We start from the raw sequence: 137,741 nt of genomic DNA, 5'->3' as shown, positions 1-137,741 counted from the left end.
AGGTCAAGGAAGAGGTCCCGGGATTCTGTGGTCTCTTAATAGGTCAAGGATTGGAAGAGCTAGATACAGAGTAAAAACGGCATGGGCAAAACCAAGAAGGAATGAAAAAGCCCCATCAGAAGGCAGTCTAGCAGAGAACACAGCCAAGATGGGGAGTGATGGTGGATGAACATAAAAGAGAATGTTGACCAGCCTCAAGAGAGGATAGGAGCTACAAGGAGAAGTGGGGTGGAATTGACAAGAACTGGTAACCAAGAACTGAGAGGGTGCAGGTGAGAGGATGAGGGAAAGAGGTAATCTTAAGCCCCTGGCTGGATTAACTGGTGATCAGTGGATGACCAGAATCCAGAGCACCTTCTGGAGATGCTATTCCAAGTGTGGTCTGGGGACTGTCAATATTGACATGAACCAGGAGCTTGTTAAAAGGGGCAAATTTCCAGCCTCACTTAACCTATTTGTTGAGAATCTGAATTTTAACAAGATACCCAGATAATTCAAATGTGCATTAGAATTTTGGAAGCACTGATCTCTAGACCACTGACTGAATATTAAGGTGACTGGATATTAGATTGTGGATCCCTGACTATATATTAGAACTGCTAGAGAGTTTAAAAATCAATATGAGGACCCTGCTCCCACAAAATGCTTATATAATTGATCTGGGATAGGGCTCCAAAATCAGTATTTTTAAAATGCTTTTCAGATGAACTAATGCAGTCAGGGTTGAGAACCACTATTCTAGACTTATTCAAGTGCTACTTCATTTAACCCTGAAATAAACCCCTTCAGAAAAGGCAGCACACATAAGTCGTGCTCAATAAATGTATACGAGGTGTATAAATCAATCAATGAATAAATAAGTAGGGCACGGATGTCAGTAGGTGGCATAGATTTTCCATAGATTGGCCCTAACCCAGCACCTATTCACTTCCCCAAGCTGGAAGAAGGAGATTTGTAAGCACTCTGATCTATGAACCTAGCTTTGGGTTTCAAACTACTGCTGTTAAGAACTGCTAACAGGAGTTCACAAGTGGCTCAGCAGGTAAAGTATCCTGTACTATCACTGCTGTGGCTCAGGTCACGCTTGTGGTGCAGGTTCGATCCCTGGCCCAGGAACTTCCACATGCTGGGGGTGTGGCAAAAAAAAAAAAAAAAAACTGATAACGTTTGTTGAATGCTTAATACACACCAGGCATTGGGCTAAATGCTCTGCTTGGGATCACCTCATTTCGTTATAATGAAAAAGATACTGTTGACCCTCTGCCTTATAACACGTTTCAGGAATCATAGATGTAAAGGGATGAGAGCTGCCATTGAGAGCAGCCTCTGCCTCTGGTTGTGCAGCTGGACATAGTGGCTAGAGACCCTCTCAGGGATCTTAGGGGTGGTTCTTCAAAGCGTGCATCCTTGCACAGAGACCAACTTGAGGGAAGGGCTTGGGAGTGACTGCTCCAGAGTCCTATGGAAACTGATGCTTCCAAAAGCTATCTCAGGAGACCTGTGAACTATGGTTAAGCCCTGAGAAGGGACTCTTCAAAGCTACCCACTTTAAGGCTGCATGTGTGTGCACTTACTGCCTTACTTACAAGAGAGCCTGGAGTCTCGTAGGTGACAAACCCTGCACCAGTCCTTTTCTCATATATATCTTTTAATCCATTTTAGCATCTGACATGTTAAGTACTCTTGTTTTTATATTTTATAAATGAGAAAACTGAGATGTCATGTAGAGAAGATCTATTTGTTTCTGCAACCCAAGTTTCTCAAGTGGTAACTACTACCACCGTTGTCCACATTCAGCACCACCCCAACCCATCCCTTCCATGAAAAGGGGAGTCCTCATTTCAAGTCCTGCTCACTTGTTACAGTTACACATCATCAAAACTCTCTGTGCCTCATTTTTCCACCTGCAAAATAAGTTGTTCTTGATTGCCCTTTTACTAAGACACTGTGTGTGGCTTGATCCTCCATAACCTTAGATGAGATAAGATTAGGAGAGATAAACCATAGACTGTATTTCTGTTTTTGTTTTGTGTTTGTTTTCTTTCTTTCTTTCTTGGCTGCCCTGTGGCATATGGAGTTCCCAGGCTAGGGATCAGATCTGAGCCGAAGTCGAGACCTAAGCTAAAGCTGCACTAATGTTGGATCCTTAACCCACTGAGCTGGGTCAGGGGTTGGACCTGTGTGCCAGTGCTCCCAAGATGTTGCCAATCCCACTGCACCACAGCAGAAAGTCCAGCCATAGACTGTTAAGAGAAACTAAAAGCATTAGGGAGTCTTAGCCCAAGATGAGAGGATCACTAATAGCACAACTATGATAAAAGAGGGAATCTTTGGAGTTCCCTGGTGGCTCATCGGGTTAAGGATCCAGTGTTGTCACTGCTGTGGCTCTGGTTACTGCCACCTGTCCAGGCTTGGCCAAAATTAATTAGTTAATTAATTAAAAGAAAGTATCCTCTATTTTCCATCTCTATGGATATAGTTAAAGACTAGCATTACCAACGGGCTCACAGAGTTTGAAACAAAATTATGATTACCAAAGGGACAGACTGGTGGTTTGGGATTGGCTCAGTGGGTTAAGAATCCAGAATCATCACTGCTGTGGCTCTGATTACACCTGTGACTCTGGGGAACTTCCAAATGCCAAGGGTGTGGCCCCAAAATAAAAAAGTATAGTCAGGATTGACTGTAAGAAATGCAGAGGCAAATCCTAGGTCCTGACAGATGAGTTTGCAAAATAAATAGTAACACACTCAGTTTAGTGATGGATGATTGCCAAAAGTCATCAGGAAAAGGAAAATAATTGAAATCTTTCATTGACCAAAGCATATTACGATAATGCCAAACTAACAAAAACCTCTGGGCTTATCTCAGCCTCAGTGAACGAGGTCATTACCACATGGTCAAGAGTAGGAAATCTGGTCCCAAGAAAGCACACATGATTGAAACCAGAATTCTTATCCCTTCTCTTACGGCATTTGCTCTTTACAAGAAGCCTTCAAACATCAAGCACTTACGAATTCCAGAAGTAGTAAAGAACTCCAGGAGTGTCAGAGCAATGCACTCATGTAAACTAAATAATGAGAGACAGAGGAAATTGCCTCATGGCCTGATGAGAGGCTAATGGATGTGCAGACAGAGACATCAATGTGTCACCATTAATGATGTCACTTTAGGAAAATCAGGAGGCTGAGAATTTTTTTTTTAAATGTTCTGCCCTACAGTCATTTCATATTTATTCATCTTAACAAAAGTAAGCCTGAAAAGACCTGTGTACTTGTTTAAAATATTAGAAGATACAGGACAATGTCCTTTTCTTCCTTCCTCTCTCTCTCCCTCCTTCCTTCCTCCATTCCTCCCTTCCTTCCTCCCTTCTTTCCTTTTTTTTTTTAACCCTTTTCTCTTCTGCCATCATGCTCCCTGGCAAAGTAATGAGATTTCTGTCAAAGCCCATGGATAGTCATTAACTAGGTGGCATTTAAATTTATTCATCTCACAACAGCCTGCTGAAATGAAACTAGTCATATGACAGTATTAACTACTAACACCTCCTAGACACCAAAGGTTAAAGAATGCATCACCTCGGAGTTCCCGTCGTGGCGCAGTGGTTAACGAATCTGACTAGGAACCATGAGGTTGCGGGTTCGGTCCCTGCCCTTGCTTAGTGGGTTAACGATCCGGCGTTGCCGTGAGCTGTGGCTCGGATCCCGAGTTGCTGTGGCTCTGGCGTAGGCCGGTGGCTACAGCTCCGATTGGACCCCTAGCCTGGGAACCTCCATATGCCGAGGGAGCGGCCCAAAGAAATAGCAAAAAGACAAAAAATACACACACACACACAAAAAGAATGCAGCACCATACACTTCACCAACTTTTTACAAGATCATTAGGATGCCTTGAATCACCAAATAGGTGGATGTTGATGGTTATATCCTCTCTGAAGTTCTTGTTCCCAGATGATGATGAACAAACTTATGTTCCCAGGCCTTCTCTTCCTTTTTAGAAAGCAAAGTTTTACCTTTACAGAGGAACATAAGGGGATGCTGGAGAAAAAAGCTCAAGAAATTTTAATAGAATTAGGACTTCCGGTTGTGGCTAAGTGGTTACCAAATCCAACTAGGAACCAGGAGGTTGCGGGTTCGATCTCTGGCCTTGCTCAGTGGGTTAAGGATCCGGTGTTGCCACGAGCTGTGGTGTAGGTTGCAGATGCTGCTCGATCCCACCTTGCTATGGCTTGCCTGGGAATCTCCACATGCTGAGGGAACAGCCCTAGAAATGGCAAAAAGACAAAAAAAAAAAATTAATAGAATTAAAAAGCCCAGGGAACTAAGCCACACAGCTGAGCACCTGCCCCCTCCCCACCTCCAAGTGTTCTAATCACCTCCTCCACCTTTCTTAAAATACTGTGTGCCCACAAGGGAACCTATCTACAGAAGAGAAACAGATTCACACACATGGAGAACAGACTTGTGGTTGCCAAGGGGGAGAAGGTACGTAGTGGGACTGACTGGGAGTTTGGGGTTAATAGATGCAAACTATTACATTAGGAATTGATAAGTGGAGTTCCTGTTGTGGTGCAGAGGAAATGAATCCCACTAGGAACCATGAGGTTGCAGCTGGATCCTTGGCCTCACTCAGCAGGTTAAAGATCTGGCATTGCTGTGGCTGTGGCTGTGGTGTAGGCTGGCAGCTGTAGCTCCGATTGTCAGTTGGACCCCTAGCCTGGGAAGCTCCATTGCTGTGGGTGTGGCCCTAAAAAGCAAAAAAAAAAGAATGAATAAGCAATGAGGCCCTACTCTATAGCACAGGGAACTATATCCAAATCTTTTGTTATAGAATAATAGAACATGATGGAAGATAATATGAGAAAAAGAATGTATACATATGTATGACCGGATCACTTTGCTGTACAGTAGAAATTGACACAACATTGTAAATCAACTATACTTTAACAAAAAAATAAAATAAAATACTAAAAAAAAATTATGTGCCCCAAAGGGATGAAATAATGCGAAATAAGCATCAATTAAGCATGTATTTATTCTATTTCAAAGTGGAAGCTTTTCTCTCATTGAATTATTTCCTCACAAGCCCACAGAGAAAAGTAGAACTCTAAACCCTTTTGACTCAATCACTTTATTTTTTTTTTTCTTTTTATGGTCGCAGCTGCAGCATATAGAAGATCCCAGGCTGCGGACTGAAATGGAGCTGCAGCTCCCGGCCTATGCCACAGCTTGTGCCAATGCTGGATCCTTACCCACTGAGGGAGGCCAGGAACTGAACCCACATCCTCATGGATCCTAGTCAGATTTTTAGCCCACGGAGCCACAGTAGGAACTCCTCAATCACCTTATTTACTTGATGTATTGGAGTAGAAATCAAAATATTTCTCTAGCCAGTTTCTGCTGCTTGGTACATTACCTCAATTAATGATAGGTTTTTAAATCAAAACATATTCATACCAGTTAAGCCATAAACACAGCTGAGTGGAAAGTTTGCTTCTCTTTTTGCCTCTGTTTTCTGTAGGAGGATTCTTATGTGCAGGCTGACACCTCCTTCACTTTTTTTTTTCTTTTTTGGTCTTTTTGTCTTTTTAGGGCTGCACCCATGGCCTATGGAGGTTCCCAGGCTAGGAGTCCAATGGAGCTGAAGCTGCCAGCCTATGCCACAGCAACGCAGGATCTGCCAAGTTTGCAACCTACACCAAAGTTCATGGCAATGCCAGATCCTTAACCCACTGAGCTAGGCGGGGGATCGAACCCACATCCTCATGGATGCTGGTCAGGTTCTCTAACCCCTGAGCCACGAGAGGAACTCCTCCTTTACTTTTTTCATCTTGGCTAACAATGTTAAATAAGTATGCACAAAACTTTAAGAAATTATTCATACAAAACACTCTCTTTCTACCCAATAGAAAGTCACTGTAAAGCTGAGGGGTTTTAATTTGAAAAAATGAGTCAATGGAACTGTGAAACATGCCTAGTAAAATTGCTAACAGCTGTATTTAAGTAAATGTAAGTTATACCTCTATCCACAATATATATCATCCTAAATAGTTGTCTGTAAAATAAATATATCCATTTTTATATTGAAAATATATTGACACTATAAAATTGAGATATCCTGATACAAAGTAATTTTAATCCCACAACCTATTTAAAAATACACTTCAGGAGTTCCTGTTGTGGCTCAGCATGTTAAGAACCCAACTAGTATCCATGAAGATGTGGTTTGTGTGAGTTCAATCTCTGGCCTTGCTCAGTGTGTTAAGGATCTGGCATTGCCGCAAGCTGTGGCATAAGTTGCAGAGGCAGCTTGGATCTGGCATTACTGTGCCTGTGACATAGGCTGGCAGCTGCAGCTCCGAATCAACTCTTAGCCTGGGAACTTCCATATGCCACAGGCGTGTCCCTAAAAAGAAAAAAAAATAAAATACACTTCAGGAGTTCTCTTGTGGCTCGGTGGGTTAAGAATCTGACATTGTCACAGTTATGGCTGCTGTGGCACAGGTTCGATCCCTGACCTGGGAACCCACATGCCTAGAGCGTGGCCAACTTAATTAATTAATTAATTAAAATTAAAATATACTTCATATGTAGAAAACTATTAAAAGCCACATTTTTAGAGGCATAAAAAACACTAGCACTCAAAATAAAGTATAAAATTTGAGGGAGTTCCCGTCGTGGCGCAGTGGTTAACGAATCCAACTAGGAACCATGAGGTTGCGGGTTCAGTCCCTGACCCTGCTCAGTGGGTTGGGGATGCAGCATTGCCGCGAGCTGTGGTGTAGTTCATAGATGCGGCTCGGATCCCGCGTTGCTGTGGCTGTGCGTAGGCTTGTGGCTACAGCTCTGATTCGACCCCTAGCCTGGGAACCTCCATATGCCAAGGATGTGGCCCTAAAAAGACAAAAAAAAAAAACAATTAATTAATTAATTAAAGTAGCTCAACCTAACAGCATAACTGACCTAAACTCTGAGCCCAATTTCAGGGTTCCTTTACAATATTGCCTACAACGCTTCCAAATTCCTCGCAGATTTGCTTTCTGTAACCCTGTGAAAGGGGAGCTTAAGAAATTAGCAGAGTGATTTGGTCTGAAAGATAAATAGGCGATCACAGGATAGATGACAAAACATACCAAACTTTGAAAAGTGTGCACTAACCAGAACAGATGGTTGAGGTGACCCTGAACTTCTTAAAACTCTACAGCGCACTCATTTAATCAGTTCTCTGATTCATAAATTTCACAGTAGCAAGTTCTGGAACATGGTGACCTTATGCACAAGTGTGCTAGATCTAATCAACCAAACAGATGGCATTTTGTTCATTACCCTGGTGCCCAAATTGGACTGATTTCCATTCCTAGACAAGTACCTGCATCCAGCAATCAGCCTCCTGTGTCTAGATACAGCTAATGGAATCAGGGACCTACTTTGGGTGTGATTAAGGAGTCTAGGATTATGGTCCTAACGGAAGAAGAAAGGAGTTCCAACACAGTGTCCCTGAGGATGCAGGTTCCATTCCTGGCCTCATTCAGTGGGTTAAGGATCCAGCGTTGCTGCAAGCTGTGGCTCAGGTTGCAGACACGGTTTGGTTCTAGCATTGCTGTTGCTGTGGCAAAGGCCAGCAGCTGCAGCTCCAATTCAGCCCCTAGCCTGGGAACTTCCATATGCCACAGGTGTAGCCAAAAAAAGGAAAAAAAGAAGAGATAATAACAAACTACTATGTATAAAATAATTAACAAGGACCTACTTATAGCACAGGGAAATCTACTCAATATTCTATAATAACCTATATGAGAAAAGAATCTGAGAAGGAATGGATAGATAGATAGATTTATACATATATATAAAACCGATTCACTTTGCCGTTCACCTGAAACTAACACAACATTTTAAGTCAGCTATACTCCCATATAATTTTTTAAAAAAGCAGAGGAGATAATAAATGAAAGCCTGGTTCATTTGTTTCAGCAAAAGCTCTACACTTGAAATCCTTTAAGTTAGCAAGTTTGATTAATGCACTTACAATATGACCCAATGGTTTATTTTTATTTTTATTTTTTTTTCTAATGGTTTATTTTTAATGGTTTACTATACTTCTCAGAAATATAGAGTTTATTGTAATGAGATGTGCAGGGTAACAGTTTCCATACACATGTGTGACCTCAATCCCCTTGAGCACATGGCAAGTCTGGTCAGGTCAGGTTGGAGGGTCTTCTCTGTGCTTCAAGCCCCTGCTTGCCAGACCATCCTTCCTTGCTCCATTTCCTCTTCCCTTGTCTTTGGTCTTCTCACTAAGTCCTTCCCCTAAACCTTGAACATGCCTAAACCCACTTCAAAATTTGAAACACATTAATTCATTATTGTTAAATATACCTTCCGGGAGTTCCCTCGTGGTATAGCAGGTTAAGGACCCAGCTTTGTCACTATAGCAGCTCCAGTTGCTGCTATGGTGTGTGTTAGATTCTTGGCCAGGAACGTCCACAGCCACAGGCATAGCCAAAAAAATAAAGCTTTCCACATTCTTTTCCCATTCATAGATCATAGATATGTTTCCATATCTTTATTTCTTTTCCAAACTTCTCAAACAAATAGGTATATCTATGGTCACTTTCTCAATCCCATTCATTCCTTAATGCACTGTAGTCTGGTTTCTGACCCCAACATACCACTGAAATTGCCCTCACTGGCGTCGACAAGAGGCTTCAAATTTCCAAATCCAGTGGCTCTCCCTGAGCTTGAGTTGGTACCTCTCTGCAGTATTGTCCACTCTTGGCCACTTTCTTCATCATAAACTCCTCTCCCTTCACTTCTGCACTTCCCCATCTCCTAGATTCCCTCCTAAACTTTGTGGCCATTCCTCCTTTGTGACCTTCCTTTACTGGCTTTAATTCATAGTAGATGTATCTCTTCATGTCACCAAAATCCTGTGGGTCTCACCCAACTCTTACAGGATAAAGTCTAGCCTCCTTAGCATGGGATGCAAAGTCCTTCAGGGTCAGCCCCTACCTACCTCCCCAACCCATCCTGTAACAACCTGTCATGCTTCAGCTGTGTCAACCTCTTTATCACCTCCCAAACATGGCATGCTATTTCACACTTCTGTGCCTTTGTACGAAATATTCTCAACTCCACTTCCATCCTCCCCAGAGGAATTTCAACTCATCTCTTAAGACTCAGTACAAAGGTGAGGAGTTCTAGAAAGGCTTTCCTGCCCCCAAAGAGAGACAGTGCTCCCTCCTGGGTCCCTAGCATCTGTGACATGTCTTCATTGTGAAATCTGCAAAGTGACAGCAATAGGTACTTGCTTATCTCTTTGGCTCCAGAGTGTGGCCCAGTGTCCAGCACCTAGTAGGTGCTACTGACATGATTAGGGTATAAGAATCATCACGCTTCCTTTATTTCTCTAAATTGAATTTTATTTGCTCTGAACTCTTTATTCCTTCCAGAAGGAAATTTAATCTCAGTCATTATTGGGGCATGCCCCCTTCCCATGGTCAGAGGTAGTTTCCCTGGTGACTTGCACCATACAAAGCAGGCAAAAAGAGCCCTTCGAGCTCTGTCTACACTGGTCACCACATCCAGGCTTATTTTCCAAGCCGGCATGGAAGCAGGAAGCAGGTTCTTCTGAGGCCTGGGACCTGGGATTTTTTTCACAGGGGTTCTCAAGGCCCAGTCCTTAAGGTTTAGTTGTTTCTACTCGACCGCTCTCCCCTCCTGTCCATCAGCAGCCCTCATGTGTGCTGCGGGAGAGCATTCACACATCATGGACACCCTCAGCAAACTTTCTTTCCTTTTCAGGGACTTCCATACCCTCCAGTCAGAATGTGCAGCCTCGGAAACCCAAAGCCCCCACTCCAGCCCCAGCACAGAGCAGCCGTTTCCCCCAATGAGCATAGGTGGCCGAAAACAAAACCAAGAATAAGAGTGTCTTCTTCTACTGGAAAGTGTTTCCAGCCCTACAGCAAAAAAGCCCCCAAAGACAAGGGTCTTCCTACGTTCTTGAGAGCACTGACAACAAAGAGAACAATAGACAAAAGAATTTCTGCCCCGTAACACTCAATGAATTTGTTCAATTACCTAATGAAAAGCAGAAACGTCAGTGAAAAACAAAGGCACGAAATTGCTCTCTTAATGAAAGACACCTCCCCTTAGCAGCCATCCTCCCTTAGCCTAAGCCTCCTCATTCCTTCCCTGGTAATGGAGGCCTAAAATCTCTGGGATCTTCCCATCTGTGACACAGGAACGCCAGTCACATGGCCAAGTTCATTTAAGCGGCTGACTTGGATTGCTGACGCGGGCATTTGAAGCAGCTGTACTAACCCACTTTCGCTCATGGATGATTTTAATCTCTTTAAATTATGCCCAGCCAGTGAGAAAACTGAAAGCATGGTTGAGAGGGGGTGGGAGATAGAGAAGTTGCAGGTCACAAGCTGAGTGGTGGTTAAATCCTATGGGAGGAAGCAAACACGTGTATAATCCTTTCAGGAAAACAAGTATTACTGCGGAGGAGAAAGGGCCCATATAATTTTGTTCCAAGAATACATAGCACATGTTTCCTCAGTGTTTGCTTTTCTCTCTTTGATCCCCTTGAAGCCCCTCTGGAAGTGCCGAGCCAGCAATTTTTCTCCCCTCTGAGGCTGGAGAAAAGGAGCCACAAGCACTCTCTTGAGATTCCTTAAGTGGAGACATAAGTGGGGCTCCCAGGCAATGCTCGAGCCACAAGGCCTGTGCGAGCCTAAGATCCAGACATTTTAGTGACGTTTAATCACCACAAGTATGCCAAAATATTTCCAAACACGTCGTCATGATGCCCAGAAGCTGTTTCAAGGGGAATAATAACAGAAAGGCTCTATGACCAAAGCCACTGGAGTCATGGGAGGTTGCAAACAAAAAGAAAAAGCAGAGCTCGAGTGGGTTAATGTTTAGCTTTAGTCCGGGGCAGTGGTAAAGGTCTGCACACAGAGAAGCTGACCGGCACACGCCCTCTCCATGGGGAGTTTATGATTCAAATGCTCTAGAAACCACAGTCCCCAGTTTCCCGTAGTTTTCCACTCTTTTTCCAGAGAGCTTCATTTCAAGGGGGTTGTAGGCAGGATGACACCAACGAAAGATAAAACCCTTGGGCTCAAATAGACCTGCATTTACTTCCGGTTTTTCCACTTACTGGTTATGAAAATAAAGACAGTTCATGTGCTTGGTTTCCTGGTCTGTCATATGGGAATAATAGTACTTATAGAATGGTCATCAAAAACACGTGCAGGAGTTCCCGTCGTGGCACAGCAGAAACAAATCCAACTAGGAACCATGAAGTTACGGGTTCGATCCCTGGCCTCGCTCAGTGGGTTAAGGATCCAGCATTGCCATAAGCTGTGGTGCAGGTTGCAGACGCGGCTCGGATCTCGCGTGGCTGTGGCTCTGGCATAGGCGGGGGGCTACAGCTCTGATTGGACCCCTAGCCTGGGAACCTCCATATCCCACGGGAGTGGCCCTAGAAAAGGCAAAAAGACAAAAAAAAAAACAAAAACAAAAACAAGTGAAATGATGCGTGTACACTTAGCATTGTGCTTGGCTCTAAGTGTTTGGTAAATATCCATTCCCTTCCACCACAGCCTCCCCACAGTATAGCATTCAAATCACAAAATACTTACTGGAGTTCCCTTGTGGTACAGCACATTAAGGATCTGGAGTTGTCACTGCTGTGACTCAGGTTGCTGCTGTGGTGCCAATTCAGTCCCTGGCCTGGAAACTTTCACATGCTGCAGGCACAGCCGAAAACAACAACAACAACAATAAAAACACTTACTAAACATTGATTAATGCTGAAGGCCATGACATAAAAGCTCCACACAATGGAAAACTATGTACAAAATGAGTATTCAGGAGTCCCTGTCATGGAGCAGTGGAAACAAATCCGACCAGGAACCATGAGGTTGCGGGTTCAATCCCTGGCCTTGCTCAGTGGGTTAAGGATCCAGCGTTGCCGTGAGCTGTGGTACAGGTTGCAGACGTGGCTTGGATCTGGCATTGCTGCGGCTGTGGCGTAGGCCAGCGGCTACAGCTCCGATTGGACCTCTAGCCTGGGAACCTCCACATGAGTATTCAAGTCTAGAAATCGTCAACAGGTACCTATACATTCAGCTCTCCATATCCACAGATTCCACATCCAGTGATTCAATCAACTAACCAAGTGCAGGTTAAGAATTCAAAAAAAAAAAAAAAAACTCCAGAAAGTTCCAAACAGCAAAACTTGAATGTGCTGCACACTCCAGCAACTATTTACATAACATTTACATTGTATTAGATATTATAAGTAATATAGAGATGATTTAAAGTACACAGGAGGATATGCACATACCATATGCAAATATTAAACCAATTTATGTAAAGGACTTGAGCATCCAAAGATTTTGGTATCTATGAGAGGTCCTGGAAGCAATACCCTGTGGATACCAGCAGATGACTGTATTGTCATAAAACTACACAGGAGGCATTAATCAATGGCCAGTCCTGACAGTCAGTCCTGGGGTATCCCCAGAGCAGAGGTAGCTGAGGGAAAACTATATGGAGAGGTAGGCTTGCTCTGGATGGAGAGGTGAGAAACAAGCCGACTTTTTTTGGAAAAGCTAATAGATTTACCTTGCTTCATAGGATCTCCTTGGGTGATTTGGGGAGATATTTGGAATGAAAATAGGGCAATGTGATGGCTTAAAAATGATGGCAAATTCTTTGTCACTATCCCTAACTAGAGGCAGACTTTTCTCCTAGTTTTGAGTCTCGGCTGGTTCTCAGACTGACTGACAAATAGAACATAGCAGAAATAATACCATGCCAGTTCTGAGCCTACTGGTTTAAGAGAACCAGTAGCTCTCACTCCCTGCTTCTTGGAACTTCTGTGAGAGACTGTCTCTTTGAATCTAGCCACCATGCTATAAGAAGCCCAAGCCACATGGAGAAGCCATGTGTAGGCTCTTTGATCAAAGCCACAACTGAGCTCACAGCCAATAGACAATATTAAGACCAGCCATGTAAATGAGCCATCTTGCATATTGCAACCCCATAAAGCCACCAGATGACTGCAGACAGTACCACATGGAACAGAAGATTGATTCAACTGATCCCATTCAACCCATAGAATTACAAGAGATAATAAAATGGTCCTGCTATTAGACACAAAATTTGGAAGTGGTGTGTTAACAATAGATAATTGAAACAGAAAGAGATTTGTGGGAGGTCTTGCATGTCAAACACCGAAGTCCACACTTTATCATTAGGCTCCTCCTCCTCATTGTCATCATAGAAACCATTAGTAAATGATCACCATGTGCCAGACATTACCTTGTAAATTTTTTACATACTTTTAAAATTTAACCTGCTTAGAAACTTTTGTGGTAAATACTATTATTCATATTCAGTAGTCAAGAAAAACCTCTGGTAGCTCATGGAGTTCCCAGGCCAGGAATCAGATCTGAGTTACAGTTGTGACCTATGCCCCAGCTATGGGAATGCTGGATCCTTTAACCTACTGTGCTTGGCTGGGGACTGAACCCGTCTCCTAGTGCTGCAGAGATGCTGCATTGCGCCAGAGCGGGAACACCTAAAATTTAGAAATCTTTAGAAATTTGCTGGGAGTTCCTGTCATGGCTCAGGAGTAACAAATCCAATTAGTACCCATGAGGATGCAGGTTCAATTACTGGCCTGGCTCAGTGCGTTAGGGAACCGGCATTGCCATGAACTGTGGTATAAGTTGCAGATGCGGCTAGGATCTGGCATAGCTGTGTTTGTGGTGTAGGTCGGGAGCTGTGGCTCTGATTCAACCCCTAGCCTGGAAATTTCCATATGCTGCAGGTGTGGCCCTAAAAAATAAATAAATAAATAAATAAATAGCTCTTTAAAAAGAAAGAAAAAGAAAAAAAGAAATTTGCTCAGGATTACATAGCCAGAAACTAGTAGAAATGGGATTCAACCAGTTATATTCTGAGAGCTGTCAAACCTGTCATCTTCATTCTGCAGGAAGAATAAGCAACGGACATGCTAATAATCTTGGGAGATACAAACGACCCTTCCAGCTGGGAATTGATGACTGGTTTAAAAAACACTGTAAACCAGCTATAATGGAAAAAATTAAAATCATTTTTTAAAAAGAAGGAGTTCCCACTGTGGCGCAGCAGAAACGAATCCGACTAGGAACCATGAGTTTGCGGGTTCGATTCCTGGCCTTGCTCAGTGGGTTAAGGATCTGGCGTTGCCTTGAGCTGTGGTATAGTTCACAGATGGGGCTCAGATCCTGCATTGGTGTGGCTCTGGCGTAGGCCAGAAGCAGCAGTTTCCATTAGACCCCTAGCCTGGGAACCTCCATATGCTACAGGTGCAGCCCTAAGAAGACAAAAGACAAAAATGAAGAAAAAAGAAAAAGAAAAACACAAGCTGCCTGGACTTAAATAATCCTTAAACCAAACATGACCCTTTGAGGCTCCTGAGTGTGTCCCCCTCCCTCCTGTTTCCTGCCAATAGAAATAGATTCCCTGAAGCCTGTCCTGCCCTAAGTTCCAAAAGGCAGGTTCAGACAGTTGCTAATCAGAATAGAGAGGGAACACGGAGACAAAGGAGGAGCAGTCAAAGCAACAGTGCAGCCTTAGGGCAGGGTCCTGGTTTCTCCTCAAGGGTTACACATAATAATATCTTTGAGCTCTACTGCAGAGCTAAAACCCCCAACAAAGGGAAGATGGTAACTACTTGATGAAGCATTCTTTATTCCAGAAAGGTCACAGTAAAATAATCTGAAAGACCACCAGAACCAGTTCCAGGACCACTAAATGCCAGCTTTGAAGAAGAAGATTGGCTTGCCTGATTCTGATTCTTATCTGTGGCCTTATTTTTCTTTTCTTTTCTTTTTTTTGTTTGTTTGTTTTTGTTTTGCTTTTTAGGCCCAAACCCACGGCATATGGAAGTTCCCAGGCTAGGAGTCAAATTGGAGGTGTAGCTGCCAGCCTACACCACAGCCACAGCAACACTGGATCCAAGCTGCGTCTGTGGCCTACACCACAGCTCATGGCAACACCAGATCCTTAACCCACTGAGCAAAGTCAGGGATCGAACAGGCCTCCTCATGGTTCCTAGTCAGGTTTGTTAAACACTGAGCCATGACGAAGTGAACCTATTTTCCACTCCAAAATCTATAAAACTGGAACTGAAACACCTCTGACTCCAACGCAGCTTAAACCCAGGTTGGGACTTGAATTCATGCTTTTTTCATTAGAATCACTTACTTGGTGTCAGGACTTACTGAAGCTTCTGTTCTTTGTGTCTCAGCACAGAAGGAATTCAACGAGAGACAAAGTGATAGACAAGAAATAGATGTATTACGATAGGAAGCTTGTGAGGGACACAAGCGGGCAGGAGAGAAGGCTCTATCCTGAGGATTAGGTAGGCTACCCGGATTCGATTTTTATCATCTAAGGAACGTGGAGAAGGGGGAAAAGACCGCCTTCTCCCTCCTTCTTTAAGTAGATCCCAGGCTTACATCACAGGCTCCTCCTTCGTATCCTGTAAGAGAGTATTTCACTCTATGAGGTCAAACTAGGACTGTTATTGTGCTTTTATTTATGTGTTTTTGTTTTGTTTTGTTTTGTGTTTTTCTCTTTTTTGGCTGCCCTGTGGCATATGGAGTCCCCAGGCCAGGGATCAGTTCCAAGCCACAGTTCTGACCTAACCTGCAGCTGTGGCAACGCCAGACCCTTAATCTACTGTGCTGGGTCGGGGATCAAACCTGTGTCCCAGCACTCCCAAGATACCACAGATCCCATTGTGCCACAACAGGAACTCCTATATATGATTTTATAGTTAAGCAACGCTGCTTCATTCCACGACATTCTGATGGCTTTCTTGAGGGATTATTAATTTGCAGATGTCTCCCAAATTTCCCTAGGTTTTCCTCTCTATCTGTGGTCCCCTATTGGGACTTCTACAGCTACCTGTGTAACTATCCTACTCCATCCCCATCAAAACCACTTGCGGGAGTTCCCGTCGTGGAGCAGTGGTTAACGAATCTGACTAGGAACCATGAGGTTGCGCGTTCGGTCCCTGCCCTTGCTCAGTGGGTTAACCATCCGGCGTTGCCGTGAGCTGTGGTGTAGGTTGCAGACGTGGCTCGGATCCCGCGTTGCTGTGGCTCTGGCGTAGGCCGGTGGCTGCAGCTCCGATTCAACCCCTAGCCTGGGAACCTCCATATGCTGCGGGAGCGGCCCAAGAAATAGCTAAAAAAAGACAAAAAAAAAACCACTTCCTATTCTCTCCCAAAGGAGGGCACAGTCTTTAAGGCATTAGCCTGCTTTGGCTTCCTTTGCCTGGCAAAGCAACAAAAACTATTCATTTCTACTTCACCTAAAACTGTCTCCACGTTTCTATTTGGCACTGGTGGATAAAGGTCAAGTTTTGGCAACAGTTGCAGGCAAAAAAATGGCAAAGGCTCTAACTCACATTGTTCAGTGACAATATAAGTATATAGGACAAATCGAGAAGAATAAGAAAAAGGTTATTTATTTATTTATTTTGTCTTTTTAGGCCTGCAGGCGTGGCATATGGAGGTTCCCAGGCTAGGGGCCTAATAGGAGCTGTAGCCACTGGCCTATACCGCAGCCACAGCAACACCAGATCCAAGCCGTGTCTACAACCTACACACCACAACTCATAGCAATGCCGGATCCTTAACCCACTCAGCGATGTCAGGGATCGAACCTGTAACCTCATGGTTTCTTGTCGGATTCATTTCTGTCGGAAGACATTAGCTAATCAAGGACCCCAAAATAGAAAACCCAGCTCCCTTTCTAAATAAGGGATTATAATCACCATTTTCTAAGAATCAAATCTTTTTTTTTTTCTTCGTGTGTGTGTGTGTGTTTTCCAGGGCCGCACTTGTGGCATATGGAGGTTCCCAGGCTAGGGGTCTAATCGGAGCTGTAGCTGCTGGCCTACACCACAGCCACAGCAACATGGAATCCGAGCCGAGTCTGCGACCTACACCACAGCTCATGGAAACGAGGCCAGGGATGAAACCTGAAATCTCATGGTTCCTAGTCGGATTTGTTAACCATTGAGCTGCGATGGGAACTCCCTAGGAATTGAATCTTAAGAGTGATGTGGTATTGATAGGGAGGGAGTAGGCACAGGTAGCTGTAGAAGTCCTGATAAGGGACCATATATGGAGAGGTAAATCTAGGGGACATTGGGAGGACATTGTAAGTTTATAATTTCTCAAGAAAGACATCAGAACAAGGCAGGCTTGCTTGACCAGTGGAGGTGCAAGAACTGCCTCAGGTCATTGGGTTGGGGATGGAGTGAGGCCTGCATTCAGATTCAGGCCAAGGGCAGGAGCTTGAGGATGGCCCTTCTGTTGATTTGAATATGTGCCTTACCACACCCTAAGGAGGATCCACTGCTTGAAGAAAGAGGAAGAGGTGTTCTTTCCCACCCCCACTCCCCTTGGATGATAAACTTTTAGCCCACCGGATCCTTGGGGCAGAGCCTCCTTGCCTGCAGGCTTGCATTTCTCACAAGCGTCCTATCTTAGTAAATCTACTTTTTTGCCTATCACTTTTGTCTCTCTCTGAATTCCTTCTGCATGAAGGCATGAAGAATCCTGAGCCCCAGTGAGTCCAGACACTGGGTGAAAGATTTTAATCTAAGTCCCAATCTAAGTTTAGGTTGGGTTGGAGTCCTGGCACGTGGGTTCAAGTCCCAATCTTGCTTTAGGCTGGGTTCGTGTCCTGGCATGGCATGTGAGTTCAAGTCCCAATTTGGCTTTAGGTTGGGTTCAAGTCCAATCTGGGTTCTGGCTAGGTTCAGGTCATTAGTGCTGTCAGTTTCAGTAGGAGTTCCCTTGGTCGCACAGAGGATTAAGAATCCGACTGCAGTGGCTTGGGTTGCTGTGGAGGCACGAGTTTGACACCCAGACACATGCAGGGGGTTAAAACATCTGGTGTTTATAAATTTTGGAGATTAATCCCTTGTCAGTCTATTCATTTGCAAAGATTTTCTCCCATTCCGTGGGTTGCCTTTTCTTCTTGTTTAGGGTTTCCTTTGCTGTGCAGAAACTTTTAAGTTTAATTAGGTCCCATTTGTTTATTTTTGTTTTTACTGTCATTATTCTAAGAAGTGGATCTGAGAAGATGTTGCTGTCATTTATGTCAGAGAGTGTTTGGCCTACGTTTTCCTCTAAGAGTTTTATAGTGTCTGGTCTTATATCTAGGTTCTTTAATCCATTTTGAGTTTACTTTTGTGTATGGTGTTAGGGAGTGTTCTAATTTCATTCTTTTCCATGTGGCTGTCTAGTTTTCCCAGCACCACTTATTGAACAGGCTGTCTTTTCTCCATTGTATATCCTTGCCTCCTTTGTCATACATTAGTTGGCTGTAGGTGCGTGGGTTTAATTCTGGGCTGTCTATCCTATTCAACTGATCTATATGTCTGTCTTGGTGCCAGTACCATATGGTTTTGATGACTGTTGCTTTGTAGTATAGTCTGAAGTCAGGGAGCCTGATTCCTCCAGCTCCATTTTTCTTTTTCAGGGTATCTTTGGCTACCCTGGGTCTTTTGTGCTTCCAAACAAACTTTAAAATATTCCATTCGAGTTCTGTGAAAAATGTCCTTGGTAATTTGATAGGGATTGCCTTGAATCTGTAGATTGCCTTGGGTAGTATAGTCATTTTGATAATATTAACTCTTCCAATGCAAGAGCATGGTATGTCTTTCCATCTATTTGTGTCATCTTTGATTTTTTTCATAAGTGTCTTATAGGTTTCAGAGTACAGGTCTTTTGTCTCTTTAGGTAGGTTTACTCCTATGTATTTTATTCTTTTGGATGTGATGGTAATGGGATTGCTTCCCTAATTTCTTTTTCTGCTCTTTCATTGCTAGTGTATAGAAATGCCATCGATTTCTGTGTATTAATTTTGTATCCTGTGACTTTGCCAAATTCGTGGATGAGCTCTAACAGTTTTCTGGTAGAGTCTTTAGGATTCTCTAGGTATAGTATCATGTCATCTGCAAATAGTGATAGTTTTACTTCTTCCTTTCCAATTTGGATTCCTTTTATTTCTTTTACTTCTCTGATTGCCATGGCTAGGACTTCCAAAACTATGTTGAATAGTAGTGGTGAGAGCAGACATCCTTGTCTTGTTCCTGATCTCGGCAGGAATTCTTTCAGCTTTTCACCATTGAGAATGATGTTAGCTGTGGGTTTGTCATATATGGCCTTTATTATGTTGAGGTAGGGTCCCTCTATGCCCACTTTCTTATAAACACCTTCTGCAGCTCAATTCCAAAAAAAACAAACAACCCCTTCAAAAAATGGGTAGAAGATCTAAACAGACAATTCTCCAAAGAAGACATACAGATGGCCAAAAAAACACATGAAAAGATGTTCAACATCACTCATCATTAGAAAAATGCAAATCAAAACCACTATGTGGTACCACCTTACACCAGCCAGAATGGCCGTCATCAAAAAGTCTACAAACAAGTGCTAGAGAGGGTGTGGAGAAAAAGGAACCCTAGTACACTGTTGGTGGGATTGTAAATTGGTGCAACCACTGCAGAAAACAGTATGAAGTGTCCTCAGAAAACTGAACATAGAACTACCATTTGATCCAGCAATCCCACTCCTGGGCATCTACCCAAGAAAACCATGACTCAAAAAGACACATGTACTCCAATGTTCATTGCAGCCCTGTATACAATAGCCAAGACATGGAAACAACCTAAATGTCCATCAAAAGAGGAGGGGATCAAGAAGATATGGTACATATACACAATGGAATACTACTCAGCCATTAAAAGGAACGAAATACTGGCATTTTTAGCAACATGGATGGGCCTAGAAATTATCATGCTAAGTGAAGTCAGTCAGACAATGAGACACCAACATCAAATGCTTTCACTGACATGTGGAATCTGAAAAAAGGACACAATGAACTTCTTTACAGAAAAGATACTGACTCACAGACTTTGAAAAACTTATGGTTTCCAAAGGAGACAGTTTCGGGGGGTGGGGGGACATGCTAGGGTTGTGGGAAATTGGATTGTGATGATCATTGTACAACTATAAATGTAATAAATTCATTGAGTAATAAAAAAAAAAGTATCTGGTGTTGCTGCAGCTGTAGCTTGGCTTTAATCCCTGGCCCAAGAATTTCCATTTGCTGCTAGAGTGGCCATTAAAAAAAAAAAAAAAAAAAACTGATATTGTATCCTGGATCACATCCAGGAACAGAAAAAGGACATTAGTAAAAAATGGGGGAAAGCTGGAAAAGTGTATGCTTTAGTCATGTATGGCACCTAAGTCAATTTCTAGTTTTGTACCATGGTTGTGTAAGAGGTTTGCTCAGATTTTACTGTTCTTCTCCTTTAAACATTTGAACTTTTGGAGTTCCCTGGTGGCCTGGAAGGTAAGGATTCAGCATTGTTGCTGCTGTGGCTCAGGTTCCTGCTGTAGCTAGGGTCTGATCCCTGACCTGGGAACTTCTGCATGTTGCAGGCATGGCTAGAAAAAAAAATTATGCACAAAGATGTTCATTACATCATTCTGTATGCTCATGAACATTTGGAAACAAAATAATCAACAATATAGGAGTTGTTAAATTACGGTTCATCTCTATGGTTAAATGTCTTGAAGCCATTACAAACATTTATGAAGTTTGTATTAATATGGGGAAATGTTTATATTGTAATACTGTTGCCAAAACTCAGCCCCTGCTCACTAGGGCCGAATAGAAATGTGGAGACAGAGTTTTGGGCAAAGGAGAAAAAAGAGCCTTATTGCTTTGCTGGGCAAAGGAGGGTCACAACATGCTCATGCCTTAAAGACTGTGCCCCCCCAGCCTCCCACCCCCGTCAAGAGAGATTGGGAGGTGATTTTACAGTTTTGGAAGTGAAAAATAGGGCCACAGATAAGGATCAGGGTAGAGGCAAGCTTGCATTGTTTTCAAAGCTGGTGTTCAGTGGCCTTTCCGGAATAAAGAATGCTTCATTAACATCTTCTGTTTGTTGGGGGTTTTAGTTCTGCAGAAGAACTCAAAGTTTTTTGTTTGGTTGTTGCTTTTTAGGGCTGCACCCACAGAATATGGAGCTTCCCAGGCTAGGAGTCTAATTGGAGCTACAGCTGCCAACCACAGCCACAGCCACAGCCACAGCAATGCTGGATCCAAGCCACGTCTACAACCTACACCACAGCTCAAGGCAATGTCGGATCCTTAACCCACTAAGTGAGGCCAGGGATCGAACCCACAACCTCTTGGTTCCTAATTGGATTTGTTTCTGCTGCGCCATAAGGGGAACTCCTCAAAGATATTGTGATGTATATTCCTTGAGGACGGACCAGAACTCTGCCCCAAAGCTTCACTATTGTCTCTTGACTGCTCCTTTCTGATATCTCTGCATCCTCTCCCTTCCCTGATTAGCAACTATTTGAACCAGGCTTTGGAACTCAAGGAAGGTCATGTAGGCTGAAGTTTATTCCCTAAAAACAAGAAATGGGGGACACCAAAAGGCTTGTGTGCCCTGGAGCCCACAGGACCCTGCTTGGTTTCAATACGAAATTTGAAAGCTGGATACAAATCTGACTTGTAGCCCTAACTACTAGCAGTTTAAGTGAATAGAAAAAAAAAAAAAGATTAGGAAAAAAAAAACCTCTCAAAACGAATGCACATTCTCTCAGGATATTGGGTTCTTTTTCTCTATTTTCTGGCTTTCTTTAGTAGATACATAATGCTTTGTAATAAAAAAAATGTCATACAAGGTTTGAGTTAGTGTCATTATGTCTAACAGTTAAGAGGTCCACCTGACTCTCCTTTCTCCTCCAGGCTCTGCCAGACTAGAGAATGGTAAAAGCCCAAGAATAAAAGTCTGAAGATTGCCCAGCATAAAATAACTTACAAGGATTTTTTTTTTTAAGAACATGAACTATGACTTAATCCATTAGAGCTGGGAAAAAAAACTCTCAGCGCTTCTAAGCAGTCACAAATGGCTTAGAGGCAGAGGCAAGATAGAATATGCCAAAGCTATCTCAACTGGAGATGTGTCCCATATACAAAGACAGAAAACAAAGCTGGCAGGAGAGGAATTAGAATCTGTCACAGACCCGAGACCAAAAAAATAAAAAAATAAAAATTATCTTAGTGTACACAAATGTTCATAAAATAAGTACGGCAATAAATCCAAGCTAAAAAGCTTGGATACATAAGGATGACACTTATCCAGAATAAAAATTTGTCTCCTTACCAAAAATGTTTCATGCAACCATCATACAGAGCACAGAAAATCCAAGTTAGGGAGCTTAAATGCCATCGGCAAACAGCAAACACAAAGGGTCCAGGGATTACACTGTGTCAAGGACAGCTTTTGCTTGGATGGGCCAGTCATTCCCTCTCCTTGAGGGTTCCTCACAGAATGCCAAGGAAAACAATCTCATGCACAAAGATGAAAGAGGGCATCATTCCTTTTACCTGGGAAAAAAATTAGTCTGACTAAATGATAGAAGCCCTCGTGCCCATCTTACACAACCATCCTTAGCTATTTAGGATTTTTGAAACTCTTGCAGATTCAGGTTGTAAGTTAGTAACCCTCCAAAGGCATTTCACATTCCAATGATGGGCCACTTACATGTGTGAATAGTTTCAAGGTTAATAAGTTCAAATGTCTTGTCCTTGCACCAAGGATGTAATTCTCCCAACCACTGAGGGACTGATATATAGGGTCTCTTAGGGGTAATATTCCTTTCCCCAAATACTGAATCTGAGTACCAAGTCCAGTAGCCTCCTCTGACTACATTAAATAATAAACTTTTATACTCTGCTTCAACTTAAGTATCTCTCAAGGTATAATCCTGAAGAAAATTCAGTCTTGCTCGCGTTTTCCTATTATGGAAGAAAACTGATAGAAACATTCACAGGAGAAAATCTCCTGATAGAAAATGAATGGAAGTTGGGGTCACCCACCTTTTCTGTTAACATAAATGTAGATACTAGTTCTACTTTTCATGCTAATGGCCCATCTGTCATGTGTATACTAAATTGTTTCAAGATAAGATGTATATTATTGAGGAGGAGAAAAGCACAGTAGGTGTCCCCCCAGGATCAAATAACACATTGACTGAAATTCACTGAGATATATAGAGTTAATCTTTTTGATCCTTTCCCACTCTTGTAGGTCCCTGGGCTCTCATAGAAAGCCTAGATCCCTGATAGTGAGAAAGAGAGAACAGAGAAATTAAAAGCTGTTTGCTAAGCCCCACAATCCATGAGCAGGATTTTTCCTGTCCACCTGCAGCAAGGATTAGTCAAGGTGAAGTTGCAAGGGCATGTATTTGTCATGGCCATGAACAAGTTATAAAAATATTGCCCATGAGCCACAAGCCACATACCAAGGCTATTCTATGAGATTTATGGTCTGTTTCCACTTCACTCAGCCAGGTTTGCTGGAGGACAGTTTTGTTCCCAGAAGACTTATCAGGGAGTGAGGGCTGTAGACTGTTACAGTTTGAAATATAAAAATGTCATGGATATGAATAAGTAAATTATATTCAGACACAAAGGATACATACCACCCATACATTCCAAGGATTGGGACTTGGGGAAATTCAGGTAGATAATACAGTCAGAGATAAATTTGAAGATAATTTTGCTTTTTGGGGGTTTTTTTGAGTTTTTCTTTTTGCTTTTTAGGGTCACACCTGCGGCATATGGAGGTTTCCAGGCCAGGGGTCCAATCAGAGCTATAGCTACCAGTCTGCACCACAGCCACAGCAACGCCAGATCCAAGCTGTGTCTGCGACCTATACCACAGGTCACGGCAACACAGGATTGTTAACGCATTGAGTGAGGCCAGGGATCGAACCCGCAACCTCATGGTTCCTAGTCAGATTCTTTTCCGTTGCTCAACGATGGAACTCCAATAGACTTTTTTCATTTTTTTCTTTTATAAACGCTGAGTTCCTTCCTTTTATTTACACTCGTTATCTTATGTAGTCTAGCACAACTATGGCTAGATGAGAATATTTACATCAATGAGGCAAACCCTCTAATATTGCTCTATTCTCTCTTCCTCAAGAGATGCATTTAGGAGTTCCCTTGTGGTGCAGTGGATTAAGGATCCAGCATTGTCACTGCAGCAACTTAGGTGGTTGCTGTGGCACAGGTTCAATCCCTGACCCAAGGACTCCCACATGCCACCAGTGTAGCCAAAAAAAATAAAAAGGGAGAGAGAGAGACATTTAATATTTCAGAAATATCAGACTGAATAGTACAGTATAAATCAGGTATAGGATGACTTTGCAGATGAAGCTTGGATCTGGCGTTGCTGTGGCTGTGGTGTAGGCCGGCAGCTGTAGGTCTGCTTAGACCCCTAGGCTGGGAACATTCATATGCCATGGGTGTGGTCCTAGAAATGGCAAAAAGATTAAAAAAAAAAAACCTGTAAATTTCATATTATGTATATTTTATTTACAAAATTTTCAAAAAAAAAATAACTTGTTTTTCTTTTGCTGCTGTCCCTGCAGCATATGGAAGTTCCCTGGCCACAGATCAGATCCAAGCACCAGCTGGGACCTATGGTGGTCAATACCTGGCGGTGCTTCGAAGAAACTGCCAATCCCATTGCACCCCAGGAGGAGCTCCAAATCACATTTTTAATAAAATGAAATAAAAGCTCTGACAAAGCTATTGCATTTTTCCATATCAACTCTAGGGCAACATTCACATAGGTGCCCAAAAGCCACATCTATAAAGATATTTGTGGTCACACTATTTGTAATACAAAATCTGAGAAAGAACCTTAATGGCTTCAACGAGAGAAATCATTAAATGTACTAAGGCACATCCACATTATAGAAAACGATTAAACAGAAACAATGAGCTTTCTCTGTTTACACTGACATGGAAAACTCTCGAAGATATGTTGGGCGAAGAAAGCAATTGGCAGACAGCATTTAGCACAAATTCTATGTACGTAAAAAAGTTAAAACACACAAAAATACTATATAATTGTAAAGGTACATTTCTTGCATATAAATATGTGTCTAAAAATTTGTAGGGATACACATATTTGAAGGGTAAGAGCAATCATTCTGGGAAGAAGAATGGGAAATGGGATGTGGCAAAGAGGGATTTCAGCATTAACAGCAATGTTTGCATTTTTAACAGAATATATACAGATATTAATTAAATAAATTGTTTAAACTTCTAAATTCAGAAGCCAAAATCAACTATAGATCAAGTAGGGAGATAATTAATTATCTGTTGGGATTTGTTTGTTTGTTTGTTTGTTTTGTCTTTTTAGGGCTGCACCCACAGCATATGAAAGTTCCCAGGCTAGGGGTCAAAACCAAGTGGCTTAGGAGTTCCTGTTGTGGCTCATCAATAAGGAACCCGACTAGTATCCATGAGGATACAGGTTCGATCCCTCGCCTTACTCAGTGGGTTAAGGTTCCGGTGCTGCTATGAGCTGTAGTGTAGGTTATAGATGTGGCTTGGATCCCAAGTTGCTGTGGCTGTGAGGTAGGCTGGCAGCTACAGCTACAATTTGACCCCTAGCCCAGGAACTTCCATAGGCCTTGGTGCAGCCCTAAAAAGACAAAAACAAACAAACAAAAATCCTTAAGTGGCTTAAAACACCACAAATTTGTTATTTCACAGTTTCAGGGAGTCAGCTGAATGGGTCAGCTAGGTTCTCTGCTTTGAGTCTCACAAGGCTGAAATCAAGGTGTTCATCCAGATGTATTTTTATCTGAGGCTCAGGCTGTCTTCCAAACTCACAGTTTGTGGGCAGAGTTCATTTCCTTGCGGCTGCATAACTGGGTCACTGTCTCTTCCTACCTGTCAGCTGGGGCCAGCTCTCCGGTCATTGGCACATGGGCCCATCCACAGCCCCTCTCACACCATGGCAACCTACTTTTTCAAGACCAGCTAAGGAATCTCTCACACTCCAAATTTCTTTTCAAGAAATTTAAAAAAGGAGTATTTTAATTTTAAAAATAAAAATTAATATTAATTTAAAAAATTAATAATATTCCCTAACATATTTTAAAATTTTAAGTAAAATGTTCTATAAGTTAGTTTATGCCCCAGCATTCATAATGATCAGAATCCTGTGTGATAGGCAAACAAAATCCATTACCTTTCAACAGATAACATCATGTTCTTGGTTTATTTTTTATTTTTTGTCTTTTTAGGGCCCCACCCACAGCACACGGAGGTTTCCAGGCTAGGGGTCAAACTGGAGCTGCAGCTGCTGGCCGACACCACAGCCACAGCAACTCGGGATCCGAACCATGTCTGCAACCTATTCCATAGCTTACAGCAACATTGGATCCTTAACCCACTGGGTGAGGTGAGGGATCAAACCCTCATCCTCATGGATACTAGCCAGGTTCGTTAACCTCTGAGCCACAGTGAGAACGCCACATCATGTTCTTAATATTTACTGCCTGTTCTGAGAATGCAGACAGGTCTCTAACAAGTTTGCTGGGAAGGAAAATGTTCTCATAAGAACAAGAATAGAATTTTATGATTAATAAGTCTTTAAAGTGGAAAAACATAAGTATTCAAATTGTTTACAGGGTATGCTTCTAACCAGTAGACACAGAATAGAGAGGAGGATTCAGGGTGATAAGCTTACCATTTCTGGCTATATCAGTCAGACTCCCCTAAATTATGCTGCAGTAACACATATCCTCACAATTTCAGTGGCTTCCAACAAACTTCCTTTTTTGCTAACATCCTCTGTCCTCCACAAGTTAAACAAAGAGGCCCTGCACTTCATCGTCACTCAGGAGCCCATGCTGATAAAATAACTACCGTTTAGCACATTGCTACTCATGATGCAGATGAAAAGAGAATTCTGAAGGGTCTTGCACTTGTAATAAAATGCGCCGGCCTGAATGTATCACACATTCCTTCTGCTCATTGTCCAGTGTTACTTATATGGCCCTACTCAACCAAGGGGGCCAGAAAATGTAATCCTATTATAAGCTGAGACGAGAGAGCCTCTTCAAGTAAATATTTGGCAAACACCACCAATGACTAATAGATTCCTTCCTTTTATTTACACACATTAGCCTGGTCCAGGGTCATCAGAAATACATATGCTGAGAATCCCAGGTCAATCCCAAATTAAATGAAAGATAACTGTGCCAAGAACTTGGCCACAGATGGGCTTAACCAGGGAGTAGAAACGACTCATTCTTCCCAGGAAGCTTAACATTAATGGAAAAAAAAAAAAATCCAGAAATGTCTGCTTTAGGATAATCTGTATGTCAGTGGTGCTAGGACATTTCTCTCAACTGCTTACAAATAAATCATGATTGGTGGTTTCCAAAGTTGGCTGATCATCAGAATCACCTGGGAAGCTTTAAAAAAATAGAAACGTCTGTGTCACACTTGTAAGGGTTCTAATTCAGTATACAACTGGGATAGGCCTTAAGCATCTTCATACTCGGAGTTCCTGCTGTGGCACAACAGGATCGGTAGTGTCTCTGGAGGGCTGGGACACAGGTTTCATCTCTGGCCTGGAAACTCCACATGCTACAGGGCAGTCAAAAAAGAAAAAAATATATACACTTTTTTTTAACACTTATACCCCAGAGATTTTCATGATCGTTAGGCTTGGTGACTTTTGCTGATGACCTGCAATCATCTGGCAGTCCTCATGCAGGGTAATGCACCAGTTTTTCCAGCTTCACAGACCACTGAGACTGGTGAGTGACCTGGGTGACCCAAAGACAGACAGCAAGCACTACTAGTGCACTGGAGTGAAAGAAACACTGCTTGAGGCTCAGAGCTCCTTGCTCTGATTAGGGGCTTAAAAAAGCAACAGTCATTTAATTTGTTCATGAATCGGCATTCTGGGAAGGGCTCTGCAGAGATGGCTGTTGTCCCCCACCCCAGCTTTTTAGGGCTACACCCGCAGCATATGGAAGTTCCCAGGCTAGGGGTCGAATCAGAGCTGCAGCTGCCAGCCTATGCCACAGCCACAGCAACGCCAGATCCCAGCTATGTCTGCAACTTACACCGCAGCTCAGGGCAATGCCGGATCCTTAACCCACTGAGCGAGGACAGGGAACACACCCTCATCCTCATGGATGCTCGTCGGGTTTGTTATCACTGAGCCACAATGGGAACTCCAAGAGATGGCTGTTCTTATTCCATGAGTTTTCAGCAGAGCCATCTGACTGGAGCTAGAGGATCCACTTCCAAGTTGGCCGCAAAATGCTGTCACAGGGACAGTTGACCAAGGACCTCAACTCCTCTCCATGTGCCTCTCTATGGGGTTACTTGGGCTTCCTCACAGCAAGGCATCTGTGTTTCTAAGAGTCCCTGTTCACAGAGCAGGAAGTGGAAGCAGCTAGCATCTTATAGCTCAAGTCTAGAGACTGGTCCAGTGTCACTTAGGCAGCTTCCTATTAGCTAAGAGTCACAGAGCCTGTCCAGAGTCATGGGGAGGGACATAGTTCTCTCTCACAGTGCAACAGGTGTCAAAGAACATGTAGCCATCTTTAATCTGCCATAGTCCTTGCTCTGCCTTTGGGACCTCAGGTGTCTTACCTGTGGAATCAAGGTCTCAAATTGGATTATTTTTTTTTTGTCTTGTCTTTTTGCCATTTCTAGGGCCGCTTCTGTGGCATATGGAGGGTCCCAGGCTAGGGGTCTAATAGGAGCTGTAGGTGCGGGCCTATGCCAGAGCCACATCGACATGGGATCCAAGCCGCATCTGCAACCTACACCACAGCTCATGGCAACGCTGCATCCTTAACCCACTGAGCAAGGCCAGGAATTGAACCCGCAACCTCCTGGTTCCTGGTGGGATTTGTTAACCACTGAGCCATGACGGGAACTCCTCAAATTGGATTATCTTTGAGGGCCCCTCCAATGCCCAAGGGCCAGAAGTTACTTAAGCATAATTTGCTGATTGACAAAGAAGCTCTCTCAATGGGTCCATGCCCTTTGTAGGTCTGTACATGGTGGCAGCTGAGCTCAACCCAACAGACACGTGGAGCTCACACAGCAGTGATGACCTGGGGCACACAGGCTCCTCTGCGTTTAACCACTCACTGCTATTTTTCTCCCCAAAGCCAAAGTCATATCCTAATTCCTGGAACTTGACAGCAGCTGCCCTGAGGGCTTCTGCACTGTCCACATCATTCTTGTCCCATCTCTTAGGCTAAACTTGCTATGAGTAGACAAAAAATTTCAACAAGAGATTGGCAAAGCTCATAAGTACCATGAAGGGCTTCAGTGAGTGGGCTGTAGCTCCAGACAGTCTGGGTTCAAACACACTTAATGCCACATTCTAACTGTGAGAACTTGGGTAAAGTGGCTTTACCATTTTCAATTTTATTTTTCTGTTTTCAATGGTGATATAAAAAGCAACCACTTTTGCTCTTTTTAACTAACCAAAAAAACCCCAACTGATTCACCCAGCTTTATTTGCGAAACAAGGAAATAAGGACTTACTTCTCCTAAAAACAAACAACAACAAAAAAGCACCTACCCCACGATTCTATACAGTGTTGCAAGTATTACTCGAGGTAATGCATATAAAGCACTTCACACAGAGATTGATCCATAGCAGGTATTTGATAAATATTAGTCATTGTTTTTATTGTCAAAACGCAATAGTCTCCAGGGCCAGAGAAAATGAATCTTGCGTGAGCCAGCAGTATGAGGCTCAGAACGGCCATTCGGCAGTAGGCCTGTCCACTGACAACTGGCCTCCCCACCATGGAAAAGAAAAGGTGAGTGTTGCAAGCCCCTCTCTCCTGCTCCCCCAGCATCAGGGTGGGAGTCCCACGTTAGATGAACATTGCTGGTCAGTCATGCACTGATCCCACTCTTGACAATCATCTCATAATCCTAGGCCACCCAGAGCCTGGAGATATTTGTTGAGTATCTACCACGAGCCTACCAGAAGCTGGCTATAGCAGTGAACAAGCGAGCCAAGAACTCCGTCCTAATGAAAAGCACATTCTACCATATTTGAAAGGCACACACCTCTTCAAAACACTCAGCTGACTCATTCTGGTCTGCCCTGACCTTTAGTCTCACTTTCTAGAGTCTGCAACTTTCTCTGCTAACTGAAAGCTGGCTTTACAGCCTCTCTTGGGAGTGGAGGGGTGTGATGGAAAAGGAAGGACTGCGTAGACTCTGACAACACTTTTATGGCCACATGGGAATACTTTGGTGTGAGTCCTCGGTGTTATTATAAAGCTGCCAGCTCATTTCTAAAGAAATGAAAAACATACACAAACTGATCTTGTTTATTTTCTTTCTTTCTTTTCTTTTTTTTTTTTTAGGGCCCTACCCTCGATATATGGAAGTTCCCAGGCTAGGGGTCAAATTGGAGCTGTAGCTGCCGGCCTATACCACAGCCACAGCAACAAAGGATTCAAGCCGCGTCTGCAGACTACACTACAGCTCACGGCAACGCCGGATCCTTAACCCCCTGAGTGAGGCCAGGGATTGAACCCACATCCTCATGGATACTAGTCTGCTGAGCCACAATGGGAATTCCTACAGATAGATTCTAATTAAAGATATGCAGCCCAGGCCTCTCCCCTGAGCCTTCTACTAGAGGCCTCCTGAACACCTCCACCAAAATATCCACCACCCTTTAAACACATGGAAACAGGTTGAATGGCATCTCCAAAAAATATGTTTTGAAGTCCTACCTCTCCGTACCTGTGTATGTGACCTTATTTGAAAATAGGCACTGCACAGATATAATCAGGTTAAGATGAGGTTGGTAGGGTGGGCCCTAATCAAATATGACTAGTCCTTATAAGAAGAAGAGAATGCCATACAGAGAAAAAAACACAGGGAGAAGTTCGTGTGATGGCAGAGGCAGAGACTGGAGCTGCAAACCAAGGAACTTGAAGGATTGAGAGCAACCACCGGGAAGCAGGAAGAGGCAAGAAAAGAAGGATTCTCCTCTACAGTTTTCAGAGGGAGCATGGCCCTGCTCACATCTTGGTTTTGGCCTTTCGGCCTCCAAAACTATGAAATTTGTTCATTTATTAATGTCTTGTTTTCAGCCATGCAGTCGTGGAATTTAGCAGCCCCAAGCTAAATACTCTCAACACGGTCCAAAGCAAGTTTGGTTTCTGCCTTTCTACGATTTGCTTCTATTCTGACACTTCTTGTTTTGATAAGTGAAACAAGTTGCCAAATCGGAAATCTGAGGGTTCACTTTTGACTTTTGCCCACTCCTGCCCACCAGGAACTGAGTCATGTCAACTTGACCTCCTCATACTTCAGGAATCACCCCTCCTTTGAAGCCTAGTCTCTTCTGGTTCAACCCAGATTACTTCTCCCAGTAGAAGGTTATAGTAACCTCCTTACTGTTATACTCCTGGTCAGTCTTCCTTTATCTGATATCATCTCCTGCCCTCACTGTAACCCAGATTTCTCATACTGTCAGTGTGATCTAAAACCTCTCATATTACACCTGCTTAAAATCTTTCTCAGTATTTCCTATGTAAACTCCAAACTCACGGGTGTGGCCAAGCGGGGACTTCATCAGTGATTTGGTTCCAATAAAACTGCATGCATGTATGACCTTTAATATTCTCCTTTTCCCAACCTTGATCAGTACACTCAAGCAATACTAAATCTCTTGAGGCTTTTCAGAATATGCCAGGCTTTTTTCATGCCCCCATGCCCTTACAAGTGTTGGTCCTTGTGCCATAAACATCACTCCCTCCTCTTATATTCCTGGTAAATGTCTATTCCTCCTTCAAATCTCTAATTAAATGTTTCCTAGCTTATGAAATCTTTGAGACTTTTTCCAGGCAATTTTGGGTAGCTTTTGTCCCCGCTGTCTTATGACATTTTCTATTATAACTGGGCTGTTTACATGCCTATCTCTCTACCATGTAATTTGAGGCCACAGACTATGTTTTCTTTCTTGTATCTCTAATGCCTAACACTCATTCATTTTTTTCTTCTTTTCTTTATTCACTCAACAAACATTTATTGTATTTAGTACCCATGATGAGCCAGACAAGGCACTAGGAACACCATGACAAAAGCTACTCCTTCCTTCTTGGAAAGATAAAGCTAAAACAAGCAATGACAGCAATACCATCAGGGACCTAGGCACAAGGAGCTATAAGAATAGTTAGGTGGGGGAGGTCCCTTTGTGGCGAAGCAGAAACGAATCTTACTAGTATCCATGAGGATTCAGTTTCAATCCCTGGCCTCACTCAGTGGGTTAAGGATCCAGCTTTGCTGTGAACTGTGGTATAAGTCAAGACATGGCTTGAATTCCGAATTGCTGTGGCTGTGGCGTAGGTCAGCAGTTGTAGCTCTGATTTGACCCCTAGCCTGGGAACCTCCATATGTCACGGGTGCAGCCCTAAAAAAGCAAAAAAAAATTTAAAAACAGTTAGGTAGGTACTGTGCTCAGTCTCAGGAGTTCCCATGGGAAATGAGATCCAGCTGTGTGGGGAGGGCAGGGTGCTGCCAAGAATGTTCCTGGTCCAGCATAGCTGGAGAACAGAGACGAAAGGGCAGAATACAGGGGAAAAAGGTTGGTGCTCTATGCAGACACCAGATCCCAGGGGACTTGCGAGTCCATTAGAGAGTGGACGTTACCCTGAGTGTCCAATGAGTCATGGAAATGTTTTAAGCATTTTGTCCTTTTTTCCCCCCCTTAAAATTGCCTTTATCTAATTGCTTTTAATTAAAAAAAGCAAAAACATGATTCTTGTAAAAAGCAAAACAGCCAAAAGTATAGAAACAATAAGTTAAAAATCATTCCCTCTCTTATTTCCTGAGGCAATTTATGCTGTTAAGTCATGCTTCTCCAAGCTGTTATAAATACATGCAAACATAGAACAGGCTTATGTGCTGGGTTTTATTTACTTATTCAATGTTTTTTACAAAAAATGTGATTGTAATATGTACATTTGGAAACGATTTGCTTTTGCACTTAAGGAATTAACATTTTTCCATGAGAATATGTTGATAGATCTTACTTATTTATTCCTTGTGATAATTGCATAATCTCCCGCAGCGTGGAGGCACCATGTTTATTCAGCCATTTTATCATTGAGGGATAAGTATGCATTGCCCAATATTTTCCCACAACAAACAGTGCTTCTGTAAATACCCTTATCATATATTCTTAGGTATTGCTGCTTTTATACCTACTGGAATGACGGCTTGAAATTGGGTTGCTGAGTCGATGGTGTGAATTTTGAACTTTAATAAATATTGCCAGATTTTTTTTTTCCCTGGAGGTTTCAACAGTTCATGCTCCCAACAGCAAGGTATAAAAGTGCTGATTTTCCTGCACTCTTTCTAGCACAGGATGTCATGGTCTTTTTAATTTTTGCCAGTCTGATGAATAAACAATCAGACTCTCTGACTAACCCTTCTCAACCCCATTTAAAACTCATTTCTGTGAGTTGTCTCTTAATATTTTTTCCTATATTCCCATGGCATTTTGCCATTTTATTACCAATTATATAAACGTTGGGTAAATTAGGGATAATAAGTTTTCATAGGTATGAAACTTTCCACAGAAAAGAAACTCATGGACTTGGAGAACAGACTTGTGGTTGTCAGAGGCGAGGGGGAGGGAGTGGGATGGACTGGGAGCTTGGGGTTAATAGATGCAGACTATTGCCTTTGGAATGGATAAGCAATGAGATCCTGCTGTGTAGCACTGAGAACTATGTTTCGTCTCCTATGATGGCGAATGATAATGTGAGAAAAAAGAATGTATACATATATGTGTAACTGGGTCGCCAGGCTGTACAGTAGAAAATTGACAGAACACTGTAAACCATCTATAATGGAAAAAAATAAAAATCATTATGTAAAAAAACAAACAAATAGAATTGCAAAAATTCTATGCAAAAAACAAACAAACAAAAAACTTTTCATATGTATGAAACTTTCCACAGAAAAGAAGCTCAGGGACTTGGAGCACAGACTTGTGGTTGCCAAGCAGGAAGGGGAGGGAGTGGGGTGGACTGGGAGTCTCGGGTTAATAGATGTAAACTACTGCATTTGGAGTGGCTAAGCAATGAGGTCTTGCTGTGCAGCACTGGGAACTATTTCTAGTCACTTATGACGGAACATGATGGAGGATAACGTGGGAAAAAGAATGTATGTGTATGTGTGTGTGTGTGTGTGTGTGTGTGTGTGTGACTGGATCACTTTGCTGTACAGTACAAACTGACAGGACACTGTAAACCAACTATAAAAGAAAAAAACTTTTAAATAAAAATTAACTTTTCATATGTGCTGCAAGTATTTATCAGAGCCTATAGTTCGTCCTTTGACTTTATAGATCTTTTTTTCCTTAAAATTTAAAGGAACTTAGGGAGCGGCGCTCAGGAGAGGAAAGCCGCACCCAGGCTTCAGGGGTTCAGCAGGAGATAAGGAGTTAACAACCACTCTGTGAGCCGCCCAGGCACAGCATGCTGAGATTCCTGTGACTTATTTTCCAGTGCCTCCCCACTGTCTATTGGCCTCTATTGCACAAGAACCCTCACTCTCTGAAATGTGGGAAGATGACCTGTGGTTATTCATCAGGGCCGTGTCCTATCATTCCCCCTGCTGCCCCAGTTCCTAGCCCAATGCCTGCCTCACAGTAAGGGCTCAGTTTTCATTTATTGGATGGATAGATGGATGGATAGATAGAAGAGTGATGGATGGAAGATTGATGGATGAATAGATAGACAGAGATAGGCAAACACATAAGGAGATTCTTTGGGCTGAACGTTCCATGGTACATGACTCAACAAAGCAGATGTGATGTCATTACCACGAGGAGCTCTAGGAACTGAGTCAGCTATTGAGTCACTGCAGATGCCTGTTCTTGCCACGCCGACCCTATATTCTTTCTCATTCTCTCTGGACGGAAAGGCTCTCTGGTGCCAATCACCTTGGCAAGGCTTCCAAGTTCCTTTTCATTAGTGCTCCCTCCTAGCAGCTCTTTACAACAGCTTCACACAAAGGAGGTTGAAACAGCAACCTCCCCGGAATTCACAATGAGCCCCCTCCACCCCAAAATCTACCAAAACCTTCAGACAGAGCCCAGAGAAGAAACTCTGTATTTAAAAATGAAACTTTTTGAGTTCCCCCTGGCCTGGTAGCTAAGGACTCAGTATTGCTGCTTCTGTGGCTCAGGTTCAGTCCCTGGGCCAGGAACTTCTGCATGCTGGGGGTGGGGCCAAAAAAAATCTTTTTCCCTGATGCTTCAACACCTTCTTTTTAGAAAGTATCAGCTCATCTTGGAGTTCCTGTCGTGGCTCAATGGTTAACAAATCCAACTAGGAACTATGAGGTTGCGGGTTCGATCCCTGGCCTCGTTAGTGGGTTGGGGATTCAGCGTTGCCATGAGCTGTGGTGTTGGTCACAGACGCGGTTTGGATCCCGCGTTGCTGTGGCTCTGGCGTAGGCCAGTGGCTACAGATTGGATTAGACCCCTAGCCTAGGAACGTCCATATGCTGCGGGTGTGGCCCTAGAAAAGAAAAACAAACAAACAAACAAACAAAAAACTCATCTTGACATAACTCTTCCTAGGAATGTGTGGGAAGAAGCAAAACCAAACCCCCATTTTCTGTGTATGTCATTGCACTTCAGAAACTTCCACAGATTGGAACTGTACTGAGGAGGGTAACTGCCAGAACTGGGGAGAGACTGCAAGAGACACTGGGGACTTGAAAGCTGGAAATGGCAAGAAAAATGCCCCAAGCTTGGCCCCATTTGGCTGTTAGATGGAACCCACCATCCTTAAGGAGCACGCAAGCCTACCAAGTGAAAAAGAAATGAGCTCATCAAATGCAGAAACAAGGAGGAACTGGAAGCTTCACCAAGGAAATTCCCAACACCAAGAAAAATAAAGGCATGCTGGACACGACTAGGTTCATGGCCAGGAGTAAGTGCTAGCTCCCAAATGAGGGGACAGAGTTATCCTGAACCACATGGGGCTTAGCTATTTTCAGCTCTGCAAACAGGCGCCTAGAGAGGGAGGTGTTGCTCAGTGTGGCTGGGTAGGATGGTTGGTGTGGTTTACCAATTCAAGTGCTCCAGATCTTTGGTCAAATCTGTTGGGAAGTCAGTGGGGAAACACAGAGCAAAGTTCCAGGAGCATGACGTGTTCTTCAGAGAATTACAATGTCGCCCCTGACTGCAGTAACCACTGGTGACAAACATAGCCTCAGGTTTGGCTTAAGAAAGGCCGTTCATCATACTTCATTCGTTCCTCTCCGATTTATCATCTGCTTCCTGAGGACCAACCCCCTACATGCAGGTCCCTCACTAGATGCTGTATCTTCTGGCTTGACTTGCTGGTGCATGCTTCTGTCACCCCCTCCAGGTTCCCGGCCCCTGGCTCCAGCTTTACCCCTGACCACAGTTGCCTTTGGTTTAGGGATTGTGCAAACTCCTTTCAGATCTCCTTGTTCTTGAATGGTTGAAGCGCTGAGCATTCCTGGCATCTGTTTTTGTCTTGGCTAAAAACTAACTCCCCTGCCATCACGTTTAGTCCTAGGCCAAAAGAGTAACTCTTGGAGTTCCCATTGTGGCACAGTGGAAAGGAATCCTACTAGGAACCATGAGGTTTCAGGTTTGATCCCTGGCCTCGATCAGTAGGTTAAGTATCCAGCGTTGCCATGAGCTGTGGTGTAGGTCACAGAAGTGGCTCAAATCTGGCTGTGGTTCTGATGTAGGCCTGTAGCAACGGCTCTAATTAAATCCCTAGCCTGGGAAACTCCAAATGCAGCAAATGCGGTCCTAAAAAGACAAAAAAAAAAAAAAAAAGAGTGACTCTCCCTTGAATAATGCTTGCTGAACTAGTGTCTGCAAAAGAACAATGGGAACACACATGAGAGAGCACCTAACTATACCTGTTTGTTGGGGGGCCCACGAGGAGACAGACAGACTTTCCCCAAGAGGAACAAGGTAGGAGATAAAGGTAACTCCAGGCAGAGGAGCAGTGGAGGCAAAGGCACGGAGACATGCAGAGGATGCCAGATTAACAAGATGCCCACCCACTACCAAGGAAAAGAAAAGGCGATTTTTATTCTGTGTCCTTTGCTTCGACCATTCTTTCTGCTAAAGACTGTAGGTCAGAATAATTTTCATGGTTGACTCACAGGAAAATATCACTTGTCTAAACTTGAAATCTCACAAGGAACCCTGCAATATGGCAAGATCCATTCCCAGCTACCCTCTCCTTGCCATCTATCATCCAAAATGGACAGTATTCTTGAGAGACAACATAAGATTATGGAAAGAGAATGAGTGTAGAGTCCTAAGAACTGGGTTTGAATCCCAACTTCCCTAACTAGCTGCATGACACTGAATGGGTGACTTAACTCCTCCGAGCCACAATTTCCTTGTCTGCAAAATGGAAGCAATAAATATCTACCAAAGAGAGTGATTATAGGGAGTTCCTGTTGTGGTACAGCAGAAATGAATCTGACTGGTATCTGTGAGGATGTGGGTTCAATCCCTTGCCTCGCTCAGTGGGTTGGGAATTCAGGAATCTGGCTGGTATCCATGAGTATGTGGGTTCACTCCCTGGCCTCACTGTGGATTAGGGATCCAGTGTTACTGTGCGCTGTGGTGTAGGTCACAGACGAGGCTCGGATTCCAAGTTGCTGTGGCTGTGGTGTAGGCCAGCAGCCGTAGCTCTGATTCGACCCCTAACCTGGGAACTTTCATGTCTCAGGCACAGGCCTAAAAGCAAAAAAGGAGTGATCATGAAGATTAGAAATAACATGTGTAAAGTACCCCCCCCAAAATGCTTTACATAGAGCCCAAGTTCAGAGATGGCAGGTGTTGTTATCCATGATTGTGGGCTGCACTGTCTCACCCTCTCACCCCAGCCAGGAGCCCTCTGCTCCCCTTAGTGCCTAGCTCCTGCTCAGTAAAGGTGAGACATGGCTTAGTCACTGGTGTGACATCCAGGGCTCCAGGACTCTCATCCCTGCAACAAAAACACTAGCTTCCCTCCCCCCCCCACCCCCGAATTGCCATGGAGGCCACCCTTTGTTCTTGGAAGCTTTAAAACCTAATTGCCAGGCATGAACAATCTCTTAGAATCTAAAATAATTTCCTTCAGGCAGAGGGGTCAGACTGTGGCACTATTTTCCAATGCATTCCCAGAGGTCTGCTCCAAGGGCCAGAGCTGTGGACTGTTCCAGATCTTAAAGCAGGTGAGACACACTTTTACTTTGAGGCAGAGTGACTTACAAGAAGGGTGCATATGGGAGATTAAAAGATTACATGTGTTAAAAAAAAAAAAAAAAAAAAAAGGAGTTCCCTTCGTGGCTCAATGGAAACACATCCAACTAGCATCCACGAGGATGTGGGTTCAATCCCTAGCCTCATTCAGTAGGTTAAGGATCCGGCATTGCCATGAGCTGTTGGTATTGGTATAGGTCAGAGACGCAGCTCGGATCTGGCATTGCTGTGGCTGTGGTGTAGGCAGCCACTACAGCTCTGATTTGACCCCTAGCCTGGGAATCTCCGTATGCTGTGGGTTTGGCCCTAAAAAGACAAAAAAAAAAAAAAAAAATTACATGCGTAGTCCCTTTCTTTTCAGCCTGTAGATTCTGACAGAAAACCCATTTGGCCTCCATGGGCTGCTAACCTGAGGTGGAGAGAGAAGGGAAGAGATAGGGCATCCTGGAATTCCCTAGCCAATTATTGAGGGTTATTTTTCAGAATTCTAGATTTCAGATTGGCAAGTAGCCCCGTTGTCTAGGAAGGGGAGTGATAACAGGACGCTTTGTGTTTGAGGTGAAAACAAAGGCTCTGCTAGCTGGGATTCCTGGAAGCCTGTGCTGCCCTGGGACCAGCTGGCACCTGCACAGGGCTGTGAAAGAGTGGCTGAGCTGCAACCTCGTGAGCTCAAGTGGTGGTGGGGGGAGTTTACCCCTGGCTGAGGTTACCACTGAGGGAATGGGGTCATCCTCCCTCAGAGAACCTGGCCGCTGTGCGGCTGTGCAGGGACAGGGACAAAAACCGCTTTATGGAAGGCTGAGTGACCTTTAACAGCGCCGCTGTGTGGCAGTTCCTGGAAGTGCATGCAGCACACACCGCAGATCTCAGTATTCTCTCCTTCCGACACCCTGCATGCACCTTCTTGGATCATCTTGGATAGGTGAGAAGGGCGACATCAAGGAGATGCTGACTAGACGGAGGTTACTTGCCATGCATTTGGAGTAATGAGAGACATGCCCACATTTGCACTCCAAGTTTGTGGTGCAATCGTGACCACTTTCATACTCTGCTGAATTTAGTCCCAGCCAGGTGAGTAACCTCACCTTGACTTAAAGACAGTCAGAATTGAATGCAATAAGGACTGCTTGTCCTGTCTGGGGTGTTTCCGGTTTCTGAGTCAAATAAACAGGTGCTGGGATTTCCCATCATGGCTCATCAGGTTAAGGGTTAAGAACCCAACTAGTATGCATGAGGACGGGGGTTTGATCCCTGGCCTGGCTCAGTGGGCTAAGGATCTGGCGCTGTTGTGAGCTGTAGTGTGGGTCGCAGACACAGCTTTGATACGGCGTTGCTATGGTGTAGCCTGGCAGCTGCAGCTCTGATTTGACCCCTAGCCTGAGAACTTCAGTATGCCGCAGGTACAGCCCTAAAAACAAAACAAAACAAAACAGGGTGCTATGTGAGTGACTAGGGAGTGAGCAAATGAGAGAATGAGATGAGAATCCCTGAACTGACACCTCACCCTACGAGAAGCTTTCTATCACAGACTCGGTTAGATGGGACATTTTCAGCCTCAGTCTCAACGAAGGCCTGGGCATGGGTCGAGTGCGGGCCAGCTCACAATGTGCAGAATTCACAAAGGAAATTTCCTAGATCTGTTTCTCTGACGGTTAAGCACTGTCCCCTCCTTGAGAAAGTAGAAGCCTCTGGTGAGGGGAGAAGGGGGAGGCGTTTCAAAAAATCTATTGGAGGGTGCTGGTGCCAAGCCCTACTCCCTTTTGAAGAGTGTCCAGGGGCAGCCTCAAGTTTTATGAGGGGGGCTTCCATGATTGCAGTAGCAGATCTTGCACTGCGTTCCCACAGGCCAGGGGTGCAGGAAATGCTGAGACAGCTAAGGCCGCCCAGGCAGCAGGATAGAGGAGACTGCCTCGGACTGAGCTGTACTCCCAGAATTTGTCAGAAGAAGGATGTTTTTTATTTACAAAACAGCAAGACTCACAGACATAGAAAACTAACTTATGGTTACCAAAGGGGAAAGGGGGGGATAAATTAGGAATTTGGAATTAACATATACACGCTGTATATTATATATATATAAAAAATAGATAATTAAAAAGGACCTGCTATAGAGCACAGGGAACTCCACTCAATACTCTTTAATAACTTATATGGGAAAAGTGTCTGAAAAGCAATGGCTCTCTCCCTCTCTCTCTCTCTTTCTGTATATATATATATAACTGAAACTCTATGCTGTACATCTAGAACTAACCCAATGTAAATCAACTATACTCCAAAATAAAATTTAAATGTTTTTAATTTAAAAACAAAAAAAATAAAAGAGTAAGACTGTTGTGACTTTCCCAGACCATGAAGAGGTAGAAGAACCTGTCTGAAGAGATTTTAAGCCCTGCCTGACAGCAGAGTCTTAGAGCCTGAGGGGGGCCTCCTCATTGAGGTTTGATACAGAAGGAGGCCTGAGCAAACCAGGAACTTGGGGGAAGGACATCCAAAGGGACAGAATGTTCCATCCATGTCACAGGGCCTGAGGTGAGAGGGACTAGCGGGGCATCTCTGAAGAGCCCACAAGTGCACTGCAAGTACAGATGTCTGCTTCTCAAGGAGGCTTTGTCAGACACAGGTCCCGTGACAGGAGACCCTATCCTTGTGCCCTGATGACCAGCTGGGGGAACGAGAAGCTGACCACCCCAGGGCTCTAAGACAGCAGGTTTTCACCTTCCTTCTGCTAGAGCTAGGAGGAAGAGACACGACTGAATGCTAATTGTGGTTCTGAATTTTTATCATTACACAAACTAGATTTTCTAACTATTTGAATGAGACTTGAATCTTTCCTAGGCACTCTCTCTTCCTGTTACCTGGCTGGGCTTTTGAATGCAGAGGAGGAGGAGGAACTAGAGTCCTTGCCCTCAAGGGCCTGCCAGTCACTTTGGAGAAAAGTCTGGTGCCTCCACTGGGAATTTTATTCAGAACAGGAATTTGTCCAGGGCCTGAGGGTCACTACAGACTGGGTGCTCTTGAGTTTGGAGATCACTGAAGGCAATGATCACCTCTCTTTTTTCCTCTCTACCCTGAAGTCCCTGTGGTGAGGGCCTGTCCTGGGAGGCCTCTGCCCTGCCCTCCTGGGGCTTCCCTAAGCCTGGTAATGCCCTCCAGGGCCCAGGGAAAGGGCTGACATGGCCATTCCAGGCCTGAACCACCCTTTGTGGCTCAGCTATAATGAACCCGACCAGTATCCATGAGGATGCAGGTTCAATTCCTGGCCTTGCTCAGTGGGTTAAGGATCTGCCGTTGCTGTGGCTGTGATATAGGCCGACAGCTACAGCTCTGATTTGACACCTAGCCTGTGAATTTCTATGTGCCACAGATGCAGCCCTAAAAAGCAAAAAAAAAAAAAAAAAATCCATAACTGGTTTCTAGTGTTTTATCTGCCCAATTCGGTACTTAAGGAACCCCCCCCCCTTTTTTTTTCCTTTTTAGGGCTGCATGTGCAGAATATGGAGTTTCCCAGGCTAGGTGTCAAATCAGAGCTAGAACACAGCCACAGTAACACTAGATCTGAGCCACATCTGCAACATTCACCACAGCTCAGGGCAACACCTGACCCTTAACCTGCCAGAAAGGCCAGAGATCTAACCCACATCCTTATGGGTACTAGTTAGGTTTGTTACCGCTGACCCACAATGGGAACTCCAGAAATTCTTTCATTGGGACCCACCAGTTAAGTCCACACTGTATAGCCCTTAATCTTTCATCTGGAATCCCTTCATCTGGTCTTCCATTGCTAGTCTCAAAGACCAAATACTAAGAGCTTAAGGCCTAGAGAGGCCAGGCAAGCTGTCTGCTCAACACTTCCTTTCCTTGAATGCACTCTGGACCCACTTCCTCTCCCTCTTAGTACACTGAAGCCAATTCGGAAGGCATTTATTTCTGCCTCTTTATACTAATACTGACCAATAATGCTCTGTTCCTTATGCAAAGCTGTGTGAAATCCAACTCCCTTTCCAAAATTCTTACAGATTCTTCATGGTCTCTTTTTTTTTTAATTTTTTTTTGGTTAATTTTTACAGTATTGTGTCAATTTCTGCTGTACAACATAGTGATCCAGTTGGACATATATATACATTCTTTTTCTCATACCATCTTTCATCATGTTGTAACTCAAGAGATTGAATAGAGTTCCCTGTACTGAGAAGTGAGACCGCTTATGTTCATTGCAGCACTTTTTACAATAGCCAAGACATGGAAAGAACCTAAATGTTCGTCAGCAGATGAATGGATTAAGAAGATGGGGTTCATATATATAATGGAATATTACTCAGCCATAAAGAGAATGAAATCATGCCATTTGCAGCAACATGGATGCAAGTAGAGATGATCATACTAAGTGAAGTAAGTCAAAAAGATAAAGAAAAATAGGAGTTCCCACTGTGGCACAGTGGAAACGAATCTAACTAGGATCAATGAGGTTGCCAGTTTAATCCCTGGCCTCGCTCAATGGGTTAAGGATCCAGCATTGCCGTGAGCTGTGGTATAGGTCGCAGATGCAGCTCAAATCTAGTGTTGCTGTGGCTCTGGGGTAGGCCAACAGCAACAGCTCCAATTAGATCCCTAGCTTGGGAACCTCGTATGCTGTGGGTGCGGCCCTAAAAAGACAAAAGACAAAAAAAAAAGATAAAGACAAATATGATATGGTATCACTTAATATGTGGAATCTAACATATGGCACAAAAGAACTTATCTAAGAAACAGAAATAGACTTGTGGTTGCCAAGGCTGGGGCGGGGGGAGGAAATGGGATGGACAGGGAGTTTGGGGTTGATAGATAAGCAAAGAGGTCTTCATGGTCTCTTTGGCTCCGTGTCCCAGCCTCCATGAATTTTTTTTTTTTAAAGTATAGCTGATTTACAATGTTTCTTCAATTTCCGTTGTACAGAAAATTGACCCAATCACACACAGTTCCCTATGTTGCACAGTGGGACCGATGCCCTTGCCCATTCTTTCCAAATATAACAGTTTGCTTGATACCACTTGTGTTTATTTCCTGTGATAGATTACCTTCTGTTCTCTGCCCCATTTCCAATATCTGTCATCCATCCCAACTTGAGGCCAATCCACAAGGCTTTTCCCCAAAACTGGCACTGATGGAGCGTGTTTACATCACCCTATCTCTAGGCATTCTCCTCCAGACTATTAAGTGCTTCTCGGTTTCCTAAATCAGGCACGACTCTCCCTTCAAGCAGGTCTTAGGAATCAATACCTTGCTTTATTATGCAGATAACTTTTTTTTTTGTCTTTTCTAGGGCTGCTCCTGTGGCATATGCAGGTTCCCAGGCTAGGGGTCCAATCGGAGCTGTAGCCACCAGCCTACACCAGAGCCACAGCAGCTTGGGGATCTGAGCCGCATCTGTGACCTAACCACAGCTCATGGCAACACCGGATCCTTAACCCACTGAGCAAGGCCAGGGATCGAACCCACAACCTCATAGTTCCTGGTCGGATTCGTTAACCACTGCACCACGACGGGAACTCCCTATGCAGATAACTTTAGAGTCCCCCTCCCTTGCAGTTCTGGGCCTCTCTGTGTCCCAAACTCATTCAAACAAATGGAAATGTTCATAATGGGTTCCTCCATCTCAGTGACGGATTAAAGGGATGATGGAGGATGGAAGTGGTTTGTCCTGGGTCACGTGCTAAGAGAGCACTCTGTTGGTACAGAATTGAAAAACAATAATAAAACTACCTAAAAGTTGATCTGCTTTCCATTATCCTCATGCCCCAGTAATTCTAAACAATGTCAGTAATAAAATACCCCTCTTACATGGCCTGCTCCACTGCTATACTTGTCCACTCCACATGGCTCCCACTTTGGTAGATGTTGTTCCCTTTAGGTATATGAAATGGGCAGACACCTTGAAATGTCCATGTTTCTCATCACCTATGCCAGGGAGATCTCTTTTTTCAAGCATAGGGAACTTCCTCCTTCTTCCCTTCCCTTGGTTCCTAGGCTCTCCTGTTTTTTTTCCTCCATTGCCTTTTCCACCTTCGAAAATTCTCCCTTCCCTGTGATAAACCTCTTCCCCGAACTAGGCGGGAAGCAGACATGGTTAGCTGATGCTAAGGAGCTGGTTATGGGCACAACTCTTGCCCAAATTTTGTCATGCAAATGGATCTGGAGGAAAAATAAAAAAGCATCATGCTCTAAAGAGGGTTCCAAGGCCCAGGTGTGTCCTAAAGGGAGACTTGAGGCAAGAAAGAAAGACAAAGAGTTAGGGGAGAGCAAAGCTGGTCATTTGCGATGACCTCTCATGAGGTCTGTTGCAGAAACACCCCAGATAAGATTCTCGTGTAGGATTTTAGGAATAAGACCCAAAGAGCCAAATATTCTGTGAGAGAGTTATATTACTCCATAGCATGGCAAAAGGTTCAAATCTTTAAAATTACAGAGTGGGTTTCCAGGTTGTAAATGCAAAGGAACAGGGACAGTTCCAGGAACAGATGACCAGCCACAGTAGCCTGTGGCTTCCTTCCCTACACTTACTCCCTATGGGTGCCTCATGCATCCCCGGTACAAGAGCTGCTCATTGGTGGCACCCAGTTTCACACATGGTCAGTTAAGATCAGGCAGAAATTGTGATTTGTTCAACCATAGTTTGACCCATGGGCTGCCTAATGGCCCAGGGTCTGTCAAGGTTTATATCCCAAGGCAAGTGTCTAAAGAGCATCTCCAGCACCGTGGACAGGGGCAGAGCTCAGGGGCCCAACCTCTACACCTGGGAAAGTAACAAGTATTGCTGGTACTCAGGAGGGAACAGAAACGGGAAATGCAAATGCAGCCTCTTCTATCATATGCAATTCTAAGTGTAGGAAAAGGCTGAGCACCCACACATGAGCACTAACAAGGAAAGGATTCCAGCTCTGGAGATGGGGTGCTCTGATGCTTCCTTCTCTCCATGAGGTTTATCATTTGGAGAAGCAGAGGCAGTGGCCACTCTAGCCCAATATCCAAAGTGCATCTGAGGTTTTCACAGAAGTGGGCTCTCAGTATCCACTTTGTTACAGTCCGGTTCCACTGTAGGAAGTTGAATTGTATGCAGTAGCTGGCCACAGCTACCCCTTCCTATCCTCCACCCTGCCCACCCCACTTTTCCACCCGTATCCCCCTTCCCCAAAATCACATGTACACACCTGCCCCCTTAGCTCTTTGAAGCAGTCTCTCATAGATACTTGAGAGGCTGTTTCCTGAGCTATAGTCCTCAATAAGCCCTAAATAAAACTGAACCTGGAGTTCCCTGGTGGCTCAGCGGGTCAAGGATACAGAGTTGTCAATTCAGTGGCTCGAGTCACTACAGTGGTATGGGTTCAATCCCTGGCCACATGCTGTAGGCACAGCCAAAACCAAACCAAACCAAAACAAAAACTGAACTCACAGATCTGATGTTGGGTGGGTGTTTTTGGTTTTGTTTTCCTTTCCTTCAGTTGATGGTTTAAGCACAACATTGATTTTAGTGGCAAGAAAAAAGTAAAACTGTGTGGACATTCCCTTGTGGAGCATCAGGTTAAGATCTAGCATTGCCAAAGCTGCAGCACAGGTCACAAAAGGTGGCACGGGTTTGATCCCTGGCCCACAAACTTCCACATGCCTTGGGCACGGCTGAAAAAAAAAGTAAAACTGTCAAAGGAAAATAAACTGCCAACTCACCACCTCCAATTGGATATCTAAGAAACACAATGAGCATCAAATTGCGTTGTTTTGAGCAACACACATCTCTATTGACAATGAACCCCTGACACAAAGTAGGATTAAAAATAACCTCAAGTCTACACTTACGCCATATCGGGTTTACTCCAAAGGAGCGTTAACTTTCTGGTATCCTCCTCACAGTAGAGGAGCCCACCAACGACAGGGAATGTGGTTCTCGTGCAGTTATCAGCTGGATGAAAGTGGTTTCTGATTGGGTAGCTGGGTGGTACTATGCTAATTAAGAACTCTGTGACTTAAACTTTAAGAAATATTAATGGAGTCCAACACGCTTTGTTCAATTTGTGGAACGTAATTCTAAGAAACATATTCTTGGCGTTCCCACGATGGTGTGGTTAAGGATCTGACTGCAGTGGCTTGGATCACTGCGGTGGCGTGGGTTCGATCCCTGACCAGGTGCAGTGGGTTAAGGATCTGGCTTTGCCACAGCTGTGGCTTGGGTTCAATCCCTGGCCGGGCAAGTTCCATATACTGCCATTTAAAAGGATGGGGGCAGTTTCCCCGTGGTGAGTAGGAGAAATCTCTCCATCGACAAAATGGGAATAAACCTAGTAGTCAATGCCAGAGGTTTAAGGCTACATTTTCAGGGACTGTTTTTATGTTCAGTGTAGTCTTAAGACTATACTTTCATGTTACCTGAGCGGTGTTTCCAAACAGTGTAGGGCATCAGACACCCTGATGAGCTGCAGTACTTTCTTCTGAGAGTGAGGTTGGCCAGTGGTGCCATCTGGTGGGCATACTGCTTCCTGTTCACTGTTTTTTCCTTCCTTTGGGAAGGATAATAGGGAGCAAAGCTGAGGGATTCCTTTCTCATGTTAACGGCTTATGTTTTCCAGAGGAAAGGAAAGGGTTTAAATCTGGTATATATTCTTTTATCAAGTAGCCCTGAGAAAACCACTCTGAGGAGGCAAGGGGGCAGTTAGGATATACAGTATTTTTTGCAACAAAGGGCAGGTCATAGGAACAAAAGATTACTGCTAATGTTAGAAAACCAGATATCTCAGGTTAAGGAATTTAGTGCTTTTCTATGGGTCTGGACTCATAGAAATAATTTCTTTGCTATTCACCTCAGTTATCTGGGCCATATCCTATGTTTCAAAGTCTTAGTTTCCTCAGGGCTTGCTGTTAGGAGTGGCAGCTCCAGTCCAATGTCTGCTAGATGGCAGGTATTGTTTGTTTCCTTCCGAGTTCCCTCAGGGCTCACTGGCTCACCCTTGGAGGTAGCTGCATTGCTGATGACTGTGACATCTTTTGGGTTTTTGTTTAAAAGAATAGCTGGGGCAGGACACTTCAGATACCTCTGAAATACCACCCCAAACAGGCAGAGGGAAATAATATCAATGTATATGTGATTAAAGGTGAAGGGGAGGTGCATGCAGCCATGCACACATCTTAGAAAATTTTGCTGCTGGTATTGTGAAAGTCACTACTAGAGAGGAGCAGACATCACCATGAAGGATTTTAGTGTTTTTCTTTCTTTTCTTTTTTTTTTTTTTTTTTTTTTTGTCTTTTTAAGGCTGCACCCTTGACACATGGAGGTTCCCAGGCTAGGGGTCGAATCAGAGCTGTAGCCACTGCCTACACCACAACCACAGCAATGCCAGATCCGAACCGTGTCTGTAACCTATACCACAGCTCGCAGCAACTCTGGATCCTTAACCCACTGAGTGAGGCCAGGGATCAAACCTGCATCCTTGTGGATACTAGTCAGATTCAATTCCTCTGAGCCACGATGGGAACTCCCTTTAGTGTTTTTCTAGATATGAGGAGATGCAGGAATTGGGCACATAAAATCTTCTAAAAATATCTAACTATCTGAAGACATGTTCTTCCAGTCTTCCTAGAGCACAGAGTGCCTCACTCCTGATTTCCACCCTGAGCCCTGCTCAGGGGGTGTTGTGGGTTGGCAGATGCAGTGGTTCATGATTTAATCCATGTAGAGGATGGTGGCAAGGTCTAAACTCCAGTTCACAGCTATAATAAGCCTTTCTTTCTTTCTTTCTCCCTTCCTCCCTCCATTCCTTCCTTCCTTCTGTTCTTTTTTGGCCATGCCCACAGCATGCAGAAGTTCCCAGGCCAGGGAACCTGCACCACAGCAGCGACCCAAGCCACTGCAATGACAATACTAGATCCTTAACCCACTGAGCCACATGGGAACTCCCTCTAACAAGCATATCTGCAATGAACATTCCTTTTTTTTTTTTTTTTTGGTCTTTTTGCCTTTTCTGGGGCCACTCCTGGGACATATGGAGGTTCCCAGGCTAGGGGTCTAATCGGGGTCTATCCGATAGGGGTTGAATCGGAGCCATAGCCACTGGCCTACGCCAGAGCAACAGCAACTCGGGATCCAAGCTGGGTCTGCAACCTACACCACAGCTCACGGCAACGCCAGGTCCCCAACCCACTGAGCAAGGCCAGGAATCGAACCTGCAACCTCATGGTTCCTACTCGGATTCGTTAACCACTGAGCCACGACGGGAACTCCTGCAATGAACATTCTTATGTGTGTTGTGCATGTGTGTGTTTTCCTTGGGAGTAGATAAGATGTGGAATTACTGAGTCAAAGAGTATGTATACTTTACGTTCTAAGATACTGCCAAATTTCCTGTCAATTCAGCACTGAAATTTTATACCCTGTCAACAATATGTGGAGTAAATACCTTATCTGTACACATATTCTTTCTCTTTCAATCTAGAGAAAGGAAATAATCTTATTGTTGCTCTAATTTTAATTTCCCAGGTTATAAGCTAGATAAAAAATTTTCATATTTCATAGTAATTTATATTTCTTCTGTGAAGTCATTAATATATTATATACAGTTCAATGTTAAACTGTGTGTGTTTTATAGATATAATTTATTTGTAAATTCTGGATATTTGTCCTTGGTTTTACTACACATTCTTTAATTTTATTTATGACTTCTGGTGTTATTCATATCAATATATATGGATGTACAGGCTTACCTCATGGATATTGCAGATTTTGTTCTAGACCATTACAATAAAGTGAATATTGCAATAAAGTGAGTTACATGAGTTTTTTGGTTTCCCAGTGCATAGAAAAGTTAGGTTTACACTATACTGTAGTCTATCAAGTGTGTAATAGCATTATGTCTAAGAAAACAATGTACATACCTTAATTAAAAATACTTTATAGTTGGAGTTGCCTGATGGTGCAGGAAGTAAAGGATCTGGTGTTTTCACTGCTGTGGCTTGTGGCATAGGTTAAATCCCTTGCCTAGGAACTTCTGCATGCCCTGAGCATAGCCAAAACAAACAGATGAAACCCCAAAAAACAAAAATTTAGAGCTAAAAAATGCTAACCACCTTCTGAGCCTTCAGCAAGTCCTAATTCTTTTGCTGGCGGATGGTTTGAAATATTGCGAGAATTACCAAAATGTGACACAGGGACATGAAGCAACACCATACATGCTCAATGCAGGGTTGCCACAAACTTTCAGGTTCTAAAAACCAAATTATCTGTGAAGTACAATGAAGCAACACACAATAAAATGAGGTACAGTTGTAATCGGATTTATCACATTCACAGGTTTTCATTTTTGTGTTTTGTTTTGTTTGCTTTTTTGTTTTTCAGGGCCACACCTGCGGCACATGGAAGTTCCCAGGCTAGGAATCAAATCAGAGCTGCAACTGTCAGCCTAAGCCGCAGCCATAGCAATGCTGGATCCTTAGCCCTCTAAGTGAGGCCAGGGATCGAACCTGCATCCTCATGGATAATAGTCAGGTTGGTAACCCACTGAGTGAGGCCAGGGATCAAACCTGCATCCTCATGGATACTAGTCAGGTTCATAACCCACTGAGCCACAATGAGAAATCCCTTTCATTTTGTTGTTAGGACATTTACAAATCTGTTTGTTAATTTTTATCTTGTGACTGAAAAGTTTTTGACCCCCTTCACACCCCTTTCTCCCATCCACCCATCTGGCTATAATAGCAAGGGAGAGGAAGAATACAAAGATGGAGCCCACCAGTCTCCGTCCTGGTGGAGGGACCAGCAGACTCTCAGTTCAGGTATGACAGGCTGCTTCTGCCCTAGACTCTGGAGCAGGCGAGTCCTTGAAGAGCCATTTCTCAGATCACTAGTCTTGTGGATGCCAGTCCTATTGGTTTTCAAAGTCCCCTAGATGTTTTGGGGACTCACCTCTCTGGTGCAAGTCTTAAAAGTTGGAAAGCTCACATAGGGTTCAAACCCTTCACTCTTCATGGAGAAGCTCCAGGTTTGAATTCCCTCTTGACTGTGAGTTTCTGTGCCAGGGATGAGGTTTATCATGAGATTGTATCCCAGCTTCTCACACCCACTTTGATGTGGCTTTCTTCTCATTTGCCAGTGTGTAGCTGTCAATTCACTAGCCTTTAGGTTTTTTCCAGGGGAAATTGTCCCATGTGTAGCTTTAGACTCAATGTATCTGTGGGAGGAGATGAATTCAAATCTTCCCAAAAGAAAAGGAAAAAAAAAAAACAAAAAAAACTCAACAGGAGTTCCATCATGGTACAGCAGAAATGAATCTGACTGGGAACTATGAGGTTACGGGTTCAATCCCTGGCCTTGCTCAGTGGATTAAGGATCCAGCATTGCCATGAGCTGTGGTGTATGTAGGCCGGCACCTGTAGCTCCAATTTGTTCCCCCCCCCCAAAAAAAAAAGACAAGTTAAGGACAGGGCATGGGGTAGAGATGCAATGTCTGCTGCATTTAAACCCCCTCAAGGGGAACTGCATCCCTACCCTAGGAGCCCCATCAAGGGCACACAGGTTCCTACCTTCAGATTTGGCTCAGATTGGTTCGATGGTTTCTTTGGCTCTATTTTGCCCCTGGATATCCTTGGGGTCTCTGAGCAACGTTACTTGCTTTCTAGCACCACTTGTGGGAGATTGGTTCTTACCACTAGAGGGGCACTACTGACATGTCATGCATGCAATCATAGAATGCTGTAACCATCTTGCCCAAAAGTACAACTGTTCTTCCCAAAATGCCAATAGCATTTCCTTTGAGAAATCCTAGAAGAGAGATTAGTAAGGAAGCTATAGCTATTGCAAATCTACTGGAGAAATCATGAAGAGTGGAGTGAGGGAAGTGGCAAAGAATCCAGGGGAAAGAATGGGTATAAGGATTATTTATCCAGTCAAATCAACAAGAGTTAGTTTTGGTTGGATGATCCAGGGTAAGCAAGATGGAGGAGTCCATGAAGATGCCTCAGGTTGTATCAGAGGCATCAGGTGGCTGAATATTTCATCCATTAAGACAGAAATGCAGGAGCAGATCTGGATGGCTGGAAAAGGATAAATTCAATGTGGAACTTGGTGAATCTGAAATACCTGTGGAGATGGTGAGGCAGAATAATAACTCAGGTAGTCAGTGTAGGAGCATGGGCTTCGATGCATTCTTTTTTGTTGTTGTTGTTGTTTTGCCATTGCTTGGGCCGCTCTCGTGGCATATGGAGTTTCCCAGGCTAGGGGTCGAATCGGAGCTGTAGCCGCCAGCCTATGCCAGAGCCACAGCAACGCGGGATCCGAGCTGCGTCTGCGACCTGCACCACAGCTCATGGAAACGCCGGATCCTTAACCCACTGAGCGAGGCCAGGGATGAAACCTGAAATCTCATGGTTCCTAGTCGGATTTGTTAACCATTGAGCCGCGATGGGAACTCCTCGATGCATTCTTTGATATGGCTATTGATTAACATTTATGGTTTAAGGGCCCCAGAAAGTAATTCCCCACAGGCCTTGTTTACTATAGAAAATGTACCTTCCCCTACATGGACCTTAATCTCTAACCCACTCCTCAACTGATAGAAAAGGAATGAGAGGAAAGGTGACTTAGTCTAAGGAAAGAGAAGGGCAAAGAAATCATAACACTTATGGGATATTTCCCCCCAAAACCTCTATTGGACAAGGACTGATAGAGGAAACTGGGCAAGGCCAATGGGAGAAAACCATATCTTTCTGGACCCCATGTTGGTACCCCCCATCTTTAAGGGATAAAAACCTCTATAGGACAATAGAGACCAGGGGGCTCTTCTCCCCTCTCCCAGCAGCCCTGAGAGCTATTTGCTTTCCTGTAATAAATACTTTGCTTGGCGTTCCCGTCGTGGCTCAGTGGTTAACGAATCCGACTAGGAACCATGAGGTTGCAAGTTCGATCCCTGGCCTCACTCAGTGGGTTAAGGATCCAGCATTGCCATGAACTGTGGTGTAGACTGCAGACGCCGTTTGGATCCCGCGTTGCTGTGGCTCTGGTATAGGCCGGCAGCTACAGCTCCGATTCGACCTCTAGCCTGGGAACCTCCATATGCCGCGGAAGCAGCCCCAGAAAAGGCAAAAAGACCAAAAAAAAAAAAAAAAAGACTTTGCTTGCTTGTTGCCTGTGTGTTCATGGAGTTCATTCTTCGACTGCATGAATAAGAACCCGGATTCAGGTAACATCTTTCTGGCATCAATGGGAAGGGCATAGCCAGCAAGCCAGGAAACAAGTACCAAGAAAAACCCAATGAAAGAGACAGAGAGGAAACAGCCAGGTTTGGGAAGAGCTCATAGCCTATCTATCCACATGGATTAGAAGCATCTGTGGGAAACATCCCACTAACATATACAGGTCACCGTGTTACATGCTTCCCCACTGAAGGCTGCCTGTGGGCTTGGGGATCCACCACACTGATAGTCTGCATGCTTTGCTGTGGAGATCTGTCCTCGTCCAGGTCTTTTGTGTATGTGTATGACTTGCTCTGTTTTGACAGCATGCTGGGACGAGGTGGGAAGTGGACAGGCTCTGCTCTGTAAGGAAACTCCCACCCTATTCCAAGACAGTGGACCTTAGCACCTTCTCTGGGCTAAGACTCCTGAAGAACTGTCCTTGAGAATGTGGGTAACGGAGGCCCCTCTATGACCCCACGGGAGAGACTGATCCCGATCCCAAATTGTGAGGCCGAGAGTGTATGAGAAGTTTTAGCTATCCCTAATCAGAGTATGTGTGTCACAGTTTCAAAATACTATCACCTGAACTTTAAGTGTGACTCCAATCGCTGCCCATAAACCTTTCTCAACTTTGGATCTAGTTTGTAAAATTACATTAACAATGAGGTTGGAGTTCCCGTCAGGGCTCAGCAGAAACAAATCTGACTAGCATCCACGAGGACGCAGATTCCATCCCTGGCCTCTCTCAGTGGGTTAAGGATCTGGCATTGCCACGAGCTGTGGTGTAGGTCAGAGACGTGGCTTGGATCCCGGCATTGCTAAGGGATTCGACCTCTAGTCTAGGAACCTCCATATGCCTCGGGTGTGGCCCTAAAAAGACAGAAAACCAACCAACCAACAAAAACAATGAGGTTTCTGGGAAATATAAGTGGAAGGTAGATTTTTTTTTTCCCTTGTTATTTTCTTTTTTTCACATTTCCCACAGTATCATGGGGAGAGAATTTTCCGTGGATCTCTAGAGCTCCTTTGCGTCTTACTGGGTATGCTAAGATTGCAGAGCTCTGACTGCTCTTTATGCAACCGTTTCTCAAGATTGAGTTTACAATGCACAGCCCTGTGGGATAAAGTCATGTCTCATCCAGACAAAGAATAGGCTTGTTTACTGCTTGTTATAAAAGTAAAGGATTTACTGAGTTGGCTGTGAAGCAAACCTACTGCCTATGCACCATTCATCCGTGCCCGTGTTGTCACACATGTGGGATTTGGGGGCAAAGGAAACTTTTGCAAACATGCTGATGCTCACATCACTTCCTGTGCTGTGAGTCATCAAGTCCTTTGTCTCAGGAGTCTCATGTCTTCTACCAATGTTTATGAGGAAAAAACAAAAAAACAGGCTAAATTATTCACTTGTAAGCAAGGGAAAATCAGATCCCAGCTCCTTCAAGTATATGTTACATTTTTGACAGCACACCAAGCAACATTATTATACAGTTAGAAATTCTTCTTCTTTAGAAAATTGTGATTTTCCTTCTGTGATTCTCTAGGTAATGTTGATTAAAATGCATTGATATGGTTCTATAAACACCTAAGACAGAAAAGGGGAGTCTGAGTCATTATATCTTATTAGTATTTCCTTTCAGATAAAACATACTCTAAAGCTAGTACTTCTCAAATCTCAGCAAAATTCAGTTGGCTAGTAAAAATAACTGGATAATCTAGGGCTGATCCCTGCAGCCATCTCTTTCCATAGCTGGCATGCTACCGTGACTTTTCCATCTATCCGCCTAAATGCCTAACAGTGGGCATGGGATTCCGCTTGCACATCATGCATTCCTTCCCTGAGGATAGGAAGGAGCTTGCCTAGGAGGTGGGGATGGGGAAAGGAAGCACTAAGGCCAATTAAGGCCAATTAGCTGCATCTCAGCAAGCTCCTTTGTAATATCTACACTCATTGTCTTCTATTCCTCAGCTCTCACACACACACACCCTAAAACGTAAAAACAAACAAACAAATAGAAACCAGAAATATGGCTTCTTACTAAACAAACAGTTCTCATTAAGATTATTTATCATTCAACTCTCTGGAAGTATATAAAGGCCAATTGTCAGTTTCATCTAGCCAGTGGTCCTAGCCCATCTCCCCATCCTTGTCTTCTCAGGTAAAACGCAAACGAATAAGACAAATCCGATCCCTGATTTCATACATCTGAGTTTGGTGGAGGAAGCAAATGAAAAAGAAACTACTGACAAAAAAAAAATTCTATCATTTACTCTAAATGCTGTGAAAACAAAGGGCAGGAATAATTGGAGACTCCACTGAGAGAGTGGTCAGAATATTTGGTTTGCTATTTTCTGAGATCAAGAACCAGGAGAAAGGAGTTCCCTGGTGGGTTAAGGATCTGGCTTTTTCACTTCTGTGGCTCTGGTTACAGCTGTGGTGAAGATTTGAACCCTGACCCAGGAACTTCTGCATGCTGTGGGCATGCCTCCCTGCTGCCCCCCCCCCCCCCCCGCCAAAAAAAAGAACCAGGAGAAAGAACACTGATAAAGATTTGTTTTTACAATAAGGATATCTACAATACATTTTTTAGAGTTTTTGCTGCAGTTTTGAAAATATATTTATACTGCTCAAAGCTTTTCAGAAAATTCTCATTCAATACAGTGAAGACTCCAGAACTGCCTACAGAACACAGCATTGAGCATCCATCTTCTACACGGAGTCTCATTTGTGTGTCAGTGTGTGGGAGTATCCTTTTGCAATTTCTTCTGACTAATCCTAATTTCTCCTGACTTCATCAGTTATATACATCTCTTCTTAGCTTAGTTCAATTCCCCTTTCTTCTGAGAAAAGGCACTAATATGAGACAAAATGCATTACCATGTTGCCAAGGCTGCATACCTTCATCCCAGCTGTCATCACTCTACCCTGTAATTTTTCTCAGAGTAAATTATTTCTCTTTGTCCATCTCTATGACTAGCTCATTGCAGATACACAATATTTATTTGTAACTATGTGAATACATAATGATACTTTGTGACCTTTGACCAGTTATTGCTTTCTGTAAGTCTCAGTTTTCTCATTGTTCCAGGGCAATACAACATACAATATTATGATGTCTTAACTGTTTTATGCATTTTAGAAATAAGAATTTGATCATCAAGCAAAGAATTTTGTGATATACAGAACCTAGTATAAATACGCCAAAATTTCTTCTCCAGTTTATCTTCTGGGGTGATTACAGAGGTTTTCATTCAATTGTAAAAAGACAAGCATTCTGAAGGGATGTCTTTAAAAGGTAAAAGGTGGACCTACAACTTCCAGCCTTGATGTGTGGTACTGTATCCACCAGAGGGCAGCCTAACGCATCAATGCTGTGGTTAAGGCTGTCTTTTTGAGCCCTGAGAATGCTATGATTTCCAGATTCCTGACAAAAATATTTTTCGGCCGGCCAGTTGGATGAAAATCTTTAGAAAGTATATTACATTATCTTCTAGCCACAAAACAGACTGTTATAATTTTTTTCCTGTGAGTTTCACCATTATCTGCCATCACAGGTATTAGCTCAAGCTTTTCAGTCATTTTTGTAAAGAAAATTGTGTAAAGGAGGAACTGGCTATAGGCTGTGCAATCATGTTCTGAAAATAAAGTGGGTTGCTTTTACCTTGTAAAACTAAAATATGGAGTTTCTGTCATGGCGCAGCGGAAACGAATTCGGCGAGGAACCATGAGGTTATGGGTTTGATCCCTGGCCTTGCTCAGTGGGTTAAGGATCCGGCATTGCCGTGAGCTGTGGTGTAGTTCGCAGATGTGGCTCGGATATGGCGTTGCTGTGGCTGTGGTGTAGGCCAGCAGCTGTAGCTCCGATTAGACCCCTAGCCTGGGAACCTCCATATGCCACGGGTGTGGCCCTAGAAAAGATAAAAGAAAAATATGTATACACACACACACACACACACACACACACATCACAGAATATTAAGATGGAAAAATTTGAAAAGATGAGACCCTCTGAGTCTCACCACTCAGTGTGGGCTTAATTACTTGGGAAAGTTGCATGGTGAGTCATAGCAACAACTCTGAGTACAGGTAACCCTAACTTTTTGGAAGTTCACTTTATGTCACTTTGCTTTTATGAAAGACCTACATTAGTATCTGTTTTCATTAACCAAAAGAAATCTGAAGAGGATTTTTTGCTTTTTCAAAAAAAGTCAAAGTGAAAATAGCATTGAGCCTATGTAGAAGCAGTGAGCTCCCCAGATGTGAGTGGGGGCACCACCAAGCTGGTTCCCTGGGAACCACTTGATGTTGAGATGCTGCAGCATCTCAATATCAAGCCTCCATGGCTGTCTACTGTGTCCCTGAGCATCTGTGGTTTATCTTGATTTATATTGTGCATCTGTTAGGAAGATGTGTCCTAAGGTAATTGCTTCTTAGCTTTATGCCCTTTTGTCTTATGGAAGATTTCTTCGACATGCTCAACGTTCAGAGAGCAGGGAGAAAACTGTATCAGCAAAACCAATAGCTGATATTTAGGATATTTAGCAGTATTAATGAAAGTTCACAAGTTAGGAAAGGCTGAAGTTCCCCTTACATTACACATGGACGGTTCAACATATGCAAAGTAATCAATGTGATACAACACATTGACAAAAGAAAAGTCAAAAGCCACATGATCATCTAGATGCAGAAAAAGCATTTGACAAAATCCAGCATCCATTCATGATCAAAAATCTTACCAAAGAAGGTATAGAGAGAACATCTCTCATAAAAGACATTTATGACAAACCCACAGCCAATATAATACTCAGCAAAGAAAAGCTGAAAGCCTTCCTGCTAAAATCTGGAAGAAGACAGGATATCCTCTCTTCACCACTTTTATTCAACATAGTATTGGAAGTCCTAGCCACAGCAATCAAACAAAAGAAATAAAAGGTATCCAAATTGGAAGAGAAGAGGTAAAATTGTCATTGTATACAGATAACATGATACTATATATAGAAAACACTAAGGACTCCACATAAAAATTACTGGAACTGATCAATGAATTCAGCAAAGTAGCAGGAGACAAGATTAACATTCAGACATGAGTTGCATCTCTGTATACCAAAAATTAAATCTTAGAAAAGGAATATAAAAATGCAAAACCCAGGGTTCCCATTGTGGCGCAGCAGAAAAGACTCCGACTAGAACTATGAGGTTTGCAGGTTTGACCCCTGGACTCGATCCGTGGGTTAAGGATCTGGCATTGCCATGAGCTTGTAGGTGGTTAATCAATGTAGGCAGTTGTTTTCTGCAGCTCATTATTTTTTGTGTGTTTGTTTTGTCTTTTTAGTACCACACCCACAGCAATATGGAGGTTCCCAGGCTAGAATTCAAATCAGAGCTGTAGCCGCTGGCCTACACCACAGCCATAGCCAGAACCCTGAGCTGCATCTGTGACCTACACCACAGCTCACAGCAATGCCGGATCCTTAACCCACTGATGGAGGGCAGGGATTGAATACACGTCCTCATGGATACTAGTTGGGTTCGCTAACTGCTGAGCTGAGACGGGAATTCCTGAAACGCATTGTTTCTTGATGCCCAAACTGAGCATGGGCCTTCCAGGAGAGAGTGTCCTTAGTAGGTTTTCTTGGTAAACAGCCACATTTGGGTGTGTGTGTGTGTGGGGTCTGTCTTCCTCCTCCAAGGAACCTATCACCTTTACATTTTTAGTTGCCTAATTACTCATTTAGATTAGAATCCTCAACTCTTAAAAACTTTAATTTTCTGGTGAAAACCAAGAAGCAAGTAATTGTTACCAAAATCTGTTTTTGGATAGACATTTTTCTTTTTTTCTTTCTTTTTTTTTTTGGCCTTTTCTAGGGCCACACCCACGGCATATGGAGGTTTCCAGGCTAGGGGTCTAATCAGAGCTGTAGCCACCAGCCTACGCCACAGCCACAGCAACGTGGGATCTGAGCCAAGGCTGTGACCTACACCACAGCTCACGGCAATGCTGGATCCTTAACCTACTGAGCAAGTCCAGGGATTGAACCCACAACCTCATGGTCCCTAGTCCGATTTGTTAACCACTGAGCCATGAAGGGAACTCCTAGACAGACATTTTTAAAACCTAATTATTCCCACAGAGTTTACCTAAAAGCTTTTTCTCTTGTTTGCATTTAACTCGCTCATAAAATTTCATCATACGAAGTTATTCTTCTTGTTGACAAATTGGTAACAGATATGACAAGATTTTATTTAATTTCGTTTACACTAGGTGAAATCATCAAGCCAGGTTTCTCTAACTGCAAATGTGAAAAAAAAAACAACTTTGGAATTTCAAGAGTTTCATCCTACCCATTTTTCTCCAGAGTCTAAAGAATATAGTGGCCACGCTGTGTTAAAAAAAATCTCCTATTTCCAGGAGTTCCCATCATGGCTCAGCAGAAAGGCATCTGATTAGTATCTGTGAGGACGCAGGTTTGATCCATGGTCTTGATCAGTGAGTTAAGGATCCAGCGTTGCTGTGAGCTGTGGTGTAGGTCACAGACACAGCTCAGGGATCCGGCATTGCTGTGGCTCTGGTGTAGGCCAGTGGCTACAGCTCCGATGTGACCTCTAGTCCGGGAACCTCCATATGTTGCGGGTGTGGTCCTAAAAAGACAAGGAAAAAAAAAATTCTTTTTCTGTCTTTCTAGAAGCATACTAAAGATTTCTCAGTTTTGCCAAATGTACCCTAAGGGACTATCAAATGGAGTAGAGCTCTGATTATCACGGTAGGTGTTATCAAATATCAAACAAACAAATGTAATGCAGAATGGTCTCTCGGGACCACCTGTCCCTAGCACCAAAAAGGGAAATGCCCATCCACGGCAAAGGGGAAATGCCAACCAGTGCTCTACCACAGGCCAAACCCAATGTAATAGGGAAGGATACCTGGTGTCCTCACATGTGAGCCCCGTTACCAAAGACATCTCAACTAATCAATGCAAGCACTACAATACACACAAATGGCACACAAAGGGTCAGGTGAGGAGTACCCAGACATTCCTCTTCCATTCCCAGATGGAGGCCTCCAGAGCAGCCTGGGTCCTGAAGGAGAATGGACCACGCATGGCTCACCCCAAACGATACACACAAAACGGCAATCAGAGGAGGGATAGTCTAAAATTCCACTTCCACTCCCAGATGAAGGAACCATCTCCAGCTTAGCCCAGCTCTCAAAAGAGAATGGACCCAAAGTGGCTTCCTTCCTGCAAGGGTAGCAGCCCAAATGGAGTGGAGCGAGTTCCCAGCCTGTGCAATCTGGAGCAACTTACCGCCAAGCCACACGGAATGGGGACCACAGCTCTGGACTTTTCTTGACTCCAAACAGCCTCAAGCCATGGGCAGCCTGTGCCTGTTGGGGACAGTCCCTTCAAGATTCCTGGAGGAAAAAGGGCTCCCTCCTCTGGAAGTTGCTGAGGGGTCAGTGAAGGGGCTCCTGGGGCCAGAGTTGGCCCCCCATGGGCACAGACTCCTAGGCTGGCTTTGCCAAAATTGTTAGCCCAAGTCCGAGTGCCTTGATGCATAGCAAAGCCAAACAAACCAAATCAGCAGAATTAGGAGCAGAGAAAGGTTTGCTGCAGGGCCATGTAAAGAGATGGGTGGCTCCTGTCCCCCAAATATGGAGCTCCTAGATCCAAAAATTGCAAAGTATTTTTAAAGGCAAGGTGAGGGAGGGGCGTGGTTCTTTGTTGCAAAATTCTCGGTTCAGAAATCCTTTGTTCTTGTAGCTGTCCTCAGGGGTCAGACCACAAAGTTCCTGTAAGCCTCCAACAAGATACATATTATACTCGAGGGAGGAGCTAAAGCAGAGGATAAGGGGGAAGGGCTTGCCCCAAAAAGGACCCATGAGGTCCTGCGTAGTTACAAGAGTCAGGAGAAAAATAAGAGTTTGCAAGGAGTTCTCATCGTGGGTCAGTGGTTAACGAATCCGACTAGGACCCATGTGGTTGCGGGTTCAGTCCCTGCCCTTGCTCAGTGGGTTAACGATCCGGCGTTGTCCTGAGCTGTGGTGTAGGTCGCAGACACGGCTTGGATCCCACGTTGCTGTGGCTGTGGCACAGGCTTGGCAGCTGCAGCTCCGATTAGACCCCTAGCCTGGGAACCTCCATATGCCACAGGTGCGGCTCTATAAATGACGAAAAAAAAATAATAATAATAATAAGAGTTTGCTGGTAAGAATGTGGTAAGACCATGGCAGCCAGAACATTTCTTTTCTAAGGGAGAAAGACAGTCTTTGCAAAAATGGTGCAAACTAGACATGCACAGGCAAAAAAAAGAAATTAAGATAAAATGGGCAAATGGCTCGAACAGTCATTTGTCTAAAAAAGATTTACAAATGGCCAATGAGCAGGTGAGAAGACCCTCAACATCACTAGTCATTAGGGAAATGCAAATCAAAATCTCAGTGAACTGCCACTTCATACCCATTAAAAGATGGCTATTTTAAAGGGAGATTGAGAATAACAAGTGCTCCTGAGGATGTGAAGAAGTTGGAGCCCTCCCACACAGCTGGTGAATATGTGAAATTGTGCAGCAACTGTGGAAAAGTTTGGAGTTTCCTCAAAGTGAAACCTATGATGCAGCAATTCCACTCCCCAAAGAATGGAAAGCAAGAACTCATACAGACACTTTCACATCAGTGTTCATGACATAGGCTGGGGCCTGGGACCTGAGACCTGAGACCCTCTGCCACACTGGTGGCAATGCTTGCATCCGGACAAACATCTCAAGCAACAAAATACAAAGATACTATAAGGAACTAAAAATGACTTAGTACAAGCATATTTGGGGCAAATTATGGGCAAGAAGATACTAAAAACTAAATACCTAACTGCCACTTCTGAAGAGCTGAGACCAAAAGCAGAGTGTTAGGAGCAAAAGGAGGGTACTGAACAAACCCCAGGCACACACCACCACTAGAGGGGTGGGCAGACCACTAAAGCCACCTCTCTGCCCAGATTCCTGGATCCGCTGTTGCTGAAACTTGGCCTCTGTCAGCTGGTGCTGAATAGAAATGTGGAGACTGAATACAAACAGGAGTTTTGAGTGAAGGAGAAAAGATAGCTTTATTGCTTTGCCAGGCAAAGGGGGCCACAGCAGGCTAATGCCTTAAACACTGTGCCCCCCTTTGGGAGAGATTATAGTTTGGGGAGTGGAAGATAGGGCCGCAGATAAAGATCAGGGTAGAGGCAACCTTGCATTGTCTTTCAAAGCTTGCATCGTGTGGCCCCAGGGCTGCCCTCCTTTCTCCAACGAAGAATGCTCTATCAAGCAGATAACATCTTCCATTTGTTGTGGGTTTTAGTTCTGCAGAAGGGCTCAAAGATATTGTTGTGTATATTCCTCGAAGAGGAACCAGGACCATGCCCCAAGCCTGCACTATTGTCTCTTGACTGCTCCTTCTTCATTTCTGCATCCCTTTCCTTCCCGATTAATAACGAATGTTTGAAACTGCCCTTTGGAACTCAGAGAAGGCCATAGAGGTCCTAGCTGGGTTATGCCACCCCTACCCTTGACTCCTATAAGGAACCAGCTAGCCCCCTGTCCCCCTGCCCCTAGCAAGCAAGCAAGCAAAGGAAATTCTTTTTTGTTTCTACTCTCCACTGCAGCAGGGGCTCCAATAAAGCCTTGCCTGAATTTTCCTGTCTGGCCTCTTACCATTGATTAAGAAGGTCAAGGGCCCTTGGGATGGTAACATTCATAGCAGCTTTATTCACAATAGCCAAAATGTGAAAACAACCCAAATGTCCATCAGCAAATGAATAGATAAACAAAATATGTCGTATACATAAAATGAAATATTACTCAGCCTTAAAAAGGAATAAAATTCTGATATATGCCTACAATATGGATGAACCTTGAAAACACTGTACTAAGTGAAAGAAGCCAGACACAAAAGGACACATTATATGATTCCACTTATTTGAGATGCCTAATATAGACAAATTCATACAGAAAAAAAAGGTACTTGAGGATAATCAGGGCTTGGAAGAGACAGTAGTGGGATTTAATGTTTAATAGGTATTGAGTTTCTTCTCTTGGGAACGTCAACTTAAAAAAAAAAAAAAAAAGCAAAGCACAACCTAAAGTTGAGAATGTTTTATTCAGTGGACTGAAGACCATAGCACCAGATATAGCCTCTCAAATAGCTCTGAGAAACTGTTCAAAAGAGTTAAAGAAGGATCCAGGATATATAGGCATTTTTGCTGGAAATAAAATAAAAAAGCCAACATTTTATGACCTAAGTATGGCCGCAATGCCTGCCCTTGAATAGGTCTCATATCTTAAGGGAACAAAAGAACAAACTGTTACTGGGCAAGAAAATTAACAATAGCAAAGATTATAAATCAGATGGTAAAGGCTCCCAGTTCCCTTTTAATGGTAGAGATTAGCTGAAAGCACTTTCTAGAGCTGTTTTGCAGAATTTAAACTTTCCGTTTGAGAGCTCAACAACCAGATCAACTACAAACTGAGGGATGATGCTGTGGACTTTTTCTGATCCTTACCTCAGTCTGCTCTGTTGACCTGTGCCCTAATTCCATGCTGAATTCTTCTCTGCTCAAGCTCCTTCATGAATATGCATGGCCTCTTTAGATTAAACCTTCCCCAGTTTTGCTGGCTGGGGAGACATTGCTTTGGGAAAGATCCCGGTATTCTCCTTACTTGCTGCAAGTAATAAGTCCTTCCTTCTCCTGATCTTCGGCTTGGTTGTGCCAACTGGCTCCACATCCTCCAAGAAGTGAGCCAGTTTTCGAGTAACAGAACTAGAGAGCGTGTGTGTACTTTCCCTAACAATTCCAGGTGGGGTTGGGGGAAAAAAACTTGTCTATTTTGGCCTGTGGCGGCCGCCATCTCGCACAGGTGGCCACGCCTTCTTCGCACTGATTGATGGGCGTTGTAGTCTCTACCCAGCGAGCAGGCATGGCGGCCTCTATTACAAGGGGCTCCTGGGCTGCGGTGGGCCTGGGGCAGAGTTTTCCACCTACCCGGGCTCTGCTTCCTGCGCCAGCCTCTGTCATCTGCCGTAAGTGCAGCGGGGCTGGGGAGCCCGGGGAGCAGGTCAGGGTCAGGCTAGGGGGAGGCGAGTCTGGGAGCCTGGGGCTCTACTTGAAGGAGATTGTGAGGTTTCTGGGGGAGCTCTGGGCTGGCACAAGTAGCCCTGACCTTTGTCGTTTGCTCCCTCAGGGACCCTCGCGGGGTCCGGCAGACAGCCGGTCACTGGATCTTCTGAGCCCGGCGCGTTTCAGCCGCCGCCGAAACCGGTTATCGTGGACAAGCGCCGTCCCCAGCGCCCGGAAACCAGGTGAGACTCTCTACCTACACGCGCTTTGGAACCTGTACTCCCGTTATAGCTCTAAAGCGGGTCCGGAAACCACAGGGCAAGAGCTTGTGTGCAGGATTCATGAATCCCCAGTTCCCACTCAAGTTTGTCTTCCTCGCTTCTCCCAAGCTTGCATTAAAATTTCTCCGCAGTCCTATTAGATCGGAACTTCAAGTAGGGATTCCCCAGATGCGAAGCTCTGGTTTGTATCAGGAGTTTTTCTCTTAAGTACCTCGTGTTTTACTTGCTTATGTTAAGGAACGGTTCTTTCCTGGGCTAGGGATCAGATCCAAGCCAAAGTTGCAACCTATGCCGCTCTTAGAGCAACACCGGATCCTCAACCCACTGTGCCGGGCTGAAGATCTAACCTGAGCCTCAGGGCTCCAGAGACGCCACTGATCCCTTTGCACCACAGTGGGAACTCCTGGTAACATCCTGAAATTTCACTTTTGGGGTAAAGCAGTGGTTTCTCCTATAGTGGTCTTTTAAGTTTGCTTTTAACTTTTTAAAACTTATATTTTTCACAGGTTCTTGAGTCCTGAGTTCATTCCTCCAAGGGGAAGAACAAATCCTCTGAAATTTCAAATAGAAAGAAAAGATATGTTAGAAAGGAGAAAAATACTCCACATTCCAGAGTTCTATGTTGGTCAGTAAGAGCTGGGTGCTTTTGTTATTAGTGGTTGTGGAGGGGTAGTTTTCTTGGTATAGAGAACATTGTTTTTCACCTGTCTGGGTTTTGCCTATATGAGGTAATTATCCCTAATATTATATTAAAACATTTGGGAGTTTTGAAATTACCTGGAAGTACTGTTGTTTGTTTCTGTATCTCATGTAAAATTCTTCTTGAATTTGTAGGAAGCATTCTTCGTGTTACTACTGCTGACCCATATGCCAATGCAAAAACCAGCCAGTTTCTGGGGATTTGTATCCAGAGATCAGGATCAGGACTTGGAGCTACTTTTATCCTTAGAAATACTATTGAAGGACAAGGTAGATTTCATTTCATTATTTTGATTTTCTGGAAAGTATTCTCAAGAGTCTTTTATTTTCTGCGCAAGACATCTGGAACTTGAAAGTGAATGTGAGCTCTGAGGGCCTGTGGCCTAAGAATGGTATGAGAATTGAGGTTGCTGAGTAAATAGAGTTGGTGCTTTGCTTTCTCTTGAAGGTTTCTTTTGTTTGTTACAAGGGCAACAACCTTATGAAGTAGACTTTACAAATCATGGTACCATCAAGGGAGGCTACGAGTGACTCTAAAGCAGTGTGGGAGTATTCATTTTAGGAGCAAATAATCCTTGAAAACATTAAGATGAACATAATGATGTCCTTGTAAGTTACTTTTTCCTAACATGAATGGCTCCTCTTTTGCTGTATATTACAACAATCATCACAATTAGTAGTTTTATAAAAATGAGAGGACTTTCAAAAGAGGCAAATTTTTTTTTTTTTTTTTTTTTGATATTTATCCTTTACTGACAAATGGCTGAATGGCTAGGGAAAAATCATTCCATCCAGTGGCAAGTAGCCTTGGGGAGTCTTTTACATTTTTCTTTATTGTGGTAAAACGTACATAGTATAAAATTTACCATTTTAAGTATTTTAAGTATACAAATCAATGGCATTAAGTACATTTACAATGTTGTGTAGCCATCTTTACTCTCCATTTCTATAACTTTATCCTCCCAACACAGAAACTTTGTACCCAATAAACAACAACTTCCCATTCCCCTCTTTCTCCACCCCCTGGTAACCTTTCTTCTCCTTTCTGTCTCTATGAACTTCAAAAGAGGCAACATTATGTTTGCTATGATGGGAACAAGTGGTAAAATTCTAGGAAAATTATGAATCAAAATGTCAAGAGTAGCACATTTTTCATACTTAATGTTTTATGCTTAATGTTGTATGCTTCATGATCTCCACCAGTGAAGTAGTTTATTGAAAGACATTGCACATGTGAGAATGGTTGCCGTCTTCCTTACACTAAAGATCCGTGGTGCTGTGCCTGTAGGAACTCAGCAGGACTTGACTAGCTACAGAAACTTGTGCCTCCAATTAGGTCGTGTAGTTGGAGAACTCTTGTAATAGAAAGGCATGTGACAGACCTGAGTATGATTTTTTTTTTCCCTTAAAATTGAGATAATAGTTTTTGCCTCCCAGGCTTGTGGTCAGTTGATTGTGATGTTGTACATGAAGTATCTGACTCTCAGTTCTTAAAAGTATTAGCTCTGCCAGCAGGGAATTCCCTTTTGCCATTTTCTACCATTAACATTTTGAAGCCATTCCTTCCCCATCGATCCTTCCTACTTTGATGATTCTTGCTAGTCCATTAGCTTTAAATACCATCCATGTGGTGTTAATTCCTAGATTTATATCTCAAGGACTGATGACCCTTTTCTTATTCTGGACTTGCACCCACAGCTACCTATTTGACATCTCCATTTGAGCATCTTAAAGCATAAAACAAATTCAAAACAGAACCCCCCCCCCCTCCTTTTTTTTGGCCCTGCCCATGGCATATGGAAGTTCCCAGGCCAGAAATCAAACCCATACCATGGCAGCACCCCAAGCCACTGCAGTGACAACACTGGGTCCTTAACTCACTGCGCCACAAGAGAAATCCCAAAACAGAACTCTATTTATTTCCATCACAATGTGTTCTCACAGGTTTTTCTATTTCTGTAAGTTGTACCACTCCCCACCCCCTTACTTGAGCCCAAAACTTAGCAGCTATTTTTATTTTTTTAATTTATCTTTTAATTTTTTTGGCCGCACCTGCATCATGTGGAAGTTCTCAGGCCAGGGATTGAACCTGAGCCCATAGCAGTGACTCAAGCTGCTGCAGTGACGACGCCAGATCTTTCACCTGCTGTGCCACAGGGGAACTCCAGGAGCTGTTTTTAATTATTTTCTTTCATACATTCATCAATCAGCAAGTTTTCATGGCTCCGTCTCAAAAAATTTTATCCCAGTTTTGTCTGTTTATCCATCTCCATTGTTATCACTCTTGTCCATGCCACCATCAATCATCTCCTCCCTGCAATGGTGCAGTATCTCTGGTTTACTTTCTTGGCCCATCAAGTTACTATGCTCTAGCCAAATGAGCCTTTTTCTTTTTTTTCTTTTTGTTTTTTTTTTTTTTGTCTTTCTAGAGCCACACCCATGGCATATGGACGTTCCCAGGCTACGGGTCCAATTGGAGCTGTAGCCACCGGCCGAATGAACCTTTTTCTGTTTTTTGTTTTTTCCAACATGGCAGGTTTGTTAAGACCCCAGAGCCTTGTGTTTGTGTTTGCTGTTCTTTCCTCTTGGAGCATTCTTGGCCCTTTTTAAATGTCATCTTTTCAGAGAGGCTTTCCCTGACTATTCTATTTAAAGTTGCTCCCTCCCCAGTCACAGTGGCATCTACTTGTGATAACATTGTCTTCACAATTTGAAATTACCTTGTTGGCTTGTTTATTTGTTGTTTGTCATCTACTAGAATTTAAGCTTTATGAGAGAACGATATTACTTGTTTTGATTTTGCTGTAGACAGAGCTCCTAAATCAGTGCCTATAACAGAGTAGATGTACAGTGAATTACATCCTGATACTAAACACTAAATGTTAACATTGACCATATATTTTACTATTTTTATTTCTCTCGATACTATTCCAGGAAACCTCAGAATATACGCCTCCTCTTAAATGTTCAATGATACAAATGATATATATTAACCTATTACATGGAGCATCTTAGAAACACTAAAAGCTGTTCCTAACCTGCTTCATATAGAAGGTTCCAGAGTGTTAACAAACCTAGGCCATCTTTTTTTTTTTTTTTTTCTGTCTGCACATGCAGCTTGTGGAAGTTCACAGGCCAGGGGTTGAACCGGAGTTGCTACAGTAACAATGTTGGATCCTTAACCCACTGTACCACAAAGGAACTCAAAACCTAGGCTATCTCAAGAGGACTTCTAAACCGAAGTTAAAAATGTATTTACTCTTTTTCCATCAGTAATGCTCTTGCTCTTAATGCAGAAGATAGAGTTTATGTAGGTAATTGGGAAATAAACAAGAGCATGATGGAGTGAAGAATTTATTCAAACTTCTAAGTTAATACTATCAAAATTGAAGAGCTGTGTGGATCAGTGTGTTTACAGGAGACATTTTTCTTTAGACTTTATCATTCTAATTCAGGTTTTCTCTTTTTTTTTTTTTTGGCTTTTTAGGGCCACACCCACTGCATATGGAGGTTCTTAGGCTAGGAGTCTAATTGGAGCTACAGCTGCCGGCCTACACCACAGCCACAGCAACACGGGATCTGAGCTGCGTCTATGACCTACACCACAGCCCACGGGAACGCCGGATCCTTAACCCACTGAGTGAGGCCAGGGATTGACCCCACATCCTCATGGTTCCTAGTCGGATTCGTTTCCACTGCACCATGACAGGAACTCCATGGTTTTCTCATTTTTTAATCCATATGGATTTGTTTGCTTCTGTTTCTTTCAATAATATTCATTTTATTTTTTATTTATTTATTTTTTGTCTTTTTTCCTTTTCTAGGGCCGCTTCCCGCGGCATATGAAGGTTCCGAGTCTAGGGGTCTAATTGGAGCTGTAGCCACCGGCCTATGCCAGAGCCACAGCAATGCCAGATCTGAACCACATCTGCGACCTACACCACAGCTCACAGCAACGCCAGATCCTTAACCCACTGAGCAAGGCCAGGGATGGAACCCGCAACCTCATGGTTCCTAGTGGGGATTTGTTAACCACTGTGCCATGACGAGAACTCCGTGGTTTTCTCATCTTTTAATCTACATGAATTTTAGTTTACTTCTGTTTCTTTCCATAATATTCATTTTAAAGATTACAAATTTTAGGAGTTCCCGTCGTGGCGCAGTGGTTAACGAATCCGACTAGGAACCAAGAGGTTGCGGGTTCGGTCCCTGCCCTTGCTCAGTGGGTTGACGATCCGGCGTTGCCGTGAGCTGTGGTGTAGGTTGCAGATGCGGCTCGGATTTCACGTTGCTGTAGCTCTGGCGTAGGCCAGAGGCTACAGCTCCGATCTGACCCCTAGTCTGGTAATCTCCATATGCCACGGGAGCGGCCCAAGAAATAGCAAAAAGACAAAAAAAAAAATTACAAATTTTATTATATTTCCTACATGCAAAATGCTGAGCTCATTCCTTCATGAAATAGCTTTTATTGTTGTATGAAGCATATTCAGGAATCTAAATTTAGATTGTGAGAATATGTTTTCTTCTCTTTTTAGGAGTTGAGATTTGTTTTGAGCTTTATAATCCTCGAATCCAGGAGATTCAAGTAGTCAAATTGGAGAAACGGCTGGATAATAGCTTGCTATACTTGCGAGATGCCCTTCCTGAATATAGCACTTTTGATGTGAACATGAAGCCAATAACACAAGAATCTAACCAAGAAGTTCCTGTTAATCAGGTATAAGTTGTACAAATAGAACTGGAAGTTCAAGTATAAAATAAAGAATCTTTTTTTTTTTTTGCTTTTTAGGGCTGCACTCGTGGCATGTGGAAGTTTCTAGACTGGGGGTCCAATTGGAGCTGCAGCTTTCGGCCTACACCACTGCCACTGCCACAGCAATGCCAGATCCAAGTCGAGCTTGCAACCTACACCACAGCTCACGGCAATACTGGATCCTTACTGAGTGAGGCCAGGGATGGAACCTGAAACTTCATGGTTCCTAGTCGGTTTTGTTTCTGCTGCGCCACAACGGGAGCTCTAAGAAAGAATAATTTTAATGAAAACTTTTAGAAGAATTTTTGCTTAAGACTGTCAGCCTAATTTGTTGCTTTTCTTCTGTCTTCCTTAGCTGAAAGTAAAAATGAAGCCTAAGCCCTGGTCTAAACGCTGGGAACGTCCAAAATTTAATATTAAGGGGATCAGATTTGACCTTTGTTTAACTGAAGAGCAAATGAGAGAAGCCCAGAAGTGGAGTCAGCCATGGCTTGAGTTTGATATGATGAGGGAATATGACACTTCAAAAATTGAAGCTGCGATATGGGATGAAATTGAAGCATCAAAAAATTCCTGATCTGAGAACGAATTTGATTGTTTGCAGAGAATGTACTGACTTGGATTTATTTGGAAGCCAATTTAATCTCATATACATAAGGACATAGTTATTAAATCAACTAAGCATTCATCATTTTATGGGTATTATTTTTTGAAAATTAGCACACCAGTTTATTACTTGAAAAAGAAAATGTACATGCCAAGTTTGGTCTGATGTCCATTCTCTCTGTCTTTTTTTTTTTTTTTGGTCTTTTTGGAGGTGCACCCATGGCATATGGAAATTCCCAGGCTGGGGGTTGAATCAGAGCTGTAGCTGCTGGTCTACTCCACAGCCATAGCAACGCCAGATCCTTAACCCACCGAGTGAGGCTAGGGATCAAACCTGCATCCTTGTGGACACTAGTTGGGTTCTTAACCCATTGAGCCACAGTGGGAACTCCTGTATGCATTCGTTTCTTAAGTTGTATAGGAGATAAAAAGTGAAGTTACAAGACAAAATTACAATAATAATAGCTATTATATTTTCCCATGTATTTCCCTTTACTGGAGGTCTTTATTTCATCACTAACTAGATTCAAGTTACTGCCTGGTTTCCTTTCACTCCTGTCTGAAGGACCCTCTTTATCATTTGTAGGACAGGTCTAATTGCAAGGAACTGCCTCACGTTTTACTTATCTGGGAATGTCTTTTTGTTTGTTTGTTTGTTTCTTTAGGGCTGCACCTGTGGCATATGGAAGTTCCCAGGAGAAGGGTTAATCGGAGCTGTAGCTGCTGGCCTATGCCACAGCCACATCAGTGCCAGATCCTAGCCACATCTGTGACCTACACTGCCTCTCACACCAATACTGGATCCTTAACTCACTGAGCAAGGCCAGGGATCCAACCCGAGTCCTCATGGTTACTGGTCAGGTTGGTTACTAGTCAGGTTGGTTACTGCTGAGCCACAACGGGCACTCCTCTTTATTTTAACTTGATTCATAGCACTTGTATATGTGGTTCATGCTATGTAGTCTCCAGGTTAAAGAGGTTGCCAGCCAGAGATTTTCTGTCTGATTTTGACTTTCTAGCCCATTTTTCTTTTTTGTCTTTTTTTGTCTTTTGTCTTTTTTAGGGCCGCACCTGCAGCATGTGGAGGTTCCCTGGCTCGGGGTCCATTCTGAGCTGTTGCTGCTGGCCTACGCCACAGCCACAGCAATGCCAGATCCGAGCCCCGTCTGCGACCTACACCACAGCTCACGGCAACGGCAGATCCTTAACCCACTTAGCGAGGCCAGGGATTGAACCCTCAAGCTCATGGTTCCTAGTCGGATGTGTTTCTGCTGCGCCAGGATGGGAACTCCTCTAGCCCATTTTCAGTGTATACAGTGAAGTAACAGCTCTTTCTGTCTATCTTTTTTTTTTTGGTCTTTTTGCCATTTCTTGGGCCTCTCCTGCGGCATATGGAGGTTCCCAGGGTAGGGGTCCAATCGGAGCTGTAGCCACCAGCCTACGCCAGAGCCACAGCAACGTGGGATCTGAGCCGCGTCTGCAACCTACACCACAGCTCACGGCAACGCCAGATCCTTTAACCCACTGAGCAAGGCCAGGGACCGAACTCGCAGCCTCATGGTTCTTAGTCGGATTCGTTAACCACTGCGCCACGATGGGAACTCCTCTTTATGTCTTTCTTAATGAAAAAAATTACATTCTTCCAAAGGTCAAAGGAAATAATCAAGTGTGCCCTAAAAGTAAGTTAAAGTATGCTGGAAAAAGGTTAGAAAGTCCCATGATAGCAGGCTGAGTGATGCCCCCAGACTTAATCAGATCCTAACCCCTGGAACCTCTCGATGTGACCTTATTTGGAAAAGGGGTTTTTGCAGATGGAATTATGTTACAGATTTTGAGATGAGGAATTTATCCTGGATTACTCAGAGGGTACTGAATGTAATCACATATCTTTCTAAGAAGGAGAGAAAGGGAGATTTGACACACACATGTGAAGATGAAACAGAGAAATTTGGAGATTGGAGTAATGGAAGCACAATCCAAGGAATGCTAACAGCTTCCAGAATCTGGAAGAGGCAAGAAATAGGCCCTTACACACACACTCCCTGAACCTCCAAAGCACAAGTGGCCCTGCTGACACCTTGATTTGGCTCAGTGATGATGATTTTGGCCTCCGTAACAGATAATACATTTCTGTTGTTTTAAACCACAAATTTTGTTATATGTTGGGGTTTTTGGTTTGTTTGGAATCTTTTTTTGTTTGTTTGTTTGGGCTGTGCCCTCAGCATGCAGAAGGTCGCAGGCCAGGACATGCTGCATCAGTGACGATGCTGGATCCTTAACCCACTGAGCTGCTAGGGAACTTCTAAGTTTGTGTTATTTTGTTAAAGCAGCCCCAGGAAACTAATGCCCATATAGATGCTGCAGGGGAAGGTTTTGTTTTTTCAAAACCGTCTCAAACACACTATGGTTCACTCAATGGTAATAAGGCAGCATTCAACTTCCTGCCTTCAAGCAAGTGGAATGTGAGAGGGTTTAATGTAGGGTAGCCAGGTCCATGAAATACAGGGTAAGAAAAGCAGGCATGGGAGTTCCTGTTGTGGCTCAGTGGGTTAAGTACCCTGCGTTGTCTCTGTGAGAAGGCAGGTTTGATCCTTGGCCTGGCTCAGCGGGTTAAGGAACCTGCGTTCCTGCAGGCTGTGGCTTACGTCAAAAATTCAGCTCAGATCCAGTGTTGCTCTGGCTGTGGTACACGCTGCAGCTGCAGCTCTGATTTTTTACCCCTGGCCTGAGAACTTCATATGCTGTAGGTGTGGCCATAAAAAGAAAAAAAAAGGAAAAGCAGACAGTCACACTCCTGGGTGCTTGGGAACAACTCTCAGTAATTTTGCTTCTGAGGCTGGGGCTGTGTGTGAAGAAAATATGCTTAGTTCTTATGAGCAAACTTCTGAACAGGTAATTATGAAGAGGGTGCCAAGGATTTAAGAAATTTCCCATAATTTAACCTCATAGCTCAAATAGCTCTGAGTATGATGGTGTGTGTGTTGGGGGTGGGGGGAGGAGAGCATTTCTTCAAATAAATTCATTGTAATTATTAATAAATATGGTCAGATACCTGCAAGCATATGTTACAAGGTTTATCTGGAATAGTGGAAAATTAAGAGATCCAAATGTCAAATGGAATGTCGGTATTCTCCCTCATTTTTGAAGGTTAGTTTTGTTAGATACAGATTTTTTTTTTTTTTTTTTTGGTCTGCATCCAGGGCATAAGGAAGTTCCGGGCCAGGTATCAAATCTGAGCCACAACTGCAGCAATGCTGGATCCTTACCCCACTACACCAGACTAGGGACCAAACCCACACGGCCACAGAGACAACAATGGATCCTTATCCTGCTGCACCTTATGGGAACTCAAAAGAATTTTTTTTTTCCTTCATTCATTTTACTGCCTAGGAAGTCTATTTGCTTAATGTTTTCAAATTATTTTTGCAAAGAATATAGTCCTTATGTGTGATCACTGAAATATGTTTCTTTCTTTAGTATTTTGATAGATCTTAGTTAGGAGCTAAACCAAAACCAAAATACTTCTCCCAGTTTTTGCAGATTGTCAGTTTTTTAGGGTACTCCCTCAACATTAATCCAGGCTTGAACTAAGCTAACAACAATTAGCCTAAGTTGAAAGCTTGGGGTCTTCTGTGTCTTTTCTAAGCTTGCTTTTTGTCTTGGATGAATTTTCCTATATATGTTTTTGAATGTCCTAATTGCCCAGAGTAACTCCCCACCCTCAGATTTCCCCTCAGTCCTAAAATGATTTATTGTTTATCTCAGCTGTAATCTTTTGATCCAGGCTTTTGCAGATTGTTGGTTTGCCTTACACTGGTTTTGGGCAAAGCCTTCTGCTTTTCTAGCCCAAGTTGCAAGTTAGGCAAAACAGAAATGAGTGATTTGCTCCAGTCCTTCAGTTATTCCCAGACAGGCTTGAACAGACATAAACAATAATCTGTGAATGAGGTCTGTTTTGCTCCATCCAGAGACAGGAACCAAGGCCAACACTGTGAATGAAGCTATCATTTTCAACACAGCTGCCACATCAAGAAAGGGTAAGGGAACAGCATGCAGAAATGCCACAAAACTTTGCTGTTTTTAATGTTTTTTCTAGTTTTATTGAGATATAATTGAGCATTGTGTAAGTTTAAAGTGTATAGCTTGATTATTTGATATATTATGAAATGACTGCCAAAATAAAAAATAAGTTAATATCAATCACCTCCTATCTATAGAAAAAAAAAGGGAAAACATTTTTTTTCTTGTAATGAGAACTTAGAGTGTACTCTTAGGAGTTTCCTTGTGGTGTGGCAGGGTAAGGATCTGGTGTCACTGTCGTGGTTTGGGCTGCTTTGGTGGCGTGGATTCAATTCCTGGCCCTGGAACTTCTGCATGTTGTGGATGTGGCCAAGAAAAAAGGAAATTACTCTCTTAACCACTCTATAGTGTAGAGCAAGTGTTTACTGCATTGAAGGGTCTATTACTTCCCTGGTACTTACTTAGAATGGGAAGCCTGGACCTTTGAAACACCTTCATCTAATCCTCCTACCTCCTGTTCCCTGCCTGTAGTAACCACAAATATGCTGTATTTTTGAGTGTTTCAGTTTTACATATAAGTGAGATCATATAGTATTTGTCTTTCTCTGATGTATTGCACTCAGCATAATGCCCTCATGATCCATCCATGTTGCAGATACCAGAGTTTCCTTTTTTTAATGGTAGAATAATACTCCATTATATGTATATTAGATATCACAATTTTTTATCCATTTCTCTGACAATGGATACTTAGGTTATTTCCACATCTTGGCTATTGTAAATAATGCTACTATGAACTTGTGGGTATTGATAATTCTTTGATAGAGTATTTTTGTTTCTTTGGATACATACCCAAGAGTAGAAGTGATGGGTCTTATGGTGGTTCCATTTTTATGCTTTTTAGGGCCACACCCAAGGCATATGGAAGTTCCCAGGCTAGGGTTGAATCAGAGCTACAGCTGCTGAACTATGCCACAGCCACACCAGATCCAAGCTGCATCAGTGACCTATACCACAGGTCGTGGCAATGCCAGATCCTTAACCCACTGAGTAAGGCCAGGCCAAGTCCTCATGGTTATTAGGTTCATTACTGCTGAGCCGATGGGAACTCCCTTTGCCCATTTTAAATTGGAGTATTTGTTGCTTTGCTATTGAGTTGTATGAGTTCTTTATATATTTTGGGTATTAACCCCTTATCAGATATGTGCTTTGCAAATATTTTTCCCCATTATGTAGGCTGTTTTTACATTTTGTGATAGTTTCTTTTGTTGAAGTTTTTTGGTTTGAAGTAGTTTTATTTTTTAATTTTGTTGCTTAAGCTTTAGGTGTCATAGCCAAACAATCATCACCAAGATCCATGTAAAGGAAGGTTTTTCCTATGTTTTATTCTAGGGTTTTAAGATTTCCAGTTTTAGATATAAATCTATAATCCATTTCAAGTTAATTTTTGTAAGTGATGAAAGACAGGGCTTAGTTTTATTTTTTCAATGTGAATATCCAATTTTATTAGCATCATTTATTGAAGAGATTGGCTTTTCTCTACTGAGTTTTATTGGCTGCCTTGTCATATATTAGTGGATATACATGGGTTTATTTCTGGGTTCTCAATTCTGTTCCATCAGTGTCTGTTGTCTGTTGATATGCTGGGCCCATGCTGTGTTTTTGTTTTGTTTTGTTTTGGCCTCACTCATGGCTTGTGGAAGTCCCTGGGCCAGGGATTGAACCCACTCCACAGCCCTAACCAAAGCCATAGATAGCAGTGACAACACTGGATCCTTAACCCATTGAGCAATGAGGGAACTCCCATGCTCTAACTTTTTAATATAGCTTGAAATCAGGAAGTGTGACACTCTGCTTTTTCTTTCTCAGAACTGCTTTGACAGTTGGCTCTTTTGTGGTTCCATGTATGTTTTAGGATTATTTTTTTTTCTCCTGAAAAAAAAAATGCCATTGGGATCTTAACAGGGGATTGCATTGAATCAATAGATGGCTTCGAGTTATTATGGGCATTTTAACAATATTTATTCTTCCAACCCATTAATTTAATTAATGTCATAATTAAGACATTTATCTCTTCTTCAGCATCTTCATTATCTTATAGTTTTAAGTGAGATCACTTACCTCCTTGATTAAGTTTATTCTTAAGTTGTATTGTTTTTGATGCTATTATAAATGGGTTTGTTTTACTTCTTTTTCAGATAATAGTTATTAGTGTATAGAAACACCACAGATTTTTTTATGTTAACTTTTGTATCTTGTAACATTGCTAAATTTGATTAGATCTAACAGGTTTTTTTTTTTTTTGTCTTTTTGTCTTTTGTTGTTGTTGTTGTTGCTATTTCTTTGGGCCGCTTCTGCAGCATATGGAGGTTCCCAGGCCAGGGGTCCAATCGGAGCTGTAGCCACCGGCCTACGCCAGAGCCACAGCAACGCGGGATCCGAGCTGCGTCTGCAACCTACACCACAGCTCACGGCAATGCTGGATCGTTAACCCACTGAGCAAGGGCAGGGACCAAACCTGCAACCTCATGATTCCTAGTCGGATTCGTTAACCACTGCGCCACGATGGGAACTCCAGGTTTTGTTTTTGTTTTCTGAATCTAGGAGTATAAAATCATGTCATCTGTGGATAAAGTTAATTTTACTTCTTCCTTTTCAGTTTTTTCTTTTTTGCCACACCTGCAGCATGTGGAAATTCTTGGGCCAGGGATCGAACCCATGCCACAACAGTGACTAAGCCACAGCAGTGACAATGCTGAATCCTTAACCCACCAAGCCACCAGGGAACTCCTTCCTTTTCAATACTGATGACTTTTTTTTTTCTTTTTCTTGCCTGATTCTTCCAATTAGGACTTCCAGTACTTTGTTGAATCGGAATGATGAGAGTGGGCAAACTTCCCTTGTTCCTGGTCTTAGAGGAACAGCTTTCACTCTTTAACCATTAAGTATGATCTTAGCTGTGGCCTTATTCTATATGGACTATATTATGTTGAGGTTTGGTTCTTTTATACCTAGTTTGCTAGGAGTTTTTACCTTGTCTTTTTGTGTCTCTTCTTTAATTCTGTTAATGTGATCTATCACATTTCTTTGTGGATGTTGGGCCATCCTTGCAGGGATATATCCTGATTATGGTGAATGATCCTTATAATATGCTGCTGCATTTAGTATACTAGTATTTTATTGAGAATTTTTTGCATCCATATTCACCAGGGGTATTGGCCTGTAGTTACTATCTCGTGGTGTTTTTTTCTGGCTTTAGTATCAGGGTAATGTTGGCCTCATAATACAAGTTTGAGAATATTTCCTCTTCAATTTTTGAGAAAAGTTTGAGGATTAGTATTAATTTTTCTTTAAATGCTTGGTAAAATTCAGCAGTGAAGCCATCAGGTCCTAGGCTTTTCTCTTTAGATTTTTGATTATTAATTCAGTCTTCTTTCTTTTTTGTGTGTGTTTTTTGCCTTTTCTTGGGCCGCTCCAGCAGCACATGGAGGTTCCCAGGCTAGGGGTCGAATCGGAGCTGTACCCATCAGCCTATGCTAGAGCCACAGCAGCGTGGGATCCGAGCTGCGTCTGCAACCCACACCACAGCTCATGGCAAGGCCGGATCCTTAACCCACTGAGCAAGGGCAGGGATCAAACCTGCAACCTCATGGTTCCTAGTTGGATTCGTTAACCACTGTGCCACGACGGGAACTCCTAATTCAGTCTTCTTACTACTTATTGGTCTGCTGAGATTTTGTTTCTTCCTGACTCAGTCTTATTATGTTGCATGTTTCTAAATATTTTTCCATTTGTAGGTTATATAGTTTATTGGCATATAATTATTCATAGTTGCTTATGATCCTTTGTGTTTCTGTGGCATCAGTTTTCTTTTTTGTGGCCACACCTGCAGCTTGTGGAAATTCCTAGGCCAGGGATCAAACCCTTGGCACAGCAGTGGCCCAAGCCACTGCAGTGACAGTGCCTTAACCTGCTGCACCACAGGAGAACTGCGGGGATCAATTTTAAATGTCTTCTGTTTCATTTATAATTGTGTTGAGTCCTTTTTTCTTCGGTTGGCTAGCTAAAGGTTTGTCAATTTTATCTTTTCAAAGAAGCAGCTCTTTTGTTAAAATCTTTTCTATCATTTTTTCTGTTCTCTATTTCATTTATTTCTACTCTGATCTTCATTATTTACTTTCTTTTGTTAATTTTGGGCTCAGTTTGTTCTTCCCTGTCTAGTTCCTTGAGGTGTATAGTTGGGTTGTTTATTTGGGATCTTACTTCTCAATGTAGGTGTATTTTGCTGTGAACTTCCATAGCTTCTTTTGTTGTATCCTGTAAGTTTTGGTATATTGTGTTTCCATTTTCTTTATCTCAAGATAATTTTTTATTTCCCTTTAATGTTTTTGATCTCTTGGTTGTTCAGGAGAATGTTGTCTCATTTTCCTGTATTTTTGAGTTTTCCAATTTTTTTCTGTTATTGATTTCTAGTTTCATGCCCTTGTGCTCAGAGAAGACAGTATGACTTCTGGGTTTGGGCAGAAAAGGGTTAAGAACCACTGGTCTGATGGAATTTATATATTAAAAGCAAAAATGTCTCTGGATAGCCTTATCAGTTTTATTCTGTTACCATCCACTGATGACCTCTGAAAACAGTATCGTGCAGGGCAATTAATATGGTCTTCAATGGTGCTCAGCCCATCAGTAACACAGTGGGATAGTTCACTATTCCATATACTTGTCTGACTTTATAAGGTATTTAGAAAAGTTGGTGCATAATTAATGTGCCATAAAACAGACAGATTTTAGGTTTTCTCTTTGAACTTTTAACAGCTGACTGATTATACCTATGTACCCACCATGCAAATCAAGACAACAAAACATTTTCATTACTTTTTTCCTTATCTTTTTTCATTTTTCAATCATTTTATATTAGTTACATCTGTTCTTATATTAATATACACTGAATCATGAAGTATGTATTCTTTTCTAACCCCTCTCACTTCATGCTTTTGAGGTTTATTTATTCGATACATTCATTTATTTCTAATGCTGAGTACTTTCCCATTTTGTATACAGTTTTGGACTCTTATTAATAAGGTTCCTATCGACACTTGTACAAGCTTTTCTTGTGAACATATTTTTATTTTCTTGGGTAAATAGCTAGAAGTACAATTAATGAGCTGTATGGTTAGTTAAATGTTAAACTGATGAACAATTTTCCAAAGTGGTTGTTCTATTTTAGACTTCCATTAGCAACCTAGGAGTTTTAAAAGCAGTTATATTTTCCACTTAAAAAAATGAAAGTTAAAAATGTAAGGGATCATCTAACACACCTTTAATTACAAATGCAAAAGTGAGAGGGAAATTGCAAACACTAACAGTAAAAAAAAATACAAATTTCAAACACGATAAAGTATCTGACATTTATATAAAAAACAAAGCTGTGTGTGTATATGCACACACATACATACTTTTTTAAGTAGAGAAAAGATCTGAAAGGGTAACAAAATGAAAACAGCACTTATCTCTGGGAACAATAATTGTGTAGAAATTCTAAGTATTTTTTAGCAATGGCTTGAAAATTTCTAGATGAGATTCTACTCTGTATAATTGTGTAACTAAACTTAAAAAAAAACTATTCATACATACAAATGAATCATGAGTCCTCGTGGTGGCAGAAGAAATCAAATACTAATCTGTTAAAATCTTCTACTAATCTGTTACGCAGCTTCAAAACTAGGGGTGATAATGTCAGAAGCCACAACCTTAAATCCTACAATATAATCAATTTTTTCCTGATTATCTTTTGGGTAACAATTTGTATAACACATTTAGGGTTTCCCTCAAGTTATTTAAACAGATTTAAGAAAAATTCTTAGTATATTCTGAAAAATGTTCTCTATTTCTTTTTGATTAAATGACATAGCCTCAGACTTTCTAATCATACATTTGTATGATTTTTATCAGAAAATGAATATTTAAAATACCTGTTTCCTCCTTAACACCAATGACAAAAAAAAGTAACAAAAAACATAGTAGTCCCTACCTAAGAAGCAATAACTTAGTACACCAAAAACATCATATACTAATTTAAAGAAAGTGGCAAATGAGGAAAATTAACCCAGGACTGGCAAAAATTAATATCTTAGTAAAATATAAAGCTTTTACATATCCATAAGAAAAAGATGAATAGATATTTTAAATGAATTACAAATGGCCAAATAAGAAGTAGAACCTCTCTAATGGACAAAACGAATAATTAAAATAAATTCTTTTTTTCTTTTTAGGGTTGTACCTGTAGCATAGGGAAGTTCCCAGGCTAGGGGATGAATCAGAACTGCAGCTGCCAGCCTACACCACAGCCACAGCAGCTCAGTATCTGAGCCACATCTGTGACCCCTGTTGCTCCTTGTGCTAACGCCAGATCCTTAACCTACTGAGTGAGGCCAGGGATCAAACCCACATCCTCATGTACATTATATTGGGTTCTCAACATGCTGAGTCACAATGGGAATTCCTAAAATGAGATTTTTTTTTCACCTATTAAGTGCAAATGAATTAAAACAAAGGATAATACCTATTGCTGGTGAAGATTCACTGGCCTCTCTTACACTTGAGTTGGTACAATACATTGATACAGATTTCTGAAGAACAATCATCATTACTCATCAAAAGCCTTAAAAATGCTTTAATCAGTACATAGTTAAAAAATAATTCACTGCAGTTAAAATTTTAAATTATTTGTAAGCAGAGATAGTTAAAATGAGAGGGCTAAAAGATATTTTTATGTTTCAGGAGAGAAGACTCACCAAAGCCAAAACAGCTATAAGCAAGTTTTCTTCAACTCCTCTTTTTTTTTATATTTATTTTTTATTGAGGTAGCATTGGTTTATAATATTATATACATTTTAAGTGTACAACGTTGTATTTCTACTTCTTTATACTTTACAGCATGCTCAATGTTAGAAATTTAGTTACCATCTTCAACTCCTTTCTTAAGCTGGAAAAGTTGTCAGAAGAATCAAACAGAAATTTGTTGAACTCTTACTGTTCCTGTGTGCTTAATTCCTACAAACACCACAAAATAAGGAGGGGCAGCCTTTCATGATGTCAGAAGGTGGACGGAATGGAGGAATGTTTTTGCAAATCCTCTATTACTGGGAATAAAGAAGAGGCAAACAGCTTTCTTTTTTTTTTTTTCTTCCCTTCTAAGCAAAAGAGCCAAATGTGACTACATTAAAATCTTATTTCAGTACTTTCCTATAAAGTTTACTCAAACTTCTTTAATTACTGATTTAAGATGGTCTAGGTGATATTCTTCTAAAAAGGATTCTGCTTGAGTTAGAGCCTTTATTTTCACCAGAATAATGATTATTTCTTTGATTTCATCCCTGAAAAAAAAAAAAAGCATTTTCCCTCTTAGAAATGCAATGTATAAGGGCACAGTGAATCATCAGCTGGTAATCTGAAACAAAAACTATCTTACGCCAATATGTGAAAGAGCACAGGAGTTCCAGTTGTGGCGCAGTGGAAACTAATCAGACTTGCATCCATGAGGATGTGGTTTGATCCCTGGCCTCAATCAGTGGGTGAAGGATCTGGCACTGCCGTGAGCTGTGGTATAGGTCATAGATGCAGCCTGATCTGCGTTGCTCTGGCTGTGGTGTAGGCCAACAGCTGTAGCTCTGATTCGACCCCTGGCCCCAGGAACTTCCATATGCCATGGGTATGGCCCTATAAAGCAAAAACAAAAACAAAAACAAAAAAAGCTCTAAAATATTTAGAAGCTACCTTTCCCACACAGTCATTAAGTTCAAATACAGATGATTAGTGGATGTATTCTGGCAGATTTTCATATGAAGGACTACAAAAAAGTGGAAAGCATGGAACAAATCTGTCATCAGAAATCTGAGTTGTGGTATGCTGTTAGCAGCAGCTTGTATGGGCTATCACAGTGGGAGTATTTACCCCACAGGTGTCACCAAAATGCTATAAAATTTGAGGTTTTAATTTCTTGGAGAGGTGGTTTACCATATATCACCACTGTACTTAAGTCCTTAAACATCTAGTGCTGTGAATGTGAGGAATCTAAAACAGAGATCTAGCTACTGTTGGGTAAATGCCAGGATGCAGATCTGTACTTAATAAGTGTTTTTGAGATAGCCGGGAAGGTTAAAAACACATTAAAAACATGTTTATTTTTTGTGTTTTTTTAATTTTATTTTTTTTCTAGAGGTGCACCTATAGCATATGGAAGTTCCTGGGCTATGGGCTGAATGGGAGCTGCAGCTGTTGGCCTATAACACAGCCTCAGCAACGGTGGATCCAAGCCACATCTGCAACCCACACCACAGCTTGCACCAGATCCTTAACCCACTGAGCAAGGTCAAGGATCGAACCCACATCCTCAGGGACACCACACCAGGTTCTTAACCTGCTGGGCCACAATGGGAACTCCCTAAAAAACATGTTTATTAAGAGGCTTTTAATGTATAGTTTTAATTCTAAATTTCTCTGTGATACAGTTTTCTGGAAGTGCTTATTTTGGAGATTTACATTTAAAAATACGAACTAAAATGCATGAGGTATGAGTACAAAATACTGAGTGATTCTAAAGGTAACCTGTGAAAATATCTCCTAACTCTATAAACGGTCTCAACAAGGATTTTTTTTTTTTAATTTTTTTTGTCTTTTGTCTTTTTAGGGCCATACCTGAGGCATATGGAGGTACCCAGGCTAGGGGTCTAATCAGAGCTACAACTGCCGGCCTAGGCTACAGACACAGCAACGCCAGATCTGAGCCATGTCTGCGACCTACAACCACAGCTCATGGCAACGCCGGATCCTTAACCCACTGAAGGAGGCCAGGGATTGAACCCGAAACTTCCTGGTTCCTATTTGGCTTTGTTTCCACTGAGCCTCAACAAAGTTTTTAAAAGTAAAGTACAAATTAACACAACATTGTAAATCAACTATACTTCCATTAAAAAAAAAAAGCACAAAGCACAAATCTTTCTAAAAACTGTTGAGAATATAACAGAATTCTAAACTATGCTTATGAAGGCACAAATAAAATATTCATTACCTGATTTCACTTCTAGATAATTTATGTGCAGACTGCAGTAAAAACTGGATGAAGTTTTCCAGCTGGGGAATAGATGTTCTCATCGCAGAATTTTGGAACCATTCTTCCGGTAAATATGCTGCTATCTGATAATCAAAAAACATGGCTGATTTTAGTAATTATAGTCCTTAGTTATTACCTAAGGACTTCTACTAATTAATCTCATTTAATCCTCACAGTACTCATGCAGGTTGAGTATTATTCTTGCATTTTATAGTTCATGGTTACATAACTTTTGAGAATTTCCCCTTTCTTTTTTACTTTTTAGGGCCGTACCTATGGCATATGGAAGTTCCCCCGGCTAAGGGTCTAATCAGAGCTGCAGCTGCTGACCTATACCACAGCCACAGCTCATGGCAACACCGGATCCTTAACCCACTGAGCGAGGCCACAGATCAAACCTACATTCTCACAGATACTGGTTGGGTTTGTTGCCAATGAACCACAACAGGAACTCTGAGAATTTCTCTTCTCTTTGTCAAAGTTTTATATTTAAGAACAAAAGATATTTTGGTACTAAGAGCTTAAAATAGACTACTTTTTATAAATACTTCGTAGTACTTGTAGTATTTTTTATATACTATATATTCCTGAGCAATTAAATCATATAAAAATAATTTATAACTAAACACCAGAAATGCTTAGACACAAAACACTTTTAGTCAACATATCTACATTTGAGCCTTGAACAATGTGGGGGGTTGGGGCAGTGACCCATTGGCAGTTGAAAATCCCTGTATTAGCTTTACAGTTAGTCCTCTGTATCTGTGTGGTTCTGCATTCACAGATTCAAGCAGCTATGGATTGTATAGTACGGTAGTATGTATTTATTGAAAAAAATCCATATAGAGTGGACCCATGAAGTTCAAATTTGTGGTGTTCAAGGGTCAACTGTATAAAACAGATACATTTAGAATTGTATCACAATAAAACTGACCTCATGTATAATCTAAGATATACTGAATAAAAAAAAAGCATGGTTTTGATTTTCTTCTAATTTAATACATTGCTTGAAATGTCCATGGCAACATAAACAGTCAATGTATGTGTGTTCATTTTTTTTCTTTTGGGGGAAAAAACCCCAAAACAACATTGATCATCATCATGCTAAAGGTAATACATGCTTTAGGGAAGTTTGGTAAAACAGAAAAATGTTAACAGAATGAAGAAGAAAAACTTCCTCAGAGGGAAGCATTAAAAAAAAAGAAGTGAGAATGGGAGGTAGGAAAAACCTGAGATCATACTATCCAAAGAAATTCTTGGACAACAGGTTATGTTATAGTTGGTATGATCAGTACTTCTAGAAAGTTGCACCACATATATATTATAAAATATGTTAAATGAAAGTTCTGTAATGCACCCTTTCTAAAATAAACCTGATTATTGGTCAACACTGAAAACACATTTGAGGAAAAAGGTTTAAGCTATTTCTTAATCACCTTTTCCAATTATCCAGAAAAAAAATGTAGACATACTGATTGCCTAAGGCAGAAAGTCCTATAAGATTTGTTACAAACTATATCTTTCTTAAGTTTTAAAACGAGCCCTTACTGGCTTGGAATTGAATGTCACCGGCACTTGCTTTTCCCCTTGTTTTGTATTACAAGTCTCAATAAAATTCTGAAGGAATCAACCTAACTTTTCCATTAATGATCCTGGGACTTAAAGCCACATCATCCTGACCTGGTTTTCTAGCCACAAGCTGTGGAGACAGTGTCATCTATCCTCTTCCTTACTTCTGCACAGTAGGGCCTTATGGTCAAAGGGAACTAAACTGAAACCTGAAACACACAGGAAGATGATGTTTTAAATTTCTCGTAGATAATGTAGTTTAAAACTACATGATAGGCGTTCCCGGTGGCTCAGGTTAAGGATCTAGAATTGTTATTGCTGTGTCATGGGGGTCTGATCCCTGGCCTGGGAACATCTATAGCCATAGGCATGGACAAAAGAAGGGAGGAAGGGACAGGAAGGAAAGCGGGGAGGGAAGGGGGAAGGAAGGAAGAAAGGAAAGATCTACAAAAATCTAGAGGATGTAAAAACCACAGCTGGAAAAATGATGGTTGCCTAGGAATTGCTATCTAATGTTATACATGTATATATTAAAAAAAATAATATAAATATATCCCCAGATTCTTTTTATTTCTGGCCATGGTGTACAGTGAGTGGCTTGATGTGGGATTTCAGTTCCCAGACCAGTGATTGAACCTGGGCCTCAAGAGTGAAAGAGTCCTAACCACTGAACCATCAGGGAACTCCCAATTTCCCCACATTCTTAAAAGACTTTTCTGTGACTTTTATCTTATGGATAGATGATAATGAATGTTTTCAGACATTCAGGCTCTTTTCTACTATCTTCTATTATAAATAATGCTATGATGATATTCTTTGTACTTACAATCTTTATGTCCATCTGATTTTTTTTTTTGTCTTTTTTGCCATTTCTTGGGCGGCTCCCGTGGCATATGGAGGCTCCCAGGTTAGGGGTCGAATCGGAGCTGTAGTCACCAGCCTACACCAGAGCCACAGCAACGTGGGATCCGAGCTGCGTCTGCAACCTACACCACAGCTCACGGCAACACGGGATCCTTAACCCACTGAGCAAGGGCAGGGATCAAACCAGCAACCTCATGGTTCCCAGTCGGATTTGTTAACCACTGCGCCACGACGGGAACTCCCCCATCTGACTTTTTAACTTAGGATAATTTCCTAGAAGTAAAGTTGCTGAGTAAAAGGGTATGAACTTTAAAGGTTTTATATCAACCATGGCAAAACAGTCTCCAGAGTTGTATTCCTCTTTCCACAGTGCAAGACCTGTTTCCCAGAACTGCACACCACACATTCTAGATGCTGGGATGATGTGAGGCTCTTGTTTCCCTATGTTTAGGACAATACTGGGAATTATAATGAAAATAACAGCAAAAAAAGTTTGCTAGCACAATAGGTAAAATAATATTCTTACTGTATTATTTGCAGTTCTCTGATTGTTAGTACTATTAATCTTTTCCACATGTTTAGAGGTTACTTTTGCATATTCTTTTTTTGGTGAATTGCCTGTTGCATATCTTTTTGGTCATTTTCAATCAGAATATTCAAATTGTTAACTCATTTGTAAAGGGCTTTTAAAAACATGGGTATTAATCCTTGTTATGCATTATAACTTAATTTCTCCATTTTCAACTTCCTTTTAAATTTTTTATTATAGAAAATTTCAAACATAAATAACAGGAGAAAATAAGTATAGTGAGCCCAATGAACCCATCTTCCAGTTTTAACAATCATCAAATAATTCTGACACTGATTTGGTTAATGCTTTTTGGCTGGCTGAAGTTTCACATTTTTGCTAAATGTAGCACTTTTCCCCTTTTTTTTTTTTTTGATTTTATATTCAGAAAGAATTCCCTTAATATCAGACACAGTCATTTATCTTCCTAGTACAATATTTTGTAGCTTCAATTTTTTACACTTAATTTTTTTTTTTTTTCAGTCGTTCCCACAGCATGTGGAAGTTCCTGGGCCGGGGATAAAACCTGTGCCATTGCAGTGACAACACTGGATCCTTAATTGCTAGGCACCAGGGAATTCCCAATATTTTTTATTTTTACTTTACTTGAAGTTTATTTTGGTATTTAGAGGTGAAGGATCTAACATTCATTCTGTAAACAGTTTACCAGTGCACTAACTTTTTTTTTTCCTTCTTAGGGCCACACCTGTGGAAGTTCCCACATTAAGGGGTGAATTGGAGTTGCAGCTTGCAACAATGCTGGATCCTTAACCCACTGAGCGAGGCCAGGGGTCAAGCCAGCATCCTCATGGACACTATGTTGGGTTCTTAACCTGCTGACCTGCAATGGGAACTCCAAGTATACTAATTCTTTTAATATTGAGTTGCTTCTGGGTTTCTAGTTAAATTGTTTGTTATTATTTTAATTATTTTGCCACAAAACTGATTTTTAATAATTACATTTTAAAAATGATAAAATGATACAACTTACTTGGTTGCACTTTTTAACAACATCTGGCCCAGGTATGGCGTTAAGAGCTACAATAAGGTAACGGTTTAGCAGCTTCCCTAGTCCTAGCTCTTGCAAGGTGTCTTCTGGGATGAGTCCATTCCAAAGAAGAATATTGTGGAAGAGCTAAAATAAAATGAAATGTCAAGTGACTATGTATCTTTTTTCCAAAGGGAAACAGTAAGAGTCTCCAAACAAACAAAAGTTGGTCAAACTGTTTTAAACTCTCGCTACAATTGGCAATTTTAGAATAGAAGACATTTCTAAATGAACACTTGATTCTTCCCAATCTCCATATATTTGCTCATCCACTTTCATTATTTAGGATAACCGTTCAAAAATCTATGTCAAACAACCTTGCTGGGACTTCCTGTCTTGGCTCAGCGGACTAGGAACCATGAGGTTGTGGGTTTGATCCCTGGCCTTACTCAGTGGGTTAAGGATCTGGCGTTGCCGTAAGCTGTGGTGTACATCGCAGACGCGGCTCCGATCTGGTGTTGCTGTGGCTGTGGCTGTGGCATAGGCTGGCAGCTGTAACTCCAATTAGACCCGTAACCTGAGAACCTCCATATGCTGAGGATGCGGCCTTAAAAAGACAAACAAAAAAACAAATAACCTTGCTGAAGCCTTCCTAGATCAATAGTTTTCCTCCTCAATCTGTACTCTCCTAAAGACTGGGGCCACTGGATACAAGAATGTAGGACCCAATGATTCGTAAAGGACTGACTTTGAAAGCCAGTGCAACTGTTATCAATGTGTGACCTTGAGAATTCAACCAGACCTAAGAACCTCACTACTCTGATATAGAAAATAAGACTAATAATAACCTAGGGAGGTACCTTGGGTAAAATACTTTTAAGAAATTCTAGTAATATTAATATGGGTTACATTTCCCTCCTCTAAATCCAGATCTTTCTGTGATTTTCATGGTATCTTTCTAGTACTATACTTACTGCTCTCATTGCTAAGCTACATCCAATTGTATTAACATGCAATGCTTTTTCATACTCTATGTCATTGTCGATGTTGCTCCCTCTTCCCTGAAGTTTTTTTCTTGACTGAACCACATGACAAATACTGATTCACCTATCAAAACTATTCTTGCTGAGGTTACCTATGACCTTCTAACTGTCAAGACTAGTAAATATTTTCAGACTTTCTCCTAATTCTCTTCAGTGGCATTAATACTTTGTTTTCATTCTTGAAAGCCCTTTGCTTAGTTTCTGTGATGCCACTCCCTTACTCCCTTGTGACCATTCTTAGCCTTAGCTTCATAATTCTTTTTCTTTTTTTCGGTCTTTTTGTCTTTTTAGGGCCATACCTGTGGCATGTGGAGGTTCCCGGGCTAGGGTCAAATTGGAGCTGTAGTGGCTGGCCTCCACCACAGCCATAGTAAACGGGATCTGAGACACATCTGCAACCTATACCACAACTCATGGCAATGCCGGATCCTTGACCACTGAGTGAGGCCAGGGATTGAACCTGCGTCCTCATGGATGCTAGTCAGATTTGTTTTCACTGAGACATGACGAGAATTCCCACAATTCATTTTAAGGCTTCTTTGAAGACTCTACATTCCCTGCCTGCCTCTTATGTCAGTATTTCCCAAGCATCTATCCTTAGCCTTCTCCTCATGCTTCCCCTAATCGCCTCAGAGGCAGTCAATCCTGACCATCCTCCAAATACTGCCTCCATGTGGCTAACTCCCAAATCTCCAGCTCAGATCTGTCCCCTGCAATTCAGACTCGTATATCCAACTGCCTCCAAGACTTCTATTCCTCTGTTTGTCCTACAGTTATCTTAAATTCATTTTGTCCAAAACAGATCTTCTCTTTCTTCCCAAATCTTTTCTTCTTCCTGTAACCCCTCCAATGCCCTTAAAAAATGTCATCCTAAGTTATCAGGTTGCCAAAGGTGGAAACTTGGCTAGAACCCTACATTCTTCACGTGTAATTAATCAGTCATCAGGTTCTTTGAATGCTTCATCCTAAGTTACCTTCTGAATCCATCTTCTCTTAACCATCCCTATTGCCACTGACTTTATCCTTTACTGTTTAGACCAGGATTAAACAACTATGGATTGTATGTTAAATCCAGCTTACTGCCTGTTTTTGTAGAACCAGTAAACTAAGATGGTTTTTATAATTTTAAACGATTGAAAAAAGAGAGAATACTTTGTGACATACAAAAATTATATGACATTCAAATTTGAGTTCCATAATAAAGTTTTACTGAATCACAGACCTGTTCATTTGTCTATGACTATATGCACTACGGTGGCAGAGCTGAATAGTTCAACAGAGACTATATAACCTACAGGTCCTGAATATTTACTATCTAGTGCTTCACAGAAGAATTTTGCCAATCTTCACTCTATAGTAAACTTGATTTAAAAGAAAAAAAAACTTATTTTTGCAGTTTTCTGCTTACCTTTAGACCTGACCAGAACTGTCTTTCTTGGAACTTTGCATGTGGTGATGTTCTGTTCTCTATAGCACTAATTTGAAGCAAACAAAAGAAGGAGAAAATGTGAACGACTTTGAACATCTTTCAGAAAGGGAGTTTAAAAGATTGAGTTGTTTTGTTTTTTTTAAAACCAAACTTAGCCTTAACAGAATAAAAATGGAGGTTCTCTGATGATATCTAAGATTACAAATGTACACACACTTGGACTCAACAAACCCATTTCTCAGAATGCCTTTGGTAGGTACATCTGCACATGCACAGAATAATAATAATCACACTGTTAGCAACGGTTTACCACTTACTGCTCACCAATTACAGTATATCTATGTAATGTCATCTCTGCACATCTTAAAAGAGAATGAGGAAACTACTTATGTGACAACATAAAAAAATCTCAAAGATGTACGAAGTCTAAAAAATAAGGCAGAAAACAATAGTTAAGACTGTTTACTATAAAAAGGAGGGGAAATAAGGTTAATTCTAATTGTATTAAATGTATTCATTCTATTTATAAGCATTAATTCTTTTTTTTTTTTTTTTTTTAGGGCCGCACCTGAGGCATATGGAGGCTCCCAGGCTAGGGGTCTAATCGGAGCTACAGCTGCCAGCCTACACCACAGCCATAGCAATGTGGGATCTGAGCCGTGTCTGTGACCTACACCACAGCTCACAGCAACACCAGATCCTTAACCTGCTGAGCAAGGTAAGGGATCGAACCTGAAACCTCATGGTTACTAGGTGGATTCGTTTCTGCTGCGCCACGATGGGTATTCCATAAGCATTAATTCTAATTCCATAAAAAATAGTAACAGAGAGTATTATTGCAGGTATGTGTATGTATAGAAAGGGCAAAAACTGGGTGGACAGAGGTCAGGAGGGGGAGGGAATAATAAGACTTTTCATTTTAAACATGAATAAAATTTAAAAATACACATTCATACACATTTTTAACCACGTGAATACATTACTTATCTAAAACATTACATTTTATATGCAGATATTTCTTCAGGATTCAAATTAACTAGAAAGGTTAGAAATTCTTTTCTTTTCTCTCCATAGCACTCTTCCATCCTGCAAGTCCTCTATAGCTTCAACTCATGATCTATAACTGTTACCTTCTCAGCAAATATACGACTATATATCAAATACTACTTGTTGCATCATTTAAAGTGAGTACAGAATTTGCAGATGCAGTTTCTGGCCCCTCAGTGATGTTGCAGGCCTTATGTTGGGCTTTCTATGTCAGGCATTGTTCTGAGCATTTTTTTCATCTTCACAGTGTCCTGTGAGGTAGGTATTAATTTAATGTCCCATTTTATATTCGACGACACTGATGCTCAGAAAGGCCTAAGGTCAAGTATCCTGTAATGGTGAATCTGCTTTCCAGAATCTGTGCTTCTAACCACTCTGCTATGTCTACTGTCACGTTCTTAGAAACATGACAATAAATGACATTAAAAAATAACAATACACAATAAAAAACAAACCACTACATCTTAACAGTATGTGTGTTTTGCAAACACTTACTACACTCTTAGTGAATCTGTATTACATGATTAACTTATAAAATCCAGAAGATAGCAACCCTTACCTCAATGGATACAGAGGAATAAAAACATCATCTTCTATTGCCTTCTTCATTCTTAAAACAATGCGTTTAAGTAAATCCTATTTTTAAAAAATTTAAAAGCATCACTGGCAGTCATAGATAGAAGTATATTTACCAAAAGAAACAACCTGTAGCGCAAATTTATACATACTCACAGATTTAGGTGTTAAAATAACTATCCATTATGTACAAGAGAACTTCACTCATCCGTGTTGTTGCACATCACCCCTATTAAACTATGCTTTTTTTGTTGTTTGCTTTTATTTTTAAATTTTACTTATTTATTTTTTTTGGCCATGCTTGGAACATGCAGAAGTTTCTGAGCCAGGGAGTGAACCCACACTGCAGCAGTGACCCAAGCTGCTGCAGTGACAATGCTGGATCTTTAACCTGCTATGCCACAGGGGACCTCCTTTTTTTTTTTTTTTTTTTTTGGTTTTTAAATGCTTGTAATTTTACCAAGTATGTACTCGTATTTTATTTCCATTTTAATTTTTTTCTTTTTTGGCTGCCCTGCAGCATACGGAGTGCCTGAGCCAGGGATCAAATCTAGTTGCAGCAATGCTGGATCCTTTAACCCACTGTGCCAGACCAGGGATCCAATCTGCACCTCTGCAGTGACCTAAGCCACTGCAGTTGGATTCTTAACCTATTGCACCACAGCAAGAACTCTTGAATATGCTATTTTCATTCACGAGGGTTTTCTGTTAAGTTTGCCATTATTTCCAAATAATTGTTTAAAACAGAAGAAAACCTAAATTCACATATTTTAAACTCTGAGCTCACTAACTTTTCCAAGTATTAAAATACATTGTTTGGTGAAAAAAAAAAAAAAGTTCTCTCAAGTTTTAACTGCATACAACTTCTGTATAAAGACTTCATTATCTTTTCCTAAATGATTCTTTAAATTCTGTAATGCTTAAAATTTTCAAAAATTCCACACACATAATAAAAACGTGGTATACTTCATGAATTTGTGTGTTATCCTTGTGCAGGGGCCACACTCATCTTTGTACCGTTTCAATTTTAGTACGTGTGCTGCCAAAGCAAGCATTGTGATTAGACTCCTATTTTTCTTTTTTCCTGAAGTACAGCTGATTGACAATGGTGTGTTAATTTCTGCTGTAAAGATATTCAGATACACACCCCCCCCCCACATTCTTCTCCATTATGGTTATATACTGTAGTATATGTTATTACATATGTGTAAAACATTATATATAATATAGGATATTGAATATAGTTTCCTTAAACTTTTTTTTTTTTGTCTTTTTGCCATTTCTTGGGCCGCTCCCACAGCATATGGAGGTTCCCAGGCTAGGGGTCAAATTGGAGCTGTAGCCACCGGCCTACACCACAGCCACAGCAATGCCAGATCCGAGCCACATCTGCGACCTACACCACAGCTCACAGCAACACCGGATCGTTACTGAGCAAGGCCAGGGATTGAACCTGCAACCTGATGATTCCTAGTAGGATTCACTAACCCACTGAGCCACGACGGGAACTCCAGTTCCCTTAAACTTTAAAATAGCTTTAAAAGGCACTTAAAGCTCTAGCTGTCAGTTTTTATGTTGCTCTGTATGTATATCCATGGAGATAATCCTGGGTGGCATGGGCAGATGTTGAAGCTGTCAGGAGAGAATGAGGGCAGGGTGTTCACCACAGCAAGAGGAGCTTTATTTTTCTGTGTGTGTTTGTGTATAGCGGTGTGTTAAGATTTTATGTGAAACAGGTTCTGGGGATACAAAAAAGTTTGAAAACTACCAATCTACCTAAACAGCCATATGATGTCATTTTTCACATTTCCACTAACCAGTCAACCAACGTATGCACCATCTCCTGAGGCTGCCCACAAGTTTCGGTAGCTATTGACTGCTAGATTTCAGTTAACAACAAGAAACAAACTTTTCTCTCTTACACCTTCCACGCCTTGGTCCTAATTTACTTCTCAGGATCATGCAGAACAAATATCATCTCCTTTCCATATGAAAATTCTTCAGATTTTAAGATTTCCATCTCATTTTTCTACATTTTCTCTTTCCCATACCACCTTAGACACTCTCCATTCAGTATATTTTAATCTAGAATTAAATGCAACATACCAAGGGAAGTCTTGCCTGTGAGGAAAGCACATATAATATTTTTACTCAAAAGAGCAGACACCTAGTAGGATGAACATCACTGAAAAAAAGTGATTTCTCTAGCTAACTATGTTATTAACCTGAAATATTATGCAGTATGCTGATTCTCAACTCAGAGTAATTTTGCCATGCCTTGAATATTTACAATATTTAGAGATATTTTTGGTTGCAAAGACTGGCAAGTGCTACTGGCATCTACTGAGTAGAAGCCAGGGAAGCTTAATGCAAAGGACAGTCTCCCACAACAAAGAACTACCTGTTCCAAATGCCAAAAGTGCCAAAGTAGAAAAGTTCTAGTCTCTGACTAAAGCAAAGAACCCATTTTCTTTGGCCGCCTCATAGCATATGGAGTTACCAGGCCAGGAATCAGATCTGAGCTGCAGCTGTGACCTATGCCACAGCTGTAGCAGTGCCCAATCCTTTACCCCACTGTGCCAGGCCAGGGATTGAACCTGCATCCTGGTGCCACAGAGATGCCACCCATCCCAATGTGACACAGTGGGAGCTCCAAGAACACATTTTCAACACTCATAGCAGGAAGGCTCCCAGAATAAAAACTACCAGTACATGGAGTTCCTGTCGTGGCGCGGTGGTTAACGAACCCGACTAGGAACCATGAGGTTGAGGGTTCAATCCCTGGCCTTGCTCAGTGGGTTAAGGATCTGGTGTTACCGTGACCTGTGGTGTAGGTCGTAGACGTGGCTGAGACGTAGGCCGGCGGCTACAGCTCTGATTGGACCCCTAGCCTGGGAACCTCCATATGCCACGGGTGGGGCCCTAGAAAAGACAACAAAACAAAACAACTACTAGTATAAAAACTTCATGAGTGAATCCATAAGGTCTGCCACTTAGTCCCCAAGTGATCATTATAAGTGACTTGGCCCTCTGGGCCCCAGCCTCTTTATCTGCAATTAAAGTCAACATATTTTACAAGGTTGTGAGGATCAAGTGAGATAATGTGAAAGTGTCTTAAAAATGGCAAAGCACTATTTACATTTAGACTATAATTACATAATCTCATACAGAAAGAAAACAGAGGATTAGATTACAAAGCTGCTTCCTTATAGCTCTTACCCACTAAACTTGGTTCTATGCTTTACAACAACACAGAATAAATCTATTCCTTCTTCAAATATAACTACTATCTCCATGAACATTTTTTAAGTCGAATCTCTCTATTTTTGCATCTCTGTATTTTCAGATCTCATTTGAGTTTTTATCCTATTGGAGCTAAGTGGAGAATGCCCTTTGTCAGTTGCTTTGTGTTCAAATCTTATTCTTTCCTTTAGGTCCCAGCTCAGAAGTCACCTCTAACAAATATTATTTCACTGTAGAAAGCACAGTCTCTCTTCTTGTCTCTCTTTTGAAGTTTCTTAGCACTTTATCTGGGACACTCATCAGAGGCATGTGATCCATGAGATGAGCTTGGGCTCTGAAGTAAGACTAACCAAGGTTCAAATCTTAGTTTTAGGATTACTATAAATAAGTTTTTGAGACTCAGAGTCTTCTCTCTAATAAGATGAAGCTATCACCCCTTTTTTTTTTTTTTTTTTTTTTTTTAGTGCTGTACCTGCAGCACATGGAAGTTCTCAGGCTAGGGGTTGAATTGGAGCTACAGCTGCCAGCCTGCGCCACAGCCATAGCAACATGGGATATAAGCTGCGGCTGTGACCCACACCACAGCAATGCTGGATCCCTGACCCACTGAGTGATGATAGGGATCAAATTCGCATCCTCATGGATACTAGTCGGATTGGTTTCTGCTGAGCCACAACAGGACCCCCTCATCACTATTTTTAACAGAATTGCTGGGATTAAGTGGGATGACATAGGAAAAAGACCTAAGAGTGCCTAGAATATAGCAGGAATTAGATAAGTGTTCTTTCTTCCCACTTACTTCCTATTTGAAATAACAGTTCACGTACATCTTATTTCCTCCAAGACTACGTGTTTCTTGAAGGCAGAATCATGCTGTTATCTTTCTCCATCTTACTTCTTATAGCCTCCCTCCTTCATGATCACAATTCCAAGTGCTAAAATTTACTGGTGGTCAGAATATGAATATGACATGCCTCCTTGCTTTTCAAGCACTTTGGTGATTCTACCCTGGGTACCTTATGGTCTGTCAATCTCACTCTTAAGTTCCTTAAAGCTCAACATGAAATTGGTTTATTGATTTAACTGTGTAAGTATACAATATTATTACCAACCAACAGAATAATAATAAAAAAACCCCAAAGCACCACACAATAAAAGATTCAACAGACTCTCATCATAGCCTCTGAACAGTTCCCTCCTCTTTTATGTCTTATAAAAGTCAATTCTAAATTATGGTAAGATAAGAATCTATTCTACTGAACTTTGAATCCTCAAAGAGATTATTTGTCTTTGGCGGATTACAGATGAGTTAATATAATGAAGGTTAGCCTAATTTAAAAACCATTGTTAAGGTAAGGCCAGAATACCATTAGACTTTTGCCGAAAGAACAAAGATAATGAGTTTTGTCTTTCTTTTTGAAGGAATGAATTTACAGTATTGTATTTGTGCCCGTTCATCTCTGCAGGGCCAATGTATACTCACAAACTTGAAAGAGCCACGAGGACACAAATCAGGCCACTGAACATAAAGAAATAATCTAGTAAGAATGAAAGTAATAATCTGCATCTTACTGCATGTATATGTATCCTTTTGTAATGATTACTATTCCTTTTAAAATGTTCAGAAATATTCTGTGGAATACAAAGTATATTCTTTCATATTAAAGAGCAAAAAATGGTCAATTCTAGTTTCTGTACATCAGAGGTAAATATGTTTTTCCCCAAATAGTTTTCTGAAAATTACTTCCTCTTGCTTTTCTATAAATAAAGATTTATAATAAATTGTATTGGTTTATAATGAATTAAGAAATTCATAAATCTAGAAAGTATTACCTGTTTGCCTTTACTATCTTCATTTTCACAAGTGGAATGTTCTTCAAGAATCATTTTGCACTGCATTATTAAACTTGTTGTCTGTGAGGTTGACAAGGGATCCCAAATGAATTCTACAAAGTCTGAAACAAAAATTTTTATTGGTGCACAATTTACTTACGAGACTGCTTTGTTTGTCACATATAAACAACTGAGGCTTTAGCAAAGACTACTTCCCGCTTTATGTGGTTTAAAATCCATGCAAATCAGTACTATTACATATTTGCATACATCCTCAATTTTCCTGTCCTTTTTGGGCTTTGTCAAACTTGTCTGGATAAATGGCAACCCTAGTTATATCTTTTTTTTTTTCCCCCCTACGGCTGCTCCAGCAGCATATGGAGGTTCCCAGGCTAGGGGTCAAATCAGAGCTGTAGCTACCAGCCTACACCAGAGCCACAGCAATGCAGGATCCGAGCCGCATCTACGACCACAGCTCACGGCAACGCCGGATCCTTAACCCACTGAGCAGAGCCAGGGATGGAACCCAAAACCTCATTGTTCCTAGTTGGATTCGTTAACCACAGACTCACAGGGGGAACTCCCAAATAAGCATTTTTTAATCAGCTTAAATTATAACATCTGTGGATTTTTTACTATATTTTATAGTTCTTGTGTTCAAAAACTTATAAAAAAATTTGACTGTAACAGAAATTAATGATCTTATACTTTGTCAAAGAACAATTTAATTTTATCAAGATTACAAAACAGTACCTGTAAGTCGAGGAATAACTGCTTTGCTGATTACAGCAGACAAAATTTTCTTATCAGAACTATCTTCCTTCTTTGAATCTTCCATACTGCTATCTATAAATTCTTTTATGGATGTGAACCACGGCATCTGTTTTAAACCTATGGAATCAAACTTATAAATAAAATTATCCAAGTTATGAGTAAATTCTTAAACATTAATTTATTTATAAATAGTTAACTTTTTTCAGTAATTACAAGAGCTTTTCTAAGATTCAAAGGAGAATAATTCCATATTTTAACTCAATGTATATAGCACTAGACCACCAAGGCTAGGCAGAATGAGTAAGACCTGATGTCTAGGCAATAGGACAGGAAACTGCATTTCATGCATGCATTCATATCCAGAAATACCCACTGTGTGTTCAGAGCCTACTACATGGCAAGTACCTAAGCAGCAAAACAGACATTTATAACAACAGCAGTTAAAATAGCCATGAAATTTGTTTATAAAAATGTACTTACCTCATGCAAAATTCACTTCTGGCTCTCTCAGTTCTCAGGCACAACTGTATACTTTGCATGTGCTTTAGCTTATTATTAAGCAAATAGCAGATGGCCAATTATTTGTTCAATAACTGAACAGCTCTCTGCCAGGCATAACAGAGTACTCAATTCGACCTGAGTGGTTAACAACTAGGCTGCTGTCTGAGCAACTACCTACCACTTAGGTATATGCCTGAATCCTATACTATGAACACTGTACGGCCCTGAACCTATGGGCACACATGACTTGGGCAGAGGAAGATTAAACAACAGGGATTCACCCTTTGTTAAATCTTTATTTTCAACTCCCCTCTCTTTCTAGAATTTCATTTTCTCATTTCTGTTTGCTTAACAGGCGTGGCTATCCTATTATCATTTTCTATCTCTAAAGTAAAACTTTCTTCAAAACGTTTTCCCTCTCTGAAAAGTCACGATTTCTACTAATGGAACTATCATTGTACTAATAACTCAACCCAAAACTTGGGGTCATCTTTTCATCCACAGTCAGATGCATTATCCACTGGGCTACTGGCCAGCCTTGGGCTCATCTTTTGATGAGCTATGTTAGGGGTATTCTCAGTATTTTACTGACTCTTAATTCCTAACACCACTTTCCGTTCCCTTTGTCACTATCCCCCCATGTGAGGAACTCATCACCTTGGACTTGGGCTATGGCAATAGCTTTTCAGTACACATCTCCATCTCTTTCTCCCTTCCCTCCAAGTTAGCCTATTGCTCAGGGCTTCCTAAAACATTTCCTTCATCATGTCACTCCTCCCATTATCTACCAAAACAAGTTCACATTTCTTACTTTAGGATCTATGTAGTCTCTAGCTTACTGAACTAATTATTTCTCCCTATACATCTTCCTTTACAAAATACCATTTCCCTCCTCTCTCTTCCTGTTTAAATTCTACATACACTTTAAATTTTCATTTAAATTCCTCACCATTGTAGCTTTCCTAACCAAGCATTCCCAATGTGTCATATCCAACCTCAGAACTCTTGATACCTATTTTGAATTTCACTCAGACTGTAAAATTCTTAAGGTTTAATACTACCTTTACTGTTTTTGGCCACACTCATGGCACATGGAAATTCCCAGGCCAGGGATCAAACCTGCGCCATAGCACCAACCTAAGCCTGAGTGACAATGCTGGATTCTTAACTTCCTGTGCTATAAGAGAGCACCTCCCTTTACTTTTTGAGTGATATTAAACTTACTATAGAAGATAAAAAAAATATGTTTCCTTTCTGTAACACTTTGATGTTGTGTCACTCAGCCTTAAAAACAGAGACCCCAAGAAAAGATAAATGGAGACCACTACTCCAAAGCACTAATGACCAACTGTAACTCTAAAGGTGAGATATTTTATAGCAAACCTGATAACAAGAGAATTTAAGTAACTAAGGTGATAAGGATCATTTTTTTCACATGTTAAGCTTAAATACCTTAAGAGGATTCCAATCAATCAGCTGAAATCGTATTAGGGGATTTAAAAGCTTCGGAATGCATAAACTAATGAAAGCTTCATAATAAGAATCAGGAAACTTTTCTCGCCATTGTTGAAATTTCAATAAAATATTCTGGATATTACAAAAATCATCATGTACATCTTCAAAAATCTTCTTATGATTCTGTAAAATGTCACCTGTGAACAAAATGAGTCTTTGTATTTTATGCATTTTTTAAATTTCTGATCTGTAAGTTTGCTTTCTATAAATGCAGTTATGTAATAGTAACTTATGTAATCAACTGAGCTGAAAACTTTCCTTTGACATTAACACATAAGTTAGTTTTTATTAAAAAAAAATCACCTTAACAATTGATACCAATAAATTTTAGCATGTATTGAGCCCCTGCTATATGCCAAAACATTACATTATCTCACTACATCACCATAAGTATCTTCTCTACAAGGTAGGTGTTACTGGCCTACCTTTTTACAAAGAATAAGCAAACAACAATATGAAATACAGTGTTCCATAAAGAAACTTCATAAAAATTTCATAAATTTTATATTTCATAAAAAACATAAGTCAGGGAATCTGCCTAAGAGCACACAGAATAGATTTCCTCTTTGAACTCATCTATTTGCAAAGCCCACACTCTTTCAACTGTACATATTTCACCCTCTCATAATGCTAAAAATGGACTTTGTTAAATTCAATTATTTTAAATAAAAAATGACAATATAGAAAGTATGTAGTAGAGAAATGAAACCAAAAATGGCTCATGGTTCTTTTATAAAAGGAGATGAAAAACATTGAGGAAAAAAATTATAAACATGAAGGATTACTTATGATGCGCCTTCATTTTACCCACTTTTTCAGAGGTAAGGACAAGTCTTACAAGGGGAAAAAAATGTTTTTCCCTTTCACTGAATTTTCCCATTTATTAGATAGCTTATATATTTAAGGGCAGTCATAGCAAAGCATTACCCATCATTTCAATACTTCAAATCAAGACCCGTTAGAAACTAGGTAACTACCTCGGCTTTTCTGGAAGTCAATTGTGTCTGCTGAAGACAGTTCATCATCACTAGACATCCCTTCCTGGTGAGTACAATTCCCAGAAAGAGCCCTTGCTTGTCTTCTTTGTGCCCTATATTTAGTAATAAACCAAAAATAAATGAAAAATAGGTCCTGTTGAAAATAAATGCTTTAAAAAAAGTAAAAAAGTCATCATTTATTTAAAATGCCCAGAAATAAACCATCATATATGCATACACTTTTTTTAGAGGTCTCAGACCTGTACTAACCAATTTATTTTTTCCTTTTTTTAAAGTTTTATTGAAATACAGTTGATTTACAATGCTGTGATAATTTCTGCTGTAGAGTGATTCAGTTACACATATACAAACATCTGTTCTTTTTCAGATTCTTTCCCCATATAGATTATCACAGAATATTGGGTGGAGTTAGTTCCCTGTGCTATACAGCAGGCCTGCACTGGCCAGTCATTCCATATATCATAGTGTGCATATGCTAATTCCAAACCCCAAGTCCATCCCTCCCTCATTTGTCCTCTCTGGTAACCATGAGTTTGTTTTTAAGGTGTGAGTCTGTTTCTGTTCTGCAAATAAGTTCAATTGTATCCTTTTTTTCAGATTCCACATGTAAATAGTATCCTATGATGTTCATCTTTCACTAACTTCACTTAGTATGATAATCTCCAGGTCTGCCTATGTTGCTGAAAATGCCATTATTTCATTCTTTTTTATGGCTGAGTAATAGTCCACATACAATATGTACCACATCTTCTTGATCCATTTCTGTCAATGGACATTTAGGTTGCTTCTAAGTTCTTGGCCATTGTAAAGAGTTCTGCAACGAACACTGGGGTGCATGTATCTTTTCGAATTACAGTTTACTCTGGATAGAGACCCGGGATTGGGATTAGTGAATCATATCGTAGTTCTATTTTTAGTTTTTTGAGGAACCTCCATACTGTTTTCCATAGTGGTTTTACCAATTTACATTCCCTCCAACAGCGTAAGAGGGATTCGCTTTTTTTCCACACTCTCTCCAACATTTATTGAGATAGGTTCCCTCTATGCCCACTTTCTGGAGGTACTTTTTTTTTTTTGGTTGATGGCCATTCTGACTGATGTAAAGTATACTTTTATTTACATTTTTCTAATAATTAGTGATGTTACGCATCTTTTCATATTTTTTTTTGGCAACCTGTACATCTTCTTTGGAGAAATGTCTATTTAGATCTTTTGCCCATTTTCTGATTGGGTTGTTAGTTTTTTTGATATTGAGCTACATGAGTTGTTTGTATATTTTGGAGATTGACCCCTTGTCAGTTGCTTCATTTGCAAATATTTTCTCCCATTCTGTAGGTTGTCTTTTTGTTTTGTTTAGAGTTTCCTTTGCTGTGCAAAAACTTTTATTTAGGTCCCATTTTTAAATTTATTTTTTATTGTCATCACTCTAGGAGGTAGATCTGAGAATATATTGCTATGGTTTATGTACAGTGTTCAGCCTATGCTTTCCTCTAAGAGTTTTATCGTATCTAGTCTTATATTTAGGTCTTTAATCCATTTTTAGTTTATTTTTGTGTATGGTGTTAAAGAATGCTCTAAGTTCATTCTTTTGCATGTAGCTGTCCAGTTTTCCCAGCACCACTTATTGAAGAGACTGTCTCTTCTCCATGGTATATTCTTGCCTCCTTTGCCATAGAGCAATTGACCACAGGTGCTTGGGTTTATTTCTGGGTGTTCTATCCTAGTCCCATTGATCTATATTTGTGTTTGTGCCAGCACCATACTGTTTTGATGACTATAGCTTTGTAGTATAGTCTTAAGTCAAGGAGCCTGATTCCCCCAGGTCCATTTTTCCTTCTCTGGATTGCTTTGGCTATTTGGGGTCTTTTGTATATCCAAACAAATTTAAAAATATTTTGTTCTAGTTCTGTGAAGAATGCCATTGGTAATTTGACAGGGATTGCACTGAATCTGTAGATTGCCTTGGGTAGTACAGTCATTTTGACAATATTGATTCTTCCAATCTAAGAGCATGGTATATCTTTCCATTTGTTTGCATGATCTTTGACTTCTTTCATAAGTGAAATTTATTTTTCAGAATACAGGCCTTTTGTCTCTTTAGGACTCTTTACGTACTTTTTATTCCTAGGTATTTTATTCTTTTTGATGCAATGATAAATGGGATTATTTCCCTAATTTTCCTTTCTGATCTTTCATTGTTAGTGTATAGAAATGCAACAGATTTCTGTGTATTAATGTTGTATCCTGCAACTTTACCAAATTCACTGATGAATTCTAACAGCTTCCTGAGAGCATTTTTAGGATTTTCTAGGTACACTATCATGTCATCTGCATACAGTGACAGTTTTCCTTCTTCCTTTCCAACCTGGATTCCTTTTACTTCTTTTTCTTCTCTGATTGCCCTGGCTAGGACTTCCAAAACTATATTGAATAGAACTGGTGAGAGTGGACATTCTTGTCTTGTTCCTCATCTTAGTGGGAATTCTTTCAGCTTTTCACTGCTGAGAATGTTAGCAGTGGGTCTGTCATATATGGCCTTTACTATATTGAGATAGGTTCCCTCTACGCCCACTTTCTGGAGGTTTTTTTTTTTTCTATCATAAATGGATGTTGAATTTTGTCAAAAGCTTTTTCTGCATGATCACATGGTTTTTACTCTTCAATTTTTTAATGTGGTGTATGACTGATTTGTGGATACTGAAATATCCTTGCATTCCTGGAATAAATCACACTTGATCACTTTGACATTTTTAGTTTTATTAATCTGAATTGGTCCCCTGTCTTTTTTTCTGTAAGCCATCCCTATAGGCTATTCAGATTTGGAACAGGAAGTACTAACAATATATTTAGGACTGGCTTCTAGTTATGAGCCATTCTCAGCCTGATAAATGACATTTTACCCATTCCTTCTGACTGATCCAAATATAACGTGTCTTTAAATCATGGAGTAGAGGACTGAATAACTAAATTTTAGTTCTATATCATTCTCACAAATTAATATGCTAGGTTATGATTAATTATACTATATGGTTCATTGTATTTTAGTGAAAAATGCTTGCTCAATGATACTGTCTTTATTTTATATAATTACCTTCGAGATTCAATCTCCTCGAAAATCCATTGAGTTTTTTCATCTACATCCAAGCCTCTATTTGTTGATGCCTCAGCCTTGCCTGTTAATTAACAAAAGTTGTATCTTAGGTATATATAGGCATCTGTATATATAAACACACACAGGTTAGAATATCCTTAAATTATATATTTCATCATGCAATGAAACTGTAGTGATAACTCCCTATCAAAATACTAACAAGCATTGAGTTTGCTAGCCTAAGAAAATGTACTGTGTGGTGAATTATAGTTCAGCACTCGAGAACAATAACAGTTTCTTTCCCTCATATTCTTTTTCAGCAGTTTTCACCAGGATTTTTGTCCCTATGTTCAAATGCTAGAAACATTTACATTACCAGTAAGTCTTTCATATTATTTCCTATTTTACCATGTACCATAATTGATGACCAACTAAATGTCATGTATTTGCATCATTTTCATTTTTCTCTTATCAGCTATTTGATGCCATGGTTTCATTTCACTGTACACTGGCAGAACCTTTATCAAAGGAAGACATTGTATATAGTCTTTTTAGGGCTGCGCCTGTGGCATATGGAAATTCTCAGGCTAGGGGTTAAATCGGAGCTGTAGCTGCCTGCCTACACCACAGCCACAGCAATGCCAGATCTGAGTTGCATCTGTGATCTACATCACAGCTCACAGCAATGCTGGATCCTTAACCCACTAAGCGAGGTCAGGGACAAACCTACATCCTCATGGATACTGGTCAGGTTTGTTATTGTTGAGCCACGATGGGAACTCCCAGACATCTCTTAAAATACAAAGTCAGAGTGAGTACCAAAGAGCAGCATCCAAATTTTTTTTGTAATGAGATCTTACAGATGATTCTATACTGAAAGCCACCAACATTTCTTTAACTACCATAACCAATCTGTGGAAGGCCATGGAAACTTTGAAGTTACATTTCTGACACAGTCTATATATTTACGTTAAGTTGTCTCAAAACAGTCACTAAATGGTCATGTAAGTATTTTCAAACACTAAATGATTAGAAGTTGTAATTTTTATTTTCTAGTTTTATACTCAATTTAAGACATTTTGAAGCCCTAGCTTAAATGGTTTGAGAATTTTGGAAGGGGTAGATAAAACGTTAGTAAGAAAATACTTAAAAAACACTTCTTACATGGGAATAAAAATATTATTATCCTCCACCTGATAGTTTAGCTTAACGAATAAGAAATTGCATTGAACAAGAAATACACTAACGTGATAATTGTTGTAAATACGTTGATTCATGTTTTAGTTCATCTTGCCTGCGTTTCATAAAGATCATGGCTTCTTTTAAAAGAAGTGCATGCATGGCTGATTCTATTTCTTGGATGCTGATAATCTGAAATACATATATAAGTAAAAGTCTGTGGGTCATTATTAGTGAATTATAAAAATAATATTTATATATAAGCATATTATATGCTCAGTTCTCATATACAGAACATTTTAATATCATCATATATCAATTAAAAGAACAGTGTGAGGAACAGACCTACCTGCCAAAACTTTTAAAACTAATAAAACCAGAAAATCAACTTACTGTTCTAAACAGCTATAAATGTCATAAACAATAAAACCTAATGGGCTGGAGTCAGGAACATGGGTGGAATCTTTTCTGAGGCAGAAGAGGAGGAGGAAATAATGAATGCAATTATTTTTCACAGGCTAAATGCGGCAGACTTTAGGGGAAACTGGTAAAATTTGAAAAGACAGACAAAGACAAGTAAGAATGCTGTGAGGTAGAAATGAGTGAACTGAGTGAATTGTACTCTAATTCATAGCATTCTTATATTTCTTGGGTAACAATTCACCCACGCCAGTGATATTCCATAGCTACTGCTATGGATTCAAGCCTTTGACAGTATAATTCTTCAAGAATGAATGAAGAAAGTTACCCTGTAATAAAAATTTCAGAAAGGGTAACTACCAAGTGATATTAAATGTAGTTAACTTAAAACAATGGGGAAGGAGTTCCCGTCGTGGCGCAGTGGTTAACTAGGAGCCATGAGGTTGTGGGGCCATGAGGTTGTGGGGTTCAGTCCCTGCCCTTGCTCAGTGGGTTGACGATCGGCGTTGCCGTGAGCTGTGGTGTAGGTTGCAGACACGGCTTGTATCCCACATTGCCGTGGCTCTGGCGTAGGCCAGTGGCTACAGCTCCGATTGGACCCCTAGCCTGGGAACCTCCATATGCCGCGGGAGGGGCCGAAGAAATAGCAAAACAACAACAACAACAACAACAACAACAACAACAACAAAAAACCCAAAGGGGGACATATAATACCCAATTATTTGGTAATAATTTAAAGGTTATTAAAAAGTGATGCAGAAAGTAGAGCATATTTTTTAAAATGATTGGTCTACCTTAAAAAAAGGACAACTCAAGACCTCAATTACTACATATAAAACAAAACCAGAAATTACAATGGAAAAGAATGATTCATAAATCTGATTAACACAAAAATTCAAAATGTCTGATATCACTGCTAATTATTAGAGAAATGCAAATCAAAACTACAATGAAGTATCACCTCACACCAGTCAGAATAGCCAGCATTAAAAAAGTCTACAAAGAACAAACGTTGGAAGGATGTAGAGAAAAGGGAACCCTCCTACGCTGTTGGTGGAAATACAAACTGGTGCAGCCACTATGGAGAACACTATAGAGGTTCCTTAAAAAACTAAAAATAGAACTGCCATGATCCAGTAACTCAATTCAATTTGAAATGCACTCCAATGTTCATAGTGGCATTATTTACAATAGGCAAGACATGAAAGCAACCTAAATTTCCACTGATGGACTAAAAAGATGTGGGTACACACACACACACACACACACAATGGGATACTAAAAAGATGTGGGTACATGCGCACACACACACATACACACACACACAATGGGATACTAAAAAGATATGGATACACACACACACACATACACACACACAACAGGATACCACTCCGCCATAGAACGGAATGAAATAATGCCATTTGTAGCCATAGAGATGATCATACTAAGTGAAGTTAAGTCAGAAAGAGAAACAAATACCATATGATATCACTTATATGTGGAATCTAAAATATGACACAAATGAACTTATTTACAAAACATAACCCACTCATAGACTTTGAAAACAAATTTATGGGTTACTGATGGAAAAGTGAGGAGAATAAATTAACTCAAGAGTTTGGGATTAGCAGATACAAACTACTATATATAAAATAAACAACAATGTTCTACTGTATAGAACAGGTAACTATATTCAATATCCTGTAATAACCCTGTAAAATCTTCCTGCAACAGTTTCTTCTGAGGAAGGTGACTTCCTTTTCTCTCTATAAGCTTTTGCACTGTTTGACTTTTTTGTCTTTAAACCGTAAGAATATATTTTCTTTTAAAATAATGAACCTAGTTAATAAAAAAAGATATATATGAAGATACATCACTGAGTCACTTTGCTGTACACCAGAAACTAACTTAAAACAGACTAAATCAACTACACTTCAATAAAAAAATTAAAAAAAAACCCAAAAAACACATCTAATGTTAAAAAAATTGCAAAAACATAAAAAAATAAATTGGGAAGTTTATCCACATCAAACAAGATAAAGCACTAAAATTTTTTTTTTGTTTTGTTTTTTTTGTTATTTCTTTGGGCCGCTCCAGTGGCATATGGAGGTTCCCAGGCTAGGGGTCGAATTGGAGCTGTAGCCGCTGGCCTATGCCAGAGCCACAGCGACGCGGGATCCAAGCCGCGTCTGCAACCTACACCACAGCTCACAGCAACACCGGATCCTTAACCTACTGAGCAAGGCCAGGGACCGAACCCACAACCTCATGATTCCTAGTCGGATTCATTAACCACTGCGCCATGACGGGAACTCCGAAAGCACTAAAATTTTTAAGCAATAAAGAACTGTTCCTCATTTATTAGAAAAAAAAAGAAGGAAAAAAAAAACACCCTGTATGAACTAAAAGGAGAGCACAAAGGACACAAATAATTCAAAAGAAGAAAAACTACATAAGTTAATAAAACAAAGGGTTTGTTAGAGGTCAAAATAAATATGTGAAAACAAAAACCAGGAGTTTCTGTTGTGGCTCAGTAGTTACTGAACCCATCAAGCATCCATGAGGATTTGGGTTTGATCCCTGGCCCAAATTGGGTTAAGGAGTGGGTTAAGGAGCTGGCATTGCCATGAGCTGTGGTGTAGGTCAGATACGGCTCGGGTCCCGTGTTGCTGTGGCTGTGATGTAGGCCAGCAGCTACAGCTCCAATTCGATCCCTAGCCTGGGAACCTCCATGTGCTCCAGATGTAGCCCTGAAAAGACAAAAAGACAAAATAAAACAAAGCTTTTTTTTAAAAAATGTAGTAAACTAGAAACTGATACAATCTTTCTAGAGGATAATTTTGCAATGTTTCATAAGCCTCAAAAATAGCCCCTCAATTTGACTTAATTCACTTTCTAGGAAATTTTTTTTAAAGAGATGGGATTTTAACAGAAAAACTTACATACAAAATTTTGTATTGCTATTTATAATTGCAAAATGCTTGCAAAAAACTCTCTAATTGGGAGTTCCTGCTATGGCACAAAGGGATGGGTGATGTCTTTGTCCTGGGAGCACTGGGACACAGGTTCAATCCCTGGCCTGGCTCAGTGAGTTAAGGATACAGTGTTGTCGCAGCTGTGGCTTAGGTCATGACTGAGGCTTGGATCTGATCCCTGGCCTGGAAACTCCATATGCCGTGGAGCGGCCAAAAAACAAAACAAAACTAAAAACAAACAAAAAAATCCCTCCCTAATTGTCCAACATTAAGGGAATGCCTAATATCCCAGTATGTCAAATATGTGTAGGAAAAACCCCAGAAGAAAGTATTTAGTTGTGGGATTTAGAGTTTAAAATAATGACATAGTAAGAGAATTTCTCTATAAAAAGGGAATGAATAGATATTTATAGACATGTACCTTTTCATTAAGACAGTCAATTAAGTTTTCCACATAAATTTTCCTGCTTTTATAGAATTTAAAATTTAGAGCTTGACTTGATGAATTCTCTAGGTTCTGGATGGTACTCTTTGAGGTCTTGATATCTTCCATGTATTTTTCGTATTCTCTGAGGTGTGAACGGTGAGTATCCTGCAGTAATGTTAATCTAAATTAAAAAAAGACAAAAACTGCTTTATTTTTCAAACTTTTATTTCTACTATAGTAAGTAGCATTCTAATGAAAACTTGTGCAAAGCTACCTAATAGAGACAACCATGGAAAAAAGCAATCATATAAACCTAGGTTTATGAGACCTGCAAACTTGTAGAGCCAAGAAAACACCACAATAAAAGGGGTCTCAAATGTAAAGGTGGGAAAGGACACTTAGAGGTTTTTAGGTGCTAGAGCCAATCATATAGTAGTTTCAGAGGAGAAGTCAGTAAGTGTGGATTGATCAGAATGTGTAAATTAGGTGAGCTGCTAGAATATCAGTGGTCTTAATATTTGAAACAAAGGAGTCTGCCTGGAGTTACTTTTACATTAGTCTGTGATCTTCCTTGGAATATGGATATCTTAGCTGGTACCAAAACTTCTTTGAGCATGTTATTGGTGTAACATATCCGTTTTGTGACTCATTATAGTTTCTCTTTTATTTGTGTTAGAATTTGATGTCCCTTCAGACACATTTCATTTCCTGTTGCTGATGTAGGCCCTATACTTCTCTGTTGATGTTCAGACAGCCCACTTCCTTTCAGCTCCTGTGAGTATTGCATGTATCAACTAATGCAACATGAAAAACTCTCAAATGTAATTCAACATCTGCTTATATTTTAAAATTCATTTATCCCCTATATATATATGACAATAAGAATAAGAGGAGTAAGAAACAAAAAATATCTGGAATGTATTTTCCACTAATATTTGACATAGTGAGCACACGAGAATTAACTACAAATGAAATAAATTCATAGTATTTGAACTTGAGTCAAACAATTTTTAAAGTTAAACTCCTGCTAACCTACTCTATAATGAAAACTCATTAACAAGCGCTTGCTTATTAGGCCAAATGTCCTTTTCTCAAGTTTCCATGGAGCAAAGACTACTGATTGCATTTATCTTCCAAAGTTCTTCCTTGCTTTATACAAAAATAAGAGACGGTTAGGAAGTTCCCAGGCCAGGGGTCCAATTGGAGCTGTAGCCACTGGCCTAGGCCAGAGCCACAGGAACATGGGATCCGAGCCACGTCTGACCTACACCATAGCTCATGGCAACACCGGATCCTTAACTCACTGAGTGAGGGCAGGGATCGAACCCAGGACCTCATGATTCCTAGTCAGATTTGTTTCTGCTGTGCCACAAAGGGAACTCTTTTTTTTTTTTTTTTTGTCTTTTGTCTTTATAGGGCTGTACCTGCGGCATATGGAGGTTCCCAGGCCAGGGGTCAAATCGGAGCTACAGCCACAGCAAAGCCAGATCCGAGCTGCATCTGCAACCTACCACACAGCTCACAGCAAGGCTGGATCCTTAACCCACCGATCGAGGCCAGGGATTGAACCTGTGTCCTCATGGATGCTAATCAGATTTGCTTCCATTGGGCCACAACGGGAACTCTCTCTTAGGATCCTTTTTGTTTCTGTGGCATTAGTTGTAATGTTTCCTTTTTCTTATTTTTGTTATTTGAATCTACTCTTTTTGACTTAGCCTAAGGGTTTGTCAAAATTTTTTTTTTATCTTTAAAAAAACTCAGTTTTTATTTTATTTCAATTGTTTTTCTTTCCTCTATTATCTTTATTATTGCTCTAATCTTTACTATTTCCTTCCTTATGCTAACTCTGGACTTTGTTCTTTTTAAAAGTTTGCTGAGGTACAGTTAGGTTGCTGATTTGGTATCTTTCTTCCTTTTTTTTTTTTTTTTGCATTTTTTAGCACCACACCTGTGGCATACAGAAGTTCCCAGGCTAGAGGTTGAACCGGAGCTGCAGCTGCTGGCCTACACTACAACCACAGCAACTTTGGATCCAAGTGGTGTCTGCGACCTACAACACAGCTCACGGCCAATACTGGATCCTTATTAACTCACTGAGCGAGGCCAGAGATCAAACCCACATCCTCATGGATACTAGTTGGGTTCCTTACTGCTGAGCCACAACAAGAATCCCTCTTTCTTCCTTTTTAATGTGTTTATTGTTATAAACTTCCCTCAGCACTGCTTTTGCTTCATCCTATAACTTTGGGTGTTTTTGTTTTAATTTGCCTTAAGATATTTTCTAGTTTCAATTTTGATTTCTTCTTTGGTCTACTGGTTGCTCAAGAGTGTTTAGTTTCCACATATTTATGAATTTTCCCTTTTCCTTTCTGTTACTGATTTCTAGTCTTACTCCACTGTATCTGGAAAAGATATATTTCAATCTTAAATTTGTTTAGACTTGTTTGTGATCTAACATGGAATCTCTCCTGCAGACTGCACTGTGTATGCTTGAAAATTATGTACATTCTACTGCTGATAGGTGGAACATTATGTTTGTTCCTGAGGTCCATTTAGTTTTGTTCAAAATCACTAGCTCCTTAATGGTTTTTTATTTGAATGTTTTATCAGTTATTCAAAGTGTGATACTCATGTCTCATAGTATTATTATTATTTGTCTTTTTGTCTTTTTAGGGCCCACCTGCAGCATACAGGGTTCCCAGGCTAGGCGTCCAATAGGAGCTGTAGCCTCCGGCCTATGCCAGAGCCACAGCAACTTGGGATCCGAGCGGAGTCTGTGACCTACACCACAGCTCATGGCAACGCCAGATCCTTAACCCACTGAGCAAGGCCAGGGATTGAACTCACATCCTCATGGATGCCAGTCAGATTCGTTAACCACTGAGCCATGATGGGAACTCCTTCATAGTATTATTGTATTGCTATTTCTTCCTTCAGCTCTGTCAACATTCCCTTTACATAATAGGTACTCTAGCGTTGGATGCATATATTTATAATGGCCATATTGTCCTGCCTGGGGTACTACAACTTCCTAAGAGATTTCTGGAATATTCATTAAAGCTTTTTGGATAGTACGTTATTGTTAAGTTGGTATCTCTGTGGGGGATGAGGTCTGCAGCTTCTTATTTTGGTATCTTGCTGCCATTAATCCCAACATATTATTTTTAAAAATTAAAGTCTATTTAAAAACATAAATACGGAGTACTCATTGTGTCTCAGTGGTAATGAACCCAACTAATATCCATGAGGATGTGGCTTTGATTCCTAACTCAGTCAGTGGGTTAAGGATCTGGCATTGCCGTGAGCTTTGGTATAGGATGCAGATGAAGCTAGGATCCAGCATTGCTGTGGCTGTGGCCTAGGCTGGAGGCTACAGCTCTGATTCAACTCCTAGCCTGGGAACTTCCATATGCTGTGGGTATTGCCCTAAAAAGATACACACACAAAAAGTATATAAATGCTTATGAAAGCAATGATTTAAAAAAGCAAGATTTGTTATTACTTTTTAATTTTAAATATATAATACATGTAATAAACACTAAAAGACAAATACAAAAAAGGAGACCAGTTATGTTAGTATGGTAACACAGGTGATGCTAACTTTTCCCTATATATGTAATACTAGCATTTAATAATTAAAATTATAATGCTAACTTTTTTCATTATCAAATGTCTACGGCAAATGCAGAATTTTAAATTAATATTACTTACCTATTATTTAGTTGCTTCTTTATAATTTCTAAATTTATTGGTGGAAATGAAATAGAAACATCAAACTTCTTCACTGTTTGAGATTCACTGCTATAAGACAGATCTATGTCTCGTCCCTAAAAATAATATGAATATTATTATTAAAGCTGTTTTCAATATTCATTAATCTTAAAAATATTAATAGTATGAAAAAAAAAACTGGATACAGCAAGGTCTTACCAGCTCAAAATTTCATGCCTTTGACAGTTTTCATGGCTATAATAAAATGTTTTTAAAATTCTCAGTTTTTTTGGACCATACCCATTCATGGCATGTGGAAGTTCCCAGGCCAGGGATCAAACCTACGCCACAGCAATAACCTAAACTGCTGCAGTGACAGTGCTGGATCCTTAACCCACTGCCCCACAGAAGAACTCCTTAAAATTTAGAATTTTAAATTCATATGCAAAAGGCAAATTACAAAAACTTATTTTTCAGAAAAGCTTGGTTCTCAGTGTTCCTAAAGCTAGGTTTATGATGTAATATACTCTCAAAAAAAGCAATACCTGTTTTCCATGATAGAAGCTGCCACCTAATTTAAGTAGTCAAAGTAAAGTAACTGAAAGTCTGCTGTTAGAGGGTGTCTATATAAAGCTTCTTGTTTAAGTAGCCATTATTTGGGTTTTCTGTTACTTGCAGAGGAATGCACTTTTAACTAATACATGTTGTAACACTGTGCATTTCACATTACTGCCTTCTGGCTAATCATAACTCATCACCATCATGCTTAAAACATTGAAAATGTTCTTAAGCACCTGTTTTAGAAAAGGACATGTGAAGAAGTGGACCAGATACCTGTCAACTCATCGGCTTAACTATCCTTTTTATATTTTCCATGAGACTCCATCATTTCTCACATCAATTCTTATCAAGCCTCCCATTCAGTTTGAATCATACCTACAAATCCACAAACTAATCAGACCATTGCAAAACCTTAAGTATTTTACTCCTGATATCCTCAAAGCCTTTATATCATAAACATCGTTCAAAGACTCATTCAAATTTGGCCATTTCTATACAGTCTTTCCTAAACCTCGCCATCCACCTTCTTGCCTATGAAAGTGACCACTCAGCTGCTTCTCTGTGGTATCTCAGGATCCTATACAGAAATGTGTCATAAAATTTGCAAGATTTTTTTTTTGGTCTTTTTGCCTTTTCTAGGGCTGCTCCCTCGGCAATATGGAGGTTCCCAGGATAGGGGTCGAATCGGAGCTGTAGCCAGTGGCCTATACCAGAGCCACAGCAACGAGGGATCCGAGCCACGTCTGTGACCTACACCACAGATCACGGCAATGCTGGATCTTTAACCACTGAGCAAGGCCAGGGATCAAACCCGTGATCTCATGGTTCCTAGTCGGATTCATTAACCACTGAGCCATGATGGGAACTCCTGTAAGATTTAACTGTAATTGTTTTGTTTAGCTGTCTTTCCCCTGAAAAGATTGTATACTCTTTGGTCTATCACTGTTGAGTGGCTGTAGTGGCTGCACAGTGACCCCCAAAAGACATGTCCAGGTTCTAATATTCCAAACCTGTGAATATCTCCTTACCCGGCAAAAGGTGTGATTAAGTTAAGATTCAACTTAAGTTGCTTCCATATCTTGGCAATTGTGAATAATGCTGCAATGAACATAGGGCTGCATTAACTTTTATAAATAGTTTTTTTCCTTCTGGTAATTACCCAGAAGTAGAATTACTGGATCATATGGTAGATCTATTTTTAATTTTTTGAGGACTCTCCATACTGTTTATTGAGTTTACTAAAAATGGAATCTAAACCTATTACAATCATAGAAAAAGTCCTCTGAATCATTTCTTTAGTTATTTAATTTAGAGATTTCTAAATTACAATCAAAGACTTACCTTTACTTAGCTTTATAGTTTTAATAACATGAAGATCGTACAATACTTTCTTGCTTAGAGCAAAGAATATTTCAAAGCACTGCTATTAAAAAGATTAAAAATAAAACTTGCATTTATAAAATTTATAAGCATTTTGAAGTTAGATTATAATTTTGGGCCTTCCAGCCACCTACCCAGGTAGGTAACATTATCATTCCCACTTTATTGATGAGACAACTGATACAGAATGATTTTCTCAAAGTTATATAAATATTTATTGAGTACTCACAATATTAGGTACTATAGAATACTGAAAAAAAAGTTAATAATTCTTGACCTCATGGAGAATCTATTTTAGTGGTAGAGCCAGAATCCCAAATCCAGGACTTTTAACCCAAAGTATAATTTTTTTTTAACTTTCACTATTCATTTGCTTAAACTTCACATTGAATCGTCTACCATATAATACATGTTGTCAATTATTATAAAATTAAAAGTAAAAAAGATATGGTTTCCTCAAGGGGCTTGCAATATGTGGGAAGCATTTATAATCTACTGGGAAAAAAACATAATTTACATGGCATAGTTGGTTGAATGATGGATTCCCAAAGATAGGTCTATGTCCTAACCCCTGGAACCTCTGAATATGACCTTACTTGGAGAAGGGTCTTTGTGATTGCAATTAAGTGAAGTATCTCAAGATGAGATCATTCTGGATTATCCAAGTAGGCCCTAAATCCAATGACAAGTGGATTTACAAGAGACACACAAAGCAGAGGCACAGAGAAGGCCATGTGAAGATGGAGACAGAAACAGAAGTTACGCACTCAAAAAGCAAGGAATATTTGGAGTGAGAAGAACTTACAAAAAGCAAGAAAGAATTCTCTGTTGGGAGGTTCAATGCAATCCCTATCAAAATACCAATGGAATTTTTCATAGAGTTAAAACAAATAATCCTAACATTTATATGGAACTGCAAAGACCCTGAATTAACCAAAGCAATACTGAGAAAGAACAAAGCTAGAGGTATCAAGTTCCCTGATTTCAAATATATTTTAAAGCTACAGTAATCAAAACAGTACGGTACAGGCAAAACCAAACCAAACCAAATCAAAACCAAAAAACCCCACATAGATCAATGGAATGGAATAAAGAGCTCAGAAATAAACTGATGCTAATATTACCAATTATTCTACAACAAAGGAGGCAAGAATGCAATCTTTGGGGAAAATACAACCTCTTTAATAAATGGTGCTGAAAAAACTCAATGGCTATATGCAAAAGAATGAGGCTGGATCATTTCCTTTTATCACATACAAAAATCATTTTAAAATGGATTAAAGACATAAATGTAAGATCTGAAGCCATAAAACACCAAGAAAAAAACATAGAATGTTCTTTCATATCAGTCTCAGCAATATTTTTTGAATAAACAAACTAATATTGGGGGACCACAAACTAAAATGTTTTTGCACAGCAAAGGAAATCATCAATAAAACATACAGGCCCCCTGCTGAATAGGAGGAGATGTTTGCAAATGATACATCTAATAAAGAGTTAGTATCCAAATTATATAAAGAACTTATACACCTCAACATTAAAAAAACAATCTGATCAAAAATGGGCAGAGTGGAGTTCCCCTGTGGGGTAGCTGGTTAAAGATCTGGCAATGTCAACTGCAGCAGTCCAGGTCACTTCTGTGGTGTGGGTTCAATCCCTGGCCTGGGAAATTCTACATGTTGCAGGCACGGACAAAAAAAAAAAAAAAAGAAAAAAGAAAAAAATGCAGAGTATCTGAAAAGATATTTCTTCAAAGAAGATGTACAAATGGTCAACATGCTCAATATTGCCAATCATCAGGGAAATGCAAGTCAAAATCATAATAAGACACTTCATACTTGTCAGAATGGCTATTATCAAAGAGAACAAATGGCAAGTGTTGGCAAGGAAGTGGAAAAAAGGGAACACTTGTGCTTTGCTGGTGGGAATGTAAACCAGTGCATCCACTATGGAAAACTGTATGGGGATTCTTCAAAAAATTAAAAATAGAACTACCCTATGATTCAGTAGTTCTACTTCTGGGTAATTACCAGAAGAACAAAAACACTATTTAAAAATAGTACAGCCTTATGTTCATTGTAGCATTATCCACAATTGCCAAGATATGCATAGTGTCAACTGATATACAAATGGATATGACTATGTGGTAATATATACAGGACAGAATATTATTTAGCCACAAAAAAGAAAAAGAATTAAATTGTGCCATTTGTGACCACATGGGTGGACCTAGAGGTGTCACGCTAAGTGTAACAAGACAGAGAAAGACAAATACCATGTGATCTCACTTGTATTTGTAACCTAAAAAACTTAACAAACAAAACAGAAACAGACCATTTATGGATACAAAGAGGAAACTGGTGCTTGTTAGAGGGGAGGAAGGTGGAGTATGGTGATATTGGTGAAGGGGATTAAGAGGTATAAACTTCTAGGTATTAAAACAAATAAGTCAAAATGATGTAATATACATCATTAAGGAACATAGTCAATTATACTGTAATAATTTTTGTCCAAAAATTTTGTACAAAATTCATATTTTGTGAAAGATGGTAACTAGACTTATCATGGTGATTTTTGCATAATATGTATTTAAAAGTCAATCACTATGTTGTATACATGAAAGTAACATAATACTGTATTTCAATTCTACTTCAGTTTAAAAAAAGAAAAAAGAAAAGTGAAAAGACAAAGAAGGAACAAAAAAGAAAAGAATTCTTCCTAGGGCCGTCAAACGAAGCACAGCCCTGCCAACACTTTCACTTGAGATTTCTAGCCTCAACAACGATGACAGAATATATGACTGCTGCTTTAAGCTATCAAGTTATGGTAATTTGTTACAGTGGCCACAGGAAATTAATATACACGGTATAAAAAATTATTACTCCTGGAGTTCCCACCGTGGTGCAGTGAGTTAAGGATTTGCTGTTGTCTCTGTGGTGGCTTGGGTTCAATCCCTGGACTAGAGTAGTGGGATAAGGAGCTGGTGTTGCTTCAGCTGTGGCATAGGTCACAACTACAGCTCAGATTTGATCCCTGGCCTGGGAACTTTCATAAGCTACGGTGCGGCCACCAAAAAAACTTAAAACAAAACAAAACAAAAAAAAAACTAGGAAAAAAATGTATTACCTCTGTGATTTTAACCGCTTTCCTCATTTGCTGCTGTTCCCAAGTATCTTGATTTTCATCTTCTTGACTATCTTCGCTTGTTTCTTCATCTCTGTTTGCTAGAAAAAAAAAGTTAATGTATAAATAGTATATATTTTTCCATTCTAACAGCAGCAGAAAACATTTTTGTGAAGTGTATAACGGGCTGGCTTAGTAGTCCTTTATATTTGTTAACTTACTCTTCATACTAATTCTGGGAGAAAGGCACTATTATAACTCCCACTTTATAAACAAGGACATTCACATATTAGGAGGTTAAATAACTTCTCTTTGAATCTAGAACGTGAATCTAGCAATTGGATTTCAGAATCTGCACTCATCACCAAACTGTCTAACTCAAAACATGAAGGTCTCAAAATATGGAAAAAGCCTGGGGGGAAAAAGAATGAAACATTTTATCAGATTCTTGATTCTACCTGAGTATCTAAATAGGCAAAAATAATTTCTGAATTAATAGGAACCAAAAGTCTCATTCTGAAATAATATTACCTGAAGTGACAAAAACTTTGGTAAAACACTATTAACAAATGGGAAAAGTAAAGATAGTTCTTTGAGACCTAAGGATTATTGGCTGAAGAAAATTTTCACTAGAGCAGGGAAGATTATAATATATGACACTTAAAATCCCTACATGCCTCCATGTATTAACAAAAAAAAAAAAAGTGACAGTGAAAGTTTTTTTTTTGCTTTTTTTCTTTTTAGGGCCACACCTGCGGCATATGAAGGTTCCTAGGATAGAGGTCTAATCGGAGCTGTTGCTGCCAGCTTACGCGCCAGAGCCATGGCAACACCAGATCTAAGCCACATCTGTGACCTATACCACAGCTCACAGCCATGCCAGATCCTTAACGCACTGAGCGAAGCCGGGGATCTAACCCGCAACCTCATGATTCCTAGTCGGATTCATTTCTGACAATGAAAGTTTTCAATATTAAAAATAAGACACTCTACAATTTTTTTAACTTGTCAAGAAAGATCAAGTGGAGATCAAATCATAGTAAACACTGAAGCACATACCCTGTGACGATAACATTTTGACACAGACATGTATTTTAGAATCCACGATGTCAGTGACTAAATTGGTATTAAAAAAAACCCAACAACTTGGGAGTTCCTGCTGTGGCAGAGGTTAATGATCCCCGCTTGTCTCTGCAGGGGGGCCGGTTCAATCCCTGATCTGGCACAGTGGGTTAAGGTTCCAGCGTTGCAGCGACCTGGATGTGATAATAGGCCTGGGAACTTTCACATGCTGCTGGTGCAGCCGAAAAAGAAACAAACAAATAAACAACTTAAAAACCCCTTAGGGAGTTCCTGTCATGGCTCAGTGGTTAACGAATCCGATTAGGAACCATGAGGTTGAGGGTTTGATCCCTGGCCTTGCTCAGTGGGTTAAGGATCTGGCGTTGCCGTGAGCTGTGGTGTAGGTCGAAGACACGGCTCAGATCCCTACGTTGCTGTGGCTCTGGCGTAGGCCGGCAGCTACAGCTCTGATTCGACCCCTAGCCTGGGAGCCTCTATATGCCGCAGGAGCAGCCCAAGAAATGGCAAAAAAAGACCAAAAAAACCTCAAAAACAGGATATGAGACACTACATTTTGGTTTTTTTTTTTTGGAGATTTTTTTACAATATTATATTCTCAGAAAAAAAAAGTCTTAATGTTCATGTATTGTAGATAAAAACGTACTTGTTTCTTCAGCCATTCTTTGTCTAAGAGTTTGAGGCTTTGGGGTAAATGGTATTATATTTTCATGATCATCAGGCTCACTTTCGGAACCTTCACTGTTTTTCTTCATATTAGAGATGCTGGAGACATGTTTTACATCCAAAGAAATATAGTCCTCCTGGGCCCTGGCCAATTCACGTTTCCTGTAGGCCGCCTGAATAAAAGCTGCATCAGGGACATTTACTGAAAGCAAGAAAGAGGAGAATGGTGAAAACAAAAGAAAGAGACACTCCCCACATTTAAATAAAAGAAAAAAACATCATTTTCCCACTATTTTTTGTGAATAACTAAATGACTCAAAATCTGTATCAATAACAGAAGATAATTACTTTGATAGACATTAAATATGAGAAATGAACCAAATCTAGAAATATCAGAAAACACACTGAAACCACTCCAGTTTATCCTTTAAATCTCTTTTTCATCAAGTGTTGTTGCTGACTTTTTGTTGAGGGGGGGCTAGCTATTTCTCATTTCCGGAAGCTCTGAGATTATCAGGGTAGGGTTCTGCAAGAAGGTCCTGAATTTTGTCTTGCCTGTTTTAATGATTTTATTGTGATGTGAATTCAGGCAAGAAGACATCTATAAAGTTAGGAGGTATAACTAGTATTAATCTAAAGCGGAATTAAAATTCAAAACCACCACAACAAGTTAAGTTAGCATTGCTTGACCCTGGCTACATGTTAGAATCACCCGGGAAGGCTGACAATGACAACGAGGCTCCCATTCCAGAGATTTAGATTCAGTTGTTCTGAGGCAGAGATGAGCAACAGTATTTTTCTTTTTTTTGCTTTTTAGGGCCACACCCATGGCATATGGAAATCCCCAGGCTAGGGGTTGAATGTGAGCTATAGCTGCCAGCCTATGCCACAGCAGCTTGGGATCCCAGCCACGAATGGCACCTATACCACAGCTCATGGCAATGCTGGATCGCTGACCCACTGAGCAAGGCCAGGTATCCCTTGGCCTCATGGATTCTCATCCTCATGGATACTAGTTGCATGCATTTCTGCTGTGCCACGATGGGAACTCCCAGAAGTATGTTTTTATAGCCCCCTAAGAGATTTTAATGTGCCACCAGGGTTAAGATGATACACATTAAGTTCAAATAATTAAGTGTATGAACATAGAAACAGAAATACTTGAACTTCTATCTGCGACTGACTTGGTGGGGTTTAAGTGATAAATCACAAGCAATGGACTCACTAGTGAGATACTAGTGTTACACAAAGCTAATCTTCTTTCAAGTTACAATAAATAAATAGAAGTTCAGGGAGTTTCTGCTGTGGCTCAGAGGAAACAAATCTGACTAGTATCCACGAGGGTGTAGGTATGATCCTTGGCCTTGCTCAGTGGGTTGGTGATCCAGTGTTATTATGAACTGTGGTGTAGGTTGCAGACATGGCTCGGATCCCCAGTTGCTATGGTTGCAGTGAAGTCCAGCAGTTGTCCGATTTGACAACTAGCCTGGGAACTTCCATATGCCATGGGTGCAGCCCTAAAAAGCAAAAAAGAAAAGAAAAGAAAAGAAACAAACAAGAAAGAGAAGAGATTTCTATCCTGTCCCATCTATATCCAACACCTAGCTCAAGGGTTCCCACACAGTACATGCTGGTCAAACATGGGATGAATTAATGTTAGCATACTGCTTCATGAAAATGAAAACAGTATGTTTTCACAGATTTACAACTCAGACATAATTTTCACATGTCATCCTATCTAGAGGCAGAGGTCAGGAGGGAGTGAAGATGGCAGAGTAGGAGGGCATGGAGCTCATTTCCTCCCACAAACACATCAAAAATACATCTACATGTGGAACAATCCTCACAGAAAGCCAACTGGAAACTGGCAAATTTCTCATATAGCAATAGGACATCAAAATCACAAAATATGGGAGGGGAATATAAAAATATATGTTTTTAGAATGTGTTTGAACTTGCATGACTTATTATCTTAAAGCATATAGATATAGTTATGGATCAATATATTTGAACCCTATGGTAACCACAAATATGGGGGAGGGGAATATAAAATATAGATTTTTTTAGAATGTATATGAACATGTATGACCATCATCTTTTTTTTGCTTTTTTTTTTTTACAGCCACACATGTGGCATATGGAAGTTCCCAGGTTAGCAGCTGAACTGGAGCTGCAGCTGCCAGCCTACACCATGGCCACAGCAATGCAGGATCCGAGCTGCGTCTGTGACCTACACCACAGCTCATGGCAATGCCGGATACTTAACTCACTGAGCGAGGCCAGGGATTCAACCTGCATCCTTCTGGTTACTGGTTACTAGTTGGGTTTGTTATTGCTGTGCCACAATGGGAACTCCCAAATACTGCCTTCTCTCCTTTAGATTCCCAGTGCTACCAACACTTTACAATGACTGCCTTACACTATCTAATCTGCCATCTTCTACAGCAGCACTGTTCAGTATAGTAATGACCAGCCATAGGAGAGTATTTAAATTTAAAAACACAGCTCCTTAGCCACACTATCACATTTCAAAAGTCTATAGCCACATGTGGCTAGTGGCTAATGTACTAGAAAGTGAAGATATAGAACCTTCACAAAGAGTTTTCTGGGACTTGAACAGCACTGTATCTACAGTCTAGACAAAGCTTCGTTTGTCCACTAGGCTTCAATTCTTTATATTGGCTTCATCCCTAAGTACTCCTGTAGCTTGTGAACTTCAGACAAATCATCTGGTTCCTGCTATGTCATATGTTAATAAAGTGCTTACTACTGTATTACGAATCCTTAAAAGTATATTTTAATAATTACATTTCAAATTAACTTGTTTTCTTTATAAAGCAATGCAGTTTGTAGTTCATTTTTCTTAGAAGAGGTCTAGGTTTCCTGAAACTGAAGAGAGTCCATAGCACAAGACAAGTTAACAACACTTGAGCTAGAGTAGAAGGTCAGGTAAATATTTCCAGCTTTTTGGGCCATAAAGTCGTAAAGTCTTCTCATCTGTGCCATCATAGTGCAAAAACAGCCACAGATAATACATAACTGAATAAGCATGGCTTTAGTAAAACTTAATTCACAAAAGCAGATAATGGGCCAGATGTGGCTCACAGGAGGTAACCTGCCAACCCCTGGACTGGGCTTATCTTTGTAAAACACAAAAATGGTCATGTCATCGCTTTGCATAACATTTTCAGCAGTTCCCTCAAAACCTATTATCTGACTCTAATTTGTCCCTCTGCGTTCATTTTGTTCTTTTTTAAACTTGAATCAAGTATTTTCCGTCCAACAACTACTTTTAATTTTCACATGCGATGCTGTCTTCTCTAGAGTTTTACATATGCTACATTCTGTACCTGAAACAGCCTCACAAATTCTTAACACCTTACAGACAATGGCATGAATCAGCTAGTATAGCACAGTAGTTAAGAACATTGCCTCTGGAGAGGATTGCCTGGGTCTGAATCCTAGCTATGCCTCCTATAAGCCATCAGACCTTCGGCATGTTACACAATGGGAATGAGCAATCAATTTTGGCACTTTGACAATCATTAATGACTTACTTGCCTTAGACTTCACTGGAGTTTACCAATAATAACAATCACTAGTATAAAATACTAGTATTAGAAATAAAGTTCTTAACCAAAATTACCAACCTGTTGATAAAAATTCTTCTTCTTCTTCCAGAGAGCTAGAGCTGTTAGAAGATGAACTCTGATCATCTTCGCTTTCTGAAGAATGATGTATTCCATCCTCTTTGTCTGTTGAAAGATCAACTGTTCTGGATTCTAAGAGGACATTTTTTAAATATAATAAGAAAGAGTCAAGACATTGGAATCAATAATTGAAATTCTGAACAATACATGGCACATATAAAATACGGTGTTTTAATTTTACTCCACATACTTAAATTAAGGTAGATCTAATGCAGATCTGTCCCTAACTTCCATTCTTTCTGAAATCAACAGATGTTCTAATAAATGTACAAGGGCTTATCCTATTTGCACTATCTACTTAACTAGTAAAATCCTCCCTTAAAGAATGAAATGAAAAGAGGAAAGGGAACATAGGAGAAACAAAATGACAAGAAAAGAAGTGGTAGCAAATAAGTAAAAAAAGAAAAGAACACTTCACATACACTACACTAGTATGTGCCAGGCATACTGAAGTCTGTTTCACAAGGTATGTTTCATTTAATGCAATTCTATAAAGTAAATGCTATTACTGATGAGGACACTAAGGAATGGAGAGGCTAAATAACAAAGTTATTAAATTCAGAAGCAGGGCTTTCAATCTAATTTCATCCAACTCTGGAATTTAGGCTCTCATAAATGTTATGTCACATATCAAGGGCTGGTGGTTAAGGAGTACTATAACGAGCACTGTGGTCTCAAACCAAATCATAAATCTATTTCCACTGTATGATTCTGGAAAGGACACAGTCAATTAATCTATTAAAGGTAATATTCAATGATAACTCTCACAGAGGTATTCAAGAACTGAATGAACAAAATGTAAAGGAATTCATGGTATTATTGACAAAGAAAGGACTTGTTAATTCACAATTATTTTGTAATATTTGTGAATAACCTTAAAACTCAAGATTACATAAATAGTACTCTTTATCTTAAAAACATCCCTTAATTAGATGTTTACATCCCTTATACATTTCAAAAAAGTCTAGAGTTAAGACCAAAACTTAAAAGCCAAAGGAAAATAGCTACAGCTTACATCTTCCTTAGCTACTGCTATTTATGACAACTCCTATGTCTTCCTAAAGTGAAGAAAAGTTACACCAAAGCAATGGTTCTTAGAGTATAGTCCATCAACCCTTAGAGGTCTCTCGAACACTTTTAGACGGCTATAAGCCAAAACTGCTTCCATCACACTATTAACATGTTACACACACTTTTTACCATTGATATTTACAAAATGAAGTAAAAACAGGGGTTGGTAAAACTGCTGATATTTCAGTCTGAGTCATAACACGGATATAACCACAGAAGCAGTAGTAGTTTCTTTGCTAACATGCAGTGGCAATAAAAACATCCAGTTCCACTCATGTTTCTTAATGAAGCAATGCAAAATTTTATTAAATCTTGATCCTGAGGACGTATCTTTTTAATATTCTGTAGATCAAAATGGAAGCATGCATAAAGTACTTTTGGGGCATGCTCAAATGCAATGGTTTCCTCAAGAAAAAGCACTGTGTGATGAGATGCAAGTTGAACTTTGCCACTGCATTTGAGGAGGAATACCATTTGCCTTCAGAGAATGACAAACTATTTATTCAGACACGGATATCTGACAAACATTCTCGAAATGAGCAAAATTGTGCATATCACTTCAAGAATTATTGATTTCAAATGAAGACTGGAATTTTGAGAAAACTTATATCCTCTTGTGAACTTGATAGCTTTCCAATACTAAAAGACTGATGATATAGTAGTAGCATTGAGGGTTTTTTTTGGATAGCGTGTAATTAGATATACCAACACCTGCAAAAACTGCAACTCAGTGAACCAATACTTCTCAAAGAATCAATGCATGATGTTACTAATCATACCTGGGTAAAAGATTCTTTTAAAGTACAAAACACACCAAAAGATTTTAATCTAATGGAGTACAAAAAAAAAAAAAAAAGAGTTTTAGCTTCTATGTTGCAAACTAACCTTTGAGAATGTATCACGTGTTGAGAGCTGCATTGTAACATTAAAGCACAATAACCTCCATAAACCAAAAAGGCTGTTGAGGACTGGTAACCATCTATCTGTGCTTTTCTTCAAAATCACAAACAAAATATATTTAAACAGGTTGAATACAGAAATAGTTTTGAGAATTCAGCTGTCTCCCATTATGCTAGATGTTAAAGAGATTTACAAACTCAAAACGACGTCACTCTGGAGTTCCCTGGTGGTGTATATAGCAGGTTAAGGACCCAAGGTGAGCACTGTTATGGATCAGACTGCTGCTGTGGCATAGATTTTGATCCCTGGCTCTAGTTTTTCCACATCGAGCGGGACTGGCCAAAAAAACCTCAAAAGCCATAAAAACAAAAAACAAAAACAGAACAAAATAAAAAAACCCAAGTCAAAACAATGACACTCTTACTCTTTTTTGGCAAATAGTTATTTTTCATAAAAAAAGTTTCTTTCCTTACATGTAATGAATTAATTTTAAAAAAGAGTAAAAATTTAATCTTAATTTCTAATACGGCAAATATTACAGAATAATCTACAGAACCAAAAGCTCTTTGGGATCGTTAATCATTTTTAAAAGTATGAAGGTTTACCCTTTATGCTCAAGACCAAAAAGCTTGAGTACCACTGTTTATAAAGCAAGTGAAACAGCAAGTCCTGGCCTCAAGTCTCCCTGATAGTTTAACCACATGACTTAACATACAAAAGCATTTTAAAAAAATCACACTTCATATAAACAAGTGATTATAACACTGACTAAGAAATCACCGAAGAGTGGTGAGAATTTTTTTCCTTGACTAACCATTCTTATTGAACTCCATTTCAAAAAAGAACACACCTTATGTAAACAACTTGATGCTACCTGAATCCTATTTTTAGGAACACAAAGGTATCTCAAAATTTACATTGTATTTAACATCATTATTGGCAGTCTACAGTGTCATTTACCTACTGTTAGTGACATATATCGTTAATCTTTTCTTTAAATAATGGATTAAATTAAAAAAAGTAAAATGTCCCCAAACCTGTCACCTAAGTTTTTCCAGCGTACCATTCCATCCAGTTAGATGTTTTCTAGAAAAACAATTAGGGACGTTTCCAGAAAGTATTACCACTTACTTAGAAATATCAGAAAATTTTTTAACTCTTCTGGGGCGATTTAGGTTCCACATAAACATCAGGTGCAGCACTAAAGCTATAATTGGTGAAGGTTCATTTGATGTTGCAAAACAGAGGAGCCCAAACTTAACAGGATTCATTCTACTGCCCCTGGGAGCCCAGTGTGGAGATGCTGGCAGCGGGCGGGTGTTCACAAGCAGGCTGTCTTGCTTACTATTCCTGCGATGCAGCCCACATCCTGGTAAGCACCGTGTTAAAGCCGAAACCACCCTAACTCCTCGGGGTCTTCCTCCCGCCCCCGCCCCGGGCACCCACGCCGCCGCCCTGTGTCACCTGGGGCATCCGATCCTGGGTCCAAGCGCAGAGCCGCTTTCGCCGCGCGCCGGGAACTCGCCCAGACCCGGCCCCGGCCCCGGCCCCGGGCCCGGCCCCCGCCCCGGGCCCGGCGGAGCCGTTCCGCCACTTCCGCGCAGCCTCCTTCAGACGGCATTCCTTCCTCCGCAGGGCCCGTGGCTACTTGCTCTCCCGGCACCCCTGGTTCGGCAGTTGGTTCCTGGGCGCTGTCGCTGTCGCTAGAGTCAGTTCGGCGCTGCCGAAAAGTCCTTTTCGGTCTGTGAGCCATGACCGAACCCAGACACACCAGGTCTACGGCTTCCGCGCAGGCGCACGCTCCCGCCTCCCGCCTCGCCGCCGCGTACGCGCGCGGGAGCCAAGCGGCTTCAGACGCCGGCTTCGCCATGCGCATGCGTAGTTTCCTTTTTTCGTTCTGTGCGACCCAACTCGTCTCCCGGGGTTTCTAGGGATGTGCGGCGTTCTCTTTGCAAGGTCAGTTTATGCAGGTGCTCGCGAAGAGATTACCGCAGGTTCCTCAAGCTAACTGCTATGGAGAGCAGCACTCACAGGCTCTCTTTGTGCAAACCCTTGTCTGGAACTCAGGCGTTGTGCCCACATCCTGGACTGGATCCACTCTTCGACTTTCTGGAGAAAGTGAAGTTCTCTTTCTAAACAAGAATTAAAACAAATAAGCCTACACTGTGTAAGAGATTGTCTCTGGAAGCTAAACAGTAACATCTACACAGAAATGATACTGCACAAGTAAGCAACAATCAAGAAGAAAAGCACAGAGATAAAAAGGATGGCCTCTTAGAATTACAGATAGAAACAAGTAAAGAGCAACCAGAGAGCAAGAAGCCTTTCCAGGTACCCATAATCATCACTATCTTATATTATTTGCCCTTTCTCATGAATACTAGGATTCCCCCCCCCCCCAGAGAGCATGAATAACGCCATATATCTTATCTATCCCCACTATACTTATTTACAATACTAACTTACTGATTAGCTGGTTATTAGGAGACTTTGCATTATTCACCTTTTTAAAATAAATTTTCAGAGGTTAGTAACTGAAGAAAATTGACATATGAAATATTCCCCAACTTTTGGAAACCAATGTATTACTTAAGCCGTTTTGTTTTGTTTTTTTCTTTCCCGTTAGTGAAATGTTTTATTCAGCGTTATTAGGCATTGTCAGTGGGTTCTGAGCGCCCTCTAGTGATAAATGTGCTACTTACAAAAGGATTATGTCAATCTTTTGGAAATTGCCTCCTTTCTCATAGAGCTATTTTTTCTTTCCATCTTGTTATAAGTAATGGATCTATTTCCATGTTAAGCCAAATTATGTCAAAATTTATCAGATAAAAATTTTGATAAGTCTTATTTGTAAGTAAAGTATCACACTGTTCTTTGGCAATTAAAAGCAGTTTTGTGGAAATGCATCTATAAAAGTATGGACCTTTGTGCTTTCATTTTTTCAGCATCATTTTTTTTTCTTGCATTTGCTATGATGAGATCCTTGGCCTGGGACCAGAGGGTCGCAATATGCATGGAGGTCCTGGTCCTGATGATCAGTTAGTACAGCCAAGTTAGCCCTACAGATTGGAAATTACTTAAAAAATATATACTCAAAATATTTAACATCAGATCTACCCTCTTAACAAAATTTTAAGTGTACAGTACAGTAGTGTGAATTATAAGCACATTGTTGTAAAGCACATCTCTAGAACTTTGTCATTTTAACTGAAATGTTTTACCTGTTGTAATTTAACTCTTTGTTCCTTCTCCTCCTAGACCCTGGCAACCACCATTCTCCTTTCTGCTTCTATGAGTTTGGCCCTTTCAGATACCTCATGTAAGTAGAATCATGCAGTATTTATCCTTCTGTGACTTAGAGTAATATCTTCAAAGTCCACCCATTTTGTAGCATATTGCAGGGGTTCCTTCTTTTTAAAGGCTGAATAATATTCTATTGTCTGTATATACCACGTTTTCTTTATCTGTTCATTGGACAATGGATATTTAGGTGGCTTTTACATCTTGGCTATTGTGAATGAGTGCTGCAGTGAATGTGGGAGTGCAAATATGTCTTCAAGATCTTGATTTAAATTCTTCTGGGTAAATACCCAGAAGTGGGATTGCTGGATCACATGGTAGTTTTATTTTTAAATTTTGAAGGAATTTCCATACTGTTTTCCATAGCAACTGCAGCATTTCACGTTACCACCAACAGTGTGCAAGCGTTCCAGTTTCTCCACAACCTTGCAACACTTGTTGACTATTTATTGGTTGATTGGTACTGGAGATCCTAATAGATTCGAAGTGATATCTTCTTGGTTTTGATTTGCATTTCCCTGATGATTACTGATGTGGAGCATCTTTCACATACTTGTTGGCTTCTGTGGAGAAAGCCTATTCAAATATTTTGTCGATTTGAAATTGGGTTATTTGATTTTGTTGTGGCTGGTTTTGCTTTGTAAATGGACTGTAGTACTTTGTATGTGTTGGATATTAATCTCTTATCAGGCATATGTATTGCAGGTATTTTCCCCACTTTCCCTAGGTTTCCTTTTCACCCTGCTGAAAGTTTCCTTTGCTGGGCAGAAGCCTTTTAGTTTGATATAGTCCCATTTCTCTATTTTTGGTTTTGTTGTCTGTGCTTTTGGCCTCATATACGACAAGCCATTGCCAAGACCAATGTCATGAAGATTTCCCCCTATATTTTCTTTTAAGAATTTTACATTTAAGGATTTAATGAATTTTGAATTGATTTTTGTGTCAGGTGTAAGATAAGGGTCCAGTTTCATTCTTTGGTCTGGGGCTATACAGTTTCCCCAACACCAACACCATCTGTTGAAGAGACTTTTCTTTCCCATTGTGTATTCTTTTTTTTTTTTTTTTTGTCTTTTTACCATTTCTTGGGCCGCTCCCACAGCACATGGAGGTTCCCAGGCTAGGGGTCGAATCAGAGCTGTAGCCACTGGCCTACGCTAGAGCCACAGCAACGCGGGATCCGAGCTGCGTCTGCAACCTACACCACAGCTCATGGCAAGGCCGGATCGTTAATCCACTGGGCAAGGGCAGGGAACGAACCCGCAACCTCATGGTTCCTAGTCGGATTCGTTAACCACTGCGCCACGACGGGAACTCTTTTTTTTTTTTTTTTTTTAATTGAAGTTTAGTTGACTTAAAATGTTGTGTTAGTTTCAGGTGTATAGCAAAGTGATTCAGTTATACCTACCTATATATTTTTCAGATTCTTTCCCCTTATAGGTTATTACAAAATATTTATTATAGGTCCTGTGCTATGTAGTAGGTCCTTGTTGATTGTCTATAATAGTGTGTGTTTGTTAATCCCAAACTCCTAATTTATCCCTCCTCTGCCTTTAACCTTTGGTAACCATAAGTTTGCTTTCTGTGTCTGTGGGTCTGTTTTGTGCATAAATTCATTTGTATCATTAACTTTAGATTGCGCATATAGGTGATATCATGTGATATTTATCTGGCTTCCTTCACTTAGTATGATATTCTTTAGGTCCATCCATGTTGCTGCAAATGACATTATTTCATTCATTTTTAAGGTTTTGTTGAAGTATAGTAGATTTACAAGGTTGCGATGATTTCTGCTGTATATCGGAATGATTCAATTATACATGTACACACATTCATTCTCTTTCATATTATTTTCCCACATAGATTATCACAGAATATTGGGTCGAATTCTCTGTGCTATATTGCAGGTCCCAATTGGCCAATTATTCCATATACTCCAGTGCTCATATCCCAATCTCAAACCACCAGTCCATCCCTCCCCCTCCAACCCATCTGCTTTGGTAACCTTAAGTTTTTCAAAGTTTGTAAGTCTGTTTCTGTGCTGCAAATAAATTCAATTTGTATCCTTTTTTTTGATTCCACATGTAAGTAATATCATATGATGTTTGTCTTTCACTGTCTGACTTACTTCACTTAGTATGATAATCTCTAGGTCTATTCATGTTGCTGAAGATGGCATTATTTCATTCTTTTTTATGGCTGAATAATAGTCCATTGTATATATGTACCATATCGTCTTTGTCCATTCCTCTACTGATGGACATTTAGGTTGCTTCCACATCTTGGCTATTGTAAATAGTGCTGCAGTGAATATTGGAGTGCATGTATCTTTTGGAATTATGTTTTTTTTTTTTTTCTGGATAGATGTGCAGGAGTGAGATTGCTAGATCACATGGTAGTTCTTTTTTTTTCTTTTTAGGGCCACAGGTGAGTCGTATGGAAGTTCCCAGGCTAGAAGTTGAATTGGAGCTGCAGCTGCCAGCCTACACCATAGCCACAGTAACTCAGGATCCAACTTGCATCTTTGACACCACAGTTCATGGCAATGCTGGATCCTTAACCCACGGAGTGAGGCTGTGGATCGAACCCCCATCCTCATTGGTACTGATCACACCGGGAACTCCAATATGGTAGCTTTGTATTTAGTTTTTTAGGAACCTCTATGCTATTTCCCACAGGCATTTCACCAATTTATATTACCACTAGCAGTGTTAAGAAGTTTCCCTTTTCTTCACACCCTTACCAGCATTTATTGTTTATAGACTTTTTTTTTTTTTTTTGTCTTTTTAGGGCCACATGCATGGCATATGGAGGTTCCCAGGCTAAGGGTCTAAGACGAGCTGTAGCCCCCGGCCTAGGCCACAACTACAGGAACGCCAGATCCGAGCCACTTCTGGACCTATACCACAGCTCATGGCAACCCACTGAGTGAGACCAGGGATCGAACCTGCAACCTTATGGTTCCTAGTCGGATTCGTTTCTGCTGTGCCATGACAGGAGCTACTGTTTGTAGACTTTTTGATGGCCATTCTGGCTGGTATAAGGTGGTGCCTCATAGTAGTTTTGATTTGCATTTCTCTAATAATTAGCAATGTTGACCTTCTTTTCATATTTTTTTGGCTATCTGTATGTCTTCTTTGGAGAAATGTCTGTATCTTTTGACCATTTTTTGAATGCATTGCTTATTTTTTTTGATATTGAGCTGCAGGAGGCATTTGTATATTTTGGAAATTAATCCCTTGTCAGCTGCTTCATTTACAAATATTTTTTCCCATTCTGTGGGTTGTCTTTTTTTGTTTGTTTGTTTATTGTTTCCTTTGCTATGCAAAAACTTTTACATTTAGTTAAGTCCCATTTGTTTATTTTTGTTTTTATTTTTATTACTCTAGGAGGTGGATCCAAAAAGATAATGCAGCAATTTGTGTCAAAGAATGTTCTGCCTGTGTTTTCCTCTAAGAGTTTTATAGTATCTGGGCTTATATTTAGGTCTTTAATCTACTGTGAGTTTATTTTTGTGTGTAGAATAAGAGAATGTTCTAATTTCATTCTTTTACATGTAGCTGTCCAGTTTTCCCAGCACCACTTACGGAAGAGACTGCTTTTTTTTTTTCCTATTGCATATTCTGGGCTCCTTTCTAATAGATTAACTGGCCATAGGTGTGTGGGTACATTTCTGGGCTTCCTATCCTATTCCCATGGTCTATATTTCTGTTTTTGTGCCAGTATCATACTGTTTGGATGACCGTAACTTTTTAATATAGTCTGAAGTCAGGGAGCCTATTCCTCCAGCTCCATTTTTCTTTCTCAGGACTGCTTTGGCTATTCAGGATCTTTTGAATTTCCATACAAATTTAAAAATATTTTGTTCTAGTTTTGTAAAAAATGACATTGGTAATGTGATTTAGGGATTGCATTGAATCTGTAGATTGCCTTGGGTTGTATAGTCATTTTGATAATATTAATTTTTCCAATCTAAGAGCATGATATATCTTTTCATCTGTTTGTATTATCTTTGATTTCATTTATCATCATCTTATAGTTTTCAGAGTACAGATCTTTTGCCTCCTTAGGTAGGTTTATTCCTAGGTGTTTTATTCTTTTTGATGCAATGATAAATGGGTTTGTTTCCTTAATTTTTCTTTCTGATCCTTCATTGTTAGCATATAGAAATGCAACAGATTTCTGTGTATTAATTTTATATTCTGCAACTTTACTGAATTCATTGATGAGATCTAGTAGTTTTCTGGTAGCATCTTTAGGATTCTCTCTGTATAATATCATGTACTCTTCAAACAGTGACAGTTTTAGTTCTCCTTTTCCAATTTAGATTACTTTTTTTTAATGATTTTTATTTTTTTCCATTATATAGCTGGTTTACACTGTTCTGTCAATTTTCTACTGTACAGCAAGGTGACCCAGTCACACATACACGTATACATTTCTTTTTCTCACATTATCATGCTCCATCGTAATTTGCTAGATATATTTCCCAGTGCCATAAAACAGGATCTCATTGCTTATCCAGTCCAAAGGCAATAGATTGCATCCGTTAACCCCAAATACCCAGTCCATCCCACTCCCTCCCCTTCCCCTTTGGCAACCACAAGTCTGTTCTCCATGTCCATAATTTTCTTTTCTGTGGAAAGGTTCATTTGTGCCATATATTAGATTCCAGATATAAGTGATATCATATGGTATTTGTCTTTCTCTTTCTGACTTACTTCACTCGCTATGAGAGTCTCTAGTTCCTGTTGCTGCAAATGGCATAATATTGTTCTTTTTTATGATTGAATAGTATTCCAGTGTGTATATATACCACATCTTCTTAATCCAATCATTTGTCATTGGACGTTTAGGTTGTTTCCATGTCTTAGCTATTGTGAATAGTGCTTCAGTGAACATGTGGGTGCATGTGTCTTTTTCTTTTTTTGTCTTTTTGCCTTTTCTTGGGCCTCTCCCATGGCATATGGAGGTTCCCAGGCTAGGGGTCTAATCAGATCTGTAGCCTCCGACCTACACCAGAGCCACAGCAACATGGGATCCGAGCTGTGTCTGCGACCTACACCACAGCTCACGGCAATGCCCGATCCTTAACCCACTGAGCAAGGTCAGGGATCGAACCTGCAACCTCATGGTTCCTAGTCGGATTCATTAACCACTGAGCCATGACGGGAACTCCTATGTGTCTTTTTCAAGGAAAGTTTTGTCCAGATATATGCCCAAGAGTGGGATTGCTGGGTCATATGGTAGTTCTATATATAGTTTTCTAAGGTACCTCCATACTGTTTTCCATAGTGGTTGTACCAATTTCCATTCCCACCGACAGTGCAGGAGGAATTCTCTTTTCTCCACATCCCCTCCAGCATTTGTTATTTGTGGACTTATTAATGATGGCCATTCTGACTGGCATGAGGTGGTACCTCATGGTAGTTTTGATTTGCATTTCTCTAATAACCAGTGATGTTGAGCATTTTTTCATGTGCTTGTTGTCCATCTGTATATCTTCTTTGGAGAAATGTCTATTCGGGTCCTTTGCCCATATTTCCATTGAGGTGTTGATTTTTTTGCTGTTGAGTTGTATAAGTTGTTTGTATATTTTAGAGATTAAGCTCTTGTTGGTTGCATCATTTGAAACTATTTTCTCCCATTTTGTAAGTTGTCTTTTTTTTTTTTTTTAATGGTTTCCTTTGGTGTGCAAAAGCTTGTCAGTTTGATTAGGTCCCATTGGTTTATTTTTGCTTTTATTTCTGTTGCCTTGGGAGTAGATTTCTTTTATTTCTTTTTTTTTTCTCTGATTGATGTGGCCAGGACCTCCAAAATTATGTTGAATAAAAGTGGCATGAGTGGATAGACTTGTCATGTTCCTGATCTTAGAGGAAATGCTTTTAGCTTTTCACTGCTGAGTATGATGTTAGCTCTAAATTTGCCATATATGGCTTTTATTATGTTGAGATATGTTCCCTCTCCCTCTACTTTATGTAGAGTTTTTATCATAAGTAGATGAGTTTTATCAAAAGCTTTTTCTGCATTTATTGATATGATCATACAGTTTTTATTCTTCAATTTGTTAATGTGATGTATCACACTGATTGATTTGTGGATAATTAAAAATCCTTGCACATCTATGGGATAAATCTCATTTGATCAGGTATATGATTCTTTTTTTTTTTTTTTTTTGTCTTTTTGCCATTTCTTGGGCTGCTCCTGCGGCATATGGAGGTTCCCAGGCTAGGGGTCAAATCGGAGCTGTAGCCGCCAGCCTACGCCAGAGCCACAGCAACGCGAGATCCGAGCCGAGTCTGCAACCTACACCACAGCTCATGCCAATGCCGGATCCTTAACCCACTGAGCAAGGCCAGGGATCGAACCCGCAACCTCATGGTGCCTAGTCGGATTCATTAACCACTGCGCCACGATGGGAACTCCTGATTCTTTTAATATATTATTAGAGTCAGTTTGCTAGTATTTTGTTGAGGATTTTTAAAACCATATTCATCAATCATATTAGTGTATAATTTTCTATTTTTTGTGATTACCTTTGTCTGGTTTCAGTATCAGCGTGATAGTGGCCTCATAGAATATTTTTGGAAGTGATCCTTCCTCTGAAATTTTTTGTAATAATTTCAAAAGTATAGGTGTTAACTCTTCTCTAAGTGTTTGGTAGAATTCACTTGTAAAGCCATTTGGATTTTTAGTTTTTGGGACTTTTAAAATCACAGTTTCAATTTTTTTACTTGTAATTGGTCCATCCATCTTTTTTCTCTTTCTTCCTGATTCAGTCTTGGGGGGTTGTACCTCTCTTAGAATTGGTCACTTTTTTTAGACTGTCCATTTTATTGGCATATAGTTTCTTTTCTTTTCTTTTCTTTTTTCTTTTTTTGCTTTTTGAGGGCCACACCCACGGCATATGGAGGTTCCCAGGCTAGGGATCATATAGGAGCTATAGCTGCTGGCCTATGCCACAGCCACAGCAATGCCAGATCTGAGCCACATCTGCAACCTATACCACAGTTCACAGTAATGCCAAATACTGGAACTCCTGACATATGGTTTCTTGTAATAATGATCCTTTGTATTTCTGTGTCGTTAGTTGTAATTTCTCTTTTTTCATTTCTAATTTTATTGATTTGAGCCCTCTCCCTTTTCTTCTGCTGAGTCTGGCTAAGGGTTTATTAATTTTGTTTATCTTTTCAAAGAACAGGCTTTTAATTTCATCGATCTTTTCTTTTGTTTTCTCTATCTCTATTTTATTTATTTTTGCTCTGATCGTTATGATTTCTTTTCTACTACTAACTTTGGATTTTGTTTGTTGTTCTTCCTCTAGTTGCTTTAGGTGTAAGATTAGGTTGTTTATTTGAGGTTTTTCTTATTTCCTGAGATAAGCTTGTATCATTAGAAACTTTGGTGCTAGAACTGGTTTTTCTGAGTCCCATGGATTTTGGATCGTTGTGCTTTCATTTATATGTCTCTAGAAATATATATATATATTTTTTAATGGCGACACCTGTGTCACATAGAAGTTCCTGGGCTAGGGGTTAAATTAGAGCTGCAGCCGAGGCCTGCATCACAGCCACAGCAACACTGGATCTGAGCCACAACTGCAACCTACAATGCAGCTCATGACAATGCCAGATCCCTAACCCACTCTGCAAGGCCAGGGATCCAACGTGCATCTTCTTAGTGATGATGCTGGGTTCTTAACCCACTGAGTCACAATAGGAACACCTTTCTCTAGACATTTTTTATTTCCTCTCTGATTACTTCAGTGAACTGTTGGTTGTTTAGCAGCATATTGTTTAGCCATGTGTTTGTGTTTGTATGTATAGAAGTGGCTGTGGGTTCAAGACAAATTCAGGCAGGCTCTCTGCTGATGGGTGGGGCTGTGTTCTTGCCCTTTTGGTTGTTTGGCCTGAGGTATCCTAGCACTGGTTGTTGGGGAGGACCAGGTTTCAGAATGGCAGTCTTCAGGAAAGTTCACCCCAATGAATATTCCCTGATACCTCCACCACCAGTGTCTTTGTCCTCTCAGTGAGGTACAGCCACCCCCCCCCCCCACCTCCCCAGAAGACCCTCTAAGACCAGCAGGTAGGTCTGGCCCAGAAGCCTATGAAGTCACTGCTTTTTCCATGAGTCTCAGTGCTATGAGACCTCATGCTTACCCTCCCAAGAGTGGAGTCTCTGTTTCTCCCAGTCCTATGTGCTCCTGCACTCAAGCCCTGCTGGCCTTCAAAGCTAAATGCTCTGGAGGCTCCTCCTCCTCCCGCAAGCTGGGGAGCCGGACATGAGGCTCAGAACTCTCACTCCTATAGGACAACTTCTGCGATGTGATTGTTTTCCAGTTTGTGGGCCATGAACCCAGAGGGTATGAGATTTGACTATAGCATAAGTGCACCCTTCCTACTGTTTTGTTGTGTTTCTTCTTTATGTCTTTGGATGAAGACTATCTTGTTTGGTAGATTTAAGTCTTCTTTTTTTTTTGTCTTTTTGCTATTTCTTGGGCCGCTCCCGCGGCATATGGAGATTCCCAGGCTAGGGGGTCAGATCGGAGCTGTAGCCTCCAGCCTACACCAGAGCTACAGCAACGTGAGATCCAAGCCGCGTCTGCAACCTACACCACAGCTCACGGCAACGCCGGATCGTTAACCCACTGAGCAAGGGCAGGGACCGAACCTGCAACCTCATGGTTCTTAGTCGGATTCATTAACCACTGCGCCATGACAGGAACTCCAGATTTAAGTCTTTTTTATTGATGGTTATTCAATAGTAAGTTGTGATTTTGGGGGTGCTCGTGAATGGAGGTGAGCTCAAGGTCCTTCTATTCTGCCATCTTCATTACCAGCCAAGCCCTTTCTAGAATTATCTCATTCTAGATTTATAAAACTTTTTAATAGTTGTATTTTTATTTTTAAATATTTCTAAATATCTCTTTTTTATACGTACCTGTTCTTTAACATGTTTAGGAATGTGTTCATATTAGGTTTATTAAATGTTTTTCTGAGCATTAGATATCATTTTTTTTTCTTTGAGTTTTGTTTCCTTTTTGTGTTTTGGCCTCCAATGGCTCCTATAATCTGCAGTCCTGGACAGAATTCATAGTATTTTTATTCAGCCTGCTGTCATGATTTGGAGATGTTTTATTAAACTCTCTCTTAGGCAGTGGGTCTTACTCTGATTCCCTGTCTTGCCTAGTGGTTCATTTTTATTGCCCATTACTTCACAGGAACTTAACTCCTAATTGCTCCTGTTTGCTTCTTAATCCAGACCCTAGCTCCCATTTTATATTTCGTTCCCATATCTGGCCCATGAAGATATTTATGTCTTATTTTTGAACAATTTTTACTTGTTTTGTTGTTTATTTTCTTTTCATTTTTTTCCCTATCATTACTGTTTAGTTGAAGCATAAGGAGTGTCTTAAAGTGTGAATTTACTGCTCTATCTTCCCTGAGCTCTTGTTTTCTATCATTTTGTTGAAGGTTTAATGAAAAATTTGCTGTCTGAATCCTGCTAATTACTCCACTTGGATTTTTGTAGATGGAGTCTTACATGGAGTCAAGAAGTACAACATGTTCTAAAGCAGAGGACTGCAGAGTAACAGTGACTGGAGAATTTTATGGGGCCTCTTCTTCTTCCAATCCTAGCCCTTGGGATAAGATAACTATGACTTCCTACTGCCCATTCCCAGTCTATACAACTTACAGGTCCTGAGGCTTAAACAGCAGTCACTTTTCTCTGCGGTGCTGCTGTTGGTATGTGGTCCCTCCCCCTGTGATCTTACTCTCAAGAGATAAGTGAATTAAGATGTCAAGACATGGGATGTGCTTCACAGAAACTATACCTGTGCTAGAGGGTATCAACTCTCCACAATTCTTGAACTGTATAAGTCACTCTACCTTCCTATGGGGAGATCATGGTCAGGGTCTACACAGGGCCTGGAGAGATGTGCCCCCAGCCTGCCTATGCCCTATAAAGACAAGAGAAGCTGAGACTACGGTATTTCCTTAATGCTTTGATTTAACAGTTCAAGTTCTGAAAATCAATCCTAAGAAAATAACCAGGGATGTGATCAAGATTTATGCATAAATGTATTTGCCTTAATTTTACCTATAATAGTGAAAAATTGAGAGGATAAACCCTATTTCCCATCCTATCCCCCCCCCCAAAAAAAAACCCCAACAAATGTTTCTGATCTAAATAATTAATGTA

The 137,741-nt window shown here is 40.7% G+C and overlaps 2 protein-coding genes, 1 long non-coding RNA gene and 1 pseudogene across 8 annotated transcripts; 2 read left to right on the top strand and 2 right to left on the bottom strand.

Annotated features, from left to right (window-relative positions):
• The first annotated feature begins 63,356 nt into the window (after window positions 1-63,356).
• On the top strand, window positions 63,357-69,952 carry MRPL19 (mitochondrial ribosomal protein L19). The gene is made up of 6 exons (XM_047781666.1): window positions 63,357-63,491; window positions 63,653-63,770; window positions 64,316-64,434; window positions 64,644-64,778; window positions 69,044-69,225; window positions 69,617-69,952. The coding sequence occupies exons 1-6, from the start codon at window positions 63,389-63,391 to the stop codon at window positions 69,836-69,838; spliced, it is 879 nt and encodes a 292-aa protein (XP_047637622.1). The 5' UTR covers window positions 63,357-63,388; the 3' UTR covers window positions 69,839-69,952.
• Window positions 69,953-73,230: 3,278 nt separating this feature from the next.
• LOC125127904 (uncharacterized) lies at window positions 73,231-86,731 on the top strand. The gene is made up of 3 exons (XR_007135086.1): window positions 73,231-73,904; window positions 82,974-83,066; window positions 86,699-86,731. It is a non-coding gene; the product is annotated as an uncharacterized LOC125127904 (long non-coding RNA).
• On the bottom strand, window positions 80,278-126,042 carry GCFC2 (GC-rich sequence DNA-binding factor 2). Of its 6 annotated transcripts, none has more exons than XM_047781662.1 (17): window positions 125,706-126,042; window positions 122,211-122,342; window positions 118,541-118,762; window positions 116,818-116,915; window positions 111,751-111,866; window positions 108,034-108,220; window positions 104,286-104,409; window positions 103,039-103,120; window positions 99,927-100,039; window positions 98,887-99,086; window positions 96,913-97,063; window positions 96,160-96,281; window positions 91,067-91,143; window positions 89,440-89,506; window positions 86,992-87,135; window positions 82,958-83,082; window positions 80,278-81,263 (listed from the first exon to the last, which is right to left on the bottom strand). In XM_047781662.1, exons 1-17 carry the CDS (start codon window positions 125,992-125,994, stop codon window positions 81,146-81,148), a joined length of 2,367 nt encoding a protein of 788 aa, XP_047637618.1. In that variant the 5' UTR covers window positions 125,995-126,042; the 3' UTR covers window positions 80,278-81,145. The 6 variants fall into 6 exon arrangements, 4 of the variants coding, with proteins under 4 accessions (XP_047637618.1, XP_047637619.1, XP_047637620.1 ...); XR_007135083.1 differs by lacking the exon at window positions 80,278-81,263 and adding an exon at window positions 84,680-84,777; XR_007135084.1 differs by lacking the exons at window positions 80,278-81,263; window positions 91,067-91,143 and adding an exon at window positions 84,680-84,777.
• LOC125128521 (uncharacterized) lies at window positions 92,035-92,134 on the bottom strand (annotated as a pseudogene).
• Window positions 126,043-137,741: the final 11,699 nt, after the last annotated feature.

This window comes from Phacochoerus africanus, chromosome 5, assembly GCF_016906955.1.
Source record: "Phacochoerus africanus isolate WHEZ1 chromosome 5, ROS_Pafr_v1, whole genome shotgun sequence".
Taxonomy (NCBI): Eukaryota; Metazoa; Chordata; class Mammalia; order Artiodactyla; family Suidae; genus Phacochoerus; species Phacochoerus africanus.
Note: the sequence above shows the minus strand (reverse complement) of the source record. Positions and strands in the feature narration are given on the sequence as shown.

Excerpts from the sequence above, each read along its gene's own strand:
- MRPL19 (XM_047781666.1), top strand. The coding sequence starts at position 63,389 with ATGGCGGCCTCTATTACAAGGGGCTCCTGGGCTGCGGTGGGCCTGGGG. Across the intron at positions 64,435-64,643 it reads CATTCCAGAGTTCTATGTTG|GAAGCATTCTTCGTGTTACT; the intron begins GTCAGTAAGAGC and ends TTGAATTTGTAG. Across the intron at positions 69,226-69,616 it reads AAGAAGTTCCTGTTAATCAG|CTGAAAGTAAAAATGAAGCC; the intron begins GTATAAGTTGTA and ends TGTCTTCCTTAG.
- GCFC2 (XM_047781662.1), bottom strand. The coding sequence starts at position 125,994 with ATGGCTCACAGACCGAAAAGGACTTTTCGGCAGCGCCGAACTGACTCT. Across the intron at positions 89,507-91,066 it reads ATTCCTCTGTATCCATTGAG|TGCTATAGAGAACAGAACAT; the intron begins GTAAGGGTTGCT and ends GCTTCAAATTAG. Across the intron at positions 83,083-86,991 it reads TTGTTAAAAAGTGCAACCAA|ATAGCAGCATATTTACCGGA; the intron begins GTAAGTTGTATC and ends TTTGATTATCAG.